The 104,623-nt window shown below is 43.2% G+C and overlaps 4 protein-coding genes across 8 annotated transcripts; 3 read left to right on the top strand and 1 right to left on the bottom strand.

Annotated features, from left to right (window-relative positions):
- The first annotated feature begins 5,485 nt into the window (after positions 1 to 5,485).
- Positions 5,486 to 32,371, top strand: Opn3 (opsin 3). Of its 2 annotated transcripts, XM_075989219.1 has the most exons (4): positions 5,486 to 5,985; positions 27,231 to 27,550; positions 28,896 to 29,147; positions 31,633 to 32,371. In XM_075989219.1, the coding sequence occupies exons 1-4, from the start codon at positions 5,619 to 5,621 to the stop codon at positions 31,894 to 31,896; spliced, it is 1,203 nt and encodes a 400-aa protein (XP_075845334.1). In that variant the 5' UTR covers positions 5,486 to 5,618; the 3' UTR covers positions 31,897 to 32,371. The 2 variants fall into 2 exon arrangements, with proteins under 2 accessions (XP_075845334.1, XP_075845335.1); XM_075989220.1 differs by lacking the exons at positions 27,231 to 27,550; positions 28,896 to 29,147; positions 31,633 to 32,371 and adding an exon at positions 9,420 to 9,555.
- On the top strand, positions 9,742 to 15,818 carry Chml (CHM like Rab escort protein). Its single transcript, XM_075989213.1, has one exon. The coding sequence runs from the start codon at positions 9,743 to 9,745 to the stop codon at positions 11,603 to 11,605; it is 1,863 nt and encodes a 620-aa protein (XP_075845328.1). The 5' UTR covers position 9,742; the 3' UTR covers positions 11,606 to 15,818.
- Positions 32,372 to 33,269: 898 nt separating the features above from the next.
- Positions 33,270 to 66,930, bottom strand: Kmo (kynurenine 3-monooxygenase). Of its 4 annotated transcripts, XM_075989216.1 has the most exons (16): positions 66,669 to 66,930; positions 62,166 to 62,235; positions 61,770 to 61,867; positions 60,576 to 60,665; positions 55,920 to 55,968; positions 50,686 to 50,773; positions 48,835 to 49,000; positions 45,116 to 45,187; positions 44,469 to 44,590; positions 41,300 to 41,447; positions 39,740 to 39,797; positions 37,591 to 37,673; positions 36,613 to 36,714; positions 36,466 to 36,525; positions 34,817 to 35,016; positions 33,270 to 34,515 (listed from the first exon to the last, which is right to left on the bottom strand). In XM_075989216.1, the coding sequence occupies exons 1-15, from the start codon at positions 66,720 to 66,722 to the stop codon at positions 34,837 to 34,839; spliced, it is 1,440 nt and encodes a 479-aa protein (XP_075845331.1). In that variant the 5' UTR covers positions 66,723 to 66,930; the 3' UTR covers positions 33,270 to 34,515; positions 34,817 to 34,836. The 4 variants fall into 4 exon arrangements, with proteins under 4 accessions (XP_075845331.1, XP_075845329.1, XP_075845332.1 ...); XM_075989214.1 differs by having other exon boundaries at positions 33,270 to 35,016; XM_075989217.1 differs by lacking the exon at positions 50,686 to 50,773 and having other exon boundaries at positions 33,270 to 35,016; positions 48,835 to 48,956.
- Positions 66,931 to 70,167: 3,237 nt separating this feature from the next.
- Fh (fumarate hydratase) lies at positions 70,168 to 94,047 on the top strand. The gene is made up of 10 exons (XM_075989212.1): positions 70,168 to 70,331; positions 75,463 to 75,597; positions 76,895 to 77,005; positions 80,271 to 80,447; positions 82,883 to 83,065; positions 85,422 to 85,587; positions 87,242 to 87,445; positions 89,014 to 89,141; positions 91,100 to 91,253; positions 93,702 to 94,047. Exons 1-10 carry the CDS (start codon positions 70,209 to 70,211, stop codon positions 93,842 to 93,844), a joined length of 1,524 nt encoding a protein of 507 aa, XP_075845327.1. The 5' UTR covers positions 70,168 to 70,208; the 3' UTR covers positions 93,845 to 94,047.
- The last annotated feature ends 10,576 nt before the right edge of the window (positions 94,048 to 104,623 follow it).

The following is a 104,623-nucleotide window of genomic DNA, read 5'->3' as shown; positions in this document are numbered from 1 at the left end:
TCCAACGTTGTGTGTGTGCATGTACACACGTTTGCTGCTGAGGATGCGTGTACACAAGGAGGCTTGAGGATGATACTGAAAATTTTCCTTAATCACTCTCCACTGCAGTAGAATATTAAGATATGTTACATTTGTTTAGGCTATAGGATGTTTGCTTAATGATGCAAAAATGTGTTGGCATTCTTTTATGTTGCATTTGTTTAGCTCTGTGAAGCGTGTCGCTTTGCCTGTCTAAAACACCTGATTGGGTCTAATAAACAGCTGGTAGGCTAATAACATGGTAGGAGAGAGGATAGGATAAGCTGGCAGGCAGAGAGAATAAATAGAGGGAGAAAAAAAGAAAAGAATGGAGGGAATGAGAAAAGGAATGAGGAAAAAAGGGGTCAGCCACCCAGTCAGACTCAGAATAAGGAAGGAAGGAAGGAAGGAAGGAAGGAAGGAAGGAAGGAAGGAAGGAAGGAAGGAAGGGAGGGAGGAAGAAAATAGAGAAATAGAGAAAGGTAAAACCCCAGAGGCAAAAGGGATTCAGGATAATTTAAGAATAGCTGGCGAGAAACAAGCCAAGCTAAGGCTGGGAATTGATAGGAAAGGATAAGCTTTTGTGTGATTTCTTTGGGAACTGGGTGGTGGGCCCCTCAAAGAACAAAGAGCCGAAGAGTAAAAAACAATACTCCACCCCACTTTTTGCCATAGGTTCTCCCGTGGAACCTGGAGCTGTACTGGCTGTATTGGCCATGAAGCCCTAAGGATTCCTGACTCTGCACGCCCAGCATCAGTATTGCAGGTGTCTATCAGGTCCTGTCTTTCCATGTGGGTGTTGCTGGGGCTCTCCATCCAGGTCTTCATGCGTGTGCAGCAAAGACTGCATCAACTGAGATAGCTCTCCAGCTTCTTATAAACGTTCCTTCTGTCTGCTCATCACCACCAGGGAACTTACGGAAGTTCAGGTGGGACAGAGGAGGTCTCTGTTTCTTGGTAGACTACCTTTTAAATCATCTCATGAAATTCTGAGTTCAGGATTGAGGAAAGTGACATCAGGGGCACTTCTGTTTTGAGTACTAGGTGTCTATCCTTGGTATCCATCTCTGACTATGAGCTATTAGGGGAGTAACTCTCTGTAAACATGTTACATAGAGACTTTTCTCACTGTCTTCTGTCTTCTTTTTCTTCTTTAAAGCTCCCAAAATACTATTTGGCAACATGCAAGGATCTATCTTTCCTACATTCTTATTCATGGATTCTGACATTCACCCGCCCATTGATTTGGCGAGTATTTATAGAACACTTACTTTATGCTAGAGGTGTTTTAGGCAGTAATGATACCGTAGTGAGCAAAATAGTGTCCTGAACTTACAAACAGAGAAAACAAGCTCATATGAAGTATGCCAGAAAGTAATACATGCTCTGAAGACAGAATAAAGGTGTGCGGTGGAGCCCACGGAAGAGAAATTATGCTAACAAAAAGATATTTGGCAGAATCCTGCAGGGGAGGTAGCAAGCCCTGGGGTTAAATGGCAAGAGAGAGTGCCAGCGAACCTTAGGAAGAATGTCCTGACGTTAGTATGTGCTTGACATCCCCAAGAAACAACATAGACTCCAGCAGTAAATTGGTGTGAAGGAAGAGAAAGAGCCACAGGGTGGTGGCCAGATCTCGTAAGATCACAGAGATCTTATAAAGACTTGAGCTTTTCCTCTGAGAGACATGGAAAGGTCGTGAGAAGAACACTGACATGTTCTGACTTGTACATGAAAAGTATTCTTCCAGGAACTTTGTGAAAAATAAGCCGAGAAAGGGAAAGTGGGAGAAGTGGACAGACCAGTGAGTGGCAGGTTTTAATAATCCAAGCAAGAGATGGCAGAAGTTCACGAGGTGTGTGGATTATATTTAGGTTTCCTACAATCAAACTAAAATATTACAAATCTTCCAAAATGGTTGGATATCAGAATGCTGCCAAGATTACTGGGGATATCAAGAAATTGTTGGTGGGAATAATTAAGAGTAGATACCTCTCTTCAACATCAAGCAGCTCACAACTGCCTGTATTCCAGCTCCAGGGGATCCAAAGCCACCTTCTGTCTTCCATTAGTACCTGCACACACATGAACATACACAAACAATGAACATATGTACACATATATGAATTTAAAAAATAAATATTTTAAACTATTGTACATTATATTAGATGCTAAATTTTCTGTTGCATTGGTCTTAGTCCATTCCTGCTGCTACACTAAAATATGTCACACTGAGTAATTTACAAACATCAATGTTTCATTTGTTATTGTTCTGACAGTTGGGAGCAACGTAAGGCTCCAGCAAAGTCAGTAGCTGGTAACTACCCATTCCTCATATGGGGTCTTTTCTGTGCATTCTTACATAGTGGGAGGATGCTTGTTAAGATAAAACACCATGACCAGGAGCAACTTGGGAAGAAAAGGGTTTAATTCATCTAATTCACCACAGTTCATCACTGAAGGAAGTCAAGGCAGGAACTCAGCACAGGAACCTGGAGGCAGGAACTGACACAGAATCCATGGAGGAACACTGCTTATTGGCTCGTTCTTTGTGTTTTGCTCAGCCTACTCTCTTATATAACCCAGGACTGGCCCCTTCCACATCCATCCCTAATAATAACAATGAAAATGCCCCACAGGCTTTCCTGCAGGCCAGTCTAGTGGAAGTATTTTTCTCGATGGGCGTACTTTGTTCCCAGAAGCCTCTAGCTTGTGTCAAGTAGAAAACAACAAAACCAAAACCAAAACAACTAACAAGGATGAGGGCAGAGTAGCAGCAGCTTGATTTATATCTCAGTCACCAGTGCCAAATCAGCTCCAGGAATAAGTCAATGAAGAACTCTCCTGAGGAAGAATGAGTGTTGGCATCTGATATGGGAGTTGTGTGCTGTGATTACCATTAATGAATAAAGAAACTGCTTTGGACCTATAGCAAGGCAGAACTTAGGTAGGCAGGGAAAGCGAGGCTGAATGGTGGGAGAAAGAAGGGTGGAGTTAGGGAGAAGCCATGGAGCTGCCACTGGAGACAGCTGCTGGGAACTTTACCTGGTAAGCCACAGCCATATGCTGATACACAGATTAATAGAAAAGGGTTAAATTAAAATGTAAGAGTTAGCCAATAAGAAGCTAGAGCTAATGGGCCAAGCAGTGTTTTAATTAAGAAAGTTTCAGTGTGGTTGTTGGTTCTGGGCAGCCAGGATGAACAAGTGGCCTCTTCCTATAGGCATCTATGCCTGTGCCAAGGCTTGAATCCTTCACAGGGCACAGCTCTGATTGATCAGACACTTCTAGGCTTGGTTGGATCACTTTGGAGATGTTCTACTTGGAAATACTGTGTGATTGATTTTGGGACCCATGTCCAAAATTCCATAAGCTCCTATAATAATAGTGCCACCAGATAGGGACTAGGTATTAAAGCACACAATACTATGGGAAATTTTCATAAGGCAGATAAATTAGGAAAGAGAAAAGATACACACCTGATTTAGACAGCTCTGCATGCATAGGACATATGTGCCAAGGTGGGCTTGAGTGGGGCAAGTAGACTCCCACCTTATACATATGTCATGTTCATATAGTTCAATGTAGAGCTGACTAAATCAGGGCATTTTTCTTCTCTCTTTCCTGATTTCATCTATGGCATCTGACATTTTATATATAAACCAATTTGATTATTATTGTCTTCTCTTCCAACACAACTAGAAAGTGAGCTTTATGAGAAAAAGACTCTTTGTCAATGAATGGATGCTTTAGGGAAAAAAAATCAGGAGTTTTTCCTTCCTTCCTTCAACTAGCAATGAAATCTTACTGTAGATGATGAAAACCTCCCCATGATGAAAACACAGCAGATAAAATGAACGCCTTAAACGGTCCTATAAATCTACAATATGACATTAAAAACGTTTTGCAGGGCAGATGAGTTGAAAGGTTTCGTCATAGATGCTGACACCAGGTTAGAAGCCTTAAAGATAAGGTCAAGATTCCGAGGGCAGAGCACGCTGCCTCTTGGCTAGTGTTTACTGCAGTAGGGTATGGAGCCGTCTATCTGCATAGCTCATTCTTGGGGATTTGGAGCTGCACTGAAACTAACAGTGGGAGGGGCGAACACTCGTGAACATCAATTTAGCTTTCACGAACCAGTCATTAGTGCCCATGACAGCTCAGGACATCTTCCTCCTGTGGGGAGTTAGACGGGACTGCAGCCCTAAAGAAGTGTATTGCGTTCACAATCTATATTTGACTTGTACTATATTTTCATTGCTGCTGGGGAAAGGTCCAGTGGAAAATGTGTGCTGTTCTAAATATATCCTCTCTATACCTGCTAGATTTAGACTGAAGCCTCGGGGGCACTGCTCAAGAGGTCACCTCCAGTGAGGTGCTTTAGCTGGCTTGTGGATCAGGATAGCCCTACAGCAGAGCAAAACAGGAAGGGCTTGACTAGGGAGGTGCTATTTCCTTCCTTACCCTAGAGCTTTGAGAGTGGCAGGTGTCCCACCTCTTGTGATCTCAGCATATTGCTATAAACCCTGGAACAGATCTTCCAGTTCTAGAGTAGCTAAGTCTCAGCCTGCTGGGTTTTTGTTTTTCTTCTTTTCTTTCTTTTCCTTCCTTCCTTCCTTCCTTCCTTCCTTCCTTCCTTCCTTCCTTCCTTCCTTCCTTCCTTCCTTCCTTCTTCTGTTTTTAATCTTAGCTTCCTTGTTTGTAAGATTATTTGACTAGCGCCCTACCTTGCTCATTTCAATGCTTAGTTCTTTACTTCTCTTTTTATTGGGTGTATGAGGTAGGGTGGTTGTTATTATAGCTTCTCAGGAAAAAGAGAAGCTTAACTGGGAGTATTTTATTCAGCACACTCAACAGAGTTAAGCGCAGGCGTTCATAAATATTTATGAATGAATGTGTGCAAGGGTGAATGACTGAACGGGTGAATGAATATGATGCTTTTGAGCCAATTGAGGGGAAATGGGCTGTGAGGACCCGCTGAGGGTAATTTACCTCCATAAAGGAATTTACTTCCCTTTCTTCTGAATCTTCTCCTCCGGCTTCCACCACAGCTTGGGAGTAAAAGATGCAGAGCCAGAGCTGACTGGACCCTGGGACTCGCCTATGCTGGGCGGGGACTCGCGTGGGAGGTGGGAAGGGAAAGGGGCGGACCTCCAGGACATCAGGGCGGGGCCACAACCCAGGGGGAGGAGTCAGAGGGGACCAAAGGTGGGAGCCACTGGGCGGGCTATCAGGGCGTTCGGAAGGGAGGAGCCAGGCTCACGCTGCACAGACGAGCATCAGGAGGCGGGCTCAAGAAGGTCGCCTTGTGGGTGGGGCCCCAAGCCATGAGGGCGTGGCTTCTAGGGCTGCCCAGTGGGTGGGACCGCAAATGCTCTCTGGTTGGGCTCAGGCCTCACGCGGGAGGGCGGAGCTTTACGCGGTGGGGGCGGGGTGCTATCCCCGGAGGGCGGGGCCTCGGGTGCGCGCGGGCTGGGCGGGCCCGGCGCGGCACCGGGGCACTATGGCCCGAGCGGGCGGCTGAGCGCGAGCGCCACCTCGTTCGCCGCCGCGGGCCGCCGGCTCACCGAGCCCTCGCCAGCCTAGCGCGCCGGCGTCGGGCCATGTACTCGGGGAACCGCAGCGGCGGCCAGGGATATTGGGAGGACGGGGCGGGCGCCGAGGGCGCAGCGCCTGCGGGCACACGGAGCCCCGCGCCGCTCTTCAGCCCCACGGCGTACGAGCGCCTGGCGCTGCTGCTTGGCGGCCTCGCGCTGCTGGGCGTCGGCGGCAACCTGCTGGTGCTGCTGCTCTACTCCAAGTTTCCGCGGCTGCGCACGCCCACCCACCTCTTCCTGGTCAACCTCAGCCTGGGCGACCTGCTGGTGTCCCTGTTCGGCGTCACCTTCACCTTCGCGTCGTGCCTGCGGAACGGCTGGGTGTGGGACGCTGTGGGCTGCGCGTGGGACGGGTTTAGCGGCAGCCTCTTCGGTGAGTTGCCCGGGACGCGTCCTCCTCGCCTCCCAACTTTCCCTGGGTACAGCAGCTCTGGGCTTTCGTCCTCCCTTGGATCCTCCTTTCTAGCCAGTCATCACCCCTAACTCCCGGCCTCTCTCATCCCCCGGGATCTTCCCTTTCAGCCGATCTTCTTTTCCCAACTCCCCGTTTCCCTCCTCCTCTGGGTCCTTCCAGCCAGTCGTTATCCGCAACTCCCAATGCAGATGCAGCAGTTCTGAAAGTCTCCCTGCCGCTGGCCAGCTTGTATCTTCTCATCTCTATTCTGTTTTTACTGGTCTGCACAAGGTGGGAGAGAAATGAGGGCCTGTAGAGTCAAGAGACACAAGAAAAAAGTCAACCCTTGAAAAGTGGAGAAGGGACAAGGAGAGCTTTAATCACGTATTTAGTATTTGTTTCTCAGAGTGACACGTAGAAGCCTAAATAACGGTGTATTTCCCCCACCCTTCCATTTGCTAGCAATTATAAATCGTTTAATGCTTCCTAGGGAGTGAGACTGTATGACATTTTTAATTGTATTTCCTCTACATAAGTTCTGTCACACCCGAGGTTACAAATGGCTCAGAAGTCCAACTCATTGGTGTGACTAATTAATTATCTGGGCAGCCAGTACGTTTAATTAAAGTAGAACTTGTTGATCTCTTGAAGATTTATATTGAAAATTGACAGGTTGGCGCTTGACTAACTCAGTATTTTAAGCTTGGGAAATTACTGGTGTGTGTGTGTGTGTGTGTGTGTGTGTGTGTGTGTGTGTGTTTGATGTGGGGTGTGTGTATGTGTGTGTTCTAAGAATTTTGTTTATACAGAGATTTAAAATAGAATTGGGTATTTCTTAAGTCTTAAAGTCCCCCTTTTCAAATCTTAAAACACACCGGTAATTGACTACTGTCTTTATCTTGGCAGATCTTAGAGAAAAACATCTATGTAACATCATGGATATTTTTATTTGCCAGCTTATGTGTGACAAACATAATCCTAAGTGTTATTGTCATGATTCCTTTTTTTGAAATTTTAAAGCAAAGAAAATTTGGAAGTTACAGTTTTATTTATTTCACTGATTGATAATTCCGATACTTTCTCTAGTCTCTTCCCCTAATAAACATTAATCTAAGGATTTCCATTTTAAAAAATACTAAAACTTGAGGAGGGACCGTGAGAGGACATCAGTGATAATGTAGGCTGACTGTGTGGTTATTCTCTGTGTTAACTAAAAACGTTGGTCGGGAGGGTCTTTCAGGTGGATTAGTCTTTAAGAAGGTGACGTGTGTCAGTCAGGCCTGGCTCTCAGAGGCCCTGGGATAGGCGACAGGTGTTTATTCACAGACATGACAGTTCTTTCTTCTGTGAAATATGTTTCTGTGCTGTGGTGTCCAGCCGGCAGTGTGAAAACAAGAATGGGTTCAGTTTTTTAGTGTGGTTTTCAGCATCCTGTTCCCCCGCCATGCTCTGCCAATCTCCACTTCCAGTATCCTTCCTTCTCCTTTCTTCCCACCGGGAGCTGTCACCATCAGAAGAAATTTTTTAAGACTTCTAGAAGCATCCACCCTGGTGCTTTACCCAGGGCATTTATCAGTGCTTTGAACCATGGCTTCTGTTCCCACCCTGAAACCTGAGGTAGATGGTCTAGGGTTAGAGGACTGGGAATCAGTTACCTCCTGGAGAAGAGTGAGGTTACGGCAGAACTCACAGTGTTCTTGGCAAAGATCGTTTCTTCTCCCGGAGCATGCTTCTTGATGGAGACAGGGAAAATGCTTCCCTTTCTATCCCTAAGCCAGGACTAGTCAATCCTGAGTACTAAAGGAGAGGAAGTTTTTCAAGGCTGAAGCTTGCTGCAGAGCTTTGGTGAGGCTGCACCGCTGGTCTGTTGGGCCCCTGTGGCTACTTCATCGTCTGTGCTTTCCCAAGTCATTCACTCTCCCAGACTGCCAGTTTCCCCATCTTTGTGATCCACTATCGAGCTGACTGTGGTTAAGGTCATCTGTCCTATTTACTTTGTGTTTTTTGAAGACCCCTTTGACATCTGTAGTTCAGAAAGTACTTACTTAGTGCCTGTAACCCGCTTCACCCCACCCCGCCAGCCTCAGCTTTGTTCCCTTCTATGCCTAGAGGAAGTAAATGCTTATACTTTGGATGTCCTCATAGGTTCTGTCTCCCTCTTTATACCCTACTAGAAGAAGGGAGAGTAATTCACATGTTCTTGCATATATGCACAAGTAGACCAGGCAGTGGCTTTATCCTGGGCTCTGGTCCTGGCTTCTCAAAGAAGGCTAAATATAAGTAGAATTCCTGATAATCTTGGTCAGAGGTTACTACCAGCTGGGCTTGTTGGGATCGCTGTATCAGTTAAACTGACATGTCAGACCAGCAACCTTGTAAAGTTCGTGTCAATTCCAGGAGAGCGGCTTGTTTTATGAATATCAGAATTACTAGTCTCTTCCGTGTATCTGCATCTAGATGCCAGCATATGTAACAGTAGTGAAAAGTAGAGAGGCCTAGGAACACTTACTGCTACTGTGCATGATGAGCCAGGAAAAGGCTGGCAATGAGGTGTGAAAATGTGTTAGCCTGCAGACGTCCAGGTGAGTATATCCAAGGGACAGCCTCCAGCACACCCAGCACCACATGGATATAACCAGCATATGATGGAAGGGTTTAGGGGAGTCCTTTTCCATTGCTTCTTTAGAAACAAGAACCTGTTTAGAAAGAGATTCATGGTTGCAGAGACAGACTGGCAAAATGTAAATGTTTCCTTATTTAGATGTTATAAATAGATATTATTTATGTTAAAATGTTTTAATATAGGAAACTTTTTAACTTATACATGGACTTTAGTATAGAAAATGTTACAAGGCTATTTCCCCTCGGGCTGTTCTTTCATGTACTTGCATATATTAAATGTCAGTTATTGAATTAATTCTCTTGTAATATCTAGATGTCTCATGTATCTGCTGCAAGATCCTTAGGGTGGTTAAGGTTGTAAAATCTTCTATACAGCTGACTGGGATTACCTACAGACTTTCCTGACACTGGCAATATTCCCCATTATTGACATTATCACTCAGCCTAGTATGTTTCCATAAACACTGTAAAGCCACATATTTTTTTAGTCTAAGCTTTCAATGTTGTCCAAATATTTTATTAACCATAAAGTAATTGTATAATATTATTAATTTTTTATTTTTTGTGGGCTATTGTATCTGTTTCACTACTTTGGGGGAAGATGTACAAAGTATCTTCTGTTCATTTTCAAGAGCTTAGGAGACCTGTGGGAAGGCATTTAATGACTTCTTTGGGTAGAGGTTTGTATCCACATTAACAAGTCAGGCTCCAGTGGATTGAAATTGCTGTTGCATGAAATTGCTTTTCTATTATTTACAATTGTGTTCTTTTCTTGAATTTTCTTCTTTCAGAGAAGAGTTCCAGCCACAAATGCATATGTGATGCGTGGTAACCTTTACCGCTAAGGGGAAGTGCAGACATGAAAAGGATACATCCATTTGAGTGTTCTCAGATAGGATTTCATGCCTTTCTCGTGTTTTCCATGCTCCTGACTTTTTTTTCTTAAATGTTTAAATTGTAACTGTTAAACAGCTTAGGACTTGCAAGTTCAGTCTTTCTGAATGAAGATCGCAAGTAGAGATTTTATTACAGAATAAATACCTCAGAGGAGTCCTCGGCCTAGGTCCGTACTGAGTTCCTTCATCAGCTGTGACCTGAAGCTTCAGCTCCTAAGATGGCAGACAAGCTTCCCACAGAGTTTGATGTGATTATAGTAGGGACAGGTTTGCCCGAGTCCATCCTGGCAGCTGCATGTTCGAGAAGTGGACAGAGAGTTCTGCATGTTGACTCAAGAAGTTACTACGGAGGGAACTGGGCAAGTTTCAGCTTTACAGGTTTGCTGTCCTGGCTGAAGGACTGTCAACAGAGCCATGACAGCGAGGAAGACATGACCGCCTCGTGGCAAGACCTGATCCATGACACTGAAGAAGCCGTCGCCCTTTGCAGGAAGGATGGAACCATTCAGCACACAGAAGTCTTCTGTTATGTCAGCCAGGATGTTGGGGACAGCACTCAAAAGACCGATGCTCTGCAGAGAAGTCCTTTCTCAGAGGCATCTGCTACCCTGGCTGATTCTCTGGATTCTGCAGGCTTGCCCAAAGAAAGGCACCCGGCGTACTTTTCAAGCCACGAAGCACCTTGTGAACATCCAGAGAGAAGTGATAGAGAGCCTTCATCATCCCCAGTTGCTGCAGAGAACTCACTGGAGAAAGAAAAGGACCGTGAAGACGAAACTGGTACCCAGGCAGTTTCAGATGGAGATAAAGATGAAGACACACTTCATGTAGAAGACAACACTGAACAACCAAAGAGAAGCAGGATTACATACCCTCAAATGATTAAGGAGAGCCGGAGATTTAATATTGACTTGGTATCAAAGCTGCTGTATTCTCAAGGATCATTGATTGATCTTCTAATCAAATCAAATGTTAGTCGTTATGCAGAATTTAAGAACGTCACTAGAATCCTTGCATTTCGGGAAGGGAAAGTGGAACAGGTGCCTTGCTCCAGAGCAGATGTCTTCAATAGTAAAGGGCTCACTATGGTTGAAAAGAGGATGCTAATGAAATTCCTCACATTCTGTCTAGACTATGAACAACATTCTGACGAATACCAAGATTTCAAAGAATGTTCTTTTTCTGAGTACCTAAAAACTAAACAGTTAACGCCCAGCCTCCAGCATTTCATACTGCACTCAATTGCAATGACATCAGAGTCTTCCTGCACTACATTAGATGGCCTTAAAGCAACCAAAACCTTCCTTCAGTGTCTTGGACGGTTTGGCAACACTCCCTTTATATTCCCTTTATATGGCCAAGGAGAAATTCCCCAGTGTTTCTGCAGGATGTGTGCCGTGTTTGGTGGAATCTATTGTCTTCGCCATAAAGTCCAATGCCTTGTAGTTGATAAAGACTCCGGAAGATGTAAAGGAATCATAGACCACTTTGGTCAGAGAATAAGTGCCAGCTATTTCATTGTGGGAGACAGTTACCTTTCTAAGGAAGCGTGTTCAAATGTGCAGTATCAGCAGATCTCGAGGGCCGTGCTCATCACAGACCGGTCCATCCTGGAGACAGATTCAGACCAGCAGGTTTCCATTCTGACAGTGCCTCCGCTGGAGCCAGGAACCGGTTCCGTCAGGGTCATGGAGTTATGCCCGTCAACCATGACGTGCATGAAGGACAGCTATCTGGTCCACCTGACTTGTGTCTCTTCAAAAACAGCCAGGGAAGACTTGGAACCCGTGGTGAAGCAGTTATTCATCCCTTTTACAGAAGCAGAAGACCAGGAAGAACTCAGAAAACCGAGACTCTTGTGGGCTCTTTATTTTAACATGAGAGATTCCTCAGGGGTGAGCCGAAGCTCGTACCGTGGCTTGCCTCCCAACGTGTACATCTGCTCTGGGCCTGACTGTGGACTGGGGAATGAGCATGCCGTCAAGCAGGCGGAAGCACTGTTCCAGGAGATCTTTCCCAGTGAAGAGTTCTGCCCCCCTCCACCAAATCCAGAAGACATTATCTTTGAGGGTGAGAGTTAGCAACCAGACAATCCTGGAGTCAGTATTACACTTACTGCCAAGCTCGATACCCCAGAGACAACAAGAACTTGCAAAGCCCATGCCACCTTCGAAATTAAAGCAGACTGGAAATATTTTCATCCTGACCTCAAAATAGCGTCATTTGAAAGACAGCTGCCATTTGTGATAAGTGCTGTTGACATGTCTTCAATACTAAGACACCGGGTACCTAATAGCTCTGCTAATCTGTCAGCCACTAACTGATTTGTGGTGACTCAGCCTTTTTGGTTCTGAACTGGCTCCAGGAATCCAGAATCTTCGAGTGTAGTTAGCTTTCTTTTACTTTTGGGTCCCGCAGTGGCAACTTTGTTTATCTTACTAGGTAATATCGCGCTTGCTACTGTGTTCAGGTTTTATCATTGTCTACACAAAACTAATGTCCAAGGACTATTGTAGTTACTGCTGCAGCTACTACTGTTGCTACCACCTCAGATGCATAGAGGAGCACGTAAGTCCTAATCATGTGAGCTCTTTGTATATCGTGTGAACACATGGAGCTGGTAGTAGGAGTAGCAGCTGGTACAAGTGCTCATTTGATAAAACACAACTGTCTGTTAGAAGCGTGGCCATGGTCCTGTGTCTTGGGATTGATATTTACATGTGATTTTACCTTCTTGACCTTTGTGACTAAGGAGTCAGTGAGCCTGGCGTGCCCTGCTACTTTGCAGAAAGAGTGCCTCTTAGGAGTCAAAGAAGCTCATATATAAGAGATAGACTGCAATCAGGGCTTGGTGGCTTATTCATGCAATGCTGTAATGTAGGAAGTTGAGGCAAGAGGACTCCTGTAAAGTCCAGTCCAGTCTGGGCTATGGTGTTGAGTCTCATTTCAAAACAAAACCAAACCCCCTACCTATCCCAAAAAAGAAGTATATTACAGAAAAATTAAAGGGACCGGATTTATTCAGAAAATTTCTATAGCGCTAACACTAACACTTAAGAGAACATCTAACAGTTAACTGAGGCTAGCATCAATTAATAAGTTACCCTAGGAAAAGGTTCTTCAGGATAGGTGTTGAGAATATTCCAGAAAGGATTTCCCAAGAAGGAATAGTGGCGCATCTTAACGTGGGGTTATAGATGCCTATAAAGTTAGAGGTTTCCCCATCCAGGTTTCTCAGGGTGAAGCATGACTCCTGGTTGGCTGCACTGCTTTATAAACTTGGTAACTGACACAATGTCTCTTTTACTACAGTCTGTTACCCTGAGAACGGGAGGGATGCTCTCCCTCCAGAACCAGCTGCTGCACGCCAGCAGGGAAAGCCCTCTGCTGTGAGAAGAGGCACTACTAGTGAGTAGACTAGTGTGGTCTGAGTATACTCTTGCTGCCCGTTAGTGAGGAAAGCGAGCCAAGACGTTTAAGTGAATGACAGGGCACTGAGAGGAGGAAGCCATCCGTTGGTCTTGGTGTTGGTTTTTTAATATAATAAATCCATAATATTGTGTAGATCTTAAGTATTAAACCCAGCAGAACAAATGAAATAACCTGAACTATCCTTAAAGTAGCAATTAAGAGAAAAACAAGTCTAAGATAGATAAAATGGAGGTGAGAGTAATTCAAACCCACTTCATAAGGTTTGTCAGCACCACAGTCTGTTCAGAAGACGTTAAAAGAAGGGGGCAGAGTTGTAAAAGATAAACAGACACTAGAAAAGACAGAGCTGAATGTAATAGAAGTTAGGATTAGAATAGGCCAAAGCGGAGGGGGGGGGAGGGACACAAGGTTGTTTTTGTTTTTTGTTTCCTAAACTAAAAAAGTGAATGTATTACTTTAAATGAGCACAGAGCAATAAGTGGAAGTGAGGCAAATGAGCAAAAGGTATTTAAGAAATATAAGGGATATTACTTAACTTTCTAACAAGTTAGAATGGGCTTATTGGAAGTTCTCAGGTGTTTAGGAATCATAAATGCTGCCTTTCATCAATTACATTTTGACTCAATTAGGGCTCCACACTAAAAGTCAGACAAAATCTCCCATTCTAGCTAGGGAAAAGCTGTAGAGTAAAATGTTGCCCGAAGAGGTAACAACCAACAGAAACAATTACTTCCAGTGACTGAGAATGAGACAGCTGTGTCCAGTATAGTAGCTGTGCATCAGCATGAACAGAGCCCATGATGCTACCTGCACTAACTAGACAATTTCATTTGCTTTAACTATGTTTACTAATGATTTTGTGGGCATTTCATAGCATGATAAGCAACTACTTAAAACTTAACTTGAATTTCTATTGGGAAAACATGTGTGAACCATTTCTTAAGCAGAAATGGACAGCCTTGGTACTCCTTTTTATCTGTATGTGGCTGAAAAAAATGTCAGTGGGATAAAAATACAAAGTAAAGTTATAGAAAGAAACCAGAGCAAACATACTCTTTTTCCATGGCTTTATAATTCTCTAAACCTGTTTGACCATATGTGATCTATGAACAGAAGAGAAGTTCACAAGTTGCAGGGTACATAGTTTTTTGAAATCTCATATCTAGATTCCAACAGTGATGGGATTTTAAAACATATTGATACTGGTATATACAAGTGTCTTTAAAAAGTTTGTAGCTATATTAGAGTAATTTAAGAAAGATAAATAAAAGCTTTAATGAAGGGGCTAAATTTAATATATGAGTGTGCTTCTATGAGAGATGTCTTGGCTTGAAGGAAATGCTATAAACACAGGGAGACCACAGGTCATTTATTACTCATTTGATCTCAAAACAATCACTTTTGGCTTTCATTTACCATCTATGGAATAGACATAATATTTAACAAAATTACTGTGAATATTAAGTTGGATAATGCATAAGAACCCTTATCCAAAATAATTCCAGCATGTGGCATTTGTATGTAACTGATAGTTATTACAGTATCATTGGTGATGTCAACCTTATGCTTCATGTAATTTGAGAGAACTGTGATAAATTATGCAAGAAAGTAAGCGAGGAAACACATCTTCAATTTTAGAGGGGAAAAATACAGGGCTTTGCCCTCTAAGTCCTTAAGGCATGATATACCTACCACCCATCTAAATGTTCTGTGGTGCTGAGTTCAAAGAAGTTAAGACTGATCAGCTACCAGGAAAGAAGTATTTACAAGCTGCTCACAGGAAGACTGGGTCAGTATGGAGATAGGTTTCAGGGCCTCTTTTCATCCCACACTGCCATTTGTTTGTTAATCATATGTTGACCATAAAAGTAATAAGAATACAATTTTTACCCCAGTAATAATGCCAAGGAATGTTCTGGCAAGTGAACATTGACAAAGTAGATCAACTAAAATTAAAATGAAAAGCTAGATACAAAATAAGGAGAGAAGGTGGAATTAAAAAGCTGTTTCTATTGCATGGGTGTTTTATTTATTTGTTATTTACCTTATTTTTTGAGATATGGTTCTCTGTGTAGCCCTGGCTGTCCTGGAACTTGCCCTGTAGACCAGTCTAGCCTCAAATTCCCAAGTGCTGGAATTAAAGGCATGTACCACCACTGTCCAACTTGTTTTTTATTTTATTTTATTTTATTTTATTTTATTTTTTTTAAGTGGGTGCAAATTCTTTAGGCTTTCTGCTCTTCTTGTGTGGGTATAAAGTGATAGGTTGCAAAGAGGAATAAGAAAGTAAAAATAAATTTTTTGATCCTCAAATTAATGTGCATTAAAATAGATATTAAAGCAGCTTTGCCTGCATCCCTACTAGTAAGTGGATTTTTCATTCTGCATGAGTCTTCATGCAATAGCACCAAGTATTTGTGGTCATTCTGAAGAACTATTTAAGAGATTAACCAGTCTTCCATAACTGATTCTTGACATCTCTTTGAGTAGCACGTGCCCAGGAAAGTACCCTCATAATGAACAAATAAATAAATAAAGCTACTTCTAAAAATATGTTTTAGAAATTCCATTTATACTTTTTAAAAAACTGCTAAGAAATGGATAAATTTTGGTGTGTTGTTGATGCCATAGTGACCTTACAGAAAGTTAAATGGTACATGTAAGACTGTATGGAAAGAGTTTGAGACTCAAAAAGATGTTAGTTTGCAACAGAAATTATTGCGTGCTGATTGCATTTGTATAAAAATTTGGATCTCTATACTGGAAGAAATCAGAAGGCATGTAATTGCAGGTTAATACTTAATCTCCTTACAATATTTCTGTAAAATATTGATGTGTGCAATAACAATAAAAGATTAATTGGTGAAATGGCTTGCTTGATTGATGAAATGATACTGTTTCTTAAAAACATATAAATTCTCCTTTAAGCTAAATACATTTCTAACTGTTAAAGTTGATAATCTCCAAAAATGTGTGGCTGAAAGTTTTTGCAATATTTCTTAAGAAGAAACTCTTGATGAAGATGGACTTCAATCTTTCGTGTCTTTTCTCAGTTGTCTGACATTTAAAACTAAGTAGAGAAATAGTAGGTGCATTCCAGTTCGTCAGTGTGAAGATCTTTCATGGCCCAGCGTGATGGTGCATGCCTGTAATCCCAAAACTTGGGAGACTGAGGTAGGAGAATTGCTATAAGTTTGAGTCCAACCTGGACTATATAACCTGGGCTATGTAGATATCCTGTCTCAAGAGATAGAGAGAATGAGAATTACTAATCCAAACCTAAAGTCATCGTTACCGTGGAGATTAAGTCTGAGAGCCACGGTGATGAGGTCAGTTCACAGGTGTCCACTGAGCAGTTGCTGGGCGTCCTTAGCCGAGGACACACTTAGGGACTATGGACTCAGGCCAATACTTTCTTCAGTCAGCTTGAGGGATCCGAAGCCATATAACTGGCATCAGCCAAACATCTAATGTGATTATGAGTTGGCATCAGTCAATTTAGGGGATAAAAATATGTCTACCCAAGAAGCCTGCTGGAATGCTTGCCCTAAGGTAAGGTGTTCTTCTTTCTAACAAGCATTTATGACATTTTCTACTCACCACCCTTACCTCAGTCTTAAAACTAAAACCACCCTCTGACTTGTGATACACGGCATTTTTTTCCAATTTTATTTTGTAAACTTTTTAGAGCAGCAGTTTGTAAAAACTGGGTCAGTCAACAGTTGCAGGAATCCATTCCATCTAACATTCTCAGCGTTGTCTTGCCTGGGGAAGAGGAAGTACAAGAAACGGAACCCAAAGCACAAGGCCCTGAGTGTCGAGGGACCAAAGGACAGAAGTGGAGTGTGAAGCATTCTGGGTACCAAAAATAGTGCCCTGTTGAGGCTCAGACCTAGTTGTCTTGGTGGCGGATCTGGTTGAAGTCCTGTTCCATTGGCTCTGTCTTAATTTGCACTTACGTATTTATTTGGGATGGGGGCTGCTGCAGTACACTTGTGGAGGTCAGAGGGCAGCTTGTCTGCCCCTCCTTCCAGTACCAAGTTTCCAGAAATTGAAATGAGGTCATTGGGCTTGTGAAAGGCAGGCCCCTTATCCACCGAACCATCTCAGCGGTTTTTCTTTTAACCTTTATTATTACTGTTTTTGTTTTTGAGACAAGATTTCATAGAACCAGGCTGTCTTTGAACTTGCTGAGTATGATCTTGGATTTCAAATGACGAACTCTGATCCTCCTGTCTCTGTTGTGATTGCAGGTGTGTGGTGGCACACGCCTGATTTGTGGGTGCTGGAAACCAAACCCAGGGTGTCGTGCAAGCCAGGCAAGCTATCAAGGTCTTTACATATATCATTCTTGCTGTTGTCCTGTGATTTTAGCTTTTGCTGTTGCTGGACATATATTTAATCCTTTTTACACTCCTTATAACTACTTCAGAGGCATGCCCACAAGAGGAAGAACGGTGGAGAGTGTGGCTGACGAGGTGTCACGAATGTAGGCACTCATAGTTCAGTCAGAAGGACATGGCGTCTTCAAGTACTTTATAGTTCACAGGAAATAACTTGGAGACATCCACACAGAAGGTTTCATACTTGGTTTTGGCTTTTCGAAGCAGGGTCTTCTAGCCTAAGCTGACCTTGAACTTACTGTGTAACTAGGAATGATCCTGAACTTGTGACTCTCCACCTTCCAAGTTCTGAGATTATAGGTGTGCACCACCATGTCCCACGTCACTGAATGCCATATAGCTAAAGCCCTCCATCTTTTGAAACTTACTTGTTCTTTTATTCATCTCAAATATACTAATATGCCAACATAGTTAAAGTGTTCTTTGTCAGTTAGCATTTTTGTTTGTAAGCTCATAGTTAAACCTTTTGAATAACTCTCAGACCTTATACATCATAAAGAAAAAGTATCCCAGAATGTCTTGCTGAAGATCCGGGAGGTAACCAGTAATTATGAATTTTCCTATTTTAGGGTTAGCCTAGAGTGAACCAATAAGACCATTTTTAAGACAGTACAAATTTTAATTTTAAGATGTTCCGTTAATACTTTTATTAATTTCCTACCATTAGGGCAGTGATTCTCAAACCAAGACATCCACCCTGCAGGAGGCAATGGGGGATGTCGGGAGTCTTTGATGTCAAAATGGGAAAGGGGAAGCTTCCAGCATGTAGTGTGTAGTGAGGCCGAGGTAGGGGTACTATCCTCATACAGTGGCAAGGTGGCCCCCTCACAGGTGGTTTGCCCAGCACAGACATCACTGCCGCCGAGACCGAGGAGCCCAGAACAGATGAATATCTGAAGGGATCTCATCTGTCTGTGTCCCCAACATCTGCCTGTTGTCCTCAGGATTTCTAACTAGGTCACTTGTCCTCTGTACCATGTCATTATCAGCAGGAATCCTAGCACTTTTTACTGGACCACTTCTTATATATCCCCTGTGCCCACCCATCTCCCTTACATTATGAACCAACAGCGACTTCCTTCTGGAGATTTCGGATCATGCAAAAACTGAAGAGAATCAGTTAATCCTCCGCACCCACCTCTAATCTTCTGATATGAATTTAGAAGTTCCATAGATTTAAAAAAATATTTCCAAGAAATAGAATAGTTACAAGACAATTAGAAATAAGGATTTTTTTTCATATGCTTCAGAAAAATAAGTGCCCCCAGACTAATATAAAATAGCATATTTTAAATTGCTCTTGAAAGGGTGTTGTGTGAAAGTTCTTATTACATGCATCTGACAGGATCCTGTGAATTTTAGAGGAGCCATCAGTAAACTAAATACATTGCCCACAATGGGGCTGCAGTTGCTTTGACAGTGGTTACCAGGTTTTGAGACAGTGCTGCAGATTGGCAGTTAATAGAAGGAGTTAACTGCAGGAGACATCTAATTGTGATGGAGTGTGTATTCTTAACACAGAGAAAACCCTTGAGACTGTACCACAGCTGGATGCGGAGGTTCCAAGACAACCAACATGCACTGACTGGTTATCCTGGGTTAAATTTTAAGAGTATGGATGACAACAAACACTTACTGTATCCCAGGTACTCCTGTAAGTTCTTCTTATCTTTTGTTTAATCGTCATTAACATCCCAGGGTAGTTGTTTCGATTGGCCTCCTTTTGCAGAGGAAGACTGACACTTTGAAGGCAGGGAATTTGAGGAACATGACACAGCTGGTAAGTGGTAGGGGGCAGGAGTGTGCTCCAAACTCTGCCCATCTGATACTGTAACTCACGTGCTATGGCTGCTAGATGCTCTACCTCCAGAGAGGGGTCAGATCCAGTTCAGGGACACCAGGAACTGCATACCTTCCAGGAACTGTTCTCATCTCCTCCCAATATTATTTTTTTTAAGAAGCCCTGTGACGGTAAGCACTGATGTTTCCACGTGGTGATAAGGCAGACTTAACTCCCAGCATCATGGAAAGGTAAGCAGTGCAGTTCTCGGTCTATTGGGGCTGACACAGTCACACAGTTAGCCACTATATTATATCAGGCTGTAACGACGACTGGAAAGATAGGCATAGGTCAATGAATGTACCGGGAAGTTTCTTGTAGGGAGATCTGGGAAGGTCTCACAAATGAGAAGGCATTTGGTCTGGACCTGAAGGTTGAAAAGGATTTCCATGGGACGATACAAGGGAAAGCATTCGCTGCCAGAAGCAGGGTAGAAACGAAGTCCTTGTTTGACTTGACATGAGCTCCTATCCTCCCATTAGTTCTGAGCTGTTAAGATTCCTAAGTAGATTTTTCCCTTCATAGGCTTATTGAAAGCTCAAGGATTGAAGACAAGGATGGCCAGTACCTTTATAACTGTCCCAGAGTAGGTTCTTACTGAACGCAGCCTGCTATAGGAAAGGAGACGCACTGTCCTGATGGGACTATTTCAGAGCCAGGGTACAGGGTTCATATTCATTTTCTGTTGGGCACTTAGGCCTGGAGACTGCATCACTTTGGACTTCCAGTTATGTATCTCAATCCGCTTGCTTTTTCCTGATTAGAGGAAGAAACATGGTACACAAATAGTACGGGAGAGAACTATAGAAGCCAAGGGAAATTCCAGTGTGGCCCCTGCAGAGGTTCAGTAAACAAATGCTTTAGTGTTGGAGATGTCTGTTCACAAGACCACACTGATAGACCCAGCCTGAAAGGTAGGTGTGAAACTGACAGGAAGATCTTTAGAAATCACCAGGCACCTCTCTGGCATCGAGAATCAGTAGGCATCCAGAGATCATTGAGTGGATAGAGGCAGGTTGTGTACTGTGCCATATAAAGAAGGAATAACATGAATATCTGATATGTTGCCGGGGATTTTTATTTCTGGTGGCTGTTTTGGTACAGTGTATTGAAACTTTCACATACTGTACAGTTGCTCATGTAACATTACTAGCAGTTTATCTTAAAGCATTGTTGATATATGTAAAACATATAGCTAGATGGATTGTAACATCCCTCCCCAACATATTAGTCTTACATACTATTGGTCAGGTGGTATTATGAGTGCTTTGTGAGTACTAATGAATTCAATTTTCAATCCAGTTCTATGGGATTTCTAGATAGCATTATTTCCTCTGTTTTATTAATAGTTAATGAAATAAAAGTTCCAGACAGCTAACCCATTCAAGATCACACAGAATGTAGAGGATGCAGAACTCAATCAGTGTTAAATTGTCTGTCCCTGCTCCACTGTCAGGTGAGGGATAAACTGCAGGAGATCCAACGGTCTACAACGTGAACTCAAAGAGAAAACAATATAGAAACACACCACTGACAAACCACTCAGGATCCACACTCGGCAAACCCTCCGTTCCAGAAGCGCATCTCACCTTAGCTTATATCTCTGCCAAAGTTGCCGCAAGAAGGGTGGATGGTCCCCACAGCTCACTTCTTTATGGGCTTTGTATTTCCAGATCTTGTCCAATACTGACCTCCTCCTCACTGTGCCCTCTGCAGCCTCCCCTCATAAATAGTATCCAACACCTTTGGACCTTGCCAACCCCTACCACGCTTTAACCGATGCTTCCCAAGGACCCTGACTCCCGCCTCCCTCCACTGTTTTTCCCGCTATCCCACATACCCAAAGACTGGGTGCTAGAGGCCGTGACACTGAGCATCAATGCTGCTTTCCAAGACATTGCTCGTGCTAAAACTCTGTTACACTCCCCGCTGTGAGGCCACGAAACTGAACCCACTACCACACAGATGCGCAGGAAGCACAGAGCATGACTGTGTCCCTCATCCATAGACGTTTGCTTTCTTTCTGGATCGTTCCCGGCAACTGGCAATCACCATCCTCAACTGTATTTTAAATTATACCCACTTGAGCCCATCTTCTAGATAGATGGGCAGGCAGGTAAATGATAGGTGTGTGTGTGTGTGTGTGTGTGTGTGTGTGTGTGTGTGTGTTCTCTACTGAAAATACACTTAAGATTTTCAAGGTTCAGAATAATTCTTAGGATGAAAAACCTCCCCAACACCATCAAAATCTGGAGGCAACCAAAATAATATGACTCAGTGAGAAAAGAAAACGGCTGATGACCTGCCATGCATGTGAAAGCCCCTTGCACAGTCATCCCATAGAAGGCTAAACTCCTAAGATATGTCTCCAGCGAGGGTGCTGCTCAGACAGGAGGACGGAGTGGTACCATTGCCCTGCCAGAGCAGGTGAGAACCGTGATGGAAACAGTTGAGTGTGGAGACGGTTGGGGACAGATGACACAGTCAAAGGTGGTCTGCAGTTGTGACACAGGGTGATACAGAAAGACTCTGTATCGTTGTCTGTCTGCCTAATGAGTGGGCCTGTGGTAGAACTCCCATGAGATCACACTAAGGGAGATTAGAAATTTATCCAAACCAGCCTGCATCCTTTGGTCTGAGAGTCAGAATGAGGAACCTTTTAGACTAAATTCGTGTTTTCATGGGCTGAGTGTTGGAGTCAGCATTTGAGACTGCCTCCTGGGAGACACACACTAGCTCTACGAAGGGCTGGGGGTGTAAACTCTGTTCTGGTGAAGGAAAGACCACTGCTCCAAGAACGTAAGTTGTTCATGGAAAAGGAAAGATAAATCGTCCCTTGGCGGTGAGCAAGAGGAGCTTATAAGCGAGAGTGGTTCTGGAGCCAGCCTTGCTCTGACCCCTGCTAGCTTTGCTTTGTGCCCTTGGACAAAACAATTATAAAGTTCCCTCCTTAGCTGCCAGTTTTTCTGTTTGTCTTCTTTCCTTTGCCGTTGACGATTCACTATGACCAAAACATTGGAGGAAATGATCTTCTTGCCTACCCCAAATCCCCACCGAGTCACCAAGATGGATTTCACATTAAACTTCCTACACAGTCACCTGACCAATGAATGCTGTAAGCACAGACGCTTTGTCCCTGTGTCTTACTTCCCGGTCTATATATCAATATCCCATAGGGTTTTTATCTTCTCTCTCCATTCGCATTTATGATCCTGGGTAGCTTACATTTTCTAGTCAATTAATTACAAACAGACACACACATCTTCATCTCTTCATTCTTAGAAAAATGGCCTGGTCCCTCGGGCTAGCTGGGTAGTCTCTAGTTGAGTCACAGCAAGATAATAGAAAGTCACTTTAAATAGTGTTGCTACCATCTGCTGTACAACCTGGCTCTCTTGAGAGTTTTGTAAATTATAAAGTGATTGAATGGAAATATAATTAGGTATTCTCAATTCCCTTATGCTTTCTACTTCTTTCTGTGGTGCTAGGAAAGCACCCCACCATTGAGCCATAGGCCTGAAGGTCTCCCTAATATTTTTAATTTGCTTGTTTGATCTATCTCAGATTTTGCTCCCTTGGTACCAAATTAGTAATCTAGCATGCTTGAATATATTTGGAAACTAGATGTGTTGCACCCAGAAGGTTCCACAATTCATTCATAAGGTTTGTTTTCATGGATTTCAAGAGACCTTCAGCTTGCCTCTTGAGCACAGCAACTTTCTGTGGACAAATCTTTCAAGGAAAACAATCCAAAAAAGGCCCCGGGTCAGCAGCTAGATGACCTGGGTTTTCAATCAAGCAAGATCCTGTGACTTCAGACTCGACATGCATTCTGCATATTCTTCACGTAGAGTCGGGCACCCTCTGGGAAGCAGGAACAAAGCAGAGCAGCTTCTAATAGGGATCTTTCCCTCAGCTCCAGTTGCCCAGACTAGCAATTACCTGGAAAGAAGGAGGAAGGAACTAAAGGACTGTCAACTCAGGGTCTAGGTAAATCGTCTAAAGTTCGGGCTTCTGTCCAAGTGGAGCTACAGAAGGACAAAGAGCTAAGTGGCAACCAGAAGGGTCAGAGAGCAGTGAGATCTGCTATCGGAAGACCTAAATAGCAGGATGAGGTCATGGAAAGAGAAACTGGTGTGTCTTCCAAGCTACCACCACAGGGAGCCCGGGGTATCCACACCCCTTGTTTCACCAGCTGTATCAACAACCACTTACCCTTCCTTCCTTTAAAAGATTACCATACTTAGTGGACAAAACCACAGGCAGCACTAGTGAAGGGCAGCGAGACCAAGAACAGGAACAGCAGCAGATGTCTGAAGTGTGGGATGGGAGCCATGGACCCTGGGCCCCCGGATGGGCATGAGCACTGCCTGGCTGAGTGGCTGTTTTCTGGGGAGATGGCTTCCACTGGCAGCTGCCACGACCTAAGTCACCACAGGCACGGAGTGGCTCTATTTCTACTGGGCAGTGAACAGTAGATCTGTTTAAGTTGCTTATTTGAAATAGGTTTTTTTAAATAAAATTTTTTATTTGGATGCATTTTTACCTGCATATATGCATGCACACCGTGATGTGTGTGCCTGATGCTCTCAGAGGTCAGAAGACAATGTCTGAGCCCCCGGAACAGGAGTTATAGATTGCTACCCAGAATGATTTGTGATTTAGAAGAAATGGTTGACAATAGAATTTGAGAAAGGGTGGAAAATGGACATGAAAGAGGAACTCATACACTAGGACTTTTCTTTTTAAACCTAAAAGAGGTAAACCAAAAGCAGCCATCGTTTTGGTGTTTGGGGAACTGCCTTTCCTGCTTCAATGGAAACTGATCGTTTCAGCAGCTTAGAAAACGCTGAGCGTACAAAAGGACCTTCTGATATCAAAGGTAAACACGGTGATGGAACATAGGTAGTCAGCAGTGAGCAGATGAAATCTCCTTCCTGAACAGTGTGCTTCACTTGCAGACAAATGACGATTCCCAACTTGCACTGTGGAAGCAAGCGCTGTGGGGTTTGAACACTGACTCGGTTGCTTATTAGGGTCTGAAGCCAGTCAGTAAGATACTTGTCAGTTTGCTACAGTTTTCTTATTTATAAACAGCAATGGTAACAGTACTTTCTACATGAGTTATCCACTGAGAGGCTTAAATGAAACATACCAGCGACTGCTGGGAACCATCCCTGACACACTGTAAGTATCCACTTCTCTGTGTTAGTAGGTTGGAATCAATACCTTAAGTTGGTGGAGGAGTGAGGAAGCTTCTGCCACAAATAGATTCTATAAACAAAGTGTCAAAGAACAGCCGCCTTGCTTAATCTAGCAAATGCATGTTTTCAAACATATTTAATGTACCTCTATTCCTTAATGAGCAAATATGAGTGGTTGTTAGAAAAGGGCCCGGGATCTCACTGAAATGATCACAAGACTTAAAGTGTGTTTGCCAGGTAAACAGTTTTACTTCTTTAGCGGGCTGCTTCGTCAGGCAGAGAAGCACATCCAGCAGAAGCCCCACCGGATTTTTAATCCAACTGGAACGAGGTCCTGTGCGTCATTCTGAGTGATCCCACCTCTAACTGGCTAATTTAAAGCGACACACTTGCTAGGCAGAAGGCTCTGAGTGCTCTGAGTGCAGCCTTGATGTCCAGAGAAGTGCTGACCCTGGCGGAATTTTTAAATTCTGCTGTGGGGGGGGGGGGGGGGGGGGGGTTGTCCTACTTTACCAGTTATCCAGCCTACATCTAGAAATACGCTACTCGATGTGACCATCTAGTGGCCAAAATAGGAAATAGCTTGGTTCTTGTGGTTCTTGGTTCTCAGCATGCATCAAAGCTTAAAAGCATTCTTCATTTCTGTGCTTTCTGCTCACTCTGCACCAATCTGAAGCAAATTTATCCTGAGCATACAAAAACACTTTATCCATTATCATTTTACCAAGTTCATTCATGTTCTATATGAAGCTGAACTTACACACACACACACACACACACACACTGAGACACCTTTTTTTTTTTACCAGATATGTGAATTTTCATGGGGTCAGATGGGTAATTCTGAAAATAAGATGGAATTTAATGTAGTACTGTAGCCTCAAACATATTCCTTTATTATAGAATTTATCATATCCTTTTGTAATTATTTCTGTTTATAATTTTTATCTTATTGTCTAGCACGGGACCTAGCATGCTGTGTGTATATTGTATGTTTGTTGGTGAATGCTGTAAATGAATGTGTAACCAAGCTGTATGTCAAAGAATTCTTTAACTCATTCTCATGCAGAGAATTAGCATTTGAATTCCTCTTTTACAGCGTAGGTTTGCATATTTTTATTTTTTTGTGTGCATGGGGTGTGTGTGTTCTTATGCATGAGTATGGGTACACGCATATCAGAGGACAAGCCCAGGTGCAGGTCCTTGCCTTCAGCCTTTGAGACAGGGTGTCTTGTTCACCATTTCCCATACCAACCTAGCTGGCCCACGAGCTTCCAGGAAGTCTCTTGTCCACACCTCCCATCTCACTATAGAAGGACTGTCTTTGCAGATCGTGTTACTGAACCCACTTTTCTGTGGGTCGCAGGGATCAGAACTCAGGTCCCGACACTTGTGCAGCCATCGCTTTACCCACAGTTCCATCTCCCCAGCTTTGCTTTGTGTTCACATTCCCGTCAGCTCACAAACTCTTCACACTCAACTGTTCAAAACGCGCTTCTCTTATAGCCCATCCCAGTATTTCCCAGGCTGAGGAAGCCCCGCCCCCTTGCCCTCCTAGGTCCAGGCTCCCCTGTTTAGCGCCTACCTCGCTCCTGCAGTTGTTTGCACAGCTGTGTCCTGCACGCTAAGAGATTGTCGTCAGCATTTATCAAAGCTGCCAGCTCCAGCGGCTGGCAGTGTAGGCACGGTGTGCGCAGCTCCACTGAGAGTTGACTTGGTGGAATCCGAGGGTCCCCAGACCTTCCAGCGGCTCCACTGTTCTTGTTTCCAAGTATCTGGTTCTCCGTTCTCTGTCCCCTTTGCATTCTTCCCTGGTGATCTGCCAGTCCCTCAGACACTGCTTTCCTCTGTCACCCCTTCTCCCTCTTTACAAAGGCCTGCTCCGTCCCCTTCTCAATTAAAAGTCAATCTGACTGTGGAGTGTGGCCAGTGAGGAAGGAGGGGGCTTCCAGGATTATGGCACAGGGTAGTTTAAAGTGTAGATGGAAATACAAAAGAAATGAATACCATTTCAAATTGCTATTGAAGGCCGGTCAGACAGCTCAGCAGGTAAAAGCACTTGCTACCAAGCCTCATTTACCAGAGTTCAACACACCAACCCACACATAGGCATCAGTTGGGAATTTTCCCCTAAAGGTCCATTCAGAGGACATACCTAAAACCCGTCCATGGTCAGACAGACAGCAATTTGAGTAGGCCACTGTCAAGTAATGGGGAACTCTGCTGGACTGAAGTACTAATATAAAGGAATTCTCTGCCTGTCTAATAACAGGTCAGTGTGGCCCTACAGTAGCATGGCCTCTTTCCAAGGTCTGCTCATAGGCTGCGCCGGTTACTGTGACAAAACCCTTGGCAAAACATTTTAAAGGAAAGAAGGGCTTATTTGGGCTGGTGGTTTTGGGGGGTTTTTCAATGTCTTGGTGTGGAAGGTGTGGTGAAAAACAGCAGCTCCTATCCTGGCGGGTCCTCCAGTCATGTGACACAGCAGAGAGGCGGGGTGAATGCTGGGACCACGTGCTTTTTTTCTACCCTTTCTCTTTGGCAGAACTTTGTGCTGAAGCTACATCCTTGGGTGTAGGGCTGACTTTAGGGCTTTGATCTTTGTCCTACAATCCACATTTTGTTTTGATTCTACATTTTTTTTTCCGTAGGTAAATACCTTTCCAGTTGATTTTCCTGGGGAGCCTGGTTTGCCATCCCTCCAAATCTCTTGCTGTTTCTCAAGCTTCCTATTGGCCCCAGATTCTCTGTATAGTGTTTCTGGTGGAATGTGTCATTTTCCTGTGATGTCTCCCTGTTCACCTTACTTCTCTTTCTCTTCTTGCAGGGTTTGTCTCCATTACCACCCTCACTGTGCTGGCCTATGAACGTTATATCCGTGTGGTACATTCCAGAGTGATCAACTTCTCCTGGGCCTGGAGGGCCATTACCTATATCTGGCTCTACTCCTTGGCATGGGCAGGAGCACCTCTCCTAGGCTGGAACAGATACATCCTGGACATACATGGACTGGGCTGTACAGTGGATTGGAAATCCAAGGACGCCAACGACTCCTCCTTCGTGCTCTTCTTGTTTCTTGGCTGCCTGGTGGTACCCATGGGCATCATAGGCCATTGCTACGGTCACATTCTGTACTCCGTTCGAATGGTGAGTTGAAGGCTGCAGATGTCCCTCTCCAAACCATCCCCACCTCCATCATTTGATGTGAAAAGAACCAAACTCTCCCTATATGATCAGTTATTTACCCAGGGTTGAAAGACTCAACGGGACTTAACGTTTGGTAGAACTTAGCACTGTGAATCATTCCTCAAGCAGGTCACTGAGGGATGACACTGGCTTTCCGTACACCATCCTCTTTAACCAAAAGCAACAAGCAAAAGGCAAACAGACAATACCAGCCCCCAAACTTACATTATGCAGCACTCTCAAAAGTTAAGAATTCCGAGGGGGAAAGGTTATAATTTCCATATGATCACATGAACCCACTTGTCGGAGACTAGTAGAGCTGGGAAGGACTGGAACACGTTGGGGACCAGGCAGAAGGAGGCTGCAATGACGGGCACCGGAGGCACAGCTGCACGTCACCTTTAATTTCAGCTGTGTGAAATGTCCTAACTGCTGTGTGTCAGGGAGAGACAAGGGAGTGGATGCAAGGGAAAGACTGAAAACAGGGAAAGAGATTAAAAATGAGCTTTGACGTCAGCCTATGTCATTACCTTAGCAGAGCACCTCATGCAAGTAACTTGCCTGCATCGCGAGTTGCAGGCTTCTCTCTTTGGCATGTCTGGCATGGCATAAGTCCGTTATCTGGTTGGAGAATTTATGAATCAGTGCTTTGGGCAAAACAGTTTCCTCAGTCATGAAGAGATTGTTTCCATTTGACCACAAGCCTTTTAGGCTGTGTTTTAGGGATTTGAAGATCTAGATAAAATAATGTATCTTAGCTGTATTAAGTAAGTTAAAAACCATTAAAGGGAGCTTGTGAGATGGTTCAGTCAGTAAAGCAATTGCTGTTTAAGTATGAGGGACTGCTTTTGAATCTGTAGAATCTATGCAAACCCAGGCACAGTGAAGTGATATGTATCTGTGACACCAGCGGTTCTATAGCAGGATAAGAGGCAGAGACAGGAGAGTCTCTAGAAACAGGCCAGAGAAACCCAATCTCATCTCAGACAAGGTGGAAGGTGGGAAGCTACACCGGATGTTGTCTTCTGAGCTCCACACATGTGCTGTGGGTGTGTGTGCCCATCCTGCTTCTTCTCCCCCTGCTTCCCCCTTTCTCACCCCCCCCCCCGAATGTCCTCAGAAGCTATTTAGATCAAACACAGTAGGTTTTAGTTGAAGGAACTGAAGCCCAGAAGAGAGAAAGGCTAGGTCAAGCTACAGGTCAGAAGTCAGTCCGTCTCCTGTCTCTTTCCATGAAGGCAGGACACACAGGGTGACTGCTTATCTGCTTAAAAAGAAAAGTCCATCCTTTCTTCACCCCCTACAGCTACGCTGTGTCGAAGATCTCCAGACAATCCAAGTGATCAAGATCTTAAGATATGAAAAGAAAGTGGCCAAAATGAGCTTTTTGATGGCCTTCGTCTTTCTCACCTGCTGGATGCCTTATATTGTGACCCGCTTCTTGGTGGTTAATGGCTACGGACACCTGGTCACCCCAACCGTGTCTATTGTTGCTTATCTCTTTGCTAAATCGAGCACTGTGTACAATCCAGTTATCTATATCTTCATGATCAGAAAGGTAAGCTCTGGAATTGACTTGCTTTCACCCCGGGGAACAAATAGAAATAGGTTTCATGGGCTGGAGAGATGGCTTGGCGGTTAAGAGTACTGGCTGCTTTTCCAGAGGATCCGGGTTCAATTCCCAGCACCCACATGGCAGCTCACAACTCTCTGTAACTCTGGGCCCAAGGAATCTGAAACCCTCACACCAATGTACCTAAAATAAAATTAAGTGTTTAAAAAAAAGAAATAGATTTTATGTGGTATGACAACTTAGAACAGTATCAAGGATAAAATAAATCTAAAGAAACAAAATCCCAACTTAAGAATTTTGTATTAGTGTGCTGGGGAGATGGCTCAGAGGTTAAGGGTGCCTGTTCCTCTTCTAGTGGACTAGATTTTGAGTCCCATGTCAGGTGGTTCACAGTTGCTGTAATTTTGGCTCCAGGGAATCCAATGCCCTCTTCTGGCCTCTGCAGGTATTAACACACATGTGTTCACACACACACACACACCATATACATACATAAATAATAAAATAAAGAGTCTTTTAAGAAAGAAATTTAAAAAATCAAAGATTTAAGAAGATATGTAGAATATTCCCAAAGGAAAAAAGCAGTTATAAAATCTACCAATATATGTATAGTAATTGTTAAGCAATACTTCTTAATAGTTAGTTTACAAGAAAATAGTTTGTACATACTACTAATAAAATAATAATTATTATCACTCAAATAATAATTAAAAATTAGAATAGTATGCAGGTTCCACCCAATGTCTTCAAAACAAAACAGACAATAACTTTATCCCATACTTCACTTATAGATTATGAAACGAAACACCACTGGCACAGTAGGCAAAACTTAATGCACTCACCAAAAAGCATTTGTTTGTGCCTTTTCTTCCAGCCAATGAATTATGAATCAAAGCTTCTAAACGTGAATATGATTTCACCAAATCTGAAAGTATAGTTTTAAAGTGTCCCTTCTGATTCACAATGTCTGGCTTCCTGGCACTCTGCATTTCTGATGAGCTCCAAGGGTCCTGATGATTCTGACTCCCATTAGTCCACTTTACACAGTAATCCTGAGCAACACAACAGACTGACAGAAGCAAGTGGGAGTCCTTCTTCCCATAAGGAGCTGATTGTGAGGAAGCATTCTAGCCTACAGACTTCGCTCAACGCCAACAGCAATGTATCTCGAGCACTGAACTTGACTTGTAAAATGGTGATTTGCTGAGTACATCATCGATTGTTGTTTTAAAATATTAATGTAAGCTAAATGTGCCCTGCATATAGTTGGTGGGGACACTATAGAACCTAGAAATCAATGTATCTCTTTATTGGTGTTTTCTGACCTGCGAAAGCCCCTGCATTAAACAAAAAGGATAACATGTTAACTTGGCACACGGATACTCTGTACAAAGGCTAACATGTTGACTTGGCATGAGGATACTCTGTACAAAGGCTAACATGTTGACTTGGCATACGGATACTCTGTACAAAGGCTAACATGTTGACTTGGCATACGGATACTCTGTACAAAGGCTAACATGTTGACTTGGCATGAGGATGCTCTGTTGGCTGCAGTTGACTTAATGCTTAGCAAACATCTCAGCCTTTTAGCCCAGTGACAAAGCAGCAATATCTGTTATGAGGCCAGAGACTGTAGATGGCGCAATACCTCATGACAGGTTGTTTTCTGTGCAGTCAGTAAATGTCCCCTGTACTTTGTGGTGCTTGTCTGTTTGAACCTTGGTCACTCAGGCTCTTGTAGAAGCAGAAGAGCAGGGAGGAAACCCGAGAGGTCTCAGAAACACAGAAGAAGCCCTTCTCTGCTGTGAGTAGTGCCTCCAGATCTCAGCCCAGTAGTCATCACTCAGGGGCTGCTCACTGAGTATTTAACAGCTGAATTCCTTAAATCTGAAGGTCAAGCTGCCCTCAGAGAAGGTTCATGTACATTGGAACCATGGATGCCACAAAGGATTAGAGTATTCTTTTTTTTATCTAGTGAACAAGAATTGTAGTACATAAAAAATCAAACATCAATGGGGGACTTTGGTAGAGCTGAGCATTACTGGGTGACTTCATCCCATGCCATCTAATGAGAAAGGGGGTGGGGCTGTGGAAATGATAAGTCAGAGGACCTGAGTTCAGTCTCCGGCACATACAAACAAAGCCAGCTGTGGTGGTGTCTGTAATCCAGCGCTGAGAAGATGGACGTATGTGGGCCACTGTGGGCTCGCTGGCTAGCCAGCCTAGCCTAAGAGGCAAGCCTCAGGCCCCTACCTCAAAAGACAAGATGTATGTCACCTGAGATTGGCTTTAGCATCCATGTGCATAGGTGTATACATGTGTACACACACACACACACACAGAGAGAGAGAGAGAGAGAGAGAGAGAGAGAGAGAGAGAGAGAGAGAATCTCAACTAGTTGTCTTCAATTTTACTCCAGATTAAGGATCACTTTTAATTGGCTTTATTGCTCCACTTTTCTCTGCAGTTTCGGAGGTCCCTTCTACAGCTCTTGTGCTTCCGACTGCTGAGATGCCAGCGGCCTGCTAAAAACCTGCCAGCAGCTGAGAGCGAGATGCAGATCAGGCCCATCGTGATGTCACAGAAAGACGGGGACAGGCCAAAGAAGAAAGTGACCTTTAACTCCTCTTCCATCATCTTTATCATCACCAGTGATGACTCCCTGTCTGTCGATGACAGCGACAGAACCAATGCGTCCAAGGCCGATGTCATCCAAGTTCGTCCTTTGTAAGAATGGGAGATGGGGTCCTGTATCCATTGCCACACAACATCTACTCTAAGGACCGCCCTGGAGTCCCCACTTGGCACAGTAACAGCACAACCTTGTGGCCTAGCAGGAAATCCGAACTGACTACATGTTGTCTGTCTTGAAGAACTGACTGAACAAGACACATTATTTTTCATTCAATGGGTGCTTCACAACATGAGAAACTCCTGGCAGCACAAGATGAGCATCTGGCACCATCGTCTACTATGCCAGGATTTAACATTCGAATGACCATATTTGCCAAAGCACATGACACATTTTGTTTCTCCGATATATTTCACTGTGTAAATAAATACTGTCTCATAGACATGTGTGCAATGGCTGGGACATCGGAACTCTGTTACGGTGTTGGGTCCTATTCTGTATCATGCTGTATGTTTGCCCAATTCAATTGATTAAGGAGGTAATAAATCAATCCCTACTTCTATCTGAAAACCTACGGCTCATGTCATGTTGTGTGACTGCCAGGGCATCAGGTTAAGGAAGCAAGTTCCAGAAGACACTTTAAGAAGCTTTGTAGAAAAGCAGAGAGACTTCACGCTGGTCATGCGGATGGTTAATGATACCACAGTGGAGAACATGCATGGGAAAAGGAGTGTTAAAGATCTTTTGATACCTCCATGTATCCTTTTCAGAAATTAGTTTGGCAAATTCTCCTTTCCTTTTGATATTTTCCTACTATTTTGTCAAAAGTCCTGCACCTACAGAGGAGTTCCCAGTAAACAAAGTTACATTCAGAGAGGGCTGAAAATAAATGTTTTAGTGTCCTAATACCATGCAGTATTATTTAAGTTTTAGCCCATTTATTTATTATTGCATGCGTGTGTGCATGTACACACTCATGTCGTATTGTGCATATGGAAATCAGAAGACAGCTTGTGGCGAAACATTCCTCTTCTTCCTCCAGGTGAGCCTCGGGGATCGAACTCAGGTCATCAGGCTTGGCAGCAAGCACCTTCTCTCACTGAGCCACCTCTCCAGCTTCATATAATGTGGTTTTAAATTCTCATCGCTTATCAGTAGACTCCTGGATCACTAATGGGCCATGTTAGTGAAGAGGACATCTTCGCATGTGTCATTGCCCATACCCGGAGGAGAACAGAATATACTACCCCAAATGTGCTCCATTACGCAGGGTTACCTTGAGCGGGAAGTCACTGAGAAGAAATGACGGAAGAAAAGTGTCCCCACCTGCCACTTGCCAAAGTGGCCTTAGGATTGCTACTCCAGGGCTTCCCATCCTTTGCCCTTGTCTTTTTATGGCTCTGTAACTTTACTTCTTGTTGAAGATGACGTAAACCAGGACTTTCTATATGAGCTTACGTTATTTTTAAGTGTTTTTAAATGTACTAGATGTTTATTTTATCTCATTCCCCACAACATTATGTATCACAGAGATTCCCCCCTTTTAAATATTTTTTAAACTTAAAATAAAATTACATCCTTTTTTGCCCTTCACTTTCTTCCCTCCGATTCCTCCCATGCACCCCGTTGGTACTAATAGAAATCATGGCCTCTAAAGGTTTTTAATCATGGGGGTTAGTCTATATGTGGTTATGTACCCATGGGCACAGGAGCCCAGGGAAGCCAGAGGCGTTGGACCTCCTGGAGCTGGAGTAATGGGCAGGTGCGAGCTGCCTGACATGGGGGCTAGGACCTGGTGCTCTCTGCAAGAGTGGTGCGCGCACTTAACAGCTGAGCAATCTCTCCGGCCCCTAAGCCAGCTCATTTTCTGAGTGTCTCCCACGTGCATATGAAATACAATGCTTCTAAACTGTAGTTTGTTTCCTGTTGTCAGTCTGCCTGGTATAGTAGCCACAGCCAACAAACTTAAATAAAAGGAACAATGATACTGTTTGTTTATTTTTGCAATGCTAGGGAATCTAACCCAGGGCTCTGGGCACGCTAAGTAAGCACTCTACCACTGACCTACATCCCTTTTCCACAGAAACAATTTTTTTTCTTTCCTTACACACCAAACCTAAATTAATAAGGCTCAAGGACACCTTTGAGACTATGGAAAATGCCAAATTGTTTCATCTTTACCACCCCAGTATTTCTTTCCTACATCACTGGTATCATAGCTTTCAAAATTAATCATATTTGAAAAGAATTTTCAAGTGAAAAATTTCAGTCAGCCTACTGAAAGAAAAAACAGCGTCTCCATATTGCACTTCAAAGATGAAGTTAATTGTCACAGTGTGACATTCAAGGCACCGCGTCTGTGTCTGAAACGGAATGAACTATGTCTCCATGTGTCTGTAAGACAGCCTTCCCATCTCCTTTTCACTCTTAGATATATTTCAGTGACTAATAACAACCCTTTCTTATTCTTCACTTAGGATGGCATTAATAGCCCTTTCTTATCTTTAAAAGGTAATAATTCTGCTATCTGAGGACTGGGGAATAGAACAGATTCATCCGGGAACTCTTTGAAACACCCTGCCTCTCATTCACACCCCTGGTTTTAGCAAGTGCTCTGTTCCTGGGGTTAGGCAGGCCCCATCCACCGCTACAAAGAGGAAGCAGCACACTAGGCAAGCTGTGGTTTTCAGTTCTGAGTGTTGTTGCTCCTATAATGTCCTGTATAGAAAAAAAAGAAAGAAAAAAAAAAGAAAAAAAAAAACCCTGTTTTTGAGAAGTGAAAGAGACCTTGGTTCTTACATTTTTAAATTTAAATGGACCCAGCCCAAGCATGCAAAGTGATGGGAACACTACAAAAAACCAGCAGCAGCATTTCCCTTTGCTCGGCAGACACAAACATTCTACAGGAAACTTAATTACATGCTGACAATTATTTTCCAGTAGTGAATTAAATGTGACAAAGTAAACATGCTTCTTGTCCTTAATTTTGGAGAAAGAACAAATACTTGCTCCTCGGAACCTTGACGCTCTGGGTTTGTCCTAGTGACTCCATGGAACTTGCTGGAAGATGCCTGTGCTTCTATTCCAGTAGTCAGTGGTTCCAGTCCATGCTGGCCTTCTCAAGAATTCCAGAGGTCTCGGGGACAGGTGGTGCACAAGTAGGTAGGCACTTCCAATGGCTATCAGGGATCCAAAGACGAAGAGTCCTTTGTTTATCACCTGCAAGGATGGCAAAAATCCAAAACTATTCATCTGGAGGTTGTATCTGGAGATAAACTTCTTTCCTATATCACAGACAAAAGTGCTGTTCTCTTCCTCTAGTACAGACAAGTGCACAGGTGTCTTCCCTCATCACAGACAAGAGTGCTGTTCTCTTCCTCTATTACAGACAAGTGCACAGGTGTCTTCCTACATCACAGACAAGAGTGCAGTTCTCTGTTGCTTTTAACTTGAAGCAGCAACTTGATTGCTTGACCTCTCTTCTGCCCCTGCCCTGATTTCGGCACACTCTGCCTGCTTGGCTCTTTCTCCTTGGCATGTTTGTCTGTCTGAGGCCAGGGACACTATTTTATTTGGTGTATATGTATGTGTGCTGTGTGCACAAATGTAGGAGTTGCACTTGCCAGTGTGCACACATGTAGAGGACAGAGATCACTGGCAGGTGGCTTTCTCTTTCTCTCTATTTATTGTTTTGAGACAGTCTTTCACTAGCCTCAAAACTCACTGTTTTGAGGAGCAAGTCCCTGGAATCTACTCTATCCCACCCCTAGAACAGGGTTACAGATGTGTCCTGTGTCCAACTCTTTTTTTCCTTTTTTTTATTATTTATTTATTTATTAAAGATTTCTGTCTCTTCCCTGCCACCGCCTCCCATATCCTTCCCCCTCCCCCAATAAACTCCCCCACTCTCGTCAGCCTGAACTCTTATGTGGATGATGGGGGTCTCATCGCAGGCTCTCATGACTATGCAGGAAGTACTTTACCTACAGAGCAATCTTCCCAGCCCCTATTTTATTCAGTTATATAGAAGTAGAGCTTACAGGTAGATCTTTCTGGCCCATTCTCTATACGACAAAGCTATTGACCTAAAGTGTTTAAGTCTTTTTAGGCCTCTCAGCCCTGCATAAGCCAATCTTCTTATTTCAGCGGATGCTGAAGTCCCCACTTACCTCCCCAACTTTCATCTGATCATTTTTACACCCTGGACCTCCTGGCTAGTGTATCTTCAGCCTTCATTTCCTAGCCTATACCCATATTCGCCTTGCAGTAGCCCCTGAAGTGTTCTCCACCATATCCGTCCACATTTCCTATGAGTTTCCTGAGCCACCTGTAGGGTAGACACTACATCTTGTTCACTGAAGTGTCTACCTCAGTATATATGCGTCCAATAAAGCCATCGACAGATGAAGTTAGAAAATTTTCAAAGCGGTCTGGAATCTGAATTGCATTTAATGGCACCCCTGGGTCAGCTTCTCCAAATGATCGCATCACTGCATCCCACCAGAAAGGGCTTTATGAGTCAGTGACGCAATTCTGTCTAGTTTTACAAGTTAAACTCACAAAGATGCCACATAATGCCGAAGTCCAGAATGGATCTCAGTGTGGATGCAAAGTAAAAAGCCGAGAAATAGCAACACATCAAGTTTTCAGTAGTCAAATTCTTCTGACCTTTTTCTGCCACTGCCAGCGCAGCACGGCCTCGTGGTATCTTATTCTGGTGAAGGCAACCTGCAGGGGAATTTAAAGAGCCTCTGCTGTATTCTTTAGGAGCTAAACAGAGGAAGAACAGGGGGGAATCTTTAATACATTCCTTACCATGGTATAGAGAGGGATAAAGGTCGATGGCATGATTGCATGAAGGAATCTATTTAGGAGCCTCTGGAACAGGAACCACCTGGAGTTGACATGTGCTCGCATCTGCAATGACAGGCGTCTTAGAGAGAACCTTCGGTGAAGCACCTCAATTCCCGCACAATGATCTGCTGCTCGTCTTCCCTCACAGTTGTCGCCAGAACGGATGCTAACACAAGAGTCAAATAAAACCCCATTTTCGCAATCGTCACTCCCAAGCGCTCCCAAGAAAGCTTAGGAGTACAAGACGTGGCCTTGAAAACATACAAAACCTTGTTACTCAGAAGACAATTGCAATAAGGGTTCCCTGACCTGTGGGAAGCCCAAGGACCGCCCACCTCTATCCAGGTCTCAGGGAACCCTTATTGCTCTTAGAGCAGATGAGGGAGGGTGACGTGATCGGGGGAGGGGGAGGGAAATGGGAGGCGGTTGCGGGGAGGAGGCAGAAATCCTTAATAAATAAATAAATTTAAAAAAAAAAAAGAAAATACAGCTCATCTTGTATTAAGAGATGGCTTTCCCCCAACAACAGTGTTTATCAAATAAAAACAAAAAGAAGACAATTGCAATATATGTATTTAAAAAATCTGTTTCAGCAAAACATTTATTGAACCAGAATTTGAATGACCTGTAAGCTCAAAGGCTTGATTCATTTCTGTTGCCCCCTACTGAACTGGCAACATTGTTTATGGCAACAAGGATTACTGACAGCTGCCTCTGCCTAGGTTGATATTATTTCTAAGGACGAATGTTGTGTTAAAGTCAACTGACTTTTACCGTGTTAGTGTGCCTGTGTGTATGTGTGTGTGTGTGTATATGTGTGCTTTGGTCCACACATATTTTCATGCAGCATCTATGAGACAGGGTTGGAGCCAAGGAAGATAAAAAGACTGCTAGTCTGTTTGTGGACTGTGGTGTGGAATGGAGCCAAACTTTTCTCACCTCTATATAATTGTACATAGACAGGTCTGAAATTGCGTGGTCATCTGGAATCCTAAATCTTGAGAATTCAGGAAGGCACAAACCTAGAAACCAAGATTAAATAAAACATATATGTGTTTAAAATAATATACAGAAAATATGCTGGAGAAAGGGCTCAGTGGTTAAGAGCATTGACTGCTCTAAGAGAGGACCTGAGTTCAGTTCCCAGCACCCACCTTGGTGGCTCACAACAACCTGTTGCCGTGTCTTAGAAGAATCTAATGCCATATTCTAGCCTCTGAAGGCACCTGCACATACATGCCACACACTCACGCACAGACATACACACACAGACACATAAATACATCTTTTTAAAAAAGCAAAATAAAATCTTTTAAAAAAATGCTGATCTCCTGCTAAGTCAAACTAAACAGTGTTTCTCCTAGCAACATTCTAATCTTGTAAAACTATTGATAACCACAACAATCGACAGTTATTGAGCAATGTCCACTGAACACTGACATCTTGTGGTCAAAGAAAGGTTACGATAAAACTAATAATAAAATATTGGTTGCTTAAATCATCGTTTCCCTTATTTCACAAACAAAATTAATTTTGTGATGTTAATTTATACTGAGAACTTACTGGATTTAGAATTACCACAGAAACACATCTCTAGATTCGTGTCTATAGGGAAGATGCCAGAGAGGTAGAACTGATGAGGAAAGACACAACCTCAATGTGGGCAGCATCATCACTGCTGTCCCAAGTGAACGAAAAGGAGAAAGTGGACCAAGCACCAGCAATTCTCTTTGCTTCCTGACAGCAGGTGCATGTGACTCACACTTCTGCCCCATGCCTTCCCAGTGCCATGAACCATGGCCCTCGAACTATAAACCAAGGCAAACCTTTTCCTCTTCCAGTGGCTTCTCTAGTTACAGCAACAAGTAACTGTATGTGTTCACATGACAACTCTAAACAATGCTCAATCCTTCCCTTTTACTATATATTTTTTGTGTGTTTCTTTGAGGGCTTAGGTGTTTCTGAGGCAAAGGCTGTAGGCAAAGGTGGGCACCCGAGGTGGAAGGGAGACAAAGAACGGTACACACACCTCCCTGATTTGCTGCTCTGAACTCTTATCTGTGAGTGGGTCACTGCTACTGGGAAGTGGTCAGACCTTGCAGGCACGAGGCCTACCTAGAGGTCCCTGAGTCGCTGGAGGTGTGCCCTTGGAAGGGACTGTGGATGGATCCTCGTTCTCCCTGTCTTTCTCTGTCACTTCTAGAACAGGAGGCGAGTGCCTTTGTCTCTGCTGTGGCTCCCCACCATGTTTCCTATTCACAAACCAAGGGTGAGGGGGTCAACTGATCACAGGCTGGAACTTCTGAAACTGGGAGCCACTGTTGTAGAATGTTATTTTAACTAAGCAAAGATGAGCTACATTTGTTTATGCTGCAGAATATGACTTTAACTGTGTAAAGATGTGTTACATTTGTTTAAGCCATATTTGTTTAACAATGTAAGGATGTGTGTTTAACTATGTAAAGATGTGTTGCATTTGTTTCACCTTGCCTGCCTAAGGCACCTGATTGGTCTAATAAAGAACTGAATGGTCAATAGCTAGGCAGAGAAAATAAATAGGAGAAGAAATCTAGGCTCAGAAAAAAAGAAGGGAAAATGAGAGAAGAAGGAGGAGAGAACGAGGGACACGCCTGAGGGAAAGAAGCCAGGCAGCAGCCAGCCAGACACAGAGAAGCAGTGAAAGTAAGCTACACAGAAGTAACCAAGATAATAAGCTCTGAAACAAAAGGTAGATAAAGAGAAACATGTTAATTTAAGTTAAAAGAGCTAGCCAGAAATATGCCAAAGCTAGGCTGAGCATTCATAACTAATAATAAGTCTCTGTGTCATGATTTGGCAGCTGGTTGATGGCCCAGAAGAAAAAGTCTGCTACAGGCCCCAGCAAACCTTTTCTAAGTTGACTATTCCAGGTATTGTTGTGGTAATGGAAAGCACTTTCCTCCATGAGTCCTAGGCTCCTCTGTCTGGGTGTTCACTCTCTGGGATAGGCAGTGACTGTGGCAGAGATACTATTAGAGCGTCAGTGTCATAAACAGGCCTACAGCTGGTCATCTGGGCTAGTCTGTGTCCCCCTGAGAAATATACTTACTAAGATCATTATTGAATTTGTCCATTAACTCATCAAATACCAAACAGTCTTCAAAGCCCTGAAACAAGAAAAATGGGTAAAAATAAGGCATAAATAATGAAATACTTCATAGTAATTATAAAGAGAACTAGTACTGGTGGGAACAGTGCACAGAGAGCTTCTCATCTGATACCTGATCATGATGCAAAGACCAGCAGCTGGATCCTCACGCTGTCTTTGTCTCACTGATCTCGGTAATGAGTATAATGATTTGAAAATGAACAACAAAAAATTTTTAAAGATATCTGTGATTATTTTGGTGGATCTCAATGCCTCTTTAACACTAACAATTGCATGTCTTTACCATGAGTTAGTTGTAAACTATTTGAGTCTCTAAGATTCATGTTCAGAACAATTGAATGAGCTAAGCATATAATTCAATGGTTGACTTTAGGTTCAGTTCCCATTACTGCTAAAAAAAATATTAATGATAAGATCAAATTAATTTGGTTTCTATAACTCAAATTTAAAACAAATTCTGAACATGAAGAACTTGAAAAATTTGTAAGGTCATACTAAATGCAATGAAGAATAAGAACCCTGAGTAGTGAATTTCCATTATCTACAAATCCAAACTACAGTTTCAGAGACAATGTAAAAATATGTAAAACAGACTTTGTGCATCAACTACAGCGATTGCACTTGAAATAGTGAATGTACCTTTCAATGAGTGTCTGCAAATTCTCTATGGTATAGGAACTTTGACATAAGGGATGATGTATAAGGCCAAGACAAACAGTTATAAATTCCTACCTAAAATAATTTGTTTTTCCTCAGTACGTGTTGGGGTAGACACTAGTAAAACTTTAGTGTTAGAGATGAAATGTGGGTGTCAAGTAAGTTCTGCAAAACACATTGTGTAGTGAATCCCAGAGGTAAGGGCTGAACTACTTCCAGAACTCCCGCGTTTATCCACAGGACTGTAAGTGATATTTACTTATGTTCTTATGAAACTAAGTGCTTGCAGTTGCTTTGTAGGAAAGTCACAAGCTGCTTTTACTTGAAACAAAGTTCTATCATCAAAGCAATATATGACTAGTGATTGCTAAACTGCTATCACATTATGTATATTATTAATGTCTTGAATGTATGTATATATATTAATAATGTTAATAAGATTCTTGATATAAACATTTAATATCAGAGTGCTATAGTTTAATCTTTCTAACCACAATACTAAAATTTCTATGAAAGTAGTAGTATCAACATTTAACCAGTTTGAGGTTTTAAGACCTGCCAGTCATGTTAGCCGTCTCCACATTAGGCTGTAGACACAGCTCTCAAGAAAACAGGCCTCCATACCATATGTCATGCTTTTCTCCGGAATGGGTTATTGTATCAGACAATCTGGGCCCTTGATGGAGCTGACATTAGTCTGACTGGGCAACTGGGCTGATGAGGGAAACGGCTGTGTTCTTGGGACTGTGTGGGGATGGTTTAGATGGGGTTTCTATTTAGGATTTAGGATTTGAGACTGATGTTGGGATGATCCAGGAACTTTCCTACAGGAAAAGAACTCACCGCATTCATTCCTTGCCCGAAAAATGGAACGATGGCGTGAGCTGCGTCCCCCATCAGCACACAGTGTGACTTCAGGTGGAAGGGAGAACATTTCACTGATATCATGGGCTGGGCAGGCAACAGGAAGAAGTCTCTCAGAAGGGCTTGCCTGCGGAAGAAAGCAATCAGAATATGAACAGGATACTTGGGGTTAATCACTGCTAAGTCCTTTTATATATTGGCTTCGTTGCCTTGGTGTTTTGATGAAAAAAATGACAATGACAACAGTAAGACAGCAAATGGGGGGATGTGGTTCAGTAGAAGATTGCTTGTCTAACATGTTTAGGGTCCTAAATAAATTCTGCTATTCCAGGGCTGTGATGGCTAATTTGTTAAATGATGGCCGTGCAAGCATAAGAACCTGAATTCAGAGCCTTAATTCCACGTAAGGTCAAGTACGGCGGCACTCATGTGAAACACAGGCTGTGCCTGGAGTGTATGTCTATAATCCCAGTACTGGTGGGAAATAGAGAAAGAAGGACCTCGGGAACTGCCAGAACTGTGGAATTTATTCACTGTGCTATAATCGATATTTTCTTATGTTCCTACTAACCAAGATGTTTGCCCATGCTGTGTAGAAAAGGTGCACAAGCTACTTTTATTTGGACTATATTTCAGTCACCAAAACAATATTTGACTAGTGAGTGGCTCAGTCACCTATCCATCACACCCCAGGTATTCATTCACCTCTCTGGCAAGCCAGTCTAGCCAATCAACAAGCTTCAGGTTCAATGAGAGACCCTGTCTCTAAAAATATGGTGGAGAGTGACTGAGAAAGACACCCATTACCAGCCTCCGGTCTCCAGAAATATGCGTATGTGTGTGGGTATACGTGCATTTGGACTGCCTCCCAAGTGTACATACAAACATGTACACTTAAAACATAAACATGTATACACACATAATTACACTGTTCTCATTACCACTGTGTGTGGTAAGGCTAAACACATACAATAGGATAAGTCTGGGAGCATTTGTATAATTGGAAATATGTCTATCATATATCATGTCATAAAAGCATTATTATGTACATGGACCACAGTGTTTTAATGTATTGTTGTATTTTAGGCTATTTTCAAATACACTCATGTATTTTAGACTCCTGTGTAAATACTGAACAAATGCTGCGGTGTATTTTACTAGATCACAGCAAATGAGATTAATGTGAATCCTTATTTTATCTTAGGAAATCAATAACCACAATCAAAATCATGTCTGGGGAGGTTGGAATAAGTTGGCCAATGGGTTCATGATTTTAGTTGAACTGAAGGAAACTCATCATCTGTTGCTGACCGTGAAGATTAGGGTAGCCACAAAGAGAAATCCTGATATTTGTAAAGCGTCAAGAGAGGTTTTCTAGAAAGTATAAATACAAAAATACGGAATGTCCTCAGTAATCTAAAGTCTGAGGGCAGCAAGATGGCTCAGCAGGCGAAGTGCGTGCTCCCAAGACTGAGGACCTGAGTTCAGTCCCCAAAGTCACAGAAAGCAAGGAACTGACTTCCACACATTGTCCTTTGACCTTTGCGTGCACGCTGCATGCCACAGCGCCCTCCTTTCGACAAATAAAAGAGTACATAAATGTAATTTAGAAAACTTTAAAAGAATATTAAATACGGCTAAGGATGTAAGAAGCAGCCACAGAACAATTTTAAATGACACAGGAGCTCAATTTGGTGTGCAGACAGGTTCTCGTCAAGGGTAGAGAGCTGCAGGTCTCTGTAGACTAGGAACCTGTGGCAGCTGGCGCTTGTCAAGCCCTACTGGGCTGGGGCTGCACTTCACATTTTGCATAGGTAGCTGTGGGTTTTATAATTCAGCTCTCAAAAAGGCACCTTGATAATCATCTCCAAGGTGCATGTTGGGAAGTAAGAGGCAGACTGGGTTGAAATCTTGCTGTGGACCAGGCCTGGAGGCACATGGCTGTGTTTTCAGCACCAAAGGCCTAGGCGTAAGGATTATGGGTTCTAAATCAGTGACGGTTGCAACAGGGAGGCCCTGTCTGGGAAACAAAAAACACCTGCTTCTTTTTGGCCTGATTGTGCCCCACGTTCTGTGTGTGAAATCTGAATCCTCAGCACCACGGCGGTTGCAGCCAGGAACAGGAGGTGGTTCACTTATGAACATGGAGTCCAGATCCAATCAGATTCGTGCCTTACAAATAAACCCGAGGGAGATCCATGTCCCTTCAGTCACAGGAGTTCTCACAAGCAGAAGGCCTTTTCCGTGAGCCAGGAACCAGCTCTCACCAGACCCAAATCTGCTGGGGCCTTGATCCTGAACACGTCAACTTCCAGAGCTGGGAGAAAAGCTTTCTGTCACGTCTAAGTCGCCCAGTGTATGACAGTTTTGTTGTGGTAGGCCTCTACAAGTCACACTGTTTCCACAGCACTGTTCTATCTCCCTGGAGAGGACACTGGAGTGAAAAGTGAGCTAGGTGTTGGGTCTGTGTGTTCATGTGTGTGTGTGTATATGTGTGTTTGTGTTTGTTTGTCTGTGTGTGTGTATGTGTGTGTGTGTGGTATTTGGGGGCAAGCAGAGTCCTTAAATGAGAACACACAGCAAAGTCCACATGGAGGGGGATGCTGACATGGGCCAGTGAGCAGCCAATCACAAACCAGCTAGCTAGTTAATTCACTCAGCCTCGGTGGGGCAGAACTTAGTCCCTGTGGGCCCTATGCTGAGCAATGTATAGAATAATCTTATTTAATCTACAGCAACCTGCCCAAAGTAGGTAATATCATTTAGCAGCATTTCACCACAAGGAGCCCTGAGCATAGGAAAACACACGGCTAGGAAGGGACAGGCCTGGGACAGGTATCTGTTATGTCACATAGTTGTGTATCAAAAAAAAAAAAAGTCACCACCAGTCTTGTGGCAGGCACACCAAGCCCAAGGAATCCAAGGAAAGCCTAGGGACACTGGCGCTTGTGTTCCTGGGATAAACTGGACAGGATTTTCTCAGAATCTCCACTCATAACAAAGAGCCCACTTAGACTTGTGTTTTAACGCTGGCTTCCAGAGACTGCATTTTAAAACCAAGTTTTAAAAAAAGTTGAGGCAGTTTTGTTTGAATTTGGAATAACTCAAACCAAAGACAGGAAAAACACAATTTCCCATGGAGACTTACTCTCCCATCAGAGGGATGGCATCTGGAAAATTCTTCTGGAAGAAGTTCAGCACATCGTAGTTTGTTGGAAGGTTTTCAAATTCTTCAAAGGGCATGAACAAGGTACATGTGAAAGATTTGTCCTGTGAGGGAGAGGGACAGTTGAGAGAGAAGATCGTGACGCTGGCACTCAGGGCCCTCGTGGGGACTAAGGATCTCCTGCAGGAGACTATCCAAGACAGCTTTGTCCCCTTTCCCCTGGAGGAAAGCTCTGCCATGTCTCAGGGGGCTCCTTGCTTCCTGAGTCACCAGGAAAACTGCTACCATGCAAACCATCCATGTTCACCAAGCAAATATTGCAGTCCTTGGATTGTTTACATATTGTTTCATGTGATTTTTTTTCCTCCTCTTTTGCTTCCTCTTAAGATAGTGTTGATCCTATGACAGACAGCAACAGGAAGGAAATGACTACCACAGAACACAGCAAGCTGGAGAGATAAGGAAAAAACTCTGGAGACGAACGGAAGAACGCAGACCTTAAAGACTGGAATTCCAGATTAAAAAATGACGAGCTCAACTAGGTTACATAAATGCCCAACACAAAAGTAAGTCATAAAAAATATTAATTATTAAGATGCATAAAAAGCAGATAAGAACTTGTACGTTACCATATTTGGAAGGGCAATCATCATAAAGGCATTTCTAGGCCAAATATGAAGACAATTAGGTTCCATGGCATACTGTAACAAAGAACACAGGCTCGATTAGCAAGCAGCTCATCTCTACCGTGACTGCACTGTTTCCACAGTCACCTAGATCATGCCCACACATAGGGTGCATTGCACGCGTGTTACTGCATGAAGTACACATTGTCTTAGATAAAAGTTTGGGTTCTATCTTTATACATTCAACCTTAAGCAAGTTTCTTTAACCATTTATTTCAAGATATGAGACCATACTGTAATAAGATATTCTTTCTCTTTCACCCTTTCTACACACAGAAACATGCATGTCGATATACATATGTATGTACATAAAGTATATGCACATGAAACATTTATGTGGGTAGATGTTTATGTGTGTGCGATTATGTGCAATAGTTTGACATTTTATAGATGGGACAGGAAAGCCTTGAGTTCCAGTCGTCAGAACAAAACTGAAGGAACAGCAGTCTCCCAGCAAAGTCATTGTGTCTTACAGAGGTTGTGTCTGCCTGGCTTTGCTGTTCTTCTGCTCTTTGTTGTTGTTGTTGCTTTTGCCCCAGAACCCTAAACAAAGTCTAAACCATAGACACTGAAATGAGTCAAGTGCCCAACTGTTTGATTTCAAAGATTACACAGGGACTAGTGATGTGGGAGTGTCATATATCAATCTGTTGATTTCATTGGTTAAGCAATAAAGAAACTGCTTGGTCCTGATAGGTTAAAACATAGGTGGGAGGAGTAAACAGAACAGAATGCTGGGAGGAAGAGGAAGTGAGCTCAGAGACGCCATGCTCCCCTCTCCAGATGCGATAGCTCTGCTCTCTGAGACAGACACGATTCAGTTCCGACCCAGGATGGACGTAGGCTAGAATCTTCCCAGTAAGCGCACCTTGGGGTGCTACACACATGATTGGAAATGGGCTAGTCCAGGTGCGAGAGTTAGCCAAGAAGAGGCTAGATATAATGGGCCAAGCAGTGTTTAAAAGAATACAGTGTCTGAGTAATTATTTAGAAGCATAAGCTAGCCATGTGGGAGGCCGGGTGCTGGGGATGCAGCCCCGCTGCCGCTCCTATTACTACAGACTAGAGTGGACAAGAAAGAACAGCTCCATGGAAAGCCAAGTCACTTCTCCTTAACAAAGAGGGAGGAAGGAAGAGAGTGAGAGTTTTGGTGCTGACTGAAAATATAGGAAACAATGGGTTGATGTGTAAACGGCTAAAAGGGGGCCTTGTATAGAAGATCAGAGCACAGAGGAACTAAGCGGGGAACAGCAGGGCTTTGGTACAGCTTCACAGGCTGAGCAAGGTGGAGGAGGTAGAGAGGCACCTAGCACTTGGAGCGAATGCCCTGCTTGTCCCTCCTGCCAGCTTTTGTATTTTTCTCCTACTTCCTCATCTTTGCTGAACTCTAAAAAGTAAGACAAGGCGGAAAACAACAAGAGAAGCTAACTTGGTTTTCTAACACAGTATCAAAGGTCAGAGTTTGATTAAAATAGTGAGGAAGCCAACATTTAGGTTCTGGCTTCCTCACTGACACAAAGAATGGCTTGTATATCATGGCAAATACAGTATGCTACCAAGAATACACGGAAGTTCACAAATAGTCCTCGGGTCTAGAAAACTTTAAATCCCAGCTTCTTTATCGGCAAGCCACACTCTGGAGAGATGCTGTATGGGACTGCAGCCTGAGGGCAGCTTGGTACTTCCTCCTGTGCCTCTCATCTGAGGTCCCTCAAAACATAAATCCGGTTAGCATTCTGATTGTTCCCAAACAGCTCTGAGGTAGGCCTTGGGGTGTGAAAGGAGAGATGGAAAGACTGTAGGGGCTGGAGGCTGGAGAGGGCTGTGAACTTTCTGGACACGGCATGGAGACTGCACCCAAACACTCGCCGCATCTGTGGCTGTTGACACAAGTTCTACACAAAATCAGGTCATCTTAAATTTCCACCTAGATAAAGGAGATGATTTTCGGGCTTTGTGCTTTCCTGAAGAGCCTCCGGCAATCGGTAATGATAGAGGAGGGAAATTCTTTCATCTTTAAGGGTGTGGTCACTGGTAAGTTTCCCACGTTCCAATGGATGATTCCATATCCATGCAAATATGAACAGCACTAACTGGGCTTAGTGGATGAAAAAGAATAAAAGGAGGAGGAGGAAGAAGCGATGAAGTCAGGAGGGGGATCTGTTGAGAGGAGAGAGGGAGTTATGTCAATGTGTACATGCATAAAATTCTCAAAGAATAAAATAGAATATGGGCTTTAAGGTAAAGCTAAGTTCACAAACCTTGAAGAATGAGAGGAATGGAGATGTTTTTATAGTAATACCCAAAGGCCTTGCATCTAGTCTCTCTTCCCACTCCACACTTGGGAGATGGGCCACAAGTTGCACAGTAAAAAAGAAAGAGAAAAGAGAAAAGAAAGGGGCAAAAAAAATTGAGGGCATGAACTAAGCTGATTTTACACAATGATCTTATGTTTTCTTGAGTTTTGATTCCTAGATTTTACTTAGATACAGAAAATCATGCGTATACATGGCAAGGAAGTAAGAGTAAAACTGTGTAAGGGCCAAAGGGCAAGGAAAAACGAAGGGCAGAAGCTCCAGGGAAAAATATGCTGAGTGCACAGTACATGTCCATAACCTTTAGTATATAAACAAATGCTTTTAGAAAAGAAAGATTAAAAAAATGCTTAAAATTGTTTAGGGCTTGTTAAAATGCCCCTGTATTTGGGTCATATTTGTCTCAAGATAACTGCTTGAAAAAATGAGACCTTGAAGAAAAGACTATTAATTATTACTAATAATTACAGTGGCTGAAACGTAAGAAGGTAAGTGACTATATCACAGCTACTTTATTGTGCACTGTTCTGCCTACTTTAGGGCTGGCTTGTCAACAGACCCATCTCACCCTGGAATCCAGAGTTATCGGGTCTCCAAAGGTAAGGTCAGGATCCTCATATAACAGGTACAGGGAAATCAGTGGAATGATTTGACGACAATGAGGAAGAAATGGAAAGACAATGAGATGTTAAAAATATCTATTTGAGCCAGGTGGTGGTGGTGCATGCCTTTAATGCCAGCACTCGGGAGGCAGAGGCAGGCGGATCAACCTCTGTGAGTTCAAGGCCAGCTTGGTCTGCAGAGTGAGTGCCAGAACAAGTTCCAAAGCTACACAGAGAAACCCTGTGTCTTGAAAAACAAGCAAACAAAAAGGATGATTTGATTGCCCTGTAGAGTATGTTAGAATGTAACTTTCCTGTCTTGATTAATTAGATACTTTATAGATGCCCTTATTCACCTAGAAGAGATGAAATCAGATCAAAACTTTAGAATGGGTGTTTTGGATGCTAATTAAGCACTCGATGTTATCTGCTTCATATAAGTTAATGTTCTTATATTGCCTCTGTTAGTATTTCCTTTTCCATAATAAGTTTCTATGTTTGATTGTGACAGACTCAAATAGTTTTGTTTTATTTTTAAACATAAAATTTTATATTAAAATAATTTCATGCAAAAATTTCCATAGCACTTATCTGCTTCTGGCATAGCATAGAACTTAGTAATGGAACAAAGGGGAATGAGAAAAACACAATTTAAATCTCCTTTCAGAAATCCATTATTAATCTACTCCACTAGCTCTCTTAGATGCTCCTATGGGAGACGGCTATGGGAAGGGAGAAGACCTACCTCCCCATTCTTAGGTGGAATTGTCAGCTCCATGTACCCATGTGGGATGTATTGCTGACTGTAGTCAAAGCGAGGCTTCTTCATGAGGTGGGCTCTGACCGTTGAATAGGCTCCATCGCATCCTACAATGAGGTCATAAGTGACATCTCTGGGAACTTGGTCAGGTCTGAAAAACAGAACGAACCATTCCCCCCAGCCAACACAAACATCTAGTGAAAACGGTAATGTATTTCGACTTGGGTGTTAAAAGCAAACCCTAGCAGTAACTCAAAACGCCCACTTTTAAACATCTAACTTAGAGCCTGGTTTTATCTAGCTTGAATCAACAGATTTAAAATTAAGATGAAAATGCTTGTCCCAGACATGGTTTTGCTTTAGAGAATGAGAAAAATGTACTACTACTCTGATATTACAAAGACAGACGAGCTTGCTCCAGAAGTGTGACAGAGTTGAAGGAAGAAAACTGAGAAGACAGGAAAGCAGTCCCGAAGTGTAAGGGTAAACACATCTATAAGTGTGAGCGGACTCAGGAGTATCCGCAGGCATGTGACCAGGGTTTGCGGGAGAAAACACGCTGGGTCTGAGGAAAGGATACTAGATAACAAGCTTAAGAACAGAACACCCTCCTCCCTTGTTGACCTCCTGGGTTGGATCCAGAATATCTAAACCTGCAAATGCTCAAGTTTCTTGTGTCTAGCAGCACAGTATTTGCATATGTCCTGCACAAACCCTCCCAGAGGCTTCAACTGCTCTCTAGAAATGCTGTGTGAGAGGTTGTATCACTGGGGAGCCCAGGCAAGAGTAAAAGTCTCGGCGTGGTCGGCACAGAGGACTTCTTTTATTTTTACATTTTCTTGGCGGTGCAATGTCTGTTTCGCACACTTTTGATCTGAGGTTGGTTGTATGCGTGGTTGAACATCCTCAGATATGGAAAGCTAACTGTGCAATGCACAGAGGGCAAAGGGAGAGGGAAGAAGAATTTTGGATATAAAGATGGAAGTTTAAATTTCTGATTCTGGCAAAAGGCAGAAAAAGATTTCTTCCATTAGAAGGATGATGATTGCAGAGTGACAGCTTCAGGAAGCTGGCTTTTCAATCTGAAGTGGAAGAGGGGACACACAGGAGGCAATGGCATGAGCCCACCTTGGCAGGGACAAGAGTTGGACACCATCGTATCACAGAAGAAGAAAGAGACCGTAGGAAGACAGACATGGTGAATGAAAACGTACAGATTTAATGAGAGAAAATGGGAGAAGAACTCACCATAATGGACTGATCGTGTCAAAACAGTCCCAGGGAAGACAGGAATATTGTGGGGGAGGGGGGGCGGCGATAGAGATGAGAAAGGCTTCTAGAATCTGAGCGAATGCAACTGTGCCTGGGTTGGTGCATCATTGATCAGGACCTCACTGAGAATGAGGACAGAGGCCTGGGCACACATGCTAATGCTAGAAATGTGAATTTGCAAATGACTGTGTAACCCGTGACTGAGTGTGGTATTCTGAGGGTAGGGACATAGAGTTGGCTAAGGACAGGCAGAGAAGTCACACCATGCAAGAGGACACGAGACACAAAGCAGGGGAGGGCCACCTATTTCCTAGGAAGAGAGAGTCTGAACCGAAAATGATCACCCGAGCATGGTTAACTGATTATGGTCACCCAAGCATGGAACTTCAGAATTCGCACTTCTGGGTACTTAGAAAACATCAGGGAACTGTTCTCAAACCAAAGGCCTTGGCTGCGAAGACTGTAATCATTGAACTCTTTCGAAAGAGCCAAAGAACAAAGTTTGCTGGTAGAGCTCACCACTCCCACCCTTGCCCTCTGATCAAAAGCCTGAACGGTGATTACCCAAGCACGGTGACCACCCCTTCCTCGGGATGGCATTTCGACAGCTTGTGGCCAAAGTGCACCTTCGCATTGGGGTATGACTCCACCGCTGAGGGAAGAAACAAGGTAAACAGAACTGAGTTTCAGCTGTGCTTTACCTGATCAAACCGAAAGGCTGATCATTTACTGCGAACAATAGAGAGAGATACTGCTTGGTTAATTAACTGTTCTGTTTATTTGTGACAAGGTCTTATTGTATAATACAATCTTGATCTCATGTGTATCCTAAGCTAGTCTCCTGTTTACAATCCCCCTGCTTCTTCTGTTTGATTGCTGGGCTTCCATGTGCGTACCTGTCATGCCAGAATCTCTCTCTCTCTCTCTCTCTCTCTCTCTCTCTCTCTCTCTCTCTCTCTCTCTCTCTTTCTCTCTCTTTCTCTGTTTCTCAGTTTTTAGAGACAGGGTTTCTCTTTGTAGCCCTTGCTGTACTGGAGATTTGCAAACCAGGCTGTTCTCAAACCCAGAGATCCTCCTGCTTCTGCCTCCTAAGTGCTGGGATTAAAGGCATTCACCATGACACCTGGCTATTTTCTTTTTAAAGTCAAGCCAGACATAGTGTGTGGCTTTATTTTTTTTATTTAATAATAATAATTTTGTTTTGTTTGAGACAGGGTTTCTCTGGGTAGCTCTGGCTGCCCTGATACTCTGTAGACCAGGCTGGCCTTGAACTCAGAGAACTGCCTGCCTCTGCCTCCCAAGTGCTAAAATATTAGTGTGTGCCACCACCGCCCAGAAAGATACTTATTCTTAATATGGTTTGTGGATAGTCTAGTGTAACTTTTAACAATAAAGACAAATGAGAAACAGCTGTTTTCACTTCAAGAGTTTTCTACTCATAACATTGTGCCAACTCCAGCATCCCTGAGACTGTTTGTGCCCTTGGAAAGAAACAATTGTCACAAACTTCAAAGCTGCCTTTAAAACTCCATCTGTGACTGGAAATAGCCAGCCATTAAAAAAATGCTTCTTGTTATGCATGCCTATCTCCTTCTCCTCTGGGCTTTTGATTCATGGTACTTCCAGTCCTGGGACACTTGGATACCAAGTGATTGAAAAACCAGTTGAGCTTGGTGATGGTGGTCCAAACCTATAACCATGTCACAGCTGAGGCAGGAGGATCATGAGTTCAAGGCCAGCTTGAGTTATGTAGTAAGATTGTGTCTCAGGAAACAAAAAGGAATTAAAAAGAAAGAAGAAACTGAACCATCTTCCTCTATCTGCCACTGCCAAATAATCTAGTGAAAATGGTAATATATTTCTACTAAGATTAATATTATATTTCTAAAAAGATAAATAAGAAAAAGAGAAAAGATTAACTTCTTTCTTTCCTATTTGAATCTTCGTGATTTCTTTGTTGTCTTATTGCTGTTGCCAAAGCTTTCAAGAACTATGTTGAAGACATATGGAGAGAGTGGACAGCCTTGTCTTGTTTTTGATTTTAGTGGAATCATTTTGAGTTTCTCTCCATTGAATTTGATGTTGGCTGTTGGCTTGCTGTATATTGCTTTTATTATATTTAGGTAATTTCCTTGTATCCATGACCTCTCCAGGACCTTTATCTGGAGGGATGTTGGATTTTGTCAAATGCTTTTTCAGCAACTAATTAAATGAACATGTTTTTTTTCTTTCAGTTTATTTATATGATGGATTCCATTGATACATTTTCGAATGTTGAACCAGCCCTGCATCTCTGGGATGAAACCAATTTGGTCATGGTGGATGACAGCAACTGATGGAAACAGAGGCAGAGACCCACATCGGAGCACTGGGCTGAGCTCCCAAAGTCCAGTTGAAGAGTGGAGGAGTGAGAATGTGAGCAAAGAGGTCAAGACCATGATGGGTTCACCCACTGAAACAGTCTACCTGAGCTAATGGGAGCTCACCAACTCCAACTGCACTGGGAAGAAACAAGCATAGGACCAAACTAGTCCCTCTGAATGTGGTATTTATGTATATATTTATGTTGTACAAATATATTACAAACATTAATTATTATTTATAATTATATTAATTGTATTAATATATTAATTATAATATATTATGTGTATATTACATATACTTACATATATCATGTATGTGGTATTTATGTATATATTTACGTATTTATCAGCTCTGTAGTATTAGTTGATGTTTCATATATAATAAGGAGGAAATTAAGTCATTAAAAATCAGAGACTTTGGGATCAACAGACTCAAGCTCAAATCTACATTCTACCACAGTGGGACCTAAGATTCTCAGCTTTCATTTGGCCATTTGTGAAGCTGAGCTCAACTTAATTCCCGCCTCACGTAGTTGTGGAAATCGGTGCATGTGAAGCACTTGCTGTGGTGTCTGTTGCTTCAGTGACAACTCGATCTCATCTTTATCTTAGTAAATTCAGAGGATGTTAAACAGGTCTGTGACACTGCTATGCTAAAATCTGCTTGGTGTTTACCGTCTTCCTAAAGACGAACCGAGGAGGTGTGGTACCCTGGCCCCACTTCACCCGCCTTCCGGCTGAAAGACAGTTCCAAATATAACTGGAGATAAAACTGATTCTATGGAACATTTAACTTTCTAAAAAGTTGGCGACTTCTAGGCTGTATCAAGAAGGGTTGGTTAAAGAGGCAACAGAACAAGAGGGAAACCACGCTTTGAGCTGAGAGCCGAGGCTAGTGACGTCATGGGTCTTGGAGGAGAACCTACAGCCTCCACTTTGCTAACCCATCATAGGCCCTCTACTTTCTAAACATTTGTCCTTATACCCACAGATTAGGTGCAGCCCTCACCCCTCGGATAAAGAGCTTTACAGAAAACCACAACCACCGGGTGGTGGTGGCGCACGCCTTTAATCCCAGCACTTGGGAGGCAGAGGCAGGAGGATCTCTGTGAGTTCGAGGCCAGCCTGGGCTACAAGAGCTAGTTCCAGGACAGTGAAACCTGTCTCAAAAAAAAAAAAAGAAAAAAAAGAAAAAAGAAATAAAAAGGAAAGCACAACCAATGGAAATGCAGCATTGTGGAGTCATTCCTAAGAATTCATCTACGAAACATGCCTGCATCTAATGTTCAGGGGTCACTGTGGAAGGGGCAGGGAGACTGTAAGAGCCAGAGGAGCAGAGAGTTTGCTGTGAGATTGTGTCTCCTAAGAATGCCAGAATTTACACCCATAAAGTCTCACCAACATGGCTGCCTAAACAGGAGCTGAGCAAGGACAGCAAACCGGATGGGGGAAATTCCACAGGGCCCAACCCTATACCTAGAACTATAGGCACGGAATGCTGAGAGCGGCAGAAATCAATTCTTTCCCAGGCTTGTTGGTTTGAATAGGACTGGTCTCCATAGACTCGTGTGTTTGAATGCTTGACCCATAGGGAGTGGCATTATTAGGAGGCGTGGCCTTTTGGAGGAAGTGTGCCACTGTGGAGAGGGGCTTTGAGGTCCATGCCCACGCTACACCCAGTGTGAGATACACAGTTGTTTCAGTTGCCTGTGGATCAAGATGTAGACCTCTTGAGCTACTTCTCCAGCACCGTGCCTGCCTGTGTGCTACCCACCAGGATGATTATGGACTAAGCATCTGAACTGTAAGCCCCAATGAAATGTTTTCCTTTATAAAAACTGCCATGGTGTCTCTTCACAGCGATATAAATCCTAAGACACCAGGAGGAACACACCAATTGATTATCCAACACCAAATGGTCAGCCCTAAAATATACATACAAATAACAATATACAGACTAAAAAGGTTATATTGAGGAATGAAAAAACGTCACATATTTGAAAGAGAGGAAGGAGGGGTATATGGAAGGTTTTGAAGTGAGGAAAGGGAGGGGGAAATGATGTAATTATATTATCTCAAAAGTAAAAGAAGTTCTTAAAATTAAAAAAAAAGAGAGAGTAGGAATGTTTGTGGGGTATGCTCTGTGGTAGTGAATCTGTTCATATAATCACTGAACTGGCATAATCTATTGTTAAATTTAATGAGGTCTGAACGGAGACCAGAGGTGTGAACGGTTATCAGAGGTGTGAAAGATTACCAGAGGTGTGAACGGTTATCAGAGGTGTGAAAGATTACCAGAGGTATGAAAGATTACCAGAGGTGTGAACAGTTATCAGAGGTGTGAAAGATTACCAGAGGTGTGAAAGATTACCAGAGGTGTGAAAGATTATCAGAGGTGTGAAAGATTACCAGAGGTGTGAAAGATTACCAGAGGTGTGAAAGATTACCAGAGGTGTGAAGGATTACCAGAGGTGTGAACGGTTATCAGAGGTGTGAAAGATTATCAGAGGTGTGAAAGATTACCAGAGGTGTGAACAGTTATCAGAGGTGTGAAAGATTACCAGAGGTGTGAAAGATTACCAGAGGTGTGAAAGATTATCAGAGGTGTGAAAGATTACCAGAGGTGTGAAAGATTACCAGAGGTGTGAAAGATTACCAGAGGTGTGAAGGATTACCAGAGGTGTGAACGGTTATCAGAGGTGTGAAAGATTATCAGAGGTGTGAAAGATTACCAGAGGTGTGAACGGTTATCAGAGGTGTGAAAGATTACCAGAGGTGTGAAAGATTACCAGAGGTGTGAAAGATTACCAGAGGTGTGAAAGATTACCAGGGGGGTTAAACATTACCAGGGGTGTGGAAGGTTACCAGGTATGTGAAAGTTACCAGGAGTGTGAAAGATTACCAGGGATGTTGTGCAATGGTTAACTAAATTTGCAGATTTACTTGAAAGCCCAGCAGTTTATGGGGAGTTCTGTCTAGGTACTCAGAGTACAAACTTGAGAGCTAGATTTTGCATCTTCCTCCTTTCCAGTCCCTTCTATACATCTGATTTCCTACAACATAAATCTGACCCTCGCCCCTCTCCCGCCTCTTCACCACACTGTTGTTACCCAGCCTTGCCTGGTGCCTTCCTTAGGCACACCTGGACCGAGGCTGCAGCTTCCTTTCAGCCTTCATAGACATGCGCATCTAACACAGCACTTGGCAAGCTGTCTGCTTATGTCTGTTGACCCACTGGACGGTGAGTTCTTGACCAGACAGTGTGTGGTAGAATTCCAAGGTCTAAGGAGTGAATTATTTTCACTTGGATACTTGATGAGATGAAAAGAGACACTGTGGCAGTTTTACTATTACACAATCTTATTCTTTAGAGCCCATAAAAGGGAGCAGCAACCAAACCCTAGTAAGTTGAGTGAACAAAAGCATTAGGCTTACCAGTCAGTAGATCCTTGTTTAACTTCTCTCTGCTTATGGAAAGGATATACTGTAAAAAAAAAAAAACAAAGTAGACATTGTTTCTGGAGAATGGGAAAATGTAACTCTAAGTTACTCAGAAAAAAGAAATAGTCACTATTTAGCAGGAGGTTGCAAACTGTTTTAGAACCATTTAGCTAAATGGTATGATAATAATAATAATAATTGTTAGACAATGATAATAATGTTAACCAAATATGCTAAATATAATATCCAAATTTTTAGCTTAGGCTTTCTGAAAATTTGATACTATAAAAACCAAAACCTTCTCACAGAGAAAATATTAGCTCCATTAATTTAATTTTAACGTTGTGAGTTTTTCATTTCCATCAGAGCTCTCTAAATGTGGCTGTTACATTGCTTCTCTACTGATAACATCAGAGCAAATGCACTGCCACCCCCCCAAAATAAAACCCTACCTCCAAGGCCTTAATTTTAGAAAAAGCTATGTGCGAAGGTAACAAGGGCCTTTCACTATGACACATGTTGTTTATTTCAGACCGTGTGTTAAAATGTAGCAGCTTATATAATGCAATGCACGCATGGTGTCCAGGGACCATAATACTTTAAGCATCAATTAAAATGTTTTATTTTAGTTTAGTTTAAAAACAGAAAGAAAAAGTTCAAGCAAAATAAAAACTGATCCAGAATTATAAATCTTAGGTTGCTGGGACTCATCATCACATGAGTAAAGTCACAAAAAGTTCATTTTAAGTATTAGTTACTTTATAGCAAACATGCCTACCAGGGAGCATGAAAGTCACAATACCGTCTTATGATTTAGAGTGAATTCATTAAGTATTTAAAGTATAACATTTTTCCAAGTCATGGGAGACCACACAGTTTTTAGCATGGAAATTCTAACTTACAGCTCTTCTCGTTCTGCAGTAGAAATTTCACCGTAGCAGTCAAATCTAAATTTGGTATAAAAACAACTTGACCGTATTACAGTGACGGTGGCTGAGGAGGTGCTTGCTTCCTGTCGTGGCAGGGCAAGACAAAACAGTGGTTCCTCCATCTTGTATTAGTGCGGAGGCCCATTTCTACATTTAACTAGAATCTGATCTCTTTGTTGGAGAATGCCTTGGAAAATTGGCCAACTCTATTTAGGAAGCAAAGGTCAGGATGTCCTAACTAATTTACCTCAGCCTTTGCTAACACCACTTGTTTGTGTGGAACCTCCCTCCGGCTCACCACTTAGCGGCTGTAAAAAGTGCTTGCTTCAGACTGTTAACTCTGTGAAGCCCCCACCCCCACTCCCACAGGTGCGGAGCAAGATTCCTGGACAAGGCCTCTGCCCTTAAACAAAACAAAACAAAAAACAAGTTCTGGTCGAATGGCCAGGGGCTATGGTTCAAGGGTAGAGTACTTGCTCAACTCGCCCAAAGTCCTGGCCTCCACACCCAGCACAGCAAGGAAACATTATAGAGGGTGCTAGGAAATGCTCCAATTATAAATATTCCTTTAAATTAATGTGGTGAAAATGGTTGTTGCATGTTGGTTATAGGGCTTGTGTGCTGTGGGAACCAGCAGACATAATAGTCCACTGGGGCCCCCTGGACTTCTCTATGGTTTACTTCCTCTGGATATCATTTCCTCATAAGCAAGAGTCAGTGCCGTTCCTGCTGCAGGGCCTGCCTCCTACACCTGTTCTAAAAGGCTGATCCCTCCGGGAACTAATAAGACTAAAGGAGTCTAAAGATAGAAAGCACAAGGATAAAGGCCACGTTAGACAATTTATTTGGAGATAGGCAACACAATGATTTAATGCAGACCATTTCAGATACAACGAGGGAAAGCAGTCACTTTCTCTGTCCTCCACGCCTTCAAAGGAAAACACTTCCCACTAAGAGAGCAAAGCATCTTAACTTTGTACATAGACACTTAGGAGTTTGCCGGAAAATTTGACCACCTCTGTATAGTGCACGGTATCCTGACAGTTCCCAGGGCAGTCTCAGAGGGAGAGGAGACTGTCCGAACAGCCAGGAGGTGTCTATACATAGTGGGGGAGAAAGGGCCAAGAGACACACAACTCAAGGAGGAAGGGCTATGGAGGATTTGGGAAGTCGGTTTTGCACATCTGGATATCTAAACTGTGTTTCTTATGCTTTGTCCATGGCCCAGAGCTCTTCAGTGGATCCATTCTCTCTCCCTCTCTCCCTTTCCCTCCCCTACTCTCCCTTCTCTCCTTGTCTTCTCCCCCCCCCCGTGTGTGTGTGTGTGTGTGTGTGTGTGTGTGTGTATAGTATACACGTGTGATGGTATGGTATGGAGGCCAGAGGAGGGCGTCAGCTGTCCTGTTCTCTCTCTCTCTCTCTCTCTCTCTCTCTCTCTCTCTCTCTCTCTCTCTCTGTGTGTGTGTGTGTGTGTGTGTGTGTGTGTATGTGCCTTCTCTCTGCCTTCTTCCTCTGGGACAGGGTCTCTCACTGAACCCAGAGCTATGCTGGCAGCCAGCAAGACCTGGCGATCCTCCTGTCTCTGCATCCCACAGCACTGCTAATAGAGAGATTACAGGTGTGCCTATGCCTGGCTTGTTATGTGGGTGCCAGGTCATTGATTGAATTGTATTTATGTGCATGTGTGTGTTCATATGAGTAAATACAGGCACCATGGAGTTCAGAAGAGGCTGCTGGACTCCCTGAAGCTGGAGTTACAAGTGGGTGTGAGCTCCCCAGTGTGGGTGCTGGGAACTGAACTCAGGTCCTCTAGAACAGTAACAAGTGCTCATAACTGCTGAGCCATTCTCCAGATTGAATGCTGGGGATTTGAACACAGGGCCTCGTGGCTACACAACAAGTAACGGGTCCTCTTCCCAGCTCCAATACAAGCTGGTTTTAGAAGTTTTATGAGTGGAGACTGGGTGTGGATCTTGGTGGTAGCCAGCTAATACTGTGTGAGAGGGATCTGGGCACCAAGAGGCTGCGGAGGTCAAAAGAAGGTGGACTCCCTGAAGATGTGAAGAAATCTTGGGGTCATAAGGATGCCAGCACTTCCTCAGGCAGAGCAGCTGTATGGTTCAAAGCAACTCAATATAGCTCTTAAAGGGCAAAGTAGACTTTGTGTTGGACTAAAACACAAAGATGTCAGTGCACTCATGCAGAAACTGAAGAAGAGGGTGGCTGTAAACTTAGCATCCACCCAGTTCATAAGAATCGAGAAATAGCAGTGGTGGTGGGAGAGGAACCACTTCCTTCCTATTGTAGCGAAGGCTCCAAAATTGGAACTCCCCCACACACCTGCTCCCTCTTGGGGGGTCAGTCCCCACCAGAACAGCTGCATCATGGCCGCTAGTCCAGTCACTGTCTCCACCCAGTTTCTCTGGTATTTCAGCTCTACCTTCTTCTGTCCATGGATACGTGATTGGCCAAAGGCTCTGGTGTGAACTTGGTTGGACAGCTCAGTCTCCTTAGGATGTTCCATGGTAATCCAAAAGAACACGGAGACAGAGAGCAATGGGGTGGCAGGCAGTGCTGCCCAGGCTTCCCCGTCACAGCCCTGAGAAGAAAACTACCTTCTTGGTGCATCTCATGTAAGTCTGCAGGCTGTTCCTCTTCTACAAAGCGTGGTAGCTGGGTTCAAGTTCAATAGCTCTCAAGATGACGCTATGCTAGAGTGAACTTACAGGCCCTCTCCATCAAACTTCTGAATTACACTTTGCATTTCAGATCAAAGTCTTCAAAATGATGTCTTGTCCAGCTTTCCTCCATTCTATTAGATTGTTTTCCAATTGATTTAAAATTTCTACCAAGTTTTTCAAATTCTACTTGCTCTGTAGACTGTTTGTAAGCTCCAGCTTCCCCCTTTCTCCAAGCTGCTCTTCTCTTTCCTGTCCATACCACACAGTGACGCTTCTGTCATCCTGGTCTACCGATGTCTCTTCCCCGTGAACCAGATGACTGCCCCTGGTCCTTCAGAAGAATGTGAACCTTACTTGGGCTCTGCGCTTCATAAGGCATGACTCCATAAAAATACAGCAGTCTGGGAATTACCCTCTTGTTGATGGATATTTGGGACCTTTAGTCTCTCTCCAAGAAATAAACTCAAAGGGTATAATTAGATGTAAATACATTTTTTTCTCCCAGCTATTGAATGTTGGTATGTAAAAGACAAGAAAAACACAGGGGCAGGATAATGGATTTGCTTTCAAATACGACATCTGGCCTCTGTTGTTTGAGGAATTATGAAATACCGAAAGCGCTTCTGGCTCATTCTGTACATTCTATTATAAGCAAATCCAGGGCAAGAGGGTCATTTGGGGAAAGGCAACTGCAGCGCAGTACTGTCCTTGTACATGATACTCAACAACAAATAACATGGTAATTTTCTCTAATTGAAAAGGAGGCAGAGGGCACCCCACACAGCTGGGCAGCAGGAGCCACACGCAGAACAAGAAGTGGCCTCATTATGAGATCAATAGGAGGTCAATGGGCATTATTGACTGAACCCTGGTTAGAGCATCTATGAACTAGCTATCTAACTAGTACATGTGTTCCTGACATCTAGACTGAGGCTGGAGATATCTGAGTTAAAGGAGGGGCTAACGAGCAAGGGGCACGCTGCAGGCACTGGACTCGGTTAGAATTGATAATTAGTCCACTGCTTCCAGTGGAAACCTACCTGAGAACTGTTCCCATAGGGAATTGCAGACTTCTTTCCTGAGAGAGAGTGAATCATTCTCGCTCTCATGGGCACTCCTTTGGAAACGACCTGAAAAGAGCCAGAAATAACCATTTCCATTGCTGTGACAGACCACCATGAGAATTAAATAGATGTGAATTTAAATGTGATTTTTTAAGGTTAAATCTTTAAAGGGACCCAGGAAGCTTGATGTGGTTGAGCAGTCACTCAGTGAATACGTTGCTCCTGAGTATGTTAGTGTTTTTTTTTTTTTAATTTGGAAAAATAGCGAATGTTTATCTGGTTTAAATCAGATATCACAGACTGGGGAGTGGCTAGGAGTTAGAGGTACTGAGGTGGGGGCTAGGTGCTTTTCTTCTGACCATGGGAAGGGTTATTGTGAGGAGAAAATGCAATCCTCTGTGGTTTCTGTTGTATTTCCTTGGCCGTGACTTCGTGGTGGAGGCAAAGTCGCATATGATAGCAAGCAGGCCTACCCCCAGTTCCTTCTGTCTTTTCTCAAGGATGGACTCTAACCTGTAAGATGAAGCGAATCTTTCCCTCTCCTAATTTTCTTTGATCAGTGTTTCATCATAGCACCTGAAAGGAACCTAGAGCATCTCTACCCATCCAACCAGAGCTCCACCTTTCCTGTAAGATCCTGTGTGAGACATGATACCAGATGGGATTGAGCTGTCACGTCCCCAGTCCTCAAGTCTACAGACCCATCATGTGTTAAGGGTCTACTGGCCTGTCAAATCTGGAATTTCCCAAGCCTTTGCTGAATGAATTTTCATATGCAGGTCATTGGTATCAAGTGACATTTCATATCAGGATAAAAATCAATGCCATGGGATTGTTGAAAACCATTGCTATAGCAATGACTTAGTGAGCTTAATGAGGACCTGCATGTGGATCCCAGTGACAAAACTCAATGGTCAGTGAAAGACCATGTTTTCCAAGAGCCCAAGAGGGTAAGGTAGAGAATGGCAGAGAGGGAACTTAATACGTTCTTTTGGCATTTGTGGGCACTAGTGTGGGTATGTTCACCCAACACATATGTGAACACATAGGTCTACGGCACACACACTCACACATACACACACAGACACCTAAGTGCACACACACACACACACACACACACACACACACACACACTTTTGTTAAAGGACAAAAACTGCATCAACAATGTACCTGGTCTTCCAGACCTATGGCCTTCAAGGCCTGCCGTCCTCTATAAGAAAGGGCCAAGTTAATGCTTCTTCCACGTGTTGACTTAGCCACTCGAATATCTAAAAACAGGAAACAGACTCTGTGTTGCACACTTCCTCAAATGTGGGGAAGGAGCGAGAAATCCCGGCATTTGAGCAATTGTTCAGTTCAGAGTCATATTTAAATAAGACTCGTTGACTCATCTAAAGAAAATACCAGGTGTAAATTAGTAGTCAATTAAGTTTAGATCACCGATGTTTTAAAAGTGTTCTAATTGTTCTTATATCTTAAGTTTCTTTTATTATAACTTCTTTCAGAAAACCCAAAGACATAGATCAAACAGTGGGAAACTTCCCCCATTTTCCATTGCCCACTTACCTTCCCTAGCTTCATACACATCAACTTGAAAATTCCTCTTTGCAAGAAAGCACGCGTTCAGCGCTCCAACCTAGAAATCAAAGCCATCCTTTTCATGTCTTCATCGGGTGCTGTACATACATGGACATTTTGTTGGAAAACGCACTATTGTGTATGGATGGATATATGAGATCATTCATTATATTGACTTAGTTGTAAAAGGACCAGAGGTAAAATCTGTGAAATAATCTAGGCTGATCATGCATTTCTATAATCCAGCCGAGGCTGGAGGTTCTTGAGTTCGAGACCTGCATGCCCAACTTAGGACCAGTCTCCCTCAGTGTCAACGGGTGACTGAGAACACTACCTTTGCCTAGCATGTGCAGAGTTCTAAATTCATTCCCCAATGATGTGAAAGAAAAGAACAAAATAATCACATTAGTTCAAGATTAAGTGGTATAGATTAAGACGTAGGTTTGGCTTTTTTTTTTCTGCAAATGAGTGGACACATGTTAGAATACTTGATCACAGAAAGGAGGGTGGAGGAAGGAAGAAACTGGGCACAGTAAGCCAGACCCTGAAAGGGCAGGCTTCCCATAGGGGCATGGACATTGGCGAACTGATTCTGCCTCTGTTTTAAAGCTCCACACCAAGAGCCTACAGCAGTAAGTGGGGGTGGAAGTGGGGACGAAGTGTGAGGAGTAAATTCTGGCACGGAAGCAAGACTGGGTTCTGTGAAGTACTTCAGAAACCCACCAAAGACTATTAGAGAGATACAGACAGCGGCCGCGAGAGGTAAAACTTCTTTAATGAAACCAGAGCCTCAAAAAAAAAAAAAAAAGGAGGAAGATTCACAGAAACATCAAAAGTGTCCCCTGGTTCCCGAACAAAGGAAGATATACTCCCACAGCCTATCAAAGTCTATTCCACCTGTGGTAAGATAGCTCAGGGATGGAAAGATAGAGAGAAATCTCAGGGCCTAAAGATGGGCAGGGACCTGCATGGTGACACAGAGGAGCCTGGTTAAACTAACTGGGTCACAAAACCAAAGTCAAGAATCTGGGAGACAGGTCTGGGGGAGGGAGTTGGGTGCGAGAGTAGCAAGGGTGAGGAGGAGGGAGAAAGCGGTACGCATTGTATGCCATGAAACTGTCAAAGAACTAAATAAAACAAAAACTACAAAAGAAAGTACAATGTGGTATATGTACACAATGAAATTTTATTTAGTTGTAAAGAAAAATGAAATTATAACATTACAGGAGAACAGATAGAGCTGGGGATCATTTTGTGATTTTGTTGCGTGGAGTACACCAGATTGTAAAGACAGACAGCTTGTTTCCGCTCAGACATAAAGACAGATTTAAATATGTGTGGAGGGGGCATGAAGGTAAAACAGGAACTGCCATGGGAGGAAGAGGTCAAAAGGAGGGAGGAGCCAGCAGAATTAGTGGGATGCATATGTATGCCATAAAAACAGAAGGGGAGCTCTCTGTGGGGAGAAGGGGAACCAGCAAGAGGCAAGGAGGAAGGTCAGGGAGGGAACCCTGTAAAGGATGAGCAGAAACAAAGTATAAAGAAATACAGATCATGAAAATGTAACCAAAGAAATTCATTTCTTCGCAAAAAATATTTTAAACTATCAGTAAAAAAAAAAAAAACCAAATGGAGATTTGTTTTAGTCTTATTAAAATAGAAGCACCAAGGAGGGCTAACAACAAGTTCTTTGCATATACATATCAGTAGCATCTGCAGAAATGATAGACTTGACCCAAACAACACACTATAAAGACCTTGACCCAAGATTGCACGAGTTTTGCTGAGTTCTGTGCACCAGGGATGTTTCTTTCAGAAGTGAAAGTTCCAAGTGCCCTGATTTTGGCAGTAGAAAGGACCAGGTGGAGAATAATGTAGAGATGTCTGTATGAGGAGTGCAAAAAAAAAAAAAAAAGGCAGAAGAGTTGAGTTTAACACTGAGGATTTGGTTTTAACCCAAGAGGAAGAAACTGAGGGAAGTAGAAACAGAAGAAACTGAAGAGAATAGGGTTGCCTGAGCTGTTGGCTGGCGGCAGACACTCCTGTGCCTCGGGGCTGTGCACACTCACTAGGCTTACTCCACATTGGCTGTGGTGTAGAAAGATCTCCGGGTCACTGAGTAGCTCCTAACCCTTGAAACCAATTTAGCATCAACAACGTTCTGAGTTTGGAAAGAGCTGTCAGAGACAAAGTCAGCCATGACAGTGGAGTAGCTCGAGGGCATGTGTAGGAAGTGATTTCACGGCGGAAGAAGATTCGGGGAGAAATCCACAGAAAACTGGCACACTTTAACGTCTTCTACGATCATATGTGGGTTTGTTCCCTTCCCACTTGGATTTCTGAGGTGCTTAAAGAGCCATCCTTGCTGCTACCCTTGGGTAATTCACGGATATAGCAGTTTTCTAACTGGTCTTGCTCCTCCTGATTTCCCTAAATGTTCTGCATAAAAAGTCCAGGGATGTCTGTTTACTTGTGATAAAGCTCAGACTTGCCTGGAACTTTGCATCCTTCCTCAGCCTCCCAGTGCTGAATACCAACATGCATTACCATGCCCAGCATGAAAGATCTTCCAAATCATAGTTTATCTTCTTCCTAAAATCTCCCCAAGGCTTTCAAGCGCTATGCAACTTTGAGTTAAACACAGCCTTCTTCCCTGATCCTCTAAGATGCTGCAGGTGCTGTCCATGTCAGTTTTGCATCTCATGGAGGTGTCTGGTCCTATCTTGTCTGAGAGCTGTTCTTGGCCTTACTACAAGACCCTCTGCAAGCATTGCCCTGCTTGCACAATTCTTGAAGCTCCTGGCTGTCTTGTGTACTTTTTTATTGCCTTTCTCCTCCCTAGCATGCTGACTCCCTAATCCATATCTTAATATCTTAAGACCATGGGCAGGGATACAAATGTTCTCATTTTGTTCAACAATTTGATCGGAAAGAGTTAGAGCGAGGCCTGGCCCAAAGCCTGGCTGACAATCACAGAATGTGGTGACCTTCCTTAATGCTTGGTTTTGCTTGCCTTTGTTGAGACACAGGATCTTACTGTGTGTCCCACATAGGCTTCCGTCTCTACTCCCCTGCCTCAGTCCGTCAACGCCTAGGATGTGGGCAACCCAACCTGCTCATTTCTAGGCATTTAAAAATGTAGAATCAGATATACTAAAGGACTTGTCATAGCTGTTTTTTGCAGAAGAATAATGTGTGTGTGTGTGTGACATTTTCCTTAGCCACTCATTCTCTGGTGGGTAGCTAGGCTGACTCTGTAGCCTAGCTGCTGGGAGTATTGTAGCAATACACAGAGGCATGCTGGCTTCTCTTCAGAGAGCTGACTTGATTATTTTAGGTATAAGCTGGGAAGTAGTGTAGCTGGATTGTAGAGAGGTTCTATTTTTAAGGAGCCGCTGTGTGATAGCTTCATTAATTGGAATATTTTTATTCTATCAGAGTTCTACTGAGAGGAAAAATAGTTTTCTTTCTTTCTTTTTTTTTTTTTTGAGAATGAGCTAACTTTGATTGTACAGATACGGCACACATTCACACTCCTTCCTCCCCTTGAGGGCAAAATATCAACATCTCACATCTTGCTAGGTCTGAGTGACAGCTCTGTGGCCTCACCTGCTGGGCTAAGAAGTAAGGGGTTTACTGGCCATCCTGTCACATTGGAACTGCCAAGTAATATGGGTGAGCAAATGTGTTATTTCTCATTTATCTGGATAGCTAGTGAGTATCTGACAGGTTTTAAAAACTAGTCATTTCCTATGCTTTGACCCTTTCCTTTTCATCGGAGAGTACTTAGTTATTTTATTAACCTGAATGGGCCAAAATGTTTTTATTAAATGGCCTCAGACACATAGCCATGCCTGGGAGCAAAATCAAGTTCAATTTTTTTTTTTAAGGAACTACTAAACCAAAATAACAAAAGAAAACAGACACCCTCATACTTAGTGGATATAAAATATCTTTCCTAGAAAGAACAATTGAAAACAAATGCTGTTATCAGATTAATTGCAGAGAGGGCTCTCAGCTGATGAAGAGACTATAGTCCTCATATACAATGGAGTAGAATTTAGCCATAGAGAAGAAAGAAAATCCTGTTGTTTTAAAACAAGAATATATATTAGGTCATTTTGATAAAAAAAAGGGTGGATTTGGAGGACATCAGGATAAAATGAAATAATATAAATTTATAAAGACAAGTACTGAATATTCTCTATCACTTATGGAGTCACACACATACAGAGGAGGGGGAAGAAAGCCTAAAAATGTAAGAGACTAAGAAGGAGATCTGAGGGAAGTTAGAGGGTAGAAGGGCAGATAGACATAGTGTGCATACATGGCAATATCAGCAATTATCATGTTAATAATTGTAATAAAAAGCAATGTCATAATCAGAATAGGTTAGAAACAATAACCTACACATGGTAAACAGTCATTAGTGGGATAATAATATTAATAAAAAAAACATCCAAAGAGCAATACACGCCTGGACGGTCTTACCAAACCACCGCCGATAACAGCCACTCTTGGTCCTCCAGCATCAGATGAGGCCATAGTTACCTGAACACCTCTGTCCAGGTTGGAACTCTCTGTCCTACATGCTGCTCTTTTGTGATCTTTTTATTGCCAGAGGTCCAGAGCCTTTGCGAGCCAGCCAGCAGCAGGGTTAGGACAAAGCTCACTTCCTTCAATAGTGTTTAACTCGCTAGAAGCCCAAAGTCCAATCAGCTCTGCCCTCAGAGACAAGCCATTGCGACAACCAAAATTTGAAACCTCAGTCATGTACAAGACTCTCCTCTTTTTTTTTTTTAAATAGCAGTCTTGGAGTTTTTCTTCTTCTTTTTCTACTGCATGTGTTAGTTTCGTTTTCATTCGAAATATGGTTATGAATGAAACTTGTCGGAGGTTTCCAAGCATCTTCCACTTCTCAGAGAGAGTGAGACGACCTGGATTTATACTCATCCTCGATGCTGGGACAAACCAAGCATCTGGCCTGAAAGGTCCTTGTGGGCTGGTGGTCGTAAGCCATCTCTGCTGGGAAGCACATTCTACCGTCTTCGTTTCCTGAGCAGGAACTGTGGATGTGGACCCGACTGACCACATGTTCTCTTTGTTGTTGTGGTTTTAGCACTGGATTTTAGAATCTAGTTTGTGTCTTGCCACGGACAAGATGGTGAGCTCACTGCATCTCTAGGCTCGTGTCTGTTCTCAGGGCATCTGATCACTCTTTTGACTATTGAGATGTATAGTTCTTGGTTGCAGGGGGTGCTATTCATGAGTTGTGTTTCTTTTCTGGGATGTATTGTGGTATGAAGTAAAATGAAAGCGTAAATGAAGATTTCTTTCTTTCCAATCTCTGGTCAGAAAGCCAAGAATTCAGAGGGTCATTTCCTTGGGTAGGGACTGGAAGGAAACACCAGTCGATAGCGCCCCCTCTGGGTGAGTATGTTAGAAGCACTAGAAAACAGCACTTAAACAGTAGGTACTATCTATAACACATGATATGAAGTTAAAGAAATAGCAAGGGCATAGAGGGAAGGTCAATTCTTCTATGAATTCTGTCTCTCTGGGAGCCAAGGTTTTTTTTTTGCCCAGAGGCAAACATCTAGCAATAATTTTGCTGTGTGGATTACCCTCTCCAAGCCCCCTGCATGTTGTGTCTGTCCCCATCTTTTCATTTTTCCTCTCCTCCCCTCCTTTCCTCCTTCTCTACTTTCCCACTTGACCTCACTTTCCCACCTTTCTCTTTCAATATAAATGTTAGCAAAGTCACACATCTTTCCACCCCATTTATTTTCTTCCAAGTAACAAGGTGTCACTCAAGAGTTCCTCAGTTTCAACATAGAAAAACAATGGATCTTTAGAGAAGCTTTTTAAAAATTAAGGTCTATTACACAAATATGTAAAGTACTTAAGCACAAACGTAAGTGTGACAGCTTCCTGCACAGCATGTGCCAATCCCGGGATTCCAGAAGGAAAACACTGCCAGCTTTCCTGAAGTCTGCTGGCCCAGGCCCCTCGCTCCCTCCCACAGTGAGCCTTGTGCCAACACCATCTTCTGCCTGTTTCTGGTTGTAGCATCTATACCATCATACAGGTATCCTACAAATGGTCTAATTTTGTATCTTTTCAAACTTTACTATAAGTGAACACAAATTGGGAGTGTGAGTGTGTGGGTGTGGGTGTGTGTGGACACGTGAGCTCCCGTGCACATGCATGGATGTTTCACCACGGGAGTTGAACCTAGGGCCTCGCACACGCTAAGCGCTCTAGCTTCCACTGACTATATATCCTCAGCCCTGTTTTGCTGCATAGCTTATTTCTGTTTCTCAGTGTAATGTTTCTTGAGATCCATCTGCATTTGGTCACATAGCTCTGGCCTGTCACTTTTCATTGCCATATTGTTAATCTTCCGGTGTTGCCATGTTCTGAAATCTTGAGGTATTTCGGCTTCTTGTTACAGAGCTTACTATGGTCTTCCCTGAAAGTTACTGGATTCTTGTCTTTGCCCCTGGAGTTCCAACATTTCTTGCTCTGGCTTGTTCATATTTGCTTGATCAATGGAGTTCTCTTCTCTTAAAAAAGATGCATCTGTATTTTAAAATGGCATGTATTTGTGAGGAGGCATGCACTTGGCAGTATACACACAAAGAGACCTGGGTCATTTAGAAAAGAGATCAGCTGAATGCCGTTTAATTAACCTTGAGGAAATCCTTATATACCTAGCTGCTGCACAGGCAGGTGGGAAATTACCACACCAAAGATGGAGTAAACAATGCCCTACAGCTAATCACCAGGCAGGGCAGAGGGAGCACAGGAACAAACAGAATGCTTTAGCTGGCTGACCAGAAACTGTCCTCAAGATGAACCCCAGGAACAAGGGTTGGCCCCAGGCCCTACAGTCCTGTATCCCAGATTGGCCTCAAATTTACTGGGTAGCCAAGAGTGGTGGCCCCAAACTACTGTACTTCCTACCCTCATTCTGAAGGGTTGGGATTACAGTTCAATGCTACCATGCAGGTTCCTGGCAGGCTCACTGCGAAGCCTGGGCTGTCCTTGAATTCAACACCTTCCTACAGTGGCTTCTAGAATGCTTGGATTATAAATTAGAGCCACCATACCCCGAACAACTTTCTCCTTAAACTGCCTTCTGGTTCTGCAATAGAAAGCTAAAAGAAGAGATTAAAAATGGTTAAAATGATGGCTCAGATGCAATTTTCTATCACTTGTCATCATTAAATCAATATGCTTAGCCTGAAAGTGTATACATTATTAACCAACAACCAAGAAGAAAAATCCTATAGACTGTGAACACATTAAAAAACTTTATTAGAGCACATGTTAAAAGACAGAGGAAAATTGCCAGCCAGTGGTGGTGCAAACCTTTAATCCCAGCAGTAGGGAGGCAGAGGTAGGTGGATCTCTGTAAGTTCGAGACCACCCGGGTTTACAAGAGCTAGTGCCAGAGCAGGCTCCAAAGCTACAAAGAGAAACCTTGTCTCTAAAAGAAAAAAAGAAAAAAAAAAAAGAAAAGAAAATCGACAGCCTCCGAAATGACAGTAAAAAGCAACCTTAAGTGGTGGGACAACGAATAACTACTCCCTTGTCTAAAGTTCGCGGCACTTTCTAAAACTTCTAGGAAGGCGGGATTTGAAAGAAAGAGATCCACATCATGGGTGGTTGCACGATAAATAATAACTTGGTATTACATTCTTTCCAAGCTACTTCTCGGACCCAGTGCCACCGGCGACCCCAGCTAGAAAAGCCGCCTCCTAGCAGCCACACAGAAAGCACCGCTAAAGACGGGCGCTCTCGCCGCATCTCTTTCCCATCATTCCTTCCTCACTAGTTTCCCATAAACCTGAGGACTTCAACCAGTCCAGGGAAGTCAACCCACCTCCTCTGCTGTTATTGGCCATCCATTTCTAGTCCCGCCCCAAAAACTGAGCCTCGGCGTTTGATTGGATATGAGTAGCCTGGCGCTGACGTCACAAGGGGGCGTGGCTCAGACTCAGCTTGCCACCCACGTACTGGAGCACCATGTACCGCGCACTCCGACTCCTTGCACGCTCGCGTCACCTCCTGCGGGCCCCGTCCGCCGGTGCTGCCATCTCTGGGGAAGCAGGCACCCTCCCGCGGTGTGCCCCGAACGTCGCCCGAATGGTGAGCGAGTATCTCTGGCTGGGCCTCTCCGGGGTGACCTTCAGGTCAGCGTGGCTCGGGTGTCCCCGTGGGCCGGGCCTGGGCTCAGTGCCCGCGCGCTCACTTAACCTTCCGCCCCGGGCGCCGCCTCCAGCCCGGTGTGGGGCTGCGGGCACCGTGGAGGGACGCGCTGCTCTCTGGCAGGATGGGCGTCTGGGCAGACCTGCCCCAAGCCTGAGTTTGCAGAGGCCCGAGGCCCTGGGCCCATTTGGGACCGTGCGTGCAAGGGGGAGGATGCTGGGTTGCTGGGGACGGATTAGGATGCAGGAGGCAGGAAGTGCGGGGCCGGAGGAGGGCACAGGGAAAGGGGCAACCCCCTTCTTGCCCAGGTAAGCAGTCCCTCGCTGGTCGGACACAAGCAGAGTGCTCTGCTAGGCTAGGGACCCCCACAACTCTGGGTTCTTGCAAGGTCCTCTCCTTTCAGACACTCAAGGTGGATGAAGCCGGTGTTTCTTCTGAACGGCTTTTCTTCTTACGAATTTGACTATTTAGCTTGTGAGATTGCACGTGCTTTCTCTTAAAAACTTTTGTAAAACTCTGAAGTCCATAAATACGAACATATGAACGAACATAAAACCTCGGAAGCAGGCCTGTGAGATTGGGTAGGGCTAAACTAGCCGAATCAGCATTTTGTCAGAAAGAGAGCAAAGCAAGTTAAGAGCCAAGTCCAAAGTGTGACGTGCTTCATTAAGTTGCGTTTACAGTCCTTTAGAAAGTGTTAAATATGAACGTGTATTGTTCGGAAAAGCTTGAGAAGTGAATAGTGAGGAAGACATTCCTGGGGTTCCGGGTGCTCTCAGCAGTGTGAGGTGATTTCAAATCCTACTGCGGCTTTCGGGCAGGTTGTCTTTGTGCTTGTTTCCATATGGAAAATTGAGATAATTACAGAGGCTCAGCAAGATTGAACTTGGGAAAACTCTATGTGGTATTGTGCTCCTTAAATACACCTCTAGTGTACTTGAAAGGGCCAAGATTTTTATTGGGACTTCAAGAAACTTGAATGACAGCACTGTCCGGAAAGCAACCAAGCCTGGGGCTTGGGGAGATGGCTCCAGTAAAGAACACAAGACAGGAATTTGACTCTGAGTACCTGTGTCAGGTGGCTCATACCCGCATGTAACAATAACTCCAGCGGATGTGCAACACACACTTACGGCCTTGACATATGCATGTGCACACACATATACACGCTTGCACATTCACGTGTGTACACACAATAACATAAATCATGAACAGAAACTGCAAAGTCCAGGCTGTTTAGAGTTCCTGGAATTTTACTCTGGTGGGTTTTTTGACTTGTTTTGTTTTTTGTTTTTGTTTGTTTGTTTTCAAAACAGGGTTTCTCTGTAGCTTTGGAGCCTGTCCTGGAACTCTCTCTTGTAGACCAGGCTGGTCTCAAACACACAGATCTACCTGCCTCTGCCTCCCAAATGCTGGGATTAAAGGTGTGCGCCACCCCCACACGGCTCTTCCTGCCTCTCCTTCCTAAATGCTGGGATTAAAGGTGTGTGGCCACCACGGCCCCGGCTTGCTCTGGTGGCTTTCATGCATTTAAAAATCTCTTAAGGGAGGGTCTTTCTCTCTCTCTCCCTCTCTCTCTCTCTCCCTCTCCCTCTCTCTCTCCCTCCCTCCCTCCCTCTCTCCCTCCCTCTTTCTTTTCTCTTTCTTTCTTTCTTTCTTTCTTTCTTTCTTTCTTTCTTTCTTTCTTTCTTAAATTTTGGTGAGGGGAACAGGAAAGTGGAGAATACTGTGGCAGATGTAAAAATGTGGCACTCCCTTGCTCTTAGGGTTGTAATGCCAGAAAATAGAATAAAGAGAGTTTTCTTTTCCCATAGTTCAAGGACATTCCTTGACCTTTAACCTCTTGTTATTTCCAACAAATCTGTTGATTTTGTTAAAAGTTGTTCTCTAGTGTTGAGAAATTCACATAACTCTGGAAGCCCTGAATTAGCTGTTATTGAAAAGAGCACCCCGAAGTTCACCTAGTGTTGAGAAATTCACATACCCTGGAATCTCTGAATTGCCTGTTACTGAAAAGAGCACCCTAAAGTTCACCTAGTGTTGAGAAATTCACATAACCCTGGAGGCTCTGAGGTGCATCACGTGGAGGTGGAGAGATGACACATTGCTGGCCTCCTTTCTGTTGGGTCCTTGTAAAGAAGACAGTCCATGTATGCTTAGAAGTTAAAGGCTGTTGGCAAAGATTAGATAAGCAGGGGGCTGCAGAAATGACTTGGGGTCAGAGTTCTTGCTGTGCAGCTTCAGAAGGTGGGATTCACATTTCATGATACATTTCACATATAGCATGATAGGGCAGGTGGCCGCAGGCGCTTGAAGTAACTGGTCACACTGGGTATGCAGTCAGCAAGCAGAGAGAGGTGGGGGGAATGCTGGCACTCAGCTGCCTTTATCTCTTTTAAAAATACTTTATATTTTATTTTTTAAATTAAAATGTAACTGCACAATTTTCCACTTCCCTTGCCTCTCTCCCAATTTCTCCCATGTACCAGCCCCCTTGTTCCATCTTAAAGTCATGGCCTCTTTTTCTGTAGTGGTGTGTGTGTGTGTGTGTGTGTGTGTGTATGTATGTGTATGTGTGCCTTAGTTACTTTTCTGTTGTGATAAAACACCATGGCGAAAGCAGCTTAGAGAAGAAAGGGTATAATTTGGAAGCAGAAAGAGCAAACTTAAAAGTTCCCCAGTGACACACTTCCTCCATCAAGGCCACACCTCCTGAACCTCCCCACACAAGGCCATCATCTGGGGACCAAACATTCAAATGCCCAAGAATGAGAATATGGGGGGCATTTTATTCCAACCACCATAATCTGTAAACGCCTAAACACACAAATACAAGCATCACAGTGTAGTGTTGCTTATGTGTGTTTGATTTCAGGGCTGAGCACTGGGTGTTGAATGTCCACTCCAGTGCATAGCATGGTGCCACCCACACAGTAGTGCTGCACCCTGCTGAGATAGGTCCGTCCCATCTCAGTTGCCCCAGTCCAGATGATCCTCCCAGGCAGGCCCAAAGGCTTGCCCTACTGGAGATAGTAGATCCTAACTGTCACACCTGAGGATAAGGGTAGGAAGTAGCTTTTGGAAGAGTTTGTTATGTGTTAAGATGCTGAAGTGTTTGCTTTTGTTACACATACATTGGGTATGTTCTTAAAGGCCAAGACACGATGTTCTGAAGTGTCTGCTGAGACAGTTCACTTTTTAGCACTGTAATTTTAAAATGTGGGTATCAGAATCCTAGGCTGTGCCTCCATCTCTTCCTCTCTCCATTTGTGGTGCTGCTGCTTGGACCTGTGGTTTCCTGCATGCTAGGCAAGTGCTCAGCTATTAAGTTTCCCCTCTAAGGAATTAAATTCAATTTGAATTAATTTTCTTTTTTGAGATTTAAGGCTAAAGAACATGAATCTGTAAACAGGCGGAGCTTTTGTCCTGACTGCCCAGTCCCAAATAATCACACAAAAACTTATATTAATTACAAAATATTTAGCCTATGGCTCAAAATTATTATTAACTATTGTTTACTATTTAAATTAACCTATTTCTGTTAATCTATATTTTGCCACATAGCTTATACCTTTACCTGTCCTCTAGCATTTTTGCTTCCCCGGTGGCTGGCTCATCTTTGACTCCACTCTGTTTGTGTGACTCTTTCTAGTCTTAGAAGAAAACCACGAATTAACTTTTCCTTGTCAGTTGACTGTATGCTAAAGCAGTTACTTAAGGATTAAAAAAAAACCAAAACATCTAATTATCTTTAGTTATAATCAAGGAGCATTTGTGTGTGTGTGCATGCCTGCATGCATGTATGCACACTTTCTTGTGCACAGATCAGGCACCGTCCATTGCGCTCCACCATGTCTCTTAAGCAAAGATGTCTTGGGCTGAAGGGTTGGTTAAGCCTATAAAGGCTAAGTTAACAACCAAAAATTCAAAAAGGGTATCTCACTGAACCTGTATTTGTGTTAGACTGGCGGTCCAGTGGGCTTCAAGGGTGTCTGTCATCTGTTGTCCCTGGGCTGATCTGACAGGCACGTCTGCCACTCCAGGTTTTTATGTGGATGTGGGCATCTGGGTTCATGTCCTTTCACTTACCCATGCCCTTAGCCCTACATATGCATGTATTAAAGTTCTCAGTGTCACCCTGAAGTCTCTGCGACGAGTACTTTGTGTAAATGTAAGGTTTTTATTGTTTGTAGATTTTAAAGGTTTATAAAATATTTCTGGGGGGGGATGATTTAATTATATTTTAACTAAAACAACCTCCCCCCAATAAAGGTAGAGATCTCTTAATATTTCAGTAATATTCTGCTAAGATTATTCAGGTATTAAAAATTTATCATTTACTGTTCAATATTGCATACGTTTTATATTAAAATTTCAGTATAAATTATTTGTTAAGCAGTTGCAATTTTTTTTATTAGTTTAAGTTGATGCATTTGATAGAATCCCAGCTTCTCCACAAACAGGGGCCTTGGGTCCCTGCTCTTACTCTGTGTGACTCTTTACCTTCACGGTGTGGGCTCCTAAGTCATAGGAGACGTGCAGGTTCCTTAGCTTTCCTCAGATTCTGAAAGGCTGGCTTGTTGAAGGTGACGACACAGATGTTAAGAAGTGGTCGTCTGCCTGTCGGACCAGGCCATTCCAGTTCTGCCGTCACTACTGTCTCAGGCATAGTGACTGTTACGCCAATTTCAAATTTACCTTTGCTTAAGTAAATTTAAAAATCTCAAAGTGTTCTTATACTTTTCAAGTTTCCAGTAAAATAAACTAAATGAGGTCTGAATTGGTCAAATCTTGACTAGTAATAGGCATACTTTTTTTTTTGTATTTTGAAGACTTTGTGTGCTAGCAATATGTTAGTTATATAAATTTTCCTTAATACCTGAATTTATAAATGTGGGTGTCAAAATATTTTTAAGGAAAACTGAATAGTGAGGAAAAGAGTAGCAAGATGGAATTTTATGTTTCGAGATACTTACTACAATTTTTTTCTCCTCACAACTGATCAGATTTTGTTTGCTTTGATCCTGGATTTTTTTTTCAAGCTAAACTAATGTCTTATCCTTGTCTTTAGGCAAGCCAAAATTCCTTCCGTATAGAATATGACACCTTTGGTGAACTGAAGGTCCCAACTGATAAGTATTATGGTGCCCAGACTGTGAGATCTACAATGAACTTTAAGATTGGAGGTGCAACAGAACGGATGCCGGTAAGAAGCTTTGTGGAGATGTTGACTTAGAACTAGGCTATAGTCACATGATTCATTATTTTGTAATATTTTATAAATTTAAAGTGTAAAATTATGAGAAAACTAGCTTTCTACATAGTAGTAAGTTCTCATTCATTAATATCCAAGAGCCTATGAAAGTTGTAGAACGCTATTACTTTCCTGAGGCGTTAAATACTTCGGATTTTTAGCTGTTACCACTAAATGATTTGCTGTGTTAGGGTTCTCTGAAGGAATAGAAGGGGTATGTGTATATGTGTGAGATTTATCAGACTGCTTTTCAGGCTATGCTCCAGGTAGTCCCAGATAGCGCTGATGGAAAGGCCAAGGATCTGATAGTTTTTCATTCACAGCTCTGGACGTCTCAGCTGCTGGGTCCCAGGGCGTTTCTGGAGAGCCACTGGACTTCAGTCTGTGCTGGACAGCTGGAGAAGTCGATGCTAGTAACCAGTGAAGGGACATCTCAGCATCAGGGCAGACGAGTTTGCCAGAAAACGAGAGAGCCAGAGCAGACAGGTGAAAAGCAAAGCTTCCTTCCTCCATGTTGTTTTACATGGTCTGCTCCTAGAAGGTGTGGTGCAGATTTCAGGGTAGGTCTTCTGACCTCAGGTCATCCACCAAGAAAATCCTCCACAGTATGCCCGCTACTTAGGCTTGAGGTGATTCCGGATGTTATCAAGTTGATAACCAAGGTGGACAATTTAAAGTTTTATTTATTTATTTATTTATTTTTGACGGGTAGGGGCGCATCAGTATTTCAGTTGGTAAGTGTTTTTATTTCAGTTCTAAATTCTCTTTGTTTTCCTCACTGTGTAGCCCAGACTGGCCTAAAATTCATGATTTTCCCTCCTGGCCTTTCCTATGTTAATATTCCAGGCACACACCAGCCATGCCCAGTCCTTTTGTGATTGTTTAGAATGATGACGCAGCATCTGTTGGAGGAAATGATTGAATGCTAGTGATCTCAATACATACTATGTAAAATAAACACATCCTTTACAATACACATCCATGAAGCACTGTTATTATTGGCATTATCTTTATATGAACATTTCTGAGTGTATGTGTGTTTTGGTTATAGGTGTGTGTGTGTTTGTATGTGTCTGTACACAAGCCTCTAGATTTTGTTCTGTTGGCTCATTACACTTAGGTAATTTCCTCTGTTTTTCAAACTTTTGAGGGTCACAGTTTTGATACTATTTTTGCGGCTGCATAAAATAACAAATTTTCATGGTTATCTAAAATTGAAAATTTAAGGTATTTTTATGATTTCTTTTAGATCCCAGTCATTAAAGCTTTTGGCATCCTGAAGCGAGCTGCTGCTGAAGTGAACCAGGATTACGGTCTTGATCCAAAGATTGCTAGTGCAATAATGAAGGCAGCAGACGAGGTAGGAGGCGGTGACTGTGTTTACACAATGTCATCAAAGTCTCGGGGTCTCTGAAATCCTGGGTTAATGAATTTCAGGCTAGGGTGGCAGCATTATTCAGTGAAGATTTAATACAGTGCTGAAAACATTTTGCAATGACATCTCTGGGCATTTTTATATCTTACTAAGTCTCTTTGTTGACTTAGATAGTTTTAAGGGAAAAAAATTAAGGTTCTGAGGAGATGGCTCAGTGGTTAAGAGCACTGACTGCTCTTCCAGAGGACCCACGTTCAATTCCCAGCATCCACATGACAGCTCACAACCATCTGTAATTCCAGTTTCAGGGGATCCAATACCCTCACACAGACATACATGCAGGCAAAACACCAGTGCACATAAGATATCAATACATAAATGGGAAAAATTATAAGGATGATTTGAACTTTAGGTTTTTATTTTATGAATAAATGATTCCTTTTTAAGCTAATTGATCATTTGGTTGTACCTGTCAAGAATGTAATCTCCTTAAGCCCTGCCTTGAAGTGTTCAGAGGCGAGTTGAAACATTGAGTTTACAGTGTTGCTTTACAGTGTTTATGATGAAGGAAAGGAAGACTTTGTTACAGCAGCTATGCATGCAATGTAGCTACCTTGGTTACATCATTAGTAATAGAAATTAGTTCTTAAAGAGTGGCATAGAATGAGCCTAAGCTTTGACAGAGGAACATTCTTTAAACATCTTAGAATGTTAATTTTGATGAGAAAAAGGAAATTGATAGAAAATGTGTGTTTTCCTATACTTCCCACCCCCACCCCACCTTGGGTAGTATAATGTTGTAACAGGAGCAGAGGGCTACTTCCCCGGCCGCCCACACAGCTAGCTTTACCCGAAATAATTACACGGAAACTGTATTCTTTTAAACACCGCTTGGCCCATTATATCTAGCCTTTTCTCGGCTAACTCTCACACCTGGACTAACCCATTTCTTATAATCTGTGTAGCCCACGAGCTGGTTTACCAGGAATGATCTTAACCTGCGTCTGCTTAGAGTGGGAGAATCATGGCGACTCACTGACTCAGCTTCTTTCTCCCAGCATTCTGTTCTGTTTACTCCTCCCACCTATGTTTTAACCTATGAGGGCCAGCCAAGCAGTTTCTTTATTTTTTAACCAATGACCTTCCTCCATCAGTATAATCCACAGATGCTCAAGTTCCTTTTGTTAGATATGTGATAAAGCCTGCGCACTCCCTGCTTTGTGTTTTGTTTCCAGGTTTCTTGTAATAGCAAGACTGTAAATGCTGTGGAAGAGTTGTTGACTCTGTTTCCAGCAGTAAGATGCACAAGCTTAGTACGCTGCAGCATTTAGAAAGTTTTCAGAGAACATTTTCATCCCGTGAAGGTGGAGCCCACAGTTCCTGAGGGCCTTCCTAAACACATGCCATTGCAGGGGAGCAGGAAGCAGGCTCTGACGAGGAGGTGGACTAGTGGTGGATCTGTGATGGGGTTCCCCTTTCCTTTGTTCTCACAGTTCTCTAGACAGATGACTGGTGATGTTCATAGACCTGGAAAAGGAACCCGTTATCCAGGTTAATGGAGCTCTCAAATACATGCTGATCTTCTGTCATTTTATAGTAAAGTTAAATATTCATTATTTTAGGACGCCCACAGTTTAAAAGCTATCACATAAATTGAGAATTTGAAAATCTCACAGGACCAGTGAGGTGGCTTAGTGTGTAAAGATTCCTGCTACACAAGTCCCAGACCTGTTTGATTCCCAAAACCTATGTAAAGGTGGTGAGCTCTTAACTCCACAGAGTTGTCCCCTGACTTCCACACAAACACTGTGGCATACCTGTGCGCACAGACTGTGTACACACAAAATAAATTATAAAATTCAAAGAGAAATCTGACAGAAATTGGGGCAGATCTGGACAGTGCTTCACATATGCCAGTTGCTACTCACTGGACGTGTGTACCATGAGGTAGCTCTTAGTAAACTCACATTTCTGAGCCCTGGTTCTTTATGCTGGCTGTGGCAATAACTTCTGTTGGATGTGCCTGCTGAGCAAAAGCAGTAAGTGTGTCTGAAGATATCATAGCAGCCTCACAGGTGGTCCTTCACTGCAGCAGGCGGCCTCACAGGTGGTCCTCCACTGCAGCAGGCGGCCTCACAGGTGGTCCTCCACTGCAGCAGGCGGCCTCACAGGTGGTCCTCCACTGCAGCAGAGAGCCTCACAGGTGGTCCTCCACTGCAGCAGGCGGCCTCACAGGTGGTCCTCCACTGCAGCAGGCGGCCTCACAGGTGGTCCTCCACTGCAGCAGGCGGCCTCACAGGTGGTCCTCCACTGCAGCAGGCGGCCTCACAGGTGGTCCTCCACTGCAGCAGAGAGCCTCACAGGTGGTCCTCCACTGCAGCAGGCGGCCTCACAGGTGGTCCTCCACTGCAGCAGGCGGCCTCACAGGTGGTCCTCCACTGCAGCAGGCGGCCTCACAGGTGGTCCTCCACTGCAGCAGGCGGCCTCACAGGTGGTCCTCCACTGCAGCAGGCGGCCTCACAGGTGGTCCTCCACTGCAGCAGGCGGCCTCACAGGTGGTCCTCCACTGCAGCAGGCGGCCTCACAGGTGGTCCTCCACTGCAGCAGGCGGCCTCACAGGTGGTCCTCCACTGCAGCAGGCGGCCTCACAGGTGGTCCTCCACTGCAGCAGGCGGCCTCACAGGTGGTCCTTCACTGCAGCAGGCGGCCTCACAGGTGGTCCTTCACTGCAGCAGGCGGCCTCACAGGTGGTCCTCCACTGCAGCAGGCGGCCTCACAGGTGGTCCTCCACTGCAGCAGGCGGCCTCACAGGTGGTCCTTCACTGCAGCAGGCGGCCTCACAGGTGGTCCTTCACTGCAGCAGGCGGTCTCACAGGTGGTCCTCCATTGTAGCAGGCGGCCTCACAGGTGGTCCTCCACTGCAGCAGGCAGCCCAGGGAACAAGCTAATGGCTTTCATTCAGTTTGTGTCTGAAGCCAATGAGTTGTCATCATTCAGAATATATAAAGTTTGGTGTTTCAAAGTGGCTGTAATTAGAATAAGTGATGCAACAGATATTTAAGATTGTGCCACGGCTGCCTTAAACTGTCTTGAAATCATTAGCAAGCCACTTAGCATATAAAACAATGACATCTTTAAAATAGTTCTGTAAGCAGAGCTTTCCTTCATAATGGTTCTTTTAAATAGCTTAATTAATACCCAGTATTCCTTATTTTAAGAAGACTCACTGTTAATGCTTTCTTCCCTGCAGGTAGCTGAAGGTAAACTGAATGACCACTTTCCTCTGGTGGTGTGGCAGACTGGGTCAGGAACCCAGACAAACATGAATGTAAATGAAGTCATTAGCAACAGAGCAATTGAAATGTTAGGAGGTGAACTTGGCAGCAAGAAGCCTGTGCACCCCAACGATCATGTTAATAAGAGCCAGGTGGGTGCATGTCCTCTGTTCCTTCAGGACAAATGGAGAAGCGCATGGGAGATGTGTATGGAGATGTGCTTGTAAGGCTAGCGTGTACTTTTTTATCAAGGAGAGTCGTCCAGCTTGTGTTCTTTACTAGAGAAAACTTTTAAGTTCACTTCTTCCAGCATAAAACAATAATCGTTAGGACATCTAGGTTTAGTGTATGTATACATTTTGTTGTTTCATTTATTTAGAACAGGTTTTTTTTTTGTTATTGTTGTTGTTTGTTTATTGGTTTCTTTGTGTAACAGTTCTGGCTGTCCTGGAACTCACTGTGTAGACTAGGCTGGCCCCGAGCTCTACTGGAACTAAGAAGTTGCTCTGGGCACAGTACTCTTAAACAGACTTCTTTCTGGGTTTCCCCAATTTTCTGCCGAGTTTTCACTATGAAGTTCAGGGTTCTCCAAGGGAGGACAGGTTGTGGAGATGTAGTCTGTAAGAGTAGCGGTGCCTTCACTTGGTGTGTAGCCAGAGGCTGTGAGTTCTTAGGGGGACTGTCCCAGAAGTGAAGGACCCTTCACACTGCGACCTGTCGAGTACTCGACTGCAGCCTGACTTGCTGCGGTGATGTCACACTTTAGCACTGGTTACATCATGTTTGTTTCCATGTCGCCTTTGTCCCTGTTTGCCCCCATTCCTGGCATTATACTGGAGTGTCGGCTTAGAGGAGAGGTGGAGGAGATCTGTGGATATGTCTTAGATTCCCTGGGAAGTCATCAGAGAGACCCTGAGACTGTGGAAATAATCTCCTCTTTGTCAGTGCATCTTACCCAGGGACTACATCTGTGTTAGTGTGTTGTTTTGTTTCATGGTGTTTTTCTAGTTGTCTGTGGTGCTGGGGAGGGAATCCAAGGCCTCAGCAATGTTCTGCCACTAAGCCCACTGCTAGGTGGCCTAATAATGATTTTTAGTTTTCCTTCTTTTTATATTTATTAATGGAAATTTTTCTGTAAGGTTTTGTTCTTCCATTTTTTATTTATTCAGTCGTGTTTAGCACTAAATTCACAGTGGCTTGCTATTCCTTTGTTTATAACCCTATATTTTGTTATTTATATAAATTATTAAGATTGCCTGAGTTTGGGGGTCCCTGTTCATTTGGCTTTTGGGTCCTTAAGGCATGCTACTGTCTTTTTCTCTGAACCCACACCCTTATGTGTTGCCATGGTAAGATATCTAAGCACACTGTAAGATGTCCAAGCCTATTATCATATATTTTCCCTGCTCCAGCCCATGGAAACAGTTGTTGTTTTGTTTTTGCTTTTTTTAAGAAGCTGGGACCTGGGTGGTAGGTGTAAATGTGTTCTTAAGTGTCAAAGGCAAAACTCTAGCCAGGTGGTGACAGTGCCTTTCTTTAATCCCAGCTCTGGTGAGATAGAGGCAGGCGGATCTCTTGTTTGAGTCCAGTCTGTTTTACAGAGCGAGCTCTAAGACAGCCAGGGCTACTCAGAGAAACCTTGTCTTGAAAAACCAAAAAAAGCCAGGCGGTGATGGTGCATGCTTTTAATCCCAGCACTCAGAAGGCTGAGTCAGGTGGATCTCTGTGAGTGTGAGGCCAGCTGGTCTACAGAGTTAGTTCCAGGACAGCTAGGGCTGCACAGAGAAACCCCTTTCAAACCCACCCCCTCCAAAATAAAGCTTTTATATAGTTCGTTTTAAAGGTGCTTTTAAAACTCAGTATTACTTTTAAGTGTGGTTTTATTAAGTTTAATTTGTAGTCTGAAGTCTGCTCCAGAATGGTGTAAGGATGAAGCAGCGGGTGCCCGCGCATTGCTGGATTTCTGGTTAGATTAGGTGGCGGGTGCATGAGTGGTCGTTGGACTGTTCTCTGAGCTTTCCAAGTGCTTCCATGGTTGCCATAAGAAGCAATTGAAATATGTGAATAGTAAATGAGTGTTTTTAAAACGCAGCGTACCTTAAAAGTACAAGGACAGCTGTGTGTTGTGTGCTGTGTGCACACCTGCTTGTCAGTTTTACAAGTTCTAAATATTTTCCAGGTCACATTATCTCCTTGTCAGCTTGGCTTTCTGCCTCACAGAATATTTTTCAAGTTTACTAAGTAAATGTTTTATAAAAGAATGGCTGCATTCTAGAATACATTCTAGGACCTTCAAATGCTTGTTAACTCCTATGTCTACTGTGCTTTATTAGGGAGCACTTGTATAGTGGACTTAGCATGCTCAGTTATAGTAAATATTATGTCCAGTGCACTTGTATGTGGGTCAGTCCTGAGTATGTTCCTTATTGGGAGCCTGGTTGCTTTTCATTTCATCAACTGACCTATTAGTTGCCACGTGAACACTATTGTGTATTCTGGGTTTTGAATAGTCACCTAGTTGGTTTTGAGGTTCTCTTTCCTTACCTCCAAGTTAACATCTTCTGTTTCTTTTGAAACTTCTCCACAGAGCTCGAATGACACCTTTCCCACAGCAATGCACATTGCCGCTGCGGTGGAAGTTCACGAGGTCCTGCTACCAGGACTGCAGAAGCTGCATGATGCGCTCAGTGCGAAATCCAAAGAGTTTGCGCAGGTCATCAAAATTGGGCGGACTCACACGCAGGACGCTGTCCCCCTCACTCTTGGGCAGGTACAGGAGTTTGATTCATTTGTTCAGTTTATGGGTTGATACAAACTGTCAGTGTTTTCCCTCAAAATTACCTTTAAAGGCCAAGTTTATAACAACAAAGGTCAGTGATTGATTTTCTGAATTAACCATTTGACAACTTTTAATAGTGCCCACATGAGATCAGACCATGGTGGCAGTGAACTGGACTCAGCTCGACTGCTGGGTTCAAGTTTTGCTTTGCTGTAGACCAGTTATACAACTGTAGGGAAGTCATTTAGTTTCTCTGAGCCTCAGTTTCCAGGGTTATAAAGAGAATGCATGGCTGAGAGGCTGTAGTGGTTGATTGAGAGTGTTTAGAACATCTCAGGTGCATAGCCATCATCATCATCTTCATCACTCTTTCGTCACGATCGCGTCATCTGTCTCATCCTAAATCAAGAGGTTATTTAACTAAAGCAGATTTTTTTTTTTAAAGTAATTAAGAAAGGCTGATCTTACCCTTGACAATTATTTTCACTACATTGGAAGAGAGATTACTGTTCGGGAGAGTAGAAGTTATTTTTCTGTTTCTGCATCAGCAGCTGAAGGGAGATCTAATAATGTCCATTGCAAAGAAACAAAAAGAAACTCATGCAACAGTTTTGTCTCAACTCACACTCCAGTTTGGGAGGTAGAGTCTGTAGTTTATGTATCAACTGATAGTTACCGAGTAATAGTTTGATAAAAATTGTGTGAGGGTGGGAACTTGATTGCTGCTCATTTGGACGGACTCTCGGTTGCTCTATGGCAAATAATAAATAAAATATTATTTAGCACAATTTTTATAGAAGGAATGAGGAACGTTTCTAAGGCTTAGCTAAAGACAAATGAAGAGATGAAACTGAACCCACTAGATTAAATTACCTCTTGGTATTTTCTTTATATCATGATCCTAATTCTATGTGTAATTTCTAAGGAGGAGCAATATGTGCACTTCAGTCTGTTTCCCTGGTTTCTAATTTTCACTTTTCTTTTGGTATGTTTTATGTTGAAAACTGCTGTGCTGAAAATCAGTTTGAGCCACAGCTTAGTCTCTTGAGTGACATCATCACACTATTTATTATGACAGCAATTTTCTTTTTCTTTTTTTAATTTATGAGAAACATGTATATTGTTTTGATTGGAATTGTCTTGAGTTTTTACAATTTTCAAAATCCATTCTCTGATGTGTGTCTGTCACTTGGAGATGGGGGGAGATGCAGAGATGGGAAGAGAACAAGAAAAAGTGTTTCATGAATTAGGTCCACCTTTGGAAATGTTTTTATTAGAGAGTTATGAAACGCTGTCTTAATTAGGTTTCTATTGCTGTGACGAAACACCATGACCTTGACAACTCTTATAAAGGAAAACAGGTGGCTTACGGTTTCAGAAGTTTAGTTCATTACCAACATGGTGGGACATGGCGGCATGCAGTCAAACATGGTGCTGGAGCAGGAGCCGAGAGTGGAGAAGGAGCTGCATCTTGATCCTGCAGGCAGCGGGAAGTGGTCTGAGACACTGAGCATGGCGTGAGCCTGCCTCCACAGTGACACACTTCCTCCAGCAAGGCCACACCTACTCTAGAACCACATCTCCTAGTAGTGCCATTCCCTGTGAGCCTGCGTGGGCCAATCACATTCAGACTACCACAAACCTTAATGAAGAGTATTTAGGTTTTCAGTATTTTTAGTTCGGAGAAAAGATTTAGGTTTTAGTTTATCTGAATATCTTGGTTTATACAGATACGCTCCATTATAAAATACAAAGGGCATAAGGCTTTGTCTTTGCATAGTTATTAATGGTTCACAATATTCAAAACACGATAGAATGATGATTGGTTTAAAGTGTTGTAGCGTGGGAAGCCTTGTGACACTGGTGGCAGAATTACAGGGCACAGTGAAGCTGTGAACCTGCCCACTGTGGCCGCCTCAGGATGCTGAATTGCTTCACTCTTGGGCCCCTGTGAAGGAGCCCTTGGGTTCCCTCTTAGGACTTCAAGCTGGAGCTGTATAGAAAATATTTCCATTCTCTTTTTTCTTTGAAGAATATTTGGTATTGGGTGGGTAGCAGTAGAGCCGCAGTTTAATGTAGTGGAACTGTTCTCTTTTAAAGGTTTATTTCATGGGCTGTTTTCTTGACTGTTAAAACATTAAGTTATAAACAAACTAAATTGCATGTTTTTAATTGCAATGTTCTGCCTTGTGGATTTGTATCCCTTCCTCCTTTCTCTTACTTCATCATGTGAATGAATTAACACTGAGTAGCATATAATTTAATATTCTGAAGTTCCTGTTTAACACCATTAGAGTAAGTGAACGCTGTTAGGAAGTTTGCTCTTACTGTGATTTTTCTTTGTCAGGAATTCAGTGGTTATGTTCAACAAGTCCAGTATGCGATAGCAAGAATAAAAGCCGCCATGCCAAGAATCTATGAACTCGCTGCTGGAGGCACTGCTGTCGGGACGGGTTTAAACACCAGGATTGGCTTCGCAGAAAAGGTGGCTGCAAAAGTGGCTGCGCTCACAGGTGGGGCCACATGCATTGCCTCTCGTGGTCTTTGTGCCAGCTTATGCATCGCATAGATGTTTCCAGGCTGAATTCTGAAATTCAGGAGTAACATGTTCCCATTAAACGTGATAGAGGCTTCCATGTCAGAGTAAACTTTACGTGACAGCTGTGTTTGCTGTCTGGTGGTGGGCAGACCTTTCCCTTCTCAGCTGTTTTAGGTACGGTTTTCAAAGAAAGTAGAAACAGTTGACTGTTGAGAAACTTATAAGATGATAACTCATGTAAACTTAATAATTTTATGTCACACTGTTATTTCTTTGCCTTAACATCTTTAAGTGCTGTCTTCCCACTAGTACGTACTATAATCTGAATAATAACCACTGTTACTATTGTTATTAGAACCAACTTGTCATGTCCAGAAAGCAGATAAAGATGCAGATGTTACCAGAAGGGTAGGGTAGTAATAGCTATATAATACATATGACAGGCTCATAGGATTTCTTTGTCCTGAAACTTACTCTGTAGATCACGTTGGCCCAGGCTGCCCTTGAACACATAGAGATCCACCTGCCTCTGCCTCCCGAATACTGGGATTAAAGGCGTGTACTACCACTGTCTGGCTAGGCATGTAAATTTTTAAAATTTCATAAGTGTATGCAATGTATCTTGACCATATTTAGCACCCATCTCCCAACTTCCCAAATATGTCTCCCTCCCAACTTCAAGTCCCCACCCTCTCCCTCTGCATATATCCCTAATTTCAGTTTGTGTTGCCCATATATGCATGGATATGGAGTTATCCACTAGGATATGGGCCGCCCACTAGCAGCCATCCTTCAAGGAAAAGTGACTCCCTCCCCTCCAGCAGCCACCAACTGCAGTAGCTCCTCAGATGTGGGGAAGTAGGGAGCGTTCATGTAGGAACTTTTAACCGGCTTGATCTTGTGAGATACCCATAGCTGATGTGTGTTCCTGTATTCAGGTTCCATGCCATGTGCAGAGGGCAGTATTTCACAGCGCTCCTCCCTCCTCCCAGCTCTTCATTCTTCCTGCCGTTTCTTCTGAGATGTCTTTGAACCTGGGGTAGGGGTGGTATAGACGAGCCTTCTGTGACTGAGCACACATTTGCTTATCCTCCAGCTGAGGTTTTCAAAATCATGTTTTAATGGAAAGAAACTCTGTTAGGATTTAGAGTACACAGACTCTTTGCTTGTGGGATAGAAGGACTGAGTAAAACTGTAGCTTATTTGTGCTCCCTAGTCTCTTGAGCAGAAGAGACTGGAGTAGACAGAGAAATTTAAACCATTATCTGAGATCAGAGTGTGAACAAAAAGCAGAGTGAATTCCACAGTTCTCATCCTTATGAGAATACTCTGGCCTTGTTCACATATGCTTGTTAAAGAGTTGCATTAAGTCTTTTGGGGTGTCTTAAAGGAGTATTGACACAGCTTGACTGCAGCATTTTCCTCAACTCAAAATTGACATTTATTTGTTATTGATTTCTAGATGTTTATAGTCCTAGGACTCAAACTCAGCACCTTGCACATACTAGGCAGGCATTGTCACTGAATCGTACGTCCAGCCCTCTGTTCTAATTTGCTTTGTGTCTACTAGACTTTGTTTAGCTGGGTTGTGCTTGGCAGGCATCTTTACTCTTCTTTCTTTCCTGCAGGCTTGCCTTTTGTCACGGCCCCAAATAAGTTCGAAGCTCTGGCTGCTCACGATGCTCTGGTGGAGCTCAGTGGAGCCATGAACACGACCGCCTGCAGCCTGATGAAGATAGCCAATGATATCCGCTTCCTGGGTTCCGGTCCTCGGTCAGGTCTAGGGGAGCTTATCTTGCCTGAAAATGAACCAGGGAGCAGCATCATGCCAGGTGAGCACTTAGCCGATAAGTTTCTGGAGCTGGAATTGACTAGATCCTAGGGACTCGTAACACAGAACATGCCTTTCCACTGCCATCCCTGAAGCGATGGGGATGCGTGAGGAGCACTTGTTCCACAGTGTCCGTGTGGATCAGAGCTTTCAGGACCATCACTTACAAGTCAGGAACATGACATGAGTTAGTGGCATGTTGAGGTTCTCAGACTGGAGCCTGCATAGTTGTATTCTTCAGTCTGAAGCCAAGAGAATGACAGAGTACAACAATCAGCTTGGATAAATATGAGCCCCCCTCTAAAGTCCTCATGTCATGTTTTGCCTCTGGTTCTGGCCTGATCCATAGAAGTGACAGACATTGGAATCTGGGAGGTGAGCATAGTTGGGAGAACAGACATTTAAGGGAATGACTAATGAGTTGTCTTTATTTGGAAAAATAGCTTGATATTGGGCTCCTACCCATTCAGCATTTTACTGGTGACGTAAGGTAGAGACAAGAAACACTTACTAATTATTTAGTTGATACCAAAAGTTGAGGTGGCAATATGTTGTAGCGTTTAATAGTTTACTATGTAGAAAATGCTTTCACTAGACTTTTAACTATGTATGTGTACATAGCCCAAAAGATCTCTGTTTGCAGTTGTGTTGAAAAATGGCATGTAGGTTTAGTTGATTGCAAGTTGAAAATAATTGTTAAAGAGAGAAATGGAACCAGATATGGTAATGCGTATGGTTGATCCTGGCACTTAGGAGGCTGAACCAGGAAGATTAGATAGAGTTCAAGGACAACCTGAGCTACAAACAATATTTCAGGACTGCCTGGGCAACTGAAGCAAAAACCTGTTTGCAAAATAAAAAACAGATGGCAGAACATCACAGACAGGGAGGGGGCAATCCTTCCGTGTATTCTCATGCTGGCTAGAAGAATCTGCTGTGTGCGCCTTGGATCTGGGCTTGTTAAAGGAGTGCTGCTGGGCTCGAGCCCTGGGGACTAGAGTTCCAGCCTAGCATCGCCCCTTCTCTTGTGAACCCCTTATTTATTGGAGTCGCCAGCTCTTTTCTTGGCTGCCACTCTCTTGGAGGGTGGAGTCTATGTCTTTCTAATTGTATATTTCGTGCCTGGTTGCCTAAATGCCTGTGTGGGAACAAAAGCCATAAAGAAGGGAAGCCATGTGTAGATGGAGTTTTTCTTGAGTGATCTCTGGCTATACGTCCCCCTTTCTTTGCTATTTTTGTGTGCCTGTGATATTGGGGGTTGGACCTAGGGCCTCCTCATGTTAGGCAAGCATTCTGTCTTTAAGATGTATCCCTAGAATTCTTTATATGCTTTGAGTCAAGATCTTCCTAAGTTGCATAGTCTGGCCTTGACTCAGGTAGTCCTTGAATGAAGAATCTTCCTGCCTTAGACTCCTGATTGGCTAGAATTGCAGTCTGTACCTCAATTTTGTTTTCTTTTATGTTTTTATTTAATAATGTTACATTTCTTTCTTTGATATAAAAACAGTCTTAAGTGATATGGGAAACCATGAGCCTATTTGATGAGACTCTGCACTGATTTTCTCAAAGGAAAGGTGAACCCTACTCAGTGTGAAGCAATGACCATGGTTGCTGCCCAAGTCATGGGGAATCATGTGGCTGTTACTGTCGGAGGCAGCAATGGACATTTTGAGTTGAATGTTTTTAAACCAATGATGGTAAGCTTTCAATTTGATTTTTAGCAGTTTCTAATTGAAGACTAATTGCCAGTACTCTTGTCCTCCTGAAGGTTTCTGGAACTTCCACACTAGGTAATTGTGTGATGTCTGTAGAGTACCGATGTGCTACTGGAATAGTCTGGGTTTCTGGAGTAGGAGAGGGGTTTCTTTATCCCCTCCCAACATGGATGCCAGTAGCTGGAAATCAGTTGAGGTCTGCTCAGCTTATAAAGTATGCCTCCCGTACAGCCCTGTCTCCTTCTCAGACTGCTGCTTTGTGGCTTCTTCCTTCAGGGTTGGGTGGAAGAGACTGGCCCATTGCCAATCTTGGATGGTTTAATCATTTTGGTCCAGCCTCAAGCCTTTCACGTAGCTCGCATTGTTCCTCATTGTCAGTGACCTTTTCCTTCTAATGGACATCCCCCATTCTCAGGATGACATGTTGACCATCTCTCCTTTTTTCAGCACTTTTTCTGCCCCCAAAAAAGTCTTTCTTTAATTTCCTTTTGCCTTTTCCTTGTACCTTAGAAACTAATTGTGCACCAAACTTCTCTTTTTCCCTTATCACTCCAAATATGGAACAAGCTGGTATCATCGTGTATGCAGATTGCTGAGCTTCAGTCGGCCCTTTGTACACTGCTGACTCTGAAATACACTAGAGGCTTATTTCTTACAGGCTTGTGGTATAAAGTCCAATTGATGAGCATATGCAAATGGATATTAGTGTGTTCATTTAGGTTTCACTTTGGATCACACAATTTTAGGTGTTCACAATAAGCAATAAGCATAATGAGCTTTATGTTTTTTGCCTTCATGGCATGCATATTCTGTCAGGATTGGCAAACAAAAGACAGGCCAAAATGAACTTCAGATCTATATGCTTTTGCATCAGGGCCATATTTCCAACAGTTAATAACAGCTGCCTGACATATACAGATGTATAACAACTGTTTATTGTTAGATTTATAATCATTTACTATGTCTTAAAAGTAATGCCATCCTATTTCTTCTTTGTAAAAATGAACAAGAAAAAAAAACAGTTTGGTAAATACAGTTTTTCCATCGCATAGAGTAAAACTATTACATCAGCCTGAGAGACAGGGAGAACATTGGGGTAGACCTAGTTGAGAGAAAAAAAAGTTTTGCTTTAATTAGGAAATCAAGATAGTAGTTAAGTTACAGTTAAGTCATAAGAATCAAGCTTTAATGTCTAGCTTCTGTTAGCGTCCATTGGTGGAAGTATAGCTTCCAGATCTTACTGGGGTTTTAGACAGAGGTGTATATGGGAAGTGTTGCTCAAAAGAAACAGGCATAAACACCGTGTGATGTTACTTCAAAGTGATTCTGCAGTGTTTGTTTCATGAGGCATAAAACCAGAGAATCCATCCAGCATTTAGCAGCTGTCTCAGGCCTCTATACTTCTGCATCTCTTTCCCCTGCTTGGATGAGTCTTCATCATCTATGGCTGTCCACATCTGTGTCTGCTAGGAATCCTCCTGGATCGTGGATACAACACATCTCACCTGTTTTAAATGTTCACTGTGTAGCTATCAGTTATTGGTTATCTTGTGTTACTTATTCACCGTGAGCTGTCTTGTGTTAGTTATCTACCTTGGCTATCTCGCATTAGTTAACTCTCCATGGATACTCTTTTTATTCACCATGGGCTAGCCTGTGTTAGTCGCTGTGGGCTGTCTTGTGTTACTTAGCCATCATGGGTGTCTTGTCTTAGTTACTCAGACTTATTATGTCTTTTGTCATTTTTAGATTTGTAACTTCCTTTCTCACTTGTCTTCTTGGTTGTATACTGCAGAATTTGTAGAAGCGATGTATGGTTATTGAATTATGTATCCAGCATGGAACGTCAAATAATGCATGTCATTGGACAAAAGCAAAACAAAGTAAACTGAGGCTTAGAAATGATTCTCTTTCTTTCTTCCTCTCTGTGTCTCTGACAGATTAAGAATGTATTGCACTCAGCCAGGCTGCTGGGGGATGCTTCAGTGTCCTTCACAGAAAACTGTGTGGTGGGGATCCAGGCCAACACTGAGAGGATTAACAAGCTAATGAATGAGTCTTTAATGTTGGTGACAGCTCTTAATCCTCATATAGGTAAGTTTGGAGGATAATGCCATTTTAAAAACAGCATTTAAAAGTTAAAAACAAAAATCCTTAAATTTTAAAAAAATGTTGTGTGTGTATGTGTGTGTGTGCATGTACATGTACACCACGGTACATGTGTACATCAGGTTATTTTCTTTCTACTATGTTGGTTCTAGGGATGGAACTATGGTTAGCAGTCTTCACAGCAAGCACCTTTATGAACTAATTTGCTGGTCCCAGAAGTTTCAAGTGACTAGTTTTTTTGGACAGGGTTTTAGATATATGGCTTAGGATGGCTTTGAGTTCTTTTTAAAAAAAAAAAAAAAAAAACAGCCTTTTACCTCTCTCTCTCTCTCTCTCTCTCTCTCTCTCTCTCTCTCTCTCTCTCTCTCTCTCTGTGTGTGTGTGTGTGTGTGTCTGTCTGTGAGTCCATCTGTCCCATGGGATGCACATGGAGATGGGAGAAGAGCTTGCAGCAGTCCGCTCTCTCCTTCCACCACGTGCGGCTGTGGGATAGAAGTCAGGGCGCGTGTCTGGGCAGAGAGCACTTTTACACACCCAGCTCTCACACCAGCCCTCATTTCATATTAGTGCACTCGCGTGCTGGGTGTTGCTTGCAGTTGGGAAGCTTGTCTGTCAGATCTTCTGTTGGTAATGTCACTAGGTGGCACTGCCTGATTACCAACAGTGAACGAACGGATTCATTTGCGTTTTTCCTTTTCTAGATACTATGTAACACTTGGATTTTGTTTTATCCAATTCAGATATTTAATGTTACTAATTAAAAGTGAAAGGCAAAATATTTAATGTTTATAGGGAAAGGAGAGAAAATGGAATACTTTTTCTGAAATTAACCTTTGTGTTCCTAGTCTTTTCTAGATTGTAACTGTTTTTATACAGACTTAGATGGCAAGCTGACCACCACTGCCCAGCCCCTAAGATATTTGCTGTGGCTTCTGCAGGCTGAGGCAGACACAGCGCTACATTCCTGCTACCGAGCAGTTGACTTTGGTCTGTTTTTGAGTGATGTGGCATGATGTAGTTACACTTTAGCATGTTCTCTGATCCCGACCTTTGGGGCAGATCTTATTTGAGGTTTTCTAGTTGTGTAAAGTTGGTAAAATGGTGACTCATTTGAAACTGTTACACACCAGTATTCACCTGGAAATGTACAGAGTGACCCCAAAGGCTCCTGTGACAAGTGTTCCCTCCGATACTTCTAGGTTAGAGACACCGTCTAAGCAGGATGGCTGGGCACTTTCGTGGACTCTGTGAGGACAGAGCCACCCAAGGCAACCTCACTGGCTGAGTGAGTCCTGGTCCCCGGCTCTCAGGGGTCTTGAGACACAAGAGTCTGGTGGCTAATAGTGTTTTGTGTTGGTGAGCAGGGTGCTTATGTTTCAGTCCTTGCTCACACACAAAGCACAGAAGGAAGGATGAAGTCGAGCAGGCCCAGTTGTGGTTGCTTCCAGACATGTCACACTTTACCACCTGGCTGTCATTGCCCAGCAGGCTCCACCCTTTGGACACAGGTCTCTGACTTTTAAGCTTTATTTTTGTCTTTTCTCACTGACTTCATTGTCCTGGCTTCTGCCTTCTCTCTTTTTAAAACTGTCAATTTTTAAGGTCAGAACAATCTTGAGAACTTCCCGGTGGTAACCTTTATTTAAAAAGCAGATGACTGTGAAATAAGCCAATGCCAGTGATCCTTTGTTTGGTTTTTGAGGCAGGGGTTGCTGTGTAGCCAGGCTGAGACTCAGGGTCATCTCCTGGCTGAGAGTATTACAGTGCATTGGGTTGCCTGGGTTCTTTTGTCCAGATACATATTTCTGCTAAGATTTTCCCAGTTTTCTCCTTGTAATATCCAACCAGGGAATGACACCCTCTCAGTCTGGCTGCTCTGCCTCAACAAGGACCTAATTTCCCAGTTCTCCTCCAGAGACAGTCCTGACAGCTGCCCATTAAACAACTGTCTATTCTGCCGGCCTGCTACATTTAATGTTAGTGCTGCCTTATAAAGATAAGTATGGCCAGGCAGGGTGGGGCACACCTTTAGTCTCTGCACTCAGTAGACAGAGGCAGATGATCTCTAGGAGTTCCAGGCCAGCCTGGTCTACGAAGTGAATTCCAGGACAGCCTGGTCTACACAGAGAAACCCCAGTGGGATGGGGTGGGGGAGTAATTATGGGGCAGCATACCCAAATGTGGGTTTTTATACCATGGTGCTTTATTTTCAGTCTTTTATATTCTCTTTCGATTATTGGTCCACTTCAACATAGGAACAAATCTCGGATAAAATGAGGTGTGCTTAAGTCTATTTCCTAAGAAAATCCAGGCCATATTCTGTAGGAGACCTGACAGTTATTGGCATGGTCACTCTTACACACGAGGTCTGTGACATCTGTATCACTAACAATGATGGTTGTCTAACGTGTGTGCTGTGTGTCCTCCCCTCAGGGTATGACAAGGCAGCGAAGATTGCCAAGACCGCACACAAGAAAGGATCCACCTTAAAGGAAACGGCCATTGAGCTTGGCTACCTCACAGCGGAGCAGTTTGATGAGTGGGTGAAACCCAAGGACATGCTGGGCCCAAAGTGACTTAAATAAATTTATATTAAAATAAACGTATATGAAATTTTAAAAAACAAGACTGTTTATAAATGAAAATGAGGATCTTAAAAAGGAAATGTGTGGACCTGAGAGTCTGTAGCAGCAAATTGACAATTTGCATGAAGTTCCAGGGCCACAGTAAACTAAATAAGTGTAAGATTATTTCATAAAATAAAAAAATAATAAACTAATTTCATTGTGTGCTAAGTAACTTATGTAATAGAAACTGATATTTTGTGCATCTGTGTTTGTCACTTCATGAATTTTTAAAAATACTCATCAGTTTTTTAAAGACTTAGTTTATGGCTGGTAGTATTTTGATAAAGTTCCTTGATAGTAAAGTATTATTACTGATTCACAAATCATGTCTCTAACCAGCTTGAATTTACTGTGCTCTCAGCATAAGCTGGCCAAGCCCTTTTGAGTAAGCATGTATACATGTGTATTGTGTGCGTGTGTTAGTGTCAGGAAGGGGGATCAATTAAAAACTGGGACACCCAATTAAAAATTGGGTGAATCACATATGTAAATTATACCTCCATAAAGATGTTTAAAAAATGAAGAAAAAAAAACTGGGACATACACATGCTGTCGTACAGTTATAAAGACTGGTATGCTTGGGCCAAGCATCCCTTAATATTTGTTCTTGGGAAAGTAATTATACCACCAATTCCTCCGTGGCAGTTTAAAGTTATTGCTTATATAGAAACAGTAATTAAAACTAATTCTAAAACTGTTAAGGAAGATGGATGAATTTATTTATTTTATTTTTCTCGTGGTGCTGGAGGTGGGACCCAGATCCTTACACATGCTTGGACACTTTACCATTGAGTTCTAGCTCTATAGTCTTTTAGTTTTTTTAGACCAGGCCTCATGGGGTTTCAGTTTCCTTGAGCTGTCTGTAGTCCAGGCAGGTGCTGACATTGGAAGCCTCCTTTGCTGGCTTCCTAGGCTATGATTACAGTTCTGACCACAGCTTGCAGAATTCTAATTTGTTAAGGCTGAATGGACATTACATTTTTTCCTTTTTTTTTTAAATGTGTTATGAGTTTTCTCTGCATGTATGTCTGTATATCACATACATTCTCAGTGTCCCAGAGGCCAGAAGAGGGCAGTGATTCCGTGAGACTGGAGTTGATTGTGAGCCACTGTGTAGTGCTGAGGATTGAACCCAGGTCCTCTGGAAGAGCAGCTAGTGCTTTTTACCACCAAGCCATGTTCCCAACCCGAGGCATTTATTACAGGTTCAAACCTTTTCTTACATAACTCCAGAAATTATAGGGATTATTCTTAGTCCATATAGTGTGTGTGTCTGTGTGTGTATTCTTTCTCAATATGGGGATTCACCCCAGGGCCTCAAGCTTGCTAGGCAGGCATTACCACTGAGATACTTTCTTACCTGTAGTTCTGTCTTTGCCAGCAATAGTTAGATGGTGCTACTATAATGCTTCTACAGCTTGTTTTTGGATAAGGTATGCTTTCTCTTAATTCCATCTTAGAAAGGTTTTGAAATTAATAAAAATCAGTCAATTAGAATGTGTAACAAATAATTGGTAGTTGTGAGAACTGGTCTTTACTTGTGACATATTTGTTCTGATGTTGATGTCTACCTTGGCAGGCTGTCATCTGAGGGCTTGTCTAGGGATATAACCACTTAGGTAATACAGATAACAGCACATCAGGTTCCCAGCCTCTCAACTAGCATTTGTATGACCGATTCAGTCCAGCACATTACAGGCCAAGGAATCCTTTGAATTAAAATCATCTCTCATGGTGCTGAAGCAAATTAGTATAGGGTGATGCCATGGGAAGAAGGCTTTTAGATTTCTCTGTTGGATGCTCAAATTGAAGGTCAACTCCATGTTTCCAGGGGGAAATGTCTCTGAAGACATATAGCAAAGTCCAGAGACACTGGTGTGCCACAACTGTGGAAGAAATCTGATAGAAGCCAGAGAGACCAGAGATGGCTAAACAATGCACAGGAGAGCCCCTCCACGGGCATTTTCCAGTCTAAAGACCATTTAGGTTCCCTTCCCCTCTTCCTTCCTCCATCCATGGTGCTATTCCCAGTACAGGTAGGCAGGTGGGGAATGGTGGCTCCTGCCTTTAGTCACAGCGGCACTCAAGCTTCAAAGCAAAGGAAAGAAGGTTCTCCATGAGGTCAGGGCCTGCCAGGACCACATAGTGAAACCCTGTCTTTAAAAACAAATCAAAAAACCATAACAAGGCCGGGCGGTGGTGGCGCACACCTTTAATCCCGGCACTCGGGAGGCAGAGGCAGAGGCAGGCGGATCTCTGAGTTCAAGGCCAGCCTGGTCTACAAGAGCTAGTTCCAGGACAGGAACCAAAAACTATGGTGAAACCCTGTCTCAAAAATTCAAAAAACATGAGTGAGTACATCCCATGGTCCTCTTTTAGGAGACCTGGATAGAGGTGGGCGGTCCTTGGGCCTCCCACAGGTCAGGGAACCCTGATTGCTCTTCGAGCAGATGAGGGAGGGTGACTTGATCGGGGGAGGGGGAGGGAAATGGGAGGCAGTTGTGGGGAGGAGGCAGAAATCCTTAATAAATAAATTTAAAAAAAAATTAATTAAAGAAAAAAATTCAAAAACAACAACAACAACAAAAAAGGCCAAAACAACACAAATGGTCAAAGTCTTGAAACAATGTCAGGCTTAAGATGAAGACGTACAGTCTCTTGATAACCTGTAGACAAACACTAAGAAGAGCCAGGGACTGTCCACTCTGGCTGTTGTTTGCTGTTGCTCTTTTCTTTAGCTATATCTTGTTCTGTAGCTCAGACTGGCCTCAAAGTGGGATTCTCCTGTCTCAGTATCCTGAGTGCTAGGATTACAGATACCTGTCATCTTACTCCACCTTTGATAAAGGGATTTCTTGAGCAAATCATCTCAAAGGAAAATCAGACAACTGGAATGAACAGGTCCATTGAACTGTCAGCTCAACAAACAGCAAGAAATTCTGAACGTACAATTTACTCATTTCTGAGATATTTAGCCTGGCTGGCCTAAAAAATTATTTATAAACGCTAGAGACTTCAGGCTTAGGCGTACGAACAACCACACTCCTACATGGTGTGTTCCTCTCTTCCTCGACTCTGGCCTGAAACGCTAGACACCTGAGAGTCCAGTGTAATTGTTTTAAAGAAATGTTTGCCAAAGACAAGATTAAAGCTGGTAAGCCCAAATGATTCAATTTCTGGGAATAAATTCATTGAATCATCAGTTTATCCTAACAGCTTTTGTCCGGAATGTAGGTGAGGAGGAGGAAGTTAATGCTGGTTTTGTCTTAAGCTTTAAAAGGGGCAATCACAAGGCATTGTGAATACAGGCCACCTTGTGAACTGTTGAGATTTTCCCCATTCCTGGGTTATCCCCAAAGACGAATGGGGCTCCAAGTTGCTTATTCTCTCCTCCCTGCTATATAAGCATCACACATCAACTGTAAATCTGGAAAGAAACCGGTTTCCGAGGACAAAGTGGAGAGACCTCTCCTGTGTCACCAGACTATTCATGCATGACTCTAAGAGCCTCGGGTGGAGTGTGCTTGGCCCTGACTCAGATGAGGGAGGAATTTAAGAAGGAAGGTTCTTGAGAACTATGTATGTTTTTCAGTAATTTGAGCTCTCTATCATATTGACTTAGAAGTAAGGTTGAGGCTCAAAGGAAAATAGGCAGCCAACTGGAAGGAAGATGGAAGGTAGCCACTGAAGGGAAAGACAGTGATGGATGGAGAAGAGATGGCATTGGGTGCCAGCTTCTAGATGCTGAGGAAGACGGGAGACTGGTAGACTGACCCGGGCACTACTGTCTCTGACCCACTCACCTCCTTACAGGGCAGCTGTTCTTCCACCTTTCATATTTAGGTTCCCGAGTTCTTAAGTATCTATGAAGTACCCAGCACAAGTACCCTGCTTCCGTTTTCTAAGCTCCCTGAAGAGAAATGGGGGAAGCTGCAAGTGCTTCACAGACTTTAAGAGTGTGAGACTAGGATGAGCACAGTAGCATGGACAGGCTTGTGTATTAGAACATTTTTCTGTATGTCAAAGTTGGCACACTAGAGTTTTGTTGCTGTATTTTTATGTATATGTCATTATATTTTTATTCTTTTGGTCCGCTCCCCTGTCGTTCACCTCCTCCCTGCCTCCGAATTATCACTGCTTCTCCTCTTTCGTTACATGTACTTCATTACTCTTCCCCCCTATTATGATGGCTGAGTTAGCTGCCAACTTGACACACCTGGGAAGAGGGAACTTCACTTGAAGAATTGCCTTAGTGTTGTAGGAGGCTGCTTGTTCGTCCTGGCTGCTCAGAACCGAAATAACCACACAGAAACTGTATTAATTAAGTCACTGCTTGGCCTGTTAGCTCTGGCTTCTTACTGGCTAACTCTTACATCTTAATTTAGCTCATTTCTAGTAATCTGTGTTTCGTCTTGTGGCTGTGGCTTACCAGGTAAAGTTCCTGTGTCTGTCTCCGGCGGGGCTACATGGCTTCTTCTGACTCTGCTTTCTTTTTCCCAGCATTCAGTTTAGCTTTCCCCACCTAGCTCTTTTCTGCCCTGCTCTGCCATAGGCTCAAAGCAGTTTTTTTTTCAAAGCAATTTCTCTATTAACCAATGGTACTCACAGCATACAGAGGGGAATCCCACATCATTAATCAGATTGGCATTGGGCAAGTCTTGGGGGCTATTTTCTTGATTGCTAATTGATGTAGAAGGGCCCAGGCCACACTGGGTAATGCCACCCCTAGACAGATAGTTCTGGGCTGTAGAAGAAAGGTAACTGAGTATGAGCCTTAGACAGGCCAGTAAGCAGCCTTCCTCCATGGTCTCTGCTTCTGTTTCTGCCTCGGTTTTCCGTAATGATGGGCTGCAACCTGTAAGTTGAAATAAATCCTATCCTTCCCAAGTTGCTTGTGAATGGAATGTTTTATCACGGAATCAGGAAGGCAAAACAGAAATGGTTGCGAGAGTGATCATTGCTCTGGAGGACCTGACCGTGTGGTTTTAGGTCCTGGGCGGTTTTGTAGGAGAAAGCTGGAAGACTGAAGCATTGGGCTGGAAAAGCCACTGAGTGCTCAGACCCTAATAAGCTGTGAGGAGAAATGGGAAGATTATTCTGAGAGCAGTGCTGACAGTGGGGGCCTGGCTTGGGGGGATTCAGGGGGAAGCAAGACTGTCAGATGTGATGCAGGATTTTGGGTTAGGAGGCTGTAAGAAGCGAAATCTTTGCGTTGCTGAGACCGTGGATGCTGGTTGACCAGAACTGAAGAGTCAGCTGTGATTAATAAGAGACCAGCATCACTGAGGGGAAGGCTTATGGGAATATTTCCTCAGAGTCAACACATAGTAATGCTGCTGAGGGGTCCAAGACCACAGCTCAACCTGGCAACTAAACTTGGAAAGTAAGGAGTAAAAGTCTCCCACATAGTACTGATTTGGGTGTCATAAGATACAGGATTTAAGGGTCATGGAAGGAACCTGAGGCTTGGCACCACGGGACAGGAATGAATTTCCAGCAGAGCAGCCTGGAAGATCCTGGTGATGGTGCAGCCTCAGTTGCAGTGGAGAACCCAGCACACTGGAGATGCCAGGACCATGGATGACTAGCAAGGATGGTGGCAAGTGTGTGGTACAGCCACCCTGTGCCTGTTAGACAAGCTGTGTGTGCTCTGGGTGATAGGACTAAAGAGGCATCTACACAAGCCGTTTGGGGCCAAGAAGATCGTGTTTGAGTTCCATATATTCAGGTGTTGTTGGCATAGGCTGTTCATTCTTTCCTGGCTGTTCAGAGCCAAAATAATTACACAGAAACTATATTATTTGCAGTACTTTTTGGTCAATAGCTTAAGCGTTTTTCTAGCTTGTTCTTATATCCTAAACTAACCCATCTCCATTAATCTATATCACCACCAGGTTGTGGCCTACTGGCAAAGTTCCAGTGGGTTTGGGCAGGGGGCATCTGTTTCCTGTGGTGGCTACATGGTTTCTCACTGACTCCGCCTTCTTTTCCCCAGCATTTAGCTTAGTTTTCCTGCCTATCTCTACTCTGCCCTATCACAGACCAAAGCAGCTTTTTTATTCATTAACCAATAAAAGCAACAAAAGAAGGCAACAGAAGGACTTCCAGCATCATGGGGAATGTCCATTAAATGGACATCGAGGTTGGTTACTTTTTTTTTTTTTAGTTATTGGAAATAGTGTAATGATAAGCTGGTCTGTGAAATATCTCTGTGGTATGTTGATTTAGAGTCCTTTGAGTATGTAGCCAGGAGTGGTATAGCTGGGTCTCATGGTAGTGAGGTTTGTGTTTGTTTGTTTGTTTGGTTTTCCTGAGGAAGCTCCACACTGACTTCCATAATGAGTGAGCCGATTCCTACCGTTGTGGAAGGCTTCCTTTTTGTCTACATCCATGCTGGAATTTATTTTCTTGATTAAAGCTATTTTGGATGAGATAAAATGGAATCTCAAACCAGATTGATTTACTTTACATTTTTCCATCACCCACATCTCCCCCCCCCCCCTGCATACATATGCCCACATGCCACTTGGACAACTCATAGGAGTCAGTTCTCTCTACCATCTGGATTCTGGGATTGAACTCAGAGCCTTGAGTTCATTGAGTTTATCGAGACTTGGCAATAAGCATCTTTGGCTACTGAACTTCACTGCTCCTAAAATTAGTTCTTATTTTAATGTCCCTGATAGCTCAGGATGTTGAATAATTGACTGTATTTCTTCTTTTGAGAACTATCTATTCTGTTTCCTAGCCTATTAGCTCATTTATTGATTAAATGATTTAAGACCTTTTTGGTGTTTAATTTTTGCAGTTTTTATATATCCTAGATATTAACCTCCTGTCTGATGTACAGTCAGCAAATAATTATCCCTTTTTGTAGCCTGTCTCTGTATGTTGGTGATTGTTTTTTTTTAATTTTTTGTTGTGAAGTATTTTAATTACATGTAATTCCATTGAATAATTCTTGAAAAGGTTTCTCATCCTATTGAAGGCATTTTTAGAAAGTTTTTGATGGTATCTGCGTCTTGAAATATTTTACCTGTATTTTCCTATGTCAGTTTCAATGTTCCATGTCTTACACTGAGGTCTTTGAGCTGACCTTTTCTAGATTAATGGTATGATTCCAGTTTCATTCTTCTACATGTGGATAGTCAGATTCCCCAGTGTCATTGGTTGAAGAAACTGTCTCTCCCCCCCCCCATGTGTGGTTGTGATTTATGATGGTTAACTTGGTTGGGCATGGAATCACATAGGAGGAACTCATCATACTTGTGAAGGAGTTTTTAGATTGGCCAATTGAGGTGGGAAACCTCATCCTAATATCTTGATTCCCAACATTAAGTTGTTTCTTGTCAGATTTCAGAGCACAACAATTAGAAAAGTAATGAATACGGGGATATTTATGGGAGAAAAACAGAAGGAACTGAGTGATGGGGGAAAATGATGTCATACATGGTCTATAGAGGTGGCAGTAAACTCTGAGGCTCTCCACAGGACAGGGGATGGCAAAGGGCAGAACACAGTCACTTGCTCACGCGATATCCTTTTATTGCATATGCTTCTTGGCAGTAACTGTAGAAAAGGGATAAGCATTTTAGGCAGGAAAGCCAGAGTGGAAAACCAAAGTGTTTGTGTCTCAGTTGCTTTGGGTTAAGTCATGGTTCTCTTCAGTTTCTTGCTTTTGTTTTCTTTTTTAACATGAAAAAAATGACAAAAGACTTCCTGTGAGCCAGCTTCATCCTGTTCAGTTTTCCCAGCCATGACACAAGCATCCTGGATTTGCCTCACTGACCACTAGCCATTTTTATTGTAATTTATTTTTTAAACTTTTCTCTTTTCACCTATTTTAGGCTTACAGGGAAGTTAAGAGGCCAGGATGAAAGACTTTTCTGTGTCCCTCATTCAGCCTCTCCTCATGCCAACACCTTACATAACCATAGTACAATAGCCCCGGCTGGGAAGTGAACATCAGTACAGCATCGTTATCTGAACTGCTGACTTTTTCTCAGACTTCCCCGATTTTCCCACTGTTGCGCTTCTCCCTCCTGAGAGTCTACCCAGGCCCCTGCGCTACATTTAGCTGTAAACTGAATCCTGTGTCTCTTCCAGTCTGTCACGTCTTCTCAGCCCCTTGTTTTTGTCACTAGAAGTATATTCAGAGGGTGGATCCATCATTTTACAGAATCTCCTCCACTCTGTAAAATTCTATAAATTCTGGCCATTCGGGTTGCAGAGAAGGTAGATACTTGGCTGTGTTGCTTTGAGTGTGGTGCCACGCCCCTATAATAACATCACTCATGAGCCTTAGAGAAGAGAATTTCATGTTAAAAGCCAGGCTATCCTACAGAGTGAGACCTGCTTTTAAAAGCAACAACAATACAATGACCAGCCAAAAGGAATACCCAAAACAGTGCTGTGGTGTCCTGCTGTGTCTCATGGCTGGTGCTGATGTTCAGTCAAGAGGGAACCAGCTGTGTTTCCATGCTGGGAAGTTACTATTTTTCCATTGTAGCAAGTAAGCGTGTTGGGACAATACCTGAAACCACAACTGTTCTCCTCATTATGTTTGCATCCATGAATGAACCTTGTCTGCAGCTTCTGTTGTCAGCTGTTTGTTAACAATTCCACGTCTTTTACTTTCTATTTACAACCCGTTATGTGGAATTCTCCTCTAAGGAGGAGCTGTTTCCTTTCCCCGCGAACTGTGTCCTGGTTTGCTTTCCTATTGCTGTGATAAACACCATGACCCAAAGCAATCTGAGGAAGCTAGGGTTCATTTTAGCTTCAGATTACAGTCCATTACCAAAGGAAGCCAGGGAAAGAGATCAAGGCAGGCACCTGGAGGATGGTACTGCCCACAGTGGGCTGGTCCCTTCTATGTCAATTGTTAAACAAGGAAGTGCTTCACATATGTGCCTGCAGGCTAATCTAGTGGAGGCAGTTCTTTAGTTGGGGCTCCCTTTATGCAGGTGACTTATAAGTTTGTGTCAAGTTGACTGTTGATGCTAACTGCACCAACTTCTTTAATCTGTTGTTTATGGCACTATGGAAAGACGATGCGTTGATTAATCTTGAGCATCAACTTGCTGGGATTAAGAATCACCTAGGAGACAGGCTATGAGGACCTTTCTTGAGAGATTTAATTGAGGAAAGAAGGTACCATCCTGTGGGTTGGGGTGCTGGACTGAATAAAAAGGAGAAAGGGAGCTGAGTACCCCGGCTTTCCAGTGTGAACAGCTGCCTCACGATTCAGCTACCATGGCTTCCCCACCATTATGTATCCCTTGGAACTGGGAGCCAACATAAATCCTTTTGTTCTTAAGTCAATTTTTCAAGTATTTTGGCATAGCAGCGGAGAAACCAACACAGATGTAAATTTATTTATTCTCTGTTCAATGCCATCACTTCTTATTTTGTGACTTAGTTTGCTCTGAATTTGGCCATTCATTAGAGATTATATTTTTTGACAAACCCTTCTAGCACTTTCTCTTTTTCATGTTTCCTCCTCATTTTTTAACTGCCACAGATTTTGTATCCATATGACTTCTAATCATTTCTGTAATGTAATGAAACATAGTCTGTGACCTTTTAGTGGAAAGTTTTATAATTAAGGCAACTGGTAGAATTTTGTTCACATCTCTGTCATATACTGTACAATTGTAAAATAAGAAACATTTGCATCTCAGTGATTCTGTTCTCACATAATACTGCCAGGTGACGGAATATTTACCCCTAAGCCACCTATAAATTGACAATAACAAACTTAACTCATACCTTTGCTTATGGAATAAGGTGTCCATTCTATGTATTTCCCAGTGAACTTAGAACAACTTTTGATTATCATATGGGGGACAACAGACCTGCAGGGCTGATTGAGGAAAAAATACATGGGTACAAGGTGTCAAACGCAATACAGTCCAACACTTTTGTTCAAGGCAGAAGCCCTTATCAAGTGGGTCCTTCTGTAGCCTAAGGTGCAGGATCCATACCCGCCAGAGACTCCCAGGGGACAGGAAGCTGGAAAGAAATGGGCTTCCATGCTCTGCAGCATAGCCAGAGTCCGAGTCTCCACAGCACAGCATCTGTCTGCAGGCTTTATGGCTCACGGCTTAGCTTATCTGTTCTCCGAGGGTTGGGTGGCTTTTTTATAGAGTGTACACACAGATAAGCTCCAAAATGGCTGGAACTATATATAGGCTGGTTATTTAGATAGTTAGATGATTAAAGACGACAGGCTTTTGAACTAGTGGGTATCTGACTATAGAGAAAAAGAGCCTGCCAGACATATGGAGAATGGCTGCTACCAGCACTCAGAAGGCTGAGGCAGGAGGATATTAAATCTATGCTCAGCTTGGGTTTCACAGTATCACCTTATCTTGAAATACAATATGACACTTCCTGGGTGAGCATGTCCACTGGTCTAACAGTGGCTTCCTGATTGGATTGTAGGGTCACTCCACGGGACGGAATACATGCCTGGCGCTGGAGGGTTGGTCAAAAGTCTTTGGCTAGGGGAGTCACAGGCCCTATGGAGGAAGCTGCTAATGATGGTTTGCTGGATGTATGTGTAGTTAAACTTCCTTCTAAATGTTTATACCTCCAGAGTAGTGCAGTTCTTGGCCTTGGTCACAGAAGCATCTTTGACCTTGGGTGATGACCAAGTTGGGGGCACATTCTTAATAAAGTACTAAGAATGAATACTTTCTAGGTGCTTAATCTCAAATGAGACAC

This window comes from Microtus pennsylvanicus, chromosome 10 (genome assembly GCF_037038515.1).
Source record: "Microtus pennsylvanicus isolate mMicPen1 chromosome 10, mMicPen1.hap1, whole genome shotgun sequence".
Taxonomy (NCBI): Eukaryota; Metazoa; Chordata; class Mammalia; order Rodentia; family Cricetidae; genus Microtus; species Microtus pennsylvanicus.
The sequence above is the reverse complement of the archived record's forward strand: the minus strand, read 5'-3'. Positions and strand labels throughout refer to the sequence as shown.

Bases quoted from the DNA above. Each gene is read 5' to 3' on its own strand.
- Fh (XM_075989212.1), top strand. From the start codon at position 70,209: ATGTACCGCGCACTCCGACTCCTTGCACGCTCGCGTCACCTCCTGCGG. The intron at 77,006-80,270 runs GTAGGAGGCGGT...TCTTCCCTGCAG, and splicing joins TAATGAAGGCAGCAGACGAG to GTAGCTGAAGGTAAACTGAA. The intron at 89,142-91,099 runs GTAAGCTTTCAA...TGTCTCTGACAG, and splicing joins ATGTTTTTAAACCAATGATG to ATTAAGAATGTATTGCACTC.
- Opn3 (XM_075989219.1), top strand. From the start codon at position 5,619: ATGTACTCGGGGAACCGCAGCGGCGGCCAGGGATATTGGGAGGACGGG. The intron at 5,986-27,230 runs GTGAGTTGCCCG...CTCTTCTTGCAG, and splicing joins GTTTAGCGGCAGCCTCTTCG to GGTTTGTCTCCATTACCACC. The intron at 27,551-28,895 runs GTGAGTTGAAGG...CACCCCCTACAG, and splicing joins TTCTGTACTCCGTTCGAATG to CTACGCTGTGTCGAAGATCT.
- Chml (XM_075989213.1), top strand. From the start codon at position 9,743: ATGGCAGACAAGCTTCCCACAGAGTTTGATGTGATTATAGTAGGGACA.
- Kmo (XM_075989214.1), bottom strand. From the start codon at position 66,722: ATGGCCTCATCTGATGCTGGAGGACCAAGAGTGGCTGTTATCGGCGGT. The intron at 62,236-66,668 runs GTAAGACCGTCC...TTTGATTTCTAG, and splicing joins CTGTTATCGGCGGTGGTTTG to GTTGGAGCGCTGAACGCGTG. The intron at 49,001-50,685 runs GTAATCACCGTT...TCTGTTTTTCAG, and splicing joins GGGGTGGTCACCGTGCTTGG to ACCTGACCAAGTTCCCAGAG.